The sequence below is a fragment of the Brachyhypopomus gauderio genome, chromosome 2 (assembly GCF_052324685.1).
Source record: "Brachyhypopomus gauderio isolate BG-103 chromosome 2, BGAUD_0.2, whole genome shotgun sequence".
Taxonomy (NCBI): Eukaryota; Metazoa; Chordata; class Actinopteri; order Gymnotiformes; family Hypopomidae; genus Brachyhypopomus; species Brachyhypopomus gauderio.
Genome location: NC_135212.1, coordinates 11,730,856 through 11,875,034, shown reverse-complemented (window position 1 = coordinate 11,875,034; position 144,179 = coordinate 11,730,856). Strand labels below are relative to the sequence as shown.

General features: G+C 44.2%; 3 protein-coding genes and 2 long non-coding RNA genes across 7 annotated transcripts; 3 read left to right on the top strand and 2 right to left on the bottom strand.

Moving 5' to 3' along the window:
- Positions 1 to 57,411: 57,411 nt before the first annotated feature.
- On the bottom strand, positions 57,412 to 95,180 carry LOC143487900 (uncharacterized). Of its 2 annotated transcripts, none has more exons than XR_013124413.1 (4): positions 94,342 to 95,180; positions 78,735 to 78,885; positions 78,281 to 78,398; positions 57,412 to 59,982 (listed from the first exon to the last, which is right to left on the bottom strand). It is a non-coding gene; the product is annotated as an uncharacterized LOC143487900 (long non-coding RNA). The 2 variants fall into 2 exon arrangements; XR_013124411.1 differs by lacking the exon at positions 57,412 to 59,982 and adding an exon at positions 75,688 to 77,775.
- On the top strand, positions 61,609 to 66,919 carry LOC143487896 (uncharacterized). 2 transcript variants are annotated; one of them, XR_013124410.1, is made up of 5 exons: positions 61,609 to 61,833; positions 62,634 to 62,857; positions 65,376 to 65,531; positions 65,683 to 65,770; positions 65,908 to 66,919. It is a non-coding gene; the product is annotated as an uncharacterized LOC143487896 (long non-coding RNA). The 2 variants fall into 2 exon arrangements; XR_013124409.1 differs by having other exon boundaries at positions 61,609 to 62,857.
- On the top strand, positions 67,752 to 69,476 carry LOC143487887 (dexamethasone-induced Ras-related protein 1-like). The gene is made up of 2 exons (XM_076987168.1): positions 67,752 to 68,344; positions 68,464 to 69,476. The coding sequence occupies exons 1-2, from the start codon at positions 68,074 to 68,076 to the stop codon at positions 68,985 to 68,987; spliced, it is 795 nt and encodes a 264-aa protein (XP_076843283.1). The 5' UTR covers positions 67,752 to 68,073; the 3' UTR covers positions 68,988 to 69,476.
- LOC143487874 (ubiquitin carboxyl-terminal hydrolase 22-like) lies at positions 93,658 to 122,641 on the top strand. The gene is given in 16 exon segments (XM_076987144.1): positions 93,658 to 94,073; positions 105,852 to 105,984; positions 108,926 to 109,039; positions 109,138 to 109,239; positions 110,083 to 110,249; positions 113,193 to 113,213; positions 113,216 to 113,263; positions 113,266 to 113,344; positions 114,015 to 114,031; positions 114,033 to 114,121; positions 114,964 to 115,122; positions 115,825 to 115,951; positions 119,963 to 120,054; positions 121,002 to 121,061; positions 121,498 to 121,647; positions 122,361 to 122,641. Coding segments are annotated over 16 exon segments (1,521 nt in total). The 5' UTR covers positions 93,658 to 93,953; the 3' UTR covers positions 122,404 to 122,641.
- Positions 122,642 to 124,865: 2,224 nt separating this feature from the next.
- Positions 124,866 to 130,187, bottom strand: LOC143487880 (somatostatin receptor type 2-like). Its single transcript, XM_076987157.1, has 2 exons — positions 129,893 to 130,187; positions 124,866 to 128,289 (listed from the first exon to the last, which is right to left on the bottom strand). Exon 2 carries the CDS (start codon positions 128,240 to 128,242, stop codon positions 127,130 to 127,132), a length of 1,113 nt encoding a protein of 370 aa, XP_076843272.1. The 5' UTR covers positions 128,243 to 128,289; positions 129,893 to 130,187; the 3' UTR covers positions 124,866 to 127,129.
- Between the last annotated feature and the right edge of the window lie 13,992 nt (positions 130,188 to 144,179).

Sequence of the window (144,179 nt, the reverse complement as noted above, 5' to 3'; positions counted from 1 at the left end):
CCCAAAAAAAGACAAATAAAACAGCTACAGTTGATTCAAAATGCAGCTGCTTGAGTTCTCACTAGGAGCAAAAGAAGTGATCACATCACCCCCATTCTTAAGTTCTTACACTGACTACCAGTACAATACAGGATAAATGTCAAGGTGTTACTACTGGTCAATTTATAAAGCGCAAAACGCAAGGTCGCTTTTCCATTTTAACACAGGTACAAGACTTACACAGGTACAAGAGGTACACAACCAATCACACACTGGCGAGAAGTGGCAGCCAATTGCACACAGCCCCCTGGGGGACTGAATGGGGTGCAGGAAGGGGAGAGAGGACAGACCCTAGTGACAGAGCACCATCCACCACTGGGCACACAAGCACACACACATTCAAGCACAGACACTCAGACAACTGCTTTTTTATTGAATAGAGAACCACGGACACCAAACCTGACAATTGTAACTTGAGTTGCCTGTTGTTGCCTTGAGAAGCATCCTGTATTCTTTTCCCTGGTCTTCTGCTGCTATAGCTTAAATGTTTGATGTGTTTGCATTCAGAAATGCCCTTCAGCATATCTTAGTTGCAACAAGTGGTGATTTGAGTTACTGTTACCTTTCTGTCTCAAACAACTCTGGTCACCCAGAAAGCTGCTGCCCAATGGATATTTTTGAAATATTCTCTGTAAACCCTAGAGATGGCTGTGAATGAAAATCCCAGTATATCAGCAGTTTCTTAAATACTTAGACCAGTCTGTCTAGCACCAACAACCACACCAGCTTCAAAGTCACTTAAATCCCCTTTCTTCACCATTCACATGCCTTCAGTAGGTCATCTTGACCATGTTTTCATGCCTAAATGCACTGTATTGCTGCCATTTGATTGGCTGAAGAGAAATCTGCATTAAGCAGTTGAACTGGTAAACCAAATAAAGTGGCAGGTGAGTGTACAGACATCTAAAACGTGAATGAAAATTGTGTTTACTAAGAAAATTAGTTTGAAGGGTCTCCCAGCCAAAGCATTTGTTTACATTTAGTCTTCCAGATGCTTTATTGTGAGTTTTATGACATTTCCTTCCTTCAATATACAGATCTTTACCAAATAAGAAATCTCTGGTAACACTGTTTAGCCTGCTTCAACAGTCATTCTGAATTTGAAAATGAAGCCCAGAAAAACAGCCTTGCTGAGCATTGAAAGGTCTGTTTTCCCACTGTTGTATGATGTCTGTGTATTTATCTTTCCACTCTGCACATCTGTTCCACTTCGTGAAGGCTTACTTATGGTCAGCCATGATGAATCTTGGCCTTTATGTCATGCGATTTCTCAGTTTAGAGAATTTAAATGGGCAAAGGGCTATAGTCAGTATACCAGACATGAATCACGCACATGCATCACCCTCCTCTCTGAACAGGAGACCTATGGTAATGAGCTCTTCCAAGCTCTGCTACTTTGAAACAATGGGTCTGTTCCAAAGCCTAGTGAGTTTTGTACATAGACAGCATTTTACGTCATCGTGTGCACTCTGCCAAATGTAGGCTGTCCCAACTCTTAGATACCTTAAATTTGCTGCCTACTGAGATTCCTTATACTGGTCAAATTTTAAGACGGCATCAGATGGTTCCTCAGCTGCTAAGGTAATCCCATGATTTAACAAAAGCACATGTAAATTTTGCTAGAATATTCCAAAAACATTAAAAAATCTGTTTCTAAAGATAAAACCCTATATCATTTATTTTCCCTCTTTAATTTGTGATCATTTAGCAGTTTTATACACTAAGCATTGCTAGTGTATGAAATTTCAAGCTACTATTGTGGATAGCCAGCTAATTATCTGGTGTGGTTGAAATTCTGTAACTCATAAATGGTAAGCACAATAAAAGTCAGAAGCAGTTGGGTAAAGTAATAAAGTAAAATGAATTTATTAAGCAGGTATGGATCAATCCAGAGATCTCCGTTACATACACTCAAGAGCGCCTGCAAATGAGAGCTAATTCCCCCCTCCGAACTCTCATCTCTTATACTTTAGTCCATAAGCACACAAGGTATTCAGGAGGTGAACATGAGGAGAATAAAGCATATGATTGGATAAACTTGGCATGAATCACACATGATTTGACAAATGTATATTGGCCTCTCCCCTCACGCCCCATCCACGCTTGGTGATCTCATGATGGTCTGAGAGCCGACGTGGCCACTACCATGTTGAGACTAGGAGACCAGCTGGCGTCTCGAGGTCAGTCTAGGAACATCAGATTCCCAGAATGGGCCGAGGACGTCCAGGAGAAATACAACACAATTCTAAGGTCTACTGAGCCATACCAGACACTGAATGGCTTCAGTGCCCTATTTACATGATTAACACATATATAGTTAAAAAGCTCTAGCTTATACATCTATCATGTGACTATTATGTTTAACATATACTAATAAAGCATAGCATCAAGGAAAATATCAAAATTTCCACACTGGCTAACAAAATTCTTAGTTCCTAGTAGTTTATCTAACATGACAAGTAAAAACAGGAAGAGGAGAATCCATCCATTGGGTCTGCCAGGTGTGTCCGGCATCCTCACCCACCATCTGATCCAGGTGGTGATCAGTTGACAGCTCAGCTCCTATCTGTCCAAGACACACGGCCACAAGTCTGACAACACGACTACAATTGATCGTCGAACTGTGACCTAACTATATCTAGTTGGTATCTCAGCCTTTTGCACCAGCTCGTGCTCCTTTCCAACCAGAGAGGTCACGTTTCATATCCAATATACCTGTTAACCCTGATCCGGGCAAGTGTATCTGGGTCCTGATATTTCTAAATATATTTCTAAGTTTTTATGGATAACTCTTTATCTGGCCCATCACCTAGGACCAATTTGCCTTGGGAGATCCTACCAGGGGCATTGCCACTGACAACCTAGCTCCTAAAATCATGCAGGCACGCAAATCACTCCACCAAGATAAAGTGGTGATTCATGGAAGAAAGACAAGAAATAAAACAGAAGTTATTATACACTATAATATATTGCCTTTTCCTTTGTATTACTTGAACACACTGAAATTTCTCTATGCCTGTTTTAGTGTGAGATCCTCCCTGATGCTGTAGGCCTTCCTTATAATACATGACTCATGTAAATATCATTGATGGCAGGAAACCCTGACCCTGTAATATGCTTGGCAGTTTTCCATCACTGTGGTTTCCCGTCTGAGGCGTAGTTGTTTCCCACCAGACAGTGACATTACAGGTCAGGACGCTCTCTGTGCTGCTGCGGTGGCACAGGTGTGTACATGTAGGACTTCTTTGGTCTCCTTAGGAACTGGAGGTGCTTTTGAGCTTCCTTTCCCAATGAGGAAGTGTCCGTTCTAACAAATATCTGAAGATGATATATATGCCCTCCACAGAATTACAGATTTCCTAAAATGGAAAAAAAAACTAAACTAAATGTAGCTCAAACTGCATCCATCATATTAAAAGACATTTATTTTCTGTCATACTAAACCAGAAAGATGTTCTTTGTTTACTCATTTGTCCTTCTCGCTGTGTTTAGATATTTTACATATTTCATAGCTGTAACGTTTCAACCAGGAAGACACGGATCCAGATCGTGTTTTTATTTCTTGAATGAATACGGAGTACTCGCACAGGTGAATAACTCCGTGTGGTGTGTGCAGTGTGTGAGTGCGGTTGTCGTGGTCAGGACGGTCCGAGTTCACGCCGGGTAGACAGATGGCTGGAGGTACAATAGGGCTAGGCTGGAGACGAGGTCTGGAACGAGAGCAGAGGTCAAAACACAGGAGAGCAATCAGGAGATAACGCTTGGTAGATGGCATGCCAACAATACTTCGCAACCTGGAAGATAGAGGAGGAAGCTTAAATAGCGTGAAAGGGGAGGGGCGATGAGCGGCAGGTGAAACGCATCTCACGGCGATCATGTGCTGTTCCTGACAATAGCACTGGTTCATTCACCTTGTAACCGTATTATTTATTTATTTATTAGTTTTTTTGCATTTCACTAAATAAATACCACATTCAAACATAATTTACTAAATAAATATAGCAGCCACAGATTTTATTAAATATATATCACACATCCACTTTCCTAAATAAACAAACATTACATAAACTTGTATACAAATACAAATAAATATATATAAAATACAAACATTTTACTAAAAAAAAAAATGTATTCCACACACACGTTCACATGTGCACTCATCAATCTGTACATGGTACTGTGAGTTCTTCGGTTCCTTTGTCCTTCGGGGTCATGGGTAGATTTGGAGGTTAGCATAGAATGGTCTAATACCAGGAGAGAGAGAGAGGGAGAGAGAGAGTGAGTGTGTGTGTGTGTGTGTCCGAGAAAAGAGGGAGGATCTATTTCAGTGCATTCTTTGGGTCTATCTATGGGTTACACTGAACGTACTGAGTGTTCTTGGTTCCTCAGGGTTGCTCTGTGTTCCCGGCAAATTCCATTCAGACAGGAAGTCCAAAACATACACCAGAGAAAGCCACAGACACTTTTACCTGTCTTAAACACACACAGCAGGCAAGTGAAGCAACAATTCAATTTCAACACTGCTCCCAATTCTTTACACATCCCAAGATGTTTGTTTCCATCTTCTGTCTGTCAAAAGAACCCTTTCTGAATGAGCGTTCAATTGTGTGCAAAGCCCTGCACCTTCACTACTGACCATATGACTTTAGAATTACATTATGTCCTATATTCCAGTCTCAGTTCCCCAGATAAAAACCAATAATGAAGAAACTTCACATTTCCTGTACCTCTGCAGTGTTTCATTACACCTGCATTACAAGGATGCTTGAACTGAGCATGGCTGGTCTCACTTACCGCAGCTCCTTGTCTCTAAGTGACCGAATGAAAGGTCTAGACGATGACAGGATGTAACTGAAAGAGCACCAACCAGGCCAACCTATGAACTTCTCATGCAGCAAAGCTTGAGTGAACCGCTGTCGCTTCCAACCAAGGATCTTCTCCCAGCTCTCCGATGCTGCAGCTTGAGTTCAGGTTCAAATCCAAGGCCTATGAAAGTTTCGGGATGGGTTAAACGGTGGAATGAGTAAATGTTGTCATTTCTCCTGACACCTGAGCACATTTTGATGGGGTATGTTTCCACATCTCCGCCATGACTGCTCATTCTTGTTGAAACATGTAAAACACTGTGGTTATCTGGAATTGATTTTCTACTATGAAGTGTTGCGAAATACTATGAAATATAAAGAAATCATTAAAAAGCATAACTCTTTACTTTTCTTATGCTATAATATATGTTTGCTCCCCTAACATCAATTGAATACCACTTAGCAACAGAAAGCACCACAAGTCAAATCACCATGGTGATGCCAGAGAAACAGACAGGAGAATCAAGTAGGGGATGAACACTTTCATCCTGAAGGTAGTGAGTTTTCTTCAAACTAGCCAAAACAACTTTACAAGCCATTTCCTGCAGTTCGAAGAAACACTCAGTGAGGACTGTATGAATTGAGCTCTGCTGTGTTCTATGTTATGAGCCATTATATTATGGTCTCCAGACCGCTCTAGTGGAAGAAGTGCTCGAAAGGATGTATTATTAGCCACGTTCTGAGCCTTCCTCGCTCTCCCCATCTTCATCCTCGCACTCCCTCACCCCATCCATGCAGCATCTCCTCCTGAGTGGAAGGACTGGGGAGGAGTCCATTAGAGACCTTCACTCAGCCTCCATGGGCGTATGAACACACTGGGCTGCAGTAGGAACTCGAGCACGTCAGGTTGGGCTACAAGGGAGTCTTTGGCACAAATAAGATGTTGGACTTGTGGACCTAATCACAACCTATCTCTTGCATTCATCATTGTGATCTGCTGTAGATGTTTGGCACCATACCCCATAGTGGACACTTCCACAGAAGACTTCAGAAGAAGTGAACAGTCAGGCCGCATAGGACGAGGAGATCATTCGGCCTTCATAAAGTAGTTGTCAAGTAAGGATTTTTTAAAAAGGGAATCGCTTATTAATGACAAAGGCAAGGCTGATACCATAAATAAGGGGTCTACATGTCTTTTTTCTAAATGCTTGGTACTTTTGGCATTATGTACGTAGATAGACAGGATCAGATCAGTAGGTGGTGATCACCACACCAGCTAATCTTGCACTGTGTATGGTGTAAGAGTCGTGATTATGGCAGTTAGCCAACACTCCTCCAACAGGGGTAGCTACAGTGAAAGGAGAGAGACAGACAGAAAGAGAGTTACTGGGTGGTGAGCACATACGGAAATGTTTACTGATTATCCAGGAGTCTTCTTGCACAGAACACCCGTTGATTTGAGCTTCTTACCCCTTCATATCACTATAAAAAAGGGCTAAATGTTAAATATGAGATTTTTCTGCAGTCTACAGTGAGTGCTGCAATGTTTTCCTGCAAACTCCCTAACATGACCAGAGATTCACTTTATGCAGCCATAAAGTCAATGTTGCATGTGACTACGTTGCTGTGTGCAAGCCCTCCTTTTTCTGTAAGTCATGTGATCTGATGAAGCCAGGTCCTTACTGGTTCAGATTCCACACCGGAGCCTATTATGTGTAATTAACCTCGAAGTGTGGGTGCTTTCGCTCTCTGCCTCTGTTGACCCAGGAGTCATTTGCTAGGCACAGTGCGTACGGCACCTGCCGCTAATGGCTTCACTCCAGCACTCTCTGCTTGGAGTTTAGCAGGTGGGTGGGGTTGGCACATCCCTGACCTTATGTTCTCCACACAGACACAACAAACCTGAGGACCCAGCTGTGAGCCCATCCACCAATCCCAGCTCCAGCTCATTGAGCACTGTTGGCTGGGAGCGCCGTGATCTGGCTGCAACACTGTTTCCACTGACTCATTACAGCTTTGCCATTTAGTGTGCTACAGTAATTTCTGGTGTTCCCGTTGCACTTTAATTATTTTGAGCACTGGGTTGTGTAAACAGTGCAGGTGGGAAGGCAGGTGATGTGAAGCTCTTGGTCAACTCTTGATAATTCACGTGGTCCTAACAGAGAGATGTTAGCCCGATGGCTCAGACCATGAAAAGTGGGGCATCTGATCGCTATTTTGTTATTCAAAGCACCCGTGAGGCACTTGTGGTCTAGGATGTCAACAAAGCAATTCAGCTGAGTGAAAAACTAAATAGCTAATAGTCCAATTTGAAACAGTCACATCCTGACAAAGACGAAAAACGAAAAAGTGGTATTTTTAGGGTGTCCCATTCTTGTTTTGCAGGTGTTATCTGGTAATACGGAGGCAAAGCAATTGAAGATATCTGTCAAACATCTGAAGTTATCTTTGATCATATGATTAGACACACAGAGACACACCACTCAATGCAGTTAAACTTCTCATGAAGCAGCCGTCAGAATATGGCATTCAGAACATGGCCTCTCATATGTGATTTTCTGCTCTGCAATTCCAATGTTTCCCGATTTAAAGGAAGGAATCCCACTGAATACAAACATTTAAATAATCAGCATTAGAAAAATGAATTTACAGGTATATATTAACAATGCCACTGTGATTATCTCACTACTGAAATTTAATGCCCCAACAGTGAGGTAATTATGTCTGCAGTGAGGTGGTGAACTGGCTGAGTTACAAGACTCCATTCCTGTCCATTAGGCTATGGAAACAAATGTCTTTTCCATAAGAAACTCCAACAAACACTGATAAACTGCCCACCATCCACAAAGTTAACAGTTTACTTATGAAGCTAAACAAAAAGGTCAGGCTAAATGGGCCTGAATTAGAAGAATATTCTAAAACAAACAGAAACCGACAACAGGCTTTTTACATTGACCCAGTGTGTTTGTTATGGTTTGTTCGAGAACATCTGATAAGTGTGGAAAAGACCTACAAACACAAGGCTGCCAGGATTGTTCTGTGGAGGCAGCAGGCCGGATGTGTTTCAAGAAATAATACTGTGGCGTCTCCATGGAGGGCCACAACCTGACTCCCATAATGCCATGCAGCTCTCCCAGGTTTATCTAGTGCATGAGGTGGATATAGATTAGGCATGTTCTTCCATTTAATAGGAATGTTTTGATTTGTTACTTACTGCCTTTGTAAAGTGTAGCCTACACCTGCTACTTTCTCTCCATCATTTCCCCATTTAGTTATTTGTTCCCTTCTGTTCTTGCTCAAATTTGAGGAAGAAGCAGGCCTGAACAAGAATGACGAGGCATGATATGATTTAGCAAACACTTAGCACAAACCATGAAATACAAAGGAGAATGGATGACGATGATTAAAGTGAACACATAAGACTATGCTTACCGATACACACAAAGACACAAACACACCAATGCATATACAACCAGGCATACACACAAACTCTCAGGCTTCATACACAGATTACTCAAACAGGATAGCACCATAAACACAGACTTCACGAAAGACCTCAAACATTTAATTAACAATGACGTCTGTCTTGACAATGATATATGACTTTACCATGACTTTTATCTTACCCAAGATACTTAAACAATAACTCTTGAACAAGATGACTTTTAACCATGTAAAATAAACCGGAATACTCAATCAAGATATCTTTCACCAATGACAAACCAGTCAACCAGAAACAAGATATCTTAATCATTGGCTCCATCCAAAATGCCATACTTAAGCAGTTTGCACTAGATTTTGAGCAGTACGTTCGGCTCAACTGTTAAAAATCATAAGTTCTTTCAGTAGGCAAGTGAGCAGTAGCCTATGCTACAACCTACACTACATCTGCCACTTTACCTGTCATATGATGACATATTACGGAACACTACCATAGTTAAAGACTGCTATGCATTAAAAGTGCTTTCCGAAATTTTTCTTTTTTGTAGCTATTTTCACAAAATTTACCTCGTTTGGTCATGGATTTAGAATCAGCATCAAGACGACATTGAGGAGTAGCAATAACCATTAACCAATACAATAATACAATAAACATTAACCTCAATTTAGCCTTAATAATCCCAATGCTAGATACATTTATATTTGCATGGGTTAGGGCATAGTCTGGCATTTCATTAACATACTACTAACAAGGTGAGGAATCCACAAACTTTGTTATATCAGCATGACAATTAGGAGACCAAAATTTAAAATGAAAAAAAATAAAATAAAATAAAAAATAGAAGGAACATAAAATAATCAACCTACAAACCAATTGTAAACCAAATAAAGTTGGCAAATTTTTTAAATCACAGAAAGCAAAATTGTGCTTCAGATCTGTTGATAACTGTCCTGTTGAATCTGTTGACTTTCCATGTGATAATTAGCATTACCTTGACTGGCTAACTAGCGAGCTAACAAGATTATCTCATCTTGGACTCATGCTAGCCTTAAAAGCTCATGTTACAGAAATCCACAGCTAACAACACCGATATAAATCCCAGACATTTAACCCACTGTAACATCTGATTTAGTGTTATTGGATAACAGAAAATCAATATCAAAAATTGCTATGCATTTAAGTGTGTGTGTGTGTGTAGCCATATATATATGTAGATATAAAATCAAAATTGTCATAGATTAGTCCGTCATGGTCAGTCATGGTCTGGTGGTAGGGAACTGGTCTTGTGATGAGAGGGTCCTGGGTTTGATTCCCAGGCCTGAGGCCATGACTGAGGTGCCCTTGAGCAAGGCACCTAACCCCAACCGCTCCCCGGGTGCCGGGCTAGGGCTGCCCACCGCTCTGGGCACGTGTGATCCACAGCCCCCTAGTAATCACTAGTGTGTTTTTGCACAGATAGGTAAAAAGCGGAGGACAAATCTCGATTGCGGTGAAAAATCATAATTGACAAATATGACACATTTACATTTTTTTTTATTTTATTAGCTGAATATTATATAATATTAAATTATGACTATTTTGATGATAATTATGAATTTCAGGCAATGGCAAGAGATGCTCAATTTTGGGTTCAGCAAGCTATGAAGAAACAATACATTAAATGCGGTATAAAAGTCCAACTCTGCAGTCTTTTGTTGTGTAGTGTAAGTTCATGCTGTATTCATGCCAACAGAAGCAGGCATCACGGTGCACCAAAGCCATAAATGCGCGAGCAACCGTGTCATCACCATGTTACTGTTTCTTGTTTTCATCTGCCATCCAGGGCCTGCTCCTAATGGACCTAATTTAGCCGGCTCCTTGGAAAAGAACACATAGCCTCATTTCCCATCCAAAACAAAGTAGAGCTGCCCGTGGCCAGTGAACGCCCCACCGCACGCTGACTCACTGCACGCATGCGCCGGGCGCACTGCGGTTTGGCCTCTGGCGTGTGTCACGCTGAGACTCCCGTCCCGGCTGTGACTGCACATGCATGCGACACATTCCGCTAACGAGGGCTCGGTTCTGACGGTTATTAGCAAGCCGGCGTGGGGCCAAGTGAGTTGTGCCGTACTTTAAGCGTCACGCGGCGCCGAGAAGGGGGCAAAGGCAGACAGCACAGACATAAACAAACACAGCCCAGCCCTCATAAATGTTATGAACGATATTTCCACAACCCAAAAACACCGTAGAAAAGGAAAGAGGAAGGTTTAGTGTCTTCTCTGTCCTTAGAGATATACGTGTAAACAATGGGGAGTTGTATCTAATTTAATATTGCGGATTAGCCATGGAGTGAAGGTGCTCTTTGATAGAAATGATGCTATGTCAACAGAAGACACTCTTTTTTACAGTTTTTCTCAGTCGATTTGGTTCATTTCTCAGATCAGAATTGAAATTCTCAAAACTGTTCATTCAGTCTCCACATCTCCTTGTCACTTGTGCACATCATAATTGCATTTCTCATTGTGTTTAACATTTTGCAAATGCTTTTGTACATATTGCAAATGGACATGGACAGTTGTCTGTTGTTTTTTACATTATCAGTTGCTTATGACATGTTTATCAAAATGTGTTGCACGAATTATCTGTTGAATTGTCTTACCCACCAAAACATTTAGTTTTTGGGTCATCGCCTAGGTCATTATATGCAAAAGTGCTGAACATAATTGTCATAATCTCTAAGGCATCATTTTACATTTATTTATTTAGTTAATTTTTGTGTTACATTTTGGTAAATTATCCTACAGTTTTTCTCAGTCGCTTTGATGCATTTCTCAGATCAGGATTAACATTTGCACCACAGTCTGTGCATTTCTCAAAACAATTTGTTCAAACAGCACCACACAATGGTTGGCTACCTAAAGCCTGTACCTCACTCACAATCATTTGTTCATTCCCCAAAGGTAAGTATTTATATCAGTAAACATGTCTGAGTCATCAGAATTAAAAGTTCTTCAATCATTGATTACGAACAAGACAGTCAAAATGATTAGTCCTGTAATCATGTTTACTCTGTAAGGATTTTCTCAATGTTGTTCTTTTGACTACGGATTGAACATACTTTATAAAGTATGTCAATTTTAGCAGTATAAAATTACACATTACTGTTTATGTGAGCATGATTGTAAGAAAATGGACAGAAATCCATTGATGCATTCTTTGTAAAGAAATTTATTGATGGATCATGTCATCAAAAAATAAACAAACAAGACAAGTCTGGAAAAACATTACTTTGCACAAAGAATAAAATGTTCAGAAATTTAAACCTAGGAAACAAGCAGCATTGTACAGTGTAAATCACAGTGCTGTTTTCTATACCTCCTGACGTTCTTGTCTGTTGGGCCACATATTCTCATCCACATCACAACGGATATCTTCCCTAGCAATGCAGCGTGGAAAGAATCTTTTGGAATGTCTAATCCAGCCTCTGCAAGCTTCTGTCATGTCATCACATGCTGCATCCATAGCAGCCAGCAGAGCCATCCGAGTATGAGGCTGCCGATCGTAAACCTTCCACCTCCATGCAGAGAAGAACTCCTCAACTGGGTTCAGGAATGGGGAATAGGGTGGGAGAAATAGCATCAGCACCCTGTTGTGGGTTGCAAACCATTGCCTGATGATGTTTGAATGATGGAATCTCACATTGTCCCAAATTACCACATAATTTGTTACAGGTAAATCTGGAGCCTTTTCATGGTCATTTAGAGCCATATCACCATCTGGGATGAGAGTGTAGAGTGTATCTATGAATGTGACGAGATGCTGTGTGTTGTATGGCCCTAAAGTGGGAATATGAGTTAGCACACCCAATTCTGAAATGGCTGCACACATAGTGATGTTCCCTCCTCGTTGGCCAGGTACATCAACGGTGGTTCTGTGTCCAATAATATTTCGACCACGTCTTCTGCCTTTTGTCAGGTTGAAGCCAGCCTCATCCACGTATATGAATCGATGGGTTTGCTCACTTGATTCCAGCTCCATTATACTCTACATTTCAGAAGATACAAAAACAAATAACACAAAGTTACAGTATTATCTTACAGTAACAGAATTCACTGAAGATCACAACAAATGTACATTAGTCAAATTTACTGTACTTTATCATTACACGTAGATGATTTACCTGCACATACTGATAGCGAAGCTGCTTCACTCTGTCACCATTCCTTTCAAATGGTACACGATACAACTGTTTCATTCTCATCTAGTTTCTTCTAAGCACTCTGTCAATAGTTGAGATGCTTACTGACTGTATGTTTTCAAAGATGTCATGGTTGTCTATAATGGCACTCTGGATCTCCCCAAGTCTAATAGCATTATTAGCTATGACCATTTCACAGATGGCATCCTCCTGCTGAGGTGTAAAAAGGGGACCTCTGCCACCCCTGTGAGCTAGCCCTGCAGACCTGTGTGGTACACAAGTAGTAAGGCAAAACAAGACAGAATTGAGTATACTTTTAGAAAATATGTAAAATTGTAATATGAAGTGTTAGTGTGTACTGTAAACATAAAAGTATTACAGTATAGAGTTATTTGGATTACCCACCTGTTCTCTCTACGAAAAGTTTGGATTATTGAGGACACGGTTGATCTCCCAACATTTGGCTGCACCCTTCGTCCAGCTTCAGCCATTGTTAGGCCATGATTGACAACATGGTCTATAAGTGTGGCCCTTATTTCATCTGCAACATGCCTATGTCCATGGCCTCTTCTACCTCTCCCTCTGTTATGCCTCCTTACTCCCCTTCCACACACTCCTACTGCTCTTCTTACTTCTGGCTGTTGAGCCTGCTCATTTCTTTGTGGATCTTCCATTGTTAGAAATTGTAGAACTGTGTTTTGCTTCCGGTAGTCTATATATGCTTGCCAATTGAAGGTTCATGAGATGCACATTAGAGTACTTTCAGAAAACTGCTTGATAATTAGTTGATCTAGAGTATCAAACACTCCCCTTCATTAGTAAAAGTCATGATTCAGCTGACAGCTAATCACCAGTTCAAACAATATTTACAAAAAAGTCCACTAGAAGTGTATAAAATCGGCTTATTATGTCCTGACAACTGGCTTAACTATTTTGATTATAATGATGTATACAATGAACTAATGGCTAAGTGTTTTGGTGGGGTAGGTCAGTTTAGTAGAGAAAAGTATAATATATTATGATTTGCATGACAAAAGCGATTGAGAATTTGGGAAACAGCCGACAGTTGTACAGAATCATTTGCTATAGTGCTCGACATAATTTGCTGTTTGTATAAAGGAGTGAGAAATAACGATTTGATGTGCACAAGTGACTAGATGATATGCAAATTGAACGAGTAGTTTTAAGAAATCCAATTCTGATCTGAGAAATGCTCCAAAGCGACTGAGAAAAACTGTAATTTGATTAAATTGTTTGCAAGAGAACATTCAGATACAGTAAGAAAGGGAATAGGTGAAGGCTTAGATCAACCAATGGTCTCAACCATAGGTCAGAGGTGTGTCTCGTGAACCTTTACTGTAATTGGCACACATTTATAGACTCTAAACACTGCAGTATCACAAAGTCTCATAATGGAAAGACGAGGCCATGTGCAGGGTGAACAGCCAATAAGAGGAGTAAGACTGTGTGGTGTAGAGGGGTAAGACTGTGTGGTGTAGAGGGGTAAGACTGTGGTGTAGAGGGGTAAGACTGTGTGGTGTAAGGCTGAGGGGACAAAACAGTGAAATAAGGGCAATAATTGTTGACCATGTTTTGCATGTAAGTCATGGTTTTACAATGGCTGAAGCTGGTCGTTGGGTGCAGCTGAATATTGGAAGAACAACTGTGTCTTCAGTCGTTCAAACATTTCAAAAACAAAACATGTATGCACTGTAATTCAGAAATGTGCTCTCTTCTGTAATGCTGCACATAAATTGACATACATTCTGACATGTTATTCAATTTATTTATTTTTTTTTGCATTTTTGCATTCTTATACCATTTAGGATACCAAGACTAGCTCATAGGGGGGGCAGAGGTTCCATTTTCACACAGCAAGAGAAGGCTGTATGTGCTCAGGTTGTTTTGAATGTGTAGAATAAGTTTCTAATTTTGCAGTTTTTCCAGTCATTTGTCAGTCTTTTCTGAATTTCAATCAGATTTGTTTTTGTCAACAAATTGCAGTGCAAACAATACAGTCAAACAATATTGCTGTACAAATTTGATTCCAGTCCAATTTCTTGCTATCAGTCTCCCACATACAGTCATGTGCAACTTTGTGTTCCATGTAAGTTTGTATGTGTGTAACATGTAGTTGATATACCACAGAATGTGCAGCGTTCTTGAAATCAAAAGCTTAGCTAGTTTCCATCAGAATATACAGTCTGCACTGACTGTGACTTATAGTTGCACTGACAACATGACTAAGTATTTTGACTGCCTTGTTCATAGGCAATGGCACACAGACTAGATACTCTGATGGCACTGACAAATTGATTGACCTAAATATTTGATTTTGGGGTAAAAACAAAGAATTTTGAGTGAAGTATCTGCTTTTGCAGGTATTTCATTGAGTTTTGCTGTTTGCACTAACTGTTTTAAGAAATGCATTAGTTGTGATGCCAATGTAAATCATGATGTGAGAAATGAACCAAATCGACTGAGAAAAACTGTAAATCTGTGAGACATAACTGGATAAAACAGCACCAATGTGACTGATCTGACCAGTAGTAGACTATATTTGTGACGGGCAGGGGTGAGCAACTAAAAGGAAGCGATCACGCCAAGTCTCAGGGAAAAAGGATGGTTTAATAGAAAGTGTGCAAACCAAAACCTGTGCAAAAGATCCAAATTAAGGATATAATGACCAGCGGTCAACTGGTACAAAGACAAGACATATATAGGCAAACAAACGACCCTCAGGTAAAACGGATCACAGGCTCCGCCCACTTGAGGGACGCACATCACGTCACCAAACAACAACAACAACAGCCGCTGTGGACGGAGGCGGCTGGTAGGGGGCCGCCTCACCGTGACAGACCCCCCCCACCAAGCCGCACTCCCCTCCACTGGGTGTGTGGCACACAGCGGCTGCACACAAAACATGAAGGGGCAGGAAGGCAGGGACAGGCAGGAACACACCTCCTGCAGTCCGGGAGCTGGAACATAAAACACACAACATTAAACAGCTCACCTCCCTGGGCGGGACCCTGAACCGACTGGGCCGTTAACAACACAAAACCACGCCCCGGTCAGTCGCAGGGCCCTCACGCCGTAACCGGCCTTCAGCCGGTGAGCCCCACAGGTGTGAGGACGAGGAGTTACGGCTCCTCTCTCGTCCCTCATGTATGTGTGTGCGTGCAGGCTACCTCTCCAAGGCGTGGCTACTTCACCTCCTGGACCTACCCCCCTGCCTTCTGCTAGGGGTCATCCCAGCCTCCTGGGGAGCCAACCCCTCCCGGGGCCTCTCATCTCAAGGTGGACTCCTCCACCCAACCCAGGAGCGCCAGAGACCGAGGCCCAGAGCACCCCCGACACTGCCTGGGGAGCAGCCCCAAGGGCCTCCTGGTCACCCCGGGCAGGAGGGAGGATCTCCATCCCCAGCAGGAGCTTCTCAGACCGGAGCCCCATGATCCCCAAACATCCGGGGGCCCCAGCCCTCTAGGGAGGGGCTCTTTATGACCGGGCTCCGGTCACCCCACAACACAAGGGGGCTCCTGCCAGGTGGAGACCCCCACAAGGTCCAGGAACACCGCCAAGGAGAAGCACCTGCTCAGAGAACAGAACACACACACACACACACACAAAACACAAACGCGCCCTACCCTATTCAGGGCCTCCCTCGGGAGCGACGCCCTCCGTGCCACACCCCGTGGCACGGGACCACAGCCAGTCCCCCCCCAAACACACATTTAAGGGGAGAAGCATGCGTGGAATTACACGCAAACAGTTGACAACACGCTGACAACACACACGCAAAGACTAGACAAACAAAACGGTGTACAAACAACAAATGGAACGGGACCCATACGTGTGCGCTCAGTAGACAGTGACGCGCCGCTCAGGTTCGCAGTCGCTCCCCCACATTAAACACAAGACGACGGGTGAGCGAGGCGACGGTGACGAGCGGTACCCGCGTCACACATGAAACATTTAACACAAACGAGCGACGCACACTGACCAACGTTACCGTTCATACGTACACACTAACACCATACAAGACGAAGAGCTTACCCAGGGAGACTGCCCTGGTCCTCGCCGTGCCACAAACACACAACACGAGCACGGCGGAGCTCTTCCAACAAACAAACGACAAACATGAAGAGTTTTCCCAGGGCACACAGACCTGGTCCTCGCCGTGCCACAAACACAACACAAAAGCACGGCGGAACTCTTGACAAAACACTACGCAGACAAATACCTACCACGAGAAATGACCACGAACGAAGGAGAAAGAAAAAGAGACTGGCGGCTTCCGAAGTGTGGCTGGTCATTCTGTGACGGACGGGGGTGAGCAACTAAAAGGAAGTGATCACGCCAAGTCTGAGGGAAAAAGGATGGTTTAATAGAAAGTGTGCAAACCAAAACCCGTGCAAAAGATCCAAATTAAGGATATAATGACCAGCGGTCAACTGGTACAAAGACAAGACATATATAGGCAAACAAACGACCCTCAGGTGAGACGGATTACGGGCTCCGCCCACTTGAGGGACGCACATGACGTCACCAAACAACAACAACAGCCGCTGTGGACGGAGGCGGCTGGTAGGGGGCTGCTTCACTGTGACAATATTACTGTGTAGAGCCATAAAAACCATCTTGTTTAACACAATAATGTCAGTATCTGGGGTTAGACTCAGTTCACATTACTAAAGTTTATTCATGAGAATAAGTTACATTTATTCTAATTCAAATGTTATTGTTTAAAATAACAAAAAATTGAAAGAAATGCATTAGAATTAGATTATACTCTACAAGAAGCTTTTGTAGCTTGGGTAAACCCAAGCATTTCTATTTAACTTTACTGTACCATTAATGTTAAATTTTGTTATTCATAATTACCCTAGACTGGTTAGTGTGTTCAATTTTCTAATTTGATAGGAACAGATAGACTGTATTACTCTGGATTATTTGACTATATAACACACACACACACACACACACACACACACACACACACACACACACACACACACACACACACACACACACACACACACACACACACACACACACCATATTACATAGCCAGCAATTGTTTCACTGGTTACATTGGTGTCTGAATAAACTTTATATATGTACATAATTAACTATTAATGAACTCGTTTAGTTTCATTATATTTTGGATATGATCAATGTTTATCCACAGTAATTAGTGAGCTAAATTAATGCTTTCAACACTTTTAACTGTAATGCCTTGGGCATGGAGTGATAATGAGATGGACACATTTGATGTAGAGTGATATTTATTAATAATTGAGCAAATCCATCCAAAGAGTCATTAGAAGAGTCCAGGTTCATATTGTGTGGTCAACCTGAGACTAAAGCAAACACAAAAAACCTGATAGAAACCAGAACAAACAGATACTAGGATAAATAATATTAGCCTTTAACAAAATATCTGATTCACATAGGACAGAGGAAAGACGGAAGCGTGGGCTACATATATTAACAGGAAACGACAAGTGCAACATTCAGGGTTTAAAAACATGGGTAATCATGGAACTAAATTAGACACACATTAAATCAATAACGAAGTGGCACGTAGAAGACGAAAACAAAGACATGACTGACAGGTGAGGGCGGAGCCAGGCGTGACATTAATACAATATATAACAATTTTAGGATCTGAAAAGAGTCTTATAACAGACGGCAAATAGGCCTGAAAATACACTATATTTCCAAAAGTATTCGCTCACCCATCCAAATTATCCGAACCAGGTGTTCCAATCACTTATAAAATTAAGCACCTAGGCATGCAGACTGTTTTTACAAACATTTGTGAAAGAATGGGTCACTCTCAGGAGCTCATTGCGCGTCTCCATCTGACGGATAAGTCTTAGTTTGACAGTTGCCAGGAGAACGGTACTTGTCTGACTGCATTGTGTCCAGTGTAAATTTTGGTGGAGGGGGGATTATGGTGTGGGGTTGTTTTTCAGGAGCTGGGTTTGGCCCCTTAGTTCCATTGAAAGGAACGCTGAATGCTTCAGCATATCAAGACATTTTGGACAATTCCATGCTCCCAACTTTGTGGTAACAGTTTGGAGCTGGCCCCTTCCTCTTCCAACACGACTGTTCACCAGTGCACAAAGCAAGGTCCATAAGACATGGATGGCCGAATCTGGTGTGAATGAACTTGACTGGCCTGCACAGAGTCCTGACCTCAACCCGATAGAACACCTTTGGGATGAATTAGTGTGGAGACTGAGAGCCAGGTCTTCTCGTCCAACATCAGTATGAAACCTCACAAATGCGCTTCTGGAAGAATCCCCATAAACACACTCCTAAACCTTGTGGACAGCCTTGAAGCTGTTCTACCTGCAAAGGGTGGACCAATGTTTTTTGAACTCTATGTGAGTCAAGGAAGGTTAGCGAATACTTTTGGCAATATATATATATCTAGCCCTTTTCAAGGCCAATAACCAAACTCCTCTCAGTGCTTTGAAATATCAATATAACAGAATAAAACTGAATACATAAAGAATTTTTGTGCTAACACTTAGGGCTTGTATTTTACTGTGCCATATTCAGTGCAACTTTTTGTCCTTTTGCAGCATTGTGGCTTTCAGATTCAGCAGAGCGGAATAACCTAGTCATCAGGACACTACGCTCTGCTGGACGGTCAAGACATCTAGTAAATCAACTGCTAAGTGGAGCAGTCACATGAGACTGGACTTCTGCTTCACTACGCCAAGAAGAGATACGATCCTCGTTTGGCCACTCACTGTCACGGCCTTCGTTGAGAACTCCAATACCCAGAATACTTGTGCACCTCCTGGAATGTATGGTATTTAAACCCTTGTGTTTTTATTGGATATCATGAAGTATTGCCATGGGTTATTCCTGCGTTCTGAATGCCATTCTTATTTGCTTGATCTGTTCATGACTTATTTCTGCCTACAGTACAGGAGTTTTCTCAACCCCTGTTTAGTTTGGTCACTTAAGTGGACTGATTCTTTTCTCCAGGCTCCTGGAGGGCCTGGCACGAGATTCTCTGCGTCTACGCCCCGGTAGCCGAGTTTCTAAAGCTAAGAGCCCTGAGCTCACCTTTGAGATTCGCTATATAAATAAAACTCCCGTGATTATGTACTGTTGGAAGCATCACTAGTGTAAGAAACCCAAAATAAAAGTCATGTAAGCAGATTAAACAGACTTTCACCACTGGCTCCGTAAATATACAGTATGCATGGGTCCTATTACGCCTTTGTGTACGTGTGCTATATATAGTCACAGAAACAGCCACACATGTAGAACCAGTGGCCATTGTTTAAGAATAATGGAGAGGTTTCTGCCTCATGCATGGTCCTGAAACAAGGATGTGTTCTCTCTCGGAGTCTCATGACAGATCAGACCTCGAGCACGTGGATGTGTGTGTGTGTGTGTGTGTGTGTGTGTGTGTGTGTGTGTGTGTGTGTGTGTGTGTGTGTGTGTGTGTGTGTGTGTGTGTATGTAAGGAAATCACTGTACTGTTGTTTAGACAGCTAGCTATGTGCACACTGGAGTCACACACTGTTGTGGATGGGGGTGTGAGGGAGAGTGTGATTTGTTGGGTAGACGGCCACCTCGGCACATGCGTGCGCATGCATGGACTATTAACTGTGCGTGTACGTTTGTCAGAGTGGCCATTACAAAACACAACTGACAAAGTTACCACAGTACAAACAACATTTTAATGAATTGTTGTTTTGTGTTATTTCAATGAAACTGACAGACATGAAAAAAGTGTCTTAGAAGTACTATTATTCATTGGTTTTTCTTCAATAGGAAAGATATGCTTGTGATTTTTAATGGGTAAAACAGAACATATGTTCACTTTTTTAATGATCAGAACAGATTTTTTTAAAATCTTTTTTAAATGGCCTTGTGTAACAATTAAATTGTTTTTTCCTTCTGTTTCATGGTCACTGTGGTGATAACCTACTTTTTTAGATTGTTATTATTTTTAATCACAAACACCTCATAAGTTTGCACTTATAGACTAACCCATATAATGCCACATGCAGTCTAACCCTCGATTTTTTTATCACTTTTTATTTTTATACAGCTGGCTGGTTGTTTTTAAGTTGTAGGGCATTCTCTAAACAAGTATGTAAGAATTTAATATACAGTATACAGTATATTGTATATTGAGCAGATAAGATGTAGGGGTTATTAATTAAGAATGTCTTAATTAATTACATATAAATATGACTGTGATGCGGGGTGTGCTAGATAGCAGACGTACGCAGACATATTCAAAAAGGGGTTTATTGATACAGATGAAGAAACACAGGGCAAAAAACGAGAGAGCAGGGAAAAGGGACAATATCAAAGTCTAAAACCAGCCCAGGTCGGATTAATTCAAAAATAGCAGGAGGCAAGCAAAAGCACAAAACGTGCAAGTCCAAAGAAGTATTAAGAGATACGAAGCAGGTATGTTTGTCCAGACAACCGTTGGCAAAACCTCTCACAGAGACCCTGAATGTGCCTGGCTATATACTAATAAGCAATGAGCAACAGGTGGAAGCTTAGTAATGAGGGAAGGAGGAACGAGACACCCATTGACGAGAATTCTGGGAATTGGAGTCTCCTTGGTCACGCCGTATGACAATGAAATGTCAACACAGGAGTGAGATATGCAGGACTTATTTATTTTACAAAGGGAGGCAATGCTTAGAATAGCGTAAAACAAGTTCTGAGAAGACTGATGTGAGCTTCGCAGAAGAAATGTGAAGCATTGGAGGACACCACCTGTGGGAATTAAACAGGGAGGGGGGGGGGGGGTGACAACAGCAACATCAACAACACAAACACCACGGACCGTACCAAGGGAGCCTGTACGGGGGTTGGGAGGGGGCGTGGTCACAACAGCAACACAAGCACAACGGACCGTACCAAGGGAGCCTGGACACAAGCAACTTTCTCTCCTGTCATGGTGCTGCGGTGACCAGTCAAGCCAGCAGCGACAACAAAGATCGACAATGGAGAGCAAAAATCGAAGATTAAAATACACACATTGATGAAGGGGAAACAAGAGAGAGGTGAAAGTAAGGCAGCTAACAAGGGGGCGTGGTGACAATGACAACATCAGCAGCATGGACACCACGGACCGTACCAAAGAATATCTGAATATTCATAGGAAGATTTGATCACAAGCATGTATTATTGTTTTAAAATATTAAACAATAATAAGGCCATCAGTAAAAGATATAATAATAGAAGTTGCATACAGAAAACAAAAAAGCTTATATAATCACTCTTAGTCTATTCAGAAGTTTTGGTTTCTTGGTTGATGTTCTGCTAGTCACAGCAATGGACTCTTGCATATTTTTTCCTGATTATCATATGCAGTGTGTGTCGCTTGACAGCATTCTTTCAGCAGAGGTTGAAGACTCAGCTCAGTAGCTGAACAGAAAGTCTCTTGAATCTCAATGGTATCGTGATGGGTGGGTGGAGAGTTGGGGAGTGTCCACATCACTGTCTGATCTGGTCCTCCACTTTCACCGTCCCTCCAGCTGCAGTGATAAACCCCCCCCCCCCCCCCCCATCTCAACCCCTTACTGGTCTGTTCTTTGATAACTGTATGTAGTTTTGCTCAGGAGTTTCACACTACTACATCACATTGTTTCCTGCAGGATTTAATTTTTCAGCATGAAATGTGGTGTATATTTTACAGAGTTCTGGTGAAGAATTAATTATACCTTCACACAATACAGTGTATAGGTATTGTTTTTCCAGACATCTTTTTGTCACCTCTCCTCTGCAGCTGTGGAAGGACCTCACTGCACTAAACTGGTGGAGTACACTTACCAGTAAGATAACTGGGCTGCCAACTTTTCCACATCTTAATGTTAGAGTCAGTGCTCTAAGGTCAGATGCAGTGAGCGGGGCTACAGCGTTAAACCAACAATAAAAACGCTGTCCAGAAATGTACAGAATACACTGCGTTCATTAAACAGAAGGGAGCGAGTGCGCCCTCTAGCCCAGCATGGAGGAACTGCGGGAAGGGCACACTTGAGACAGCACCCAAGGAAGCAACAGCAGGATTGTGGAGGGATTCGTTTAACTGGGACACTATGAGGGAAGCGGGTATCTTTCCCCCAATGTGTCCATCACAGTGTTTATGTAAGAGGGGGAAGCATCAGGTGCAATATGATTGCTGTTCGGGACCTGAAATGACACCCTGCAATTTGCAGTTTAAAGTATGTGACGCAGGTGTCTGTATATATTTGGCTCTTCCTCATTGCTAGGGTTTAAAAAGGAAATGCGTTATGAATCTTGAATGAACCTGACAGCATTTACATGCTATTCACCTTACCTACTTACAGCAAGGAAATTAAACCCTGATTGCACCTCAGGTTTGTCTGACTACTAGCCATTAGCTTTCAACACCAGTTTTCCTCTAGTGCTCTTAATACCTTCGATCACTGCAGTCTGATTGCGAGATAAGGCCAATTTTTATCTTGTATTGTTTTTTTGCTTTGTTTTTACCTTTGGGAAATTGCGTTTTCTTTTATTGCTTCTCATTTTCAGTCCTGTCATATCATTTGAATGCCTTAGCATGCATTTGGATGCTATGCTACAAAACAAGGACTTGACCTTCTGTCTCTACCAGAACATTTGAAAGACCGATGACAGTAAAGAGAGTTTTGTTTTTACATTTTATTTTAATGTAGACTATGTGTATAAATGAACCATAAATAAATAATTTAGCTTTGAACCAATTCGATGGGTCAGCAAATAGGTGTCCGTGTTTTTTTATGACTCAAGATACAAGGTGTTCATGTTCTAGGTCAGTGTTCTTTCGAAGGCCACCAGAGCAGGCAAATGTTCACTCAAAATGTACAAAAGTAAAGAAACACCCATATAAAATGAACACGGTGTGGACGAGGGTCTTCCTGTTTAAGACCCTATGGGGAAAAGGGGGGAAACTGTTAGTTTGTGTGATCAAGAGGTCATCTTGAAATCCACCATCTTAGATTCAACTTCAGTCTTTCAAATTGGAAGGTGTATGACTTCAAACTGGTAGAGAATTCAGTGATTTTATGTCAAATCAGAAAATTGACCACAACAACTACAGAATGTGTTTGATGTCCACCATGGACAAGTGTTGATGCTATCCTTTCACAAAATCTGGCTGAATATCAACAAAAGCATCAACAATCCTGTCTTTATGATAAACAATTTTCTGTATCTTCACAGAGTAAACAAATGCTTTGACATGACCCACAGATCAATAATGGTTAGATCAGGAAAATGAGGCCACTGAATTGGACCCCTACGACCAATCCCCTTTATATGAAATTGCACACCAAAATTCTTGCATGCGTTAATGCTGTTTTGCATATCACCAGACGCTCGTGTTCAGATCACCGTACGTCATGCAAAACATTCTGTTAGACCCGATTTTAGACATACGATGGTGTTCTCTATTCAAAGTGTTAGGACATGCACGTGCACACACACAAATTAACCAGTTACATTAATCTATTGTGTTCATAAATAATGAATTAATCAGTCGTACACATAGCTCTCTGCCAGTGATTGGACATTCAGGCTCAGGCATGAAACCTATTAAATGAACCACTCTCAAACGCCCAGGTTTAGGACGCAGCGTGATTTCAGAAGTCGTGTGCAACAGAATCAGCCTGTAACACAAAGATGGACTCCTGTGTGATGGATTCCCTGAATACTGAGGTAACTGAAAGGAAAGTAGGAACAATACACTAAATATAGAAGGGCACCAAGAAGCACAGAACTGTGATCAGCTGTTTGATCAGCTAAGGGCATACATACAAAACAGGATATTGTTTGTCATTATATTTTAATAACCTGATTGACAATGTGCTTTGAAGCTGTTTGGTTAAGATAAAAGCATAAACAACATATTGAATTTAGTTGTGTAAGATATTTGCTCATATCGACATTTATTTTATTCTGAAAGTATAAAATTTAAATACTGAAAGTATATATTGAGTATTTGTGATCAACTTGGGGGTGAAAAGGAAAGAAGTTAGGTCTCTAAAATCAACCCTGCATGTGCCTGTGGGTCGCTGAACTAAAGTGGCGGATGTGTGACATTCACTGCTGGGCTGGGAATTAACCATGAAAGTGCACAAATATTTAGCAGTTGTCCTGTTGTCAAAGGCTGACCATCAGGGAAGAGCTAGAATCTGAAGACATTTGTTGCCCTTGGCAACAGGTGAACTATAGACTCACACCTTCAAGGTGTTGGTAGTAAAGTGTCTGGTGGGTGTGTGAGAAATCAAAAATACAAAGAACTAGCAGTGAGTCTGTGTAAACGGTTTGGCAGAACTGCCAGTATACATTATATTACCAAAGGGATGTAAATAACCCTCATGGCCCCTGAAACCCCTTCTTACCCCTCAGTGTAGTTTCAGCCTCATCTCCAGTTGTACTAGACAGATCCCTCCCACCCCCACCTGCTCCAACACCTCGCTCACATTGTGGATGAAGCAGGTGCCGTTTGATTCGCCAGCATTGTAGGCCAGTGTTGTAGTCCATTGTTGTATTCCAGTGTTGAATTGCAGTGTTGTAGGCCACTGTTGTAGTCCAGTGTCATAGCCCAGTGTTGTAGCGCAGCTTTGTGGTCCAGTGTTGTAGGTCATTGTTGTAGGTCATTGTTGAAGTCCAGTGTTGTAGGTCATTGTTGTAGTCCAGTGTTGTAGGTCATTGTTATAGTCCAGTGTTGTAGGTCAGTGTTGTAGTCTAGTGTTGTAGGTCATTGTTGTAGTCTAGTGTTGTAGGTCATTGTTGTAGTCCAGTGTTGTAGGTCATTGCTGTAGTCCAGTGTTGGAGGTCATTGCTGTAGGTCATTGTTGTAGTCCAGTGTTGTAGGTCATTGTTGTAGTCCCGTGTTGTAGGTCATTGTTGTAGGTCATTGTTGTAGTCCAGTGTTGTAGGTCATTGTTGTAGTCCAGTATTGTAGGTCATTGTTGTAGTCTAGTGTTGTAGGTCATTGTTGTAGTCCAGTGTTGTAGGTCATTGCTGTAGTCCGGTGTTGTAGGTCATTGCTGTAGGTCATTGTTGTAGTCCAGTGTTGTAGGTCATTGTTGTAGTCCCGTGTTGTAGTCCAGTGTTGTAGGTCATTGTTGTAGGTCATTGTTGTAGTCTAGTGTTGTAGGCCATTGTTGTAGTCCAGTGTTGTAGGTCATTGTTGTAGGTGATTGTTGTAGGTCATTGTTGTAGTCCAGTGTTGTAGGTCATTGTTGTAGGTGATTGTTGTAGTCCAGTGTTGTAGGTCATTGTTGTAGGTCATTGTTGTAGTCTAGTGTTGTAGGTCATTGTTGTAGTCCAGTGTTGTAGGTCATTGTTGTAGTCCAGTGTTGTAGGTCATTGTTGTAGGTCATTGCTGTAGGTCATTGTTGTAGTCCAGTGTTGTAGGTCATTGTTGTAGGTCATTGTTGTAGGTCATTGTTGTAGTCCAGTGTTGTAGTCCAGTGTTGTAGTCCAGTGTTGTAGGTCATTGTTGTAGTCTAGTGTTGTAGGTCATTGTTGTAGTCCAGTGTTGTAGGTCATTGCTGTAGTCCGGTGTTGTAGGTCATTGCTGTAGGTCATTGTTGTAGTCCAGTGTTGTAGGTCATTGTTGTAGTCCCGTGTTGTAGTCCAGTGTTGGAGGTCATTGTTGTAGTCCAGTGTTGTAGGTCATTGTTGTAGGTCATTGTTGTAGTCTATTGTTGTAGGCCATTGTTGTAGTCCAGTGTTGTAGGTCATTGTTGTAGGTGATTGTTGTAGGTCATTGTTGTAGTCCAGTGTTGTAGGTGATTGTTGTAGGTGATTGTTGTAGTCCAGTGTTGTAGGTCATTGTTGTAGTCCAGTGTTGTAGGTCATTGTTGTAGTCTAGTGTTGTAGGTCATTGTTGTAGTCCAGTGTTGTAGGTGATTGTTGTAGGTGATTGTTGTAGTCCAGTGTTGTAGGTCATTGTTGTAGTCCAGTGTTGTAGGTCATTGTTGTAGTCTAGTGTTGTAGGTCATTGTTGTAGTCCAGTGTTGTAGGTCATTGTTGTAGTCCAGTGTTGTAGGTCATTGTTGTAGTCCAGTGTTGTAGGTCATTGTTGTAGTCTACTGTTGTAGGTCATTGATGTAGGTCATTGTTGTAGTCTAGTGTTGCAGGTCAATGTTATAGGTCATTGTTTTAGTCCAGTGTTGTAGGTCATTGTTGTAGTCCAGTGTTGTAGTCCAGTGTTGTAGGTCATTGTTGTAGTCCAGTGTTGTAGGTGATTGTTGTAGGTGATTGTTGTAGGTCATTGTTGTAGGTCATTGTAGTAGTCCAGTGTTGTAGTCCAGTGTTGTAGTCAAGTGTTGTAGTCAAGTGTTTTAGGTCATTGTTGTAGTCTAGTGTTGCAGGTCAATGTTATAGGTCATTGTATTAGTCCAGTGTTGTAGGTCATTGTTGTAGTCCAGTGTTGTAGTCCAGTGTTGTAGGTCATTGTTGTAGTCTAGTGTTGTAGGCCATTGTTGTAGTCCAGTGTTGTAGGTCATTGTTGTAGGTGATTGTTGTAGGTCATTGTTGTAGTCCAGTGTTGTAGGTCATTGTTGTAGTCCAGTGTTGTAGGTCATTGTTGTAGTCTAGTGTTGTAGGTCATTGTTGTAGTCCAGTGTTGTAGGTCATTGTTGTAGGTCATTGTTGTAGTCTACTGTTGTAGGTCATTGTTGTAGGTCATTGCTGTAGTCTGGTGTTGTAGTCCAGTGCTGTAGGTCATTGTTGTAGGTCATTGTTGTAGTCCAGTGTTGTAGGTCATTGTTGTAGTCCCGTGTTGTAGTCCAGTGTTGGAGGTCATTGTTGTAGTCCAGTGTTGTAGGTCATTGTTGTAGGTCATTGTTGTAGGTCAGTGTTGTAGTCCAGTGTTGTAGTCCAGTGTTGTAGGTCATTGTTGTAGTCCAGTGTTGTAGGCCATTGTTGTAGTTCATTGTTGTAGTCTAGTGTTGTAGGTCATTGTTGTAGGTCATTGTTGTAGTCCAGTGTTGTAGGTCATTGCTGTAGTCTGGTGTTGTAGTCAAGTGCTGTAGGTCATTGCTGTAGGTCATTGCTGTAGTCTGGTGTTGTAGTCAAGTGCTGTAGGTCATTGCTGTAGGTCATTGTTGTAGTCCAGTGCTGTAGTCCAGTGTTGTAGGTCATTGTTGTAGGTCATTGTTGTAGGTCATTGTTGTAGTCCAGTGTTGTAGTCCAGTGTTGTAGTCCAGTGTTGTAGGTCATTGTTGTAGTCTAGTGTTGTAGGTCATTTTTGTTGTGTTGTGTTGTATTGTAGGTCATTGTTGTAGGTCATTGTTGAAGTCCAGTGTTGTAGGTCATTGTTGTAGTCTAGTGTTGTAGGTCATTGTTGTAGTCCAGTGTTGTAGATCATTGTTGTAGGTCATTGTTGTAGTCCAGTGTTGTAGGTCATTGTTGTAGGTCATTGTTGTAGGTCATTGTTGTAGTCCAGTGTTGTAGGTCATGGTTGTAGTCAAGTGTTGTAGGTCATTGTTGTAGTCCAGTGTTGTAGGTCATTGTTGTAGGTCATTGTTGTAGTCCAGTGTTGTAGTCTAGTGTTGTAGTCTAGTGTTGTAGGTCATTGTTGTAGTCCAGTGTTGTAGGTCATTGTTGTAGATCATTGTTGTAGTCCAGTGTTGTAGGTCATTGTTGTAGGTCATTGTTGTAGGTCATTGTTGTAGTCCAGTGTTGTAGGTCATTGTTGTAGGTCATTGTTGTAGTCCAGTGTTGTAGTCCAGTGTTGTAGGTCATAGTTGTAGTCCAGTGTTGTAGATCATTGTTGTAGCTCATTGTTGTAGGTCATTGTTGTAGTCCAGTGTTGTAGGTCATTGTTGTAGGTCATTGTTGTAGTCCAGTGTTGTAGGTCATAGTTGTAGTCCAGTGTTGTAGATAATTGTTGTAGGTCATTGTTGTAGTCCAGTGTTGTAGATCATTGTTGTAGGTCATTGTTGTAGGTCATTGTTGTAGTCCAGTGTTGTAGGTCATTGTTGTAGGTCATTGTTGTAGTCCAGTGTTGTAGGTCATGGTTGTAGTAAAGTGTTGTAGGTCATTGTTGTAGTCCAGTGTTGTAGGTCATTGTTGTAGGTCATTGTTGTAGTCCAGTGTTGTAGTCTAGTGTTGTAGTCTAGTGTTGTAGGTCATTGTTGTAGGTCATTGTTGTAGTCCAGTGTTGTAGGTCATTGTTGTAGATCATTGTTGTAGTCCAGTGTTGTAGGTCATTGTTGTAGGTCATTGTTGTAGGTCATTGTTGTAGTCCAGTGTTGTAGGTCATTGTTGTAGGTCATTGTTGTAGTCCAGTGTTGTAGTCCAGTGTTGTAGGTCATAGTTGTAGTCCAGTGTTGTAGATCATTGTTGTAGGTCATTGTTGTAGGTCATTGTTGTAGTCCAGTGTTGTAGGTCATTGTTGTAGGTCATTGTTGTAGTCCAGTGTTGTAGGTCATAGTTGTAGTCCAGTGTTGTAGATAATTGTTGTAGGTCATTGTTGTAGTCCAGTGTTGTAGATCATTGTTGTAGGTCATTGTTGTAGGTCATTGTTGTAGTCCAGTGTTGTAGGTCATTGTTGTAGGTCATTGTTGTAGTCCAGTGTTGTAGGTCATGGTTGTAGTAAAGTGTTGTAGGTCATTGTTGTAGTCCAGTGTTGTAGGTCATTGTTGTAGGTCATTGTTGTAGTCCAGTGTTGTAGTCTAGTGTTGTAGGTCATTGTTGTAGGTCATTGTTGTAGGTCATTGTTGTAGTCCAGTGTTGTAGGTCATTGTTGTAGATCATTGTTGTAGTCCAGTGTTGTAGTCCAGTGTTGTAGGTCATTGTTGTAGGTCATTGTTGTAGTCCAGTGTTGTAGGTCATTGTTGTAGGTCATTGTTGTAGTCCAGTGTTGTAGGTCATGGTTGTAGTAAAGTGTTGTAGGTCATTGTTGTAGTCCAGTGTTGTAGGTCATTGTTGTAGGTCATTGTTGTAGTCCAGTGTTGTAGTCTAGTGTTGTAGTCTAGTGTTGTAGGTCATTGTTGTAGGTCATTGTTGTAGTCCAGTGTTGTAGGTCATTGTTGTAGATCATTGTTGTAGTCCAGTGTTGTAGTCCAGTGTTGTAGGTCATTGTTGTAGATCATTGTTGTAGTCCAGTGTTGTAGGTCATTGTTGTAGGTCATTGTTGTAGTCCAGTGTTGTAGTCCAGTGTTGTAGGTCATTGTTGTAGGTCATTGTTGTAGGTCATTGTTGTAGTCCAGTGTTGTAGGTCATTGTTGTAGGTCATTGTTGTAGGTCATTGTTGTAGTCCAGTGTTGTAGGTCATTGTTGTAGGTCATTGTTGTAGTCCAGTGTTGTAGTCCAGTGTTGTAGGTCATAGTTGTAGTCCCATGGTGTGGTCCAGCGTTGTGGTTTACTGTTGTGGTCCAGCAGGAGTACTGCTGACCTCCACCGTCATCCAGCACTGGCAGATACAGCGTCACCATTCCAACCTCCTCACACTGGGCACAGGGTCCGTCACGTGCTTCCTCGGCAGGCCCTTAGTGCCAGGGATTATGCAACTGCACTGCATGAACAGTGGGAAAGGATTATCAGCTCCACAGAGAAATAGATAATGAGAGAAAAGTGATATGAGAAACCAGTAATGTTCTCCTGAATAAAGTGGACCTTACAAGGTATTGGAGAGATTTTTGCCAGATTCTTGGAAATAACTCCTATTCTGGGGACTGGAAGCAAATTCAACACCAGCTTCTGAGAACCTGATTGCAGTGTTGATTTTGGGCAGCCAAGATTTGATTTGGGTGGTAAAAAAAAAGCAGATCTCTTATTTACAACCCCAAACTCACAAGTGTCTTCCAACCTGTAGTTAATCATACTAATGAGTTACGCCATGATGACAAAATAATTTGACAATGCTATATACCCTCAGAGCAGAATCACATCTCCTCTCCTCCATGGACAGATTTAGTCTCGGATACAACTAAAGGAGATATGCGTGTTACAGATGCAGATGCAAGCCAAGACTTGTTAACTCTTGTCCATCTGACAAAGTTGTTACATCTGACAGAGAACTATAGTGGGCACATTTCAATCTTTGTTCCCAAAGCCATCAGCCTTGACAGTCACGGGAGGCTAATTAGCACAAGGAAGGCCATCTTAGAACACAAGGTCGCAGTATGCCGTCCAAGAGGATGTCTGACTCATCCCCCATGCTTCGTTTGTCAGGCTATTAGTTGCTATGCATTTAAGTGTGTGTGTGTGTGTGTGTGTGTGTTGTGTGTGTGTGTGTGTGTGTGTGTGTGTGTGTGTGTGTGTGTGTGTGTTAATTATCCACTGCTGCTGAGAAGCTGCATCAGTGGAGTACGGTCATCTGCTTCTACGTGGACTCTCCAAGGCTGACCTTTCATCCAGGTGTGGTTATGGAATGAACATGAAACCACCACCTGATGATATATGATTCATGTGCTGGAGAAAGTAGAAATAAAGTTTGTATCATTCATTGATTAAAAGCTGTGGACTATGTATTTATTAGATGTAGATTAGATGTATATTAGCTCTACTACTGGAGGCTGTGGCTCATAGGTTCACATGCACTACCAGTCAAAGGTCAGGACACACCTTACTGAATGTATGTTTTTGATAATATTAAAGATTAATAAAGATTAAATATTAAAGATTAAATATTAATACACCCCCTGTATAGGCACCCTGTCACAGTTGGCCCCTCCCCCAGCTGTCAATCATGTAGGTTTTGTTTTGTTAGCCATGTGCATGTTGTAGTTCCTCCTCGTGTTTTGTAACCTGGCCCCCTCGTTATTGTAATCAGGTGTTTCATGTTTAGTCTGGTCTATTTATATCCTATGTTTGGCCTTGTCTGTCACTGGTCATTGTCGAATGTGGAATGTGAAATGTTTCCTGGTGTCGCCTATGGTGTTTGCCTGTCATAAGTTTATATATGGTTTGTTCTTTGCTTGCATTATGATCTTGAGTACTGGTTTTGTTTCTTGTTCCGACAAGCTCTGTTCTGATTTGACCCAAGTTTGTTTTTTTGACCCGGATTTTGGAATGCCCTTCAATAAATCTCACTGTTCTCAGCATTTGGGTCCGTCCTGTCACTCCCTGACGGCCTCAGCCTCATGCGCCCTTGGTATGGTCTGCTTTGTGTATCTGTTTGTTGTTGTGTTGTTGTAGGTGGTTGTTGTCAGTGTTGTCACACCCCCTTGTTAGCCTGCTGTCTGTTTCACCTGTGCTGTGTATTTTCAAATCTCTCTCTCTCTCTCTCTCTCTCTCTCTCTCTCTCTCTCTCTCTCTCTCTCTCTCTCTCTCTCTCTCTCTCTCTCTCACACACTTTTAGATGCAACCTTAGCAAATACTTTTCTTTCAGAACTTTTGTTCCTCAACACATAAATGCTCTACTTATGTGAGAATGTCTTCATGACAGAGAAGCATCATAGGAGGCTGTCTGATTGAGCTGGTAAAGAGGACATCAAGAGTGTGCAAAGCTGTCTTCAAAAGTAATAGGGTAGTCACTTCATATAATCTAAGACAGTCAATATTTGCATAATTCTATATGTTTTTCCACTGGTTTGACCCCTTCCCTGTAAATAAAAACAAAGAGTAGGGGTGTCCAAACTGCTGTCTTGTGCTTCGCCATCCTGGTAACATTCAAAAATGAGGAAACACCATATAAAATAAATCTACTTGGTGAAGATACCAAATGCTTTTCATCTTCAATACAGAAATGTTGCTTGTGCATTCAGCCAGGTGTGTTGGTGGAGGTCAATCAGGAGTGGGAGTATAGAACAGCCTGAACATTTGTTTCCTTGTATATATGTATTTCCTTACTTGTCAGATCCTGTATTTTAAAATGGCAGACCAGACCCCAACAGTGACGATGGCACATGCAGTGTTACAGCTAAAAGTCCTCTGTACGATTCACTCACACTAGTGCAAAACATATAACCAGACCATACACCAGGGTTAAAGCAAAGAATACATATCCTGACAATCACTGTTACTCAGTTATGGTAAAACTTATTCTCACATCCTATAATCATTTACTCCATGAAATGTTTCCATGTAACATTGCTACCCATATTAATGGATACAACATTTAAACATGTTTTCTTGATATTATTCTTCATTCTGTTAAACTATTTCATGGGGGGATAATTGTGAAGATCACACGTTCACAATATAATGTCACAAGAAAATGACACAATAAGTCTTCAATAGACTGAAACGTTTGTAACGTTTGTTGGTTGGGTTCCTCTATGGTGTGGAGAGGATTAAAACCATCTGTGTAGTCCTGCTCTTCAAATGTGCTAAACTTAAGCTATTTTTTAATCACTTGTCTCGTGATTAGCTGTAGCATCAGCAAATCCAAAAAAATTCCTTTTAAAAGATGCCAACGTTTATCTGAATAATGCTAAAAGAATAACATTTACTCTCTCAGGCTTCCTGTGCTTGGGACATGTAACCAAATTCCTTTGTGTAGCGTCACTGTGTAGCGTCACTGTGCAACCTCACTGTGCAGCATCACTGTGCAACCTCACTGTGCAGCATCACTGTGTAACCTCACTGTGCAGCGTCACTGTGCAACCTCACTGTGCAGCATCACTGTGCAACCTCACTGTGCAGCATCACTGTGTAACCTCACTGTGCAGCGTCACTGTACAGCCTCACTGTGCAGAGTCACTGTGTAGAATCACTGTGTAGTAGGGTTGCCACCTGTCCCGGTTTTCCCGGGACTGTCCCGATTTTCACGTCGCTGTCCCGGTTTTCCCGGGTTGTCCTGGTTTGTCCCGGTTTAAATATTCGGTCCCGGCAAAAAAAAATAAAAAATCATTTAATGTCCTGGCTTTCACTAGGTTAGTTCAAACGACTATTTAGACTGTTTCTACACACTTAAAATCCGTCTTTTTTTGTCACTGTGTCCATTTTACACCCGCCCCCGGTAACATTTTACGTTGCCCCCCCCCCCCCCCCCCCCCCCCCCCCCCCAACCCTACTGTGTAGCCTCACTGTGTAGAGTCACTGTGCAGCATCACTGTGTAGCTGCTCAGGGGAAACTTGCAGACTGCTGCATCTGAAGAATCAAACAAATAAAACTTTGTTCCCAGGTGTGTAAAGACACAGAGATTCCTCAAACATTTTATGTTCTTCAAATGAAACCTAATAATTCAAAGAAACACATTATTGCTCCGCACTACATCTAGTCGTCATCAGGTAGTCACCTGGTAACAACTTCCCCTCCGTGTGAGATTGGGGTTCAGTCCCAGGGGATTCTGTCTGGACAAGAGCACCAGGCTACACCAATGAGAAGCGGCCTTGGGCAAGACTCCTAAGACTGTGCACCTTGGTAGCATTGTTGTTGTAACTCTGGATAAGATGTCTGCAAAATGTAATGATGTGGCCAGGCTGTCTAACAGTGTATCTGCAAGAGGGATGTTTATAATAATTGGGTGCTAATAAAGAGTGCTGCTGGTTGCTGGTTTTTACATGTATTAATGTCACAGATGGGTTAACCTGGTTCAACCAATAGCAGTCAAGATAGCATGGAGACAGGAAATGACTGCTGACGTGGAAATGCTGACGTGGCTGGTTAACACAAACTGTGCTTGGCAACCGAGGTTTATGTTCTTGAATTTTTTTTGTTTGTTTGGTTGTTTTACTAAAATGTATTTTCTAATTATTGCAAATTATTATTAATATACTGAAACTGCATTCAAAACCTGTTATTTTCAGTATAACTGTTGCTTTGAAATTTAAGTGCATGTGTGTTTGTTTTGCGTATGTGGGATCGAGGGTGGTTTTGTAACAGAAAGATGAATGCCTAGCATCTCTAAGCCCAATAATGTGATGACGTGATCTCTCTTTCTCTCTCCATATCTCTTTTTTCTAACACTGAGTATAGTGTGGAACTGAAGACGTCAGAGGATTAATAGAATAAGTGTCAGTTTCATACAGTAGCCTGCTGAGTTCATGTTTTTGAGACAGCATAATAAAACACGCATCAGCGCTTATCTGGATACACATGTGTACCTATGTGCTGCCTTCCTGATGTCTGATACCTGTGTGTTGCTTCACTTTTCTGCATATCTATGAAATGAGAAATGATACACTGGATCCACCTTGAAAGGCAACATTTTAGGCAACTCTATTGATGTATGTCAATATATCACAAATGCCATGTAACTGGACAGGAAATATATTGGGGTTTTTTTTGCCTTAGTGTTGAAACTCTCTCACTGGGCGACTCTAACTAGCCCATCACTGATGTGACAGACAGAGGCCAGATATGACATCATGTTTCCTGCAGTTTGGGTGCTCCTCCCTGTTGCCATGGGAGACAAATGTTCCTTGTTCTGGGGAGGAGGCTGATCTCTTTAAAATAGACATCTCAAGCCCTCTGGAGGGGGAGACATGTCAGGAGATTTAAGGGCCTTCTTTTGAAGGGCTCCAGCCTTTGCCTAAAGAAACGTTTATAGTTCTGCCTACCTGGTTACCAAGAACTATGCGATTGACCCATACTGCTCTCTGAGGTTGACCCATACTGCTCTCTGAGGTTGACCCATACTGCTCTCTGAGATTGACCCATACTGCTTTCTGAGATTGACCCATACTGCTTTCTGAGATTGCTTTCTGAGATTGCTCCATTTGACAGTTTTTCCTGCTGTGTAGATCATATACATATCAAGTAACTAAGACCAATATTGCAGTAACCACATCATCCAACTTATCCCCATCATCATAATACTGTGATGTGACAAAAATGTTTAAGATGTTTAAATACATGCTCCTCTTAACTTCTTTACCTAAGCACATCTGGACATATGTATTCTTGTATCCTGGATATTGACCGTGATCTGTTCAAGCATTCTTGGGCTAACCACTCCTGACATTTTTCAAGGATGATCTTTATTTATGTCTCTTGTTGATTTACTGAATCTGAAGCAAACCACAACTTGCTTCAACACTTCAATTTGCCTCTTCTGAAGTACAGTACTGAAGTACTGAAGCACCGTACTGAAATTTCCAGACAAGTAATGAAAACATATCTGTATATCTGCCTCCTTTACACAAGACAACAAGTGTCTTGATGCAACATAAATGAGTGCAGCTAATTCCAACAAAAAAAACTTTCTGCATATTTGTCAGAAGATCTATTTCTGCCCATTAGAAACTATTTCCATGTGGGTGGCAACAGTGTTGTTTACTGTATCTCAACCTATCAGCAAATGACTTGGTGCTCTGCCATGCCAACACATCTACTCCCTCTGTCTCTCTCTATAAACACCATGGCAACAGCTGTCAACACACCTAGGAGCTGTACAAGCCAAACAGCCAAAGTATGACACTTGGGACACGATGTCCAAAGAATAAACTCGCCATCAAACTCATTAATCCCATCATCAGACTCACTAATCCCATCATCAGATTTACTAATCCCATCATCAAACGCACTAATCCCATCATCAGACTCACTAATCCCATCTTCAGATTCACTAATCCCATCATCAAGCTCACTAATCCCATCATCAGACTCACTAATCCCATCATCAGACTTACTAATCCCATCATCAAGCTCACTAATCCCATCATCAGACTCACTAATGCCATCATCAGATTCACTAATCCCATCATCAATCTCACTAATCCCATCACCAAACTCACTAATGCAATCATCAAACTCACTAATCCCATCATCAAACTCACTAATGCCATCAACAATCTCATTAATCCCATCATCAGATTTACTAATCCCATCATCAAACTCACTAATACCATCATCAAACTCACTAATCCTATCATCAAACTCACCTCTCTATATACTATGTGTCTAAAATACCAACAAGAAATCAAAAGCTCACACAGCAGGGGGCCTGTTTACAATAGTAGACTAATAGTTTTATCTACACTGTCGATTCAGTTTTTTTATGGCCTTGCAGAAAACTGAATGAGATTACAAGATTATTTATTTATTTATTAGTATTTATTGCTTATTTATTTATTGAGCTGCCGAGAATCTGTAATGGAAACATTCATGGGCTGTGTTGTACTGTTGCCATGCCAACATTCCCTGGAAAAAATCTGAGAGCCCTTCTCTCAAATGGGCCTTCCTTTGGTGTTCTTTAAGATATTGTTTATTTTTAATTTCATACTTTGGCCAAGAGCCGTCTGCAATCAGCATCTTGGCCCTTTTCAAAGGAAAAACACCAGTACAAGCTGCCATGGATAAACATGCTTCTTAAAATGTGATATTTACCACCATTAACAGCCACAACATTTTAATCATATGAATGGGTCAAAAATAGGCATGAAAGCATTTTGATATTTGCAACACTATGAAACTAAAATCGTTTCTGGTGTGTCTGCGAAGCTGTTAGCTCTTTGTTTTTGTTTTGATTTCAGCTCTGAACAGTTTTCTGTATTGTTGTATTAGCCTCTGAGTATTTATTTTGATTCCGGTTCTGAACAGTATGGTTTTATTTTGGTGGTGGCTTGAATTGACTGAATATTTTGCATCCAATTTTCTCTTTTTTTTTTACATCAATTTCTTTTATGCATACACAAAAAACATTGATGAGAAGTGTTTGTATATTACATAACAAGGAAGGACATGATTGCCATGTTGCCATTGACATCTCCCATAAGTCCCTGTTCCACAAAAGGCGGCATCTCCACCACCTACTGATTCATCTGTCTGACTGAGGGATTAGCCATGACCCTCAGTGATGCAACATTTGCTGAACCATGTGTTATGTAAAATATAAAGAATGATTTTTTTAACTGTTGTCTTTTTTCATTAGAGGGATTTATGGGTTGGCAACCAGTTGGTTGAATGTAGTTGACAACAGAAATTGTATTTATGTAAAATAAAGTTTAGATGCATGGAAGACTGCCAGAGTTTGGAATTTTGGAAGTAAATTTTTGCTAACTGCCATATGTTTTTCTGTACATCAGTGTAATGGTCCCCCTCATTAGCATCCCCCTCATTAGCATCCTCCTCATTAGCATCCTCCTTCACATTGTTTATGGACCTGAGCTTTATGACATGTCTGATTTCCCCCCTATAAAAGCCATCCTGTTGTAAACCCCACTGTTGTTGATTGGTTGGATGTCACGTAACAGTTATCGTTATGCATTGCAACATGTGTCTCTGTCCTGAACTTCCATCTTGCACCACGGCGTACTTGATCTACAGCTGTATGTGCTGTGTGTTCTTTTTTTACCTGGGCAAACAGTGCAAACCCCTTCATCCTTGGATCTGTTCTTGTTCAGACCTTTTACCAACACAACAATTCATCTCTCACTCTGTGTCTGTCTCAGATGCACACTACAAGCACATACATGCATGAAGGACATGACAGGAACAGACTGTGTGAGCTGCTAGAAAAGTGGGTCAGGGTTAGGGTTAGGGTTAGGGTCAGCATTCACACATGTTCTCCTCTCATCTATACAAGTCCAGGATTTATACTGTCAGCCCCCATGAACTTATATATAGACATTCATTTAAAAAGGAAGATCTGGCCACATTTCTCATTAATTCTCTCCTACAGAATGTTGAGTTTGGCATATATAAACCCTCCAGATAGTTCTCACTGGGTGTTCTGTGCGCACTGGCACATATAGCAATGAGTGACTCTTACGTGCAGAAATGAATTTAAGATTTCAAAAATATCGACTGAAAAACGTATGAAAGTAATTCGGGTTGGGTTCATTTGATTAACATCACAGGCTATATGTTATGTACACATTGGTTTAACAGTGAAATATGATGATGTAGGAGCATAGATTGCTTTGTTCCGTGATTATTCAGTTCTTTACAGTTCTTTACAGTTATTTACAGTTCTCTGGGTAGTATGGCTACATTTTGAATAGTGAAATTGTAAAAAATAGCTTGATGCACTGTGGTAGATTCCATTTGGAATAATAGCATGCACTGTAGGTCAGTGGAAGTAATACACACGCGTTTGAGACACTGGAATAGATGGTGGTGTGGTGGTAGTGTGTAATGTGATGTTGTGGTAGTGTATCATGTGGTGTTGTGAAAGTGTGTAATGTGTTGTTTGTTGTTGTGGTAGTGTGTAATGTGTTGTTGTGGTACTGTGTAATGTCGTGTTGTGGTACTGTTTAATGTGTTAGGGGTGGTAGTGTGTAATGTAGTGTGGTGGTAGTGTGCAACATGACATTGTGGTAATATATCAAGTGGTATTGTGTGTAATATGTTGTTTATTGTTGCGGTAGTGTGTAATGTGTTCTTGTGGTACTGTTTAACGTGGTGTCATAGCGTGCATGTCGTGTTGTGGTAGTGTGTAATGAGCAGTGATGTCAGTAACGCGTTACCACTTTTTTCGGTAACGAGTAATATAACGCGTTACTATTTCCAGTCCAGTAATCAGATTAAAGTTATTTATCCAAGTAACTGTGCGTTACTATTTTTATTTTCCTTAGTAAAAATATATATTTTTGCTTTCTTTTTGGCTCAGTTATACTTTTGCGTCTGACCGTAGCGCTCGACTCCGCCCGCTGCTCGCTAACCTGTGAGAGCGCATTCACATCATTCTGTGCAGTGTTCTCCATAACGATATGTGGTAGTGTAAAGAAATACCCCTCAAAAACAAGGGAAGGAACATTTACCTGACCAATTCTAATGTTGCTTTGTGTTTCAGGTTTGAAAAGTGCTGGAGTTTTGGATAATGGGAGGTCATAGGGAGTTTTTCCTCGCCACTGTCGCCTTTGGCTTGCTAATTAGGGTTCTGGACCCATAGTATTGTTAACCTTGTAAACCCTGTAAAGCTGCTTTGCGACAACTTGAGTTGTTAAAAGCGCTATACAAATAAACTTTGATTGATTGATTGATTGATTGATAATGTAGCCTACTTAAAATGCTTGAAATTGTAATGGTATTTCGTTTCACAAGAAATAGCTGTCTGACTGAATTGTTCGCTTGTATTACTACATTTACAAACATATTTACAAATAATACCACGCAGCAACACAAACGTAATGTCAGGAGATATATTATTGAAATGTCAGGAGATACATTGTTACTGCACTTCCAATAAAGTGAGTATTGGAAAAATTCATTTTGCTGCTGAATGTAACTACTAAAGTAACTTGTAATCTAACGTAGTTACTTTTAAAATCAAGTAATATGTAACGTAACTAAGTTACTTTTAAAAGGAGTAATCAGTAATCGGATTACTTTTTCAAGGTAACTAAGCCATCACTGGTAATGAGTTGGGGTGGTAGTGTGTAATATTGTGTGGTGTGTAATGTCGGTAATGTCGTGTGGTGGTAGGCCTAGTGAAGCTCATTGACTCTGTTGCACATTCATTCTCACATTAGCTGAAGTGAAATCATTCTGAATGTTTGATATCCAGAGAGTTTGTGTTTGCCAAACATCAACCAAACGTCCAGCACACTAATGAACCATTTGATTTGCATGTTGGTAGAATATACTGACCCTAGACCCAAGTCAGAGCATAAGGCCAGTTACATCACATTACATTACATTACTAGTATATCAGTAGGTGTGCTTAGATTACATGTAATACTGCAGTGATGTGAACACCCTTATAGTTCGCTTGGTCTAGCTTGTGCCTAATCCTCAAGATTAGTAGCAAACCTGCAAATCAGAGTCTCTGCATGGTTGACCTTTTTCCTACACAGGAGTGTTGTGAGCTATCTGTGGCAACAGGTGTGTGTGTACATGTGTACGTGCGGCTGTGATGGTGAGCATGTGTGCGCGTGTGTGTGTTGGTGTAGCTCCGCTAAGCTCCGGGGTGTAGATTACACCACAGCCCTGTGTCCAAGGCCTCTGTTCCAGCTCTGTGGGCTTCACGTCTTGGGTTGAGGCACGGAACACCCTGTGTTCTGTCTCCGTTCCAGGTACGGACCCACCTACCTGCGTCTGTCCTGCCGAGCCGTGTTCCACTTGACGTTCAGCTTCGGACCGTACTGCCAGTGTTCTCATGCATATTGCTAAGTGAATACAGAGTGCAGAATGAGAATAGGCAATAGAGAGGACAAAATAGACCCCGTGGTTTCTAAGAGTGGCAGAGGGGTGGAGCCTGAATGCAAACCGTCCAAAAACAGCAGCCAGACACACGCACGTGTCTATTGGCTGATGTCTGAGGCAGCATTACATCACGGCACAGACACACGCACGTGTCTATTGGCTGTTGTCTGAGACATCATTACATCACAGCACAGACACACGCACGGACTTTTGGCTGCTGCCTGTGACAGTGTTACATCACTGCAGACGTTCTCACGCTTCTCTTTCAACACGCTAAGCGATTGGCTGGAACTGAGTTCACATTGACAAGACCTCCTCTCCATGTAAGCATCTCTCATTAACTATGTTTGAATCATCAAAACATCATCGGTCTCTGGTAAGTCACACACTGTACCCAGAACAGACTGGGTGGGTGCACATGCATTAAACACACCTGGTTTGTATCTATGTTTCAATACAAGTGAACTTATGTATTTAGGGCATTTAGCAGACGCTCTTATTCAGAGCGAAAGTGCTTTGCATCTGTTCACAGAATTCATCCTAGATAATAGCACAGATAGGCCAGAATTCAAGATACCCTTGAGCCAGACAACTAGTAAACTTCAAGAATCAATGTCATTACCTAGTATTTTTATTAAACAGGCTCACTTAAACAGGTTAAACTTTTACCAAGAAGTGAAAATAACTATAGACAGATAGCCATATTATTTAAGAACAAGTACAAGTGCTATCTGCTGAGTTAGTGCTCATTTATGTACTCAACAAACAGGAGAGTCTTCAGTCTACGAAGAGGCCAAGAGACCAAGAGACCAAGCAGCTAATGGAAGATCGTTCCACCATCTTGGAGCCAGGACAATTTGAGGAAAATACTGTTACTTTTACCGAGTTGATCATCATCATTCCCACGAACACAGATTCCTGTAAAATCCCTCAACGTTCCCATTTTCACTGTAGGAATATGAATGAATGAATGTTTCAATTTATATAGCGCCTTATCTAGATATCCAAGGCGCTTTACAATTGTTAACACAGCTACGTTACAGACAACCAATCACACACCGACGAGAAGCGGCAGCCAATTGCGCACAGCGTACTCTCTACCGCAGTAGCGAACCGTGACCATTAAACCTGGGCCCGCTAACCCCTCCCTCCACCCCCCTCCCCCCCCCGAATTTTTTTTTTATCCTCTCCTAATAAACTGCAATGAAGAATAAAGACAAAACCGAGACGACAGTATAGTTTTAGAAACGCAATAAACAATAACATTTGTACTAGATAACTTGTTAAGCAAAATAACTTTCCAAACAAAATAGGGTTTCACAACTCCGTGGTTCGCGGAAGCGGAATATGTAAATGAGGACGTCAAAGGACTGAATCGAAACTAGCTAGCGGCGGTGCTAACGTCAGCTAGCGTCGCCACAGCGGGCGGAAATTATCATACAGTTAAGCCCGCCCACTAAGAGGGAAGATATGATTGGTCAATTTTACTGTCATTTTAAACTGGTATTGCGCTGAATTATAACTGCCAGGCCCTCTGTAAACGAACAGCGGGCATCACAGTCCTGATAGGGGTAGACACAGGCTCACAGGCTTCCACTTAACACCTCACCTTCCAACACAGATTGAATAGACACGGTTGAATAATTTATTTGCTTATATTTTTGTAATTGTTTAGATGTCAATTGTAAAACTGTAAGTAGATAAAATAAAATTGGATAATTAGGCTATATAAATAATGTTTTAAGAATATTTTATTTTAGGCCCTCTGAGAGGGCGTAGAGGGCCCTGATGGTTCCCCACTGCTCTACTGGGATCCATAGCCCCCTGGGGGACTGAATGGGAGAGAGGACAGACCGTAGTAGCAGAGCACCATCCACCACTGGGCACACACACTCAGACAACAACTTGTTTTTTTATTGAACAGAGAGAGAGACACACACTCAGGGAGAATTTGCCAGGGACTGCCAATTGTTTTTGGACTGTGGGAGGAAACCGGAGATCCCGGAGGAAGCCCACGCAGACACGGGGAGAACATGGAAACTCCACTCAGATAGGGACTTGAACCCAAGACCCCAGGGCTGAGAGGCAAACGTGCTAACCACCAAGCCACCATGCAGATCCTGGATTACTGCAGTAAGTCACATCTGGTCTGAAATAGCAAGTGTCGTTATTCCATAGGGTGGGTGATCAAAGCTGAGTCACAGTTTCAGATAGAGGATGTGTAGGTGGGAGCGGTTAGGATTTCTCACATGGTAGAGGACATTGAGTTGAAGTCATGGGATTGATTGCCAACTACACATATACTGCAGTATACTGTAATGTATATATAAGTTATGAATAGTAAACTGAAAGTAAATAATAATGACAATTGCACTGAAATAATACCTCATATGCTTAAGTGGACTATCATTGAATAGTTGTTGCGTGTCAGACGTTTGCAGCAGATGTAACAGATGTAATCTTCTATAATCACCTGAAGCTCATTATCCATGTTGCCACCTTAAGCAGGAAAAGCAAACCATTGTAATTAAGACTACGCATATTAACTGGAGAAATGGAAAGACTTGTACTGAGCCCATCTGTTCATTGAACCGTACATCCTGTTGTCCCAACCTTGGTGTGTACACCGTAGGCAATGTACTCTAGGGCCACGTGTCCATTACTGGCCTTGCTGTGAGTTACATACATCATTACATAAGATTTCACTGAAACGTTCATTCATTAAGGGTGACGATTGATGCGTGGAGTCAGTGTGCGTTATCATCTTAGATTCATTAGTAGGATTATGATTGATTGTCATTTACCTGTGTTGGTAATTTTCCATTGTGTGTGAGCCTTCCCAGGAGACAACTGGACAGCCTGTCAGATCCTTTCCAAGCCCAACAGGTGTTAATGAGGTACATCATACTAAACCCCAATGCAGCACAGCCACATCACGACACTTGGTATTTCAGACCAGACATGGCTTACTGCAGTAATCCAGGGGGACATCGAAAATAATCCTACAGTGACAGTGGGAACGTCGATGAATTTTAGAGGAATCTGTGTCCGTGGGAATGATGATAATCAACTCGGTAACAGTAACTGCATTTTCATCACATAGTTTAATCTAAAGCATAATTTGTTGTGCGTAATTTTGTCCGTTAAAGGTTAAATATAGGTTAAATATAGACAAATAGTACAAAAAAAGTGAACTATTCTATAGACCTTTGTTGAGGCTTTTATTAATGCTGCTGTGTAAAAATAAACCCCAGCACAACTATTATCTGTTTTGATGAGGGTTCTAGATTGCATGAAAGACCAAAATTAAAAAAATTTATTTCTGTAATGTTACTATGTAGAAACTGCTGGTTTGTGGCTGTAAAATGGCTGTAGCGGAGTGTGGCGCACATGGCGAGAAAGGTTATATATAGGATCATATTGGTCACGGTGTGCCGATGGGTGGAATGTTACGAAAATAGGCTTCACATACAGGAGACACTAAACTTGTGTTTTGTCCACTGTAGTTGTATTTTAATGACCACTGAGCTGTATTTTGGAATCCAAAACAATAATTTAAGATTGTGTGTAATGGAGGGGGGATCACACCACTGGTGAAAGGTAAAAGACTGCCTTTGTAGATACCATTAAATAGGTTATGTATTTAATCACATCATGTTCTGTTCTGTTTTGTCTGTGCTAATTTAGGCTTGCACACTAACTGTGCATCTGGACAAATGCATTTCCTCGATTAGTGGGGTCATTCGAGGGCTATGGGGGCCTCAGGGGACAAGAGGCACCGTAAAGCACTGGACAACAGGCTGAGAGACACTGGGAAAACAGAAGTGGACATCACACATCTGACGATGTCCATATTGCCAAAACAAAAACCACATTAACAACATCGATGTTCAGATATGGAGATTTGGCTGTTTTACAATGGGAGGATTCGGATCTAATGTCTAGAGAAGGAGGAACATGAGAAACCCAGCCAAGCAGAATATAGACTCAGATTATGCTAGTAGTTTGTATGGCTTATGGTAGCTGTGTGATTGCTACAAACGTACCTAACTCGTGGATTTTCAAAGAGCAGGAGAGCATAGTCTTCACATACATTTATTTTATTACTCATTACAATTTACTGGAATTCCTCTACAGCTTCTTATTCTAGCCCAGCTTTACCAATTGTAAGAAAGTCGTACATTTGCTGATCTTTTTATACTTACTAGCATACTTACTATATTTACTAGCTGTGCTAACTGTTCTACTAACAGGATTACTGGAATATAGCTGAAAATAGCTGAGCAAAAATTGACAGTGTGAAACACAAAAGAGCTGCTGACTGGCGTTTCTGCCCCCACCCTCTCTCTCACACAGGGAGGAACTCTGTGTTCAGTGGTGCTGTAACCTGACTATTATTTTAAATCAGTTAAATCAAGCACTTATTATTCAACCAGGCGATGCTGGCCCCAGGATGAGCCCCCACGTTCTTCATAACGTACTGCAGTGCGACAGGAAAGAGAAGCGCATGCTCAACTTTGGTCTTGATGACCAACTGCCGCGTGAAGATACAAATAAAAGCTGAAGGGACAGTGTGGAACCAGAGAGAATGTACCAGTGATTCCCTTATTGAGTTTGACAAAGTTTAGGGGGAGTGATTGAAGGTTATTCCACACATTGTTCAGCGATGTTCTGGTTGATGGTTGATCACTTCAGAACCTGGGCTGATCTTCCTGCCATCACAGGTTAATAGCCGTGTGGTGCCTCTGTTAGAGGGTCATGCAGAAGCCCTTACAATGCATTCGTTTGAATTGGACCCATGTAAGCTGCTCGCAAAATATAATAATCAACACGAGCTACAACAAAGCACTACCACTAATTAATTATGTTCCTCAACACTGTCACTCACCAATAATACAGGCTGTATTCTTGGTTTAGTACATCTCTGGATTCAAACACTTGTGGCTTGACATGCCATGACAAAATGCCCCATGATGCAGGTTCTGATTGGCTGCAGTCCAGCAAAACTCACTTCTCATTTGCATGAAGTTGAGAAACGGTCACCTGTTCAACACTCTCTTTGCTCCCATAATCCTCCACGCACTGCCACCTCTCTCCATGGAAATGAACGCGAGAAAGAGACAACACCGTTTACCACATGTAAATCAAGCCAGTAATAACAATAACAACACATCATTCTAGATACTGGGATCTGGCATAAGCAAAACCCAGAGTGCCTGGTTTGAGAACCACAGCAATAAAACGTTAACATTGCTAATATTAAATAACGCTAAATATTAACACTGACACTCCGTCCATCATCTCCAGTGATCTGAAGCGAAATCCCTTACAGTCACTCCACCACTCCACTGAGAGTGGGTTACTTTTGGGTTCCTTTAGTTGACTTTTTTAGTTGGAACTTTTGTTTACATCCAACATGTTCTTTTCTGTTAGTCCTGGGTCCACCATCTCTGTTGTAATTCAACAATTAGAGAGCTGATTTGTCAAATTATGGTGAAGATTTAAAAAATTTTAAAGCACACATTTTACATAAGACCAAGCACTCACGTCCCTCCCCCTGCAGCTGTGGAGGGAACCTCCTCTTCTACTGAAGAGGCTGCAGACTGCTGCTCTATCAAGGATACACAGGGTAGAAAAGTTGTCCTGGATAAAAGAATGTGCCACATGTAAATGTGAGTTGCATGGTTTTCCTAAATGAACTGAATTCACTGGCCTCAAAGGTAGTGATTCAAATGAATTTGATATAGCAGAGAAGAACCTATTCAGTCTAATGATATATCCGTGGAAACGCTCCTATGTAGCTCCGCCATTATACTGAGAAGTGCAGTTGTTCATTATGTGTGATCGTAGTTAATCTGTGTAAGCCGGATGCCGTCTGTGAATGTGCGAATAAAGGACCTCAGTCAAGGCAACGTTCATTTGTGATCGCTCTCAGGTGCAGAGGAGGCATAACCAAACCTCTTATTTCAGGATTATCATATTACAGGCTAATTTTATCTACTGTAGAATTTCTATAGCCTCCCATCTCAAGAGTGCACCTGGCTTTTGCTGACATGTCCTACCTCACCTCACATACTTTTGCTATGTGGTAGCAAGACTATAGACTACTGTAAAATTCATGGAGAACTTTATTTCTTCTTGTTGATTATGGTTGTCCAGGGAAGGACTCCTACTCTCTGTTATTTATTTGCTTTATTATTGTCTAAGTGACATGAAGTCTTCAGTGTATTTAGCCCGTTAGCCGTTTTAAATATTCCATTTCTAAACACACACAGTAATTGTGTTTTAGGTTGGTTTTAGCTAATCAAAACAATTTAGGATGTCCTAATTTTGGATTTTATCCCTTCTTGCTCACCTGGTAGGACAGCAACTGACAGGATAGCAAATTGCTAACTGCTAACTGAAGGAAGGGCATAATGCTTTTAAATAAGATAAATACAGTGTAAAATTGCATCTGACTATTGCTATAAATGATATGAAATGTAAATAAAAATGCTGTATGGAGAAATGAGATGATATGAGTCAGAAAAAGATGAAAAAGATGAAAAAGAGGAAAAAGAGGACATCTCTACTGTAGGCTAGGCTAACTGCTTGTGATTCTGCTTGTCTGGCTGGTCAATGCAGGGCCAAGAAAGACGTGTTATCTCAGAGCTTTTCTCTCCTAATCAGAGTTCCTGAGATTTCTCAGAAGCAAAACTTACAGATGAATATGCAGCACTGTAAAGCTATTCATATTTATTTTAAAGAAACCTGGAACGCTTAACATGAGTTCGTGCAAATCTTTAACCTATGAAATTAAACAACGTTACAGAATGCAGTGTTTGTCATTGTGAAAGAGCGTAATGTTTGTTATTCTAATCTCACTCCCTCATGCATTGCAGACGGGGAGATGAAGGACAAATGGAACAGTTGTATTTCCGAACACATCCGTATTTCACTGCTAACTTCTCCAACTTTTTTTGGTTATATGTAGATCTTGTTCTGTTCATTCCCACTATCCGTCTTTGCTGTAATTAATCTCGTTTGTACTTAATGTCTTGCACAAGGGTCATGAAACGTGCCATAAAATTGTGCATAGTTTGTACTTTTTCCCAGGAAAACTAAAATTTTCTAAATAGGTGCTTACATGTGAGTCTGTATAGTGAGGACCAAACCATTTTTAACTGGCCTGTCTTTGGTTTGATCCTACATGGTCACAAGACATCAGTAAGCACAATCGGTATGGGTGTAGGACCGGGTGTAGGACCGGGCGTAGGACCGGGCGTAGGACCGGGTGTAGGACTGGGTGTGGGACCGGCCTATGTAAAACTTGTGTAATACAATGTTCTTGTCAGTCTGTGGCATCAGTGGCTATGTTCATAATATTACCCGGCTGAAGTGACTCAAGTTTGATTTTTTCAGGCCTGTGTGGACACAGAAATATAAATTTTTCCAAACAGTTTTGGGTCACTTTCATACGTGATCCTACAGTGGATATATATCTGATTAATGGGCATGCAATATGAATGAGAAGGGTGAGATCAGAATTCCTGAGACTTTTGCCTATATGCACATGGGCCAGTACTCAGATGAGCAATAAAAGATACCAGATAATGAATATTCTCCTGTGAATTTCCTTCAGCACTGATTTGACACTTTACAAGCTGAGCTTAACAACAGCTGCTTCTGAATGCAAAATAGTGGCCATGTTAATGTTCACCAGAGCCACAAGTATTAACACTAATCTGATCATATAAAGCCTGAACTGCCCAGAGAACAAGAGTCACACTGTAAATCTTGCTTGATGAGAAACAGGTTTTCCTTTGCATTGTGGAAATATGTTTCTTTCTTGATAATAATAATGTTTTAAATTTCCATGAATATGCATATTCAAACCTTCACACCCAAACTTTTTGTTTTTCCATCCTGCCAAACAAGAAATGTTAACTTGCTGCAAAGCAAAATTAATGTTTCTTTACAAGTCTTTGCAACTGGCTTTCCTGTACTGAAATGTGAACTATTCCGCGTCATGCAGCTTTGGTCAAAAGCAGTGAGTTCAGAAGCAGTGTGTTCAGAAACTGTGTTCAGAAGCAGTGTGTTCAAAAGCAGTGTGTTCAGAAGCAGTGTGTTCAGAAGCAGTCTGGTTCTTCTGATCTGTTCTTATCTAAGGTTAAGTTAATGGGAATGCTTGTTACTATGACAACCTAGCTGCTAATCAGGCTGAGATATTGATTTCGTAGATTGCGTTTATAGTTTTAAGACCCCAGTTCATCTTTAATGCGCATACTGCAGTGTAAGTAGACTTACACATTCACAAGACATCTTTAGCATTCTTATTCGGCATTGATATACTGCATCATACTATAAGTCACTTCAACTGCTGTCTGAATCTATATTACAGTGCAAAGATGTTTTTGTAAAGGGACCAGCTTACCCAGCTCAGCTTTATTTATGGCCATTTGAAACACTAGATTTTAGTGTCATGTAGAGTTTCATGTCAAGTTAGTAGTGTAGAGTTTTATGATATTTATATCAGTTAACCGTGCCCGGGCCCGCTTGAAGAGGTCGGCCAGGGCACGATTCGCTTGGACTCGGGCATGGTTCGCTTCTAGTGTGAGCGCTATCCGTGCCCGGGCCCGCTTGGTGCCTCGTGTGATTGGTTCATTTTGCCGGAACTCAAACATGACGTCAGTGATGCGATGCTCACGTTAAATAGTCATGGTGGCAAATGACAAATGATCGATAAATCTGTGCTTGCACCGTGTTTCTGCACCCCCAAAAGGACTCCAAAAATACAATAAAAAGAGAATTGGGAACTCCATAGTTTTGTGCTAGCGTGCTTTTTTTCCAAATAAAGCGGCATTGTGATGACGTAAGCGTGCTCGGGCCGGGTTGATGAAGGCAGTGTGAGTGCAGGCCAGAGGGGGAGTGGGGGGATAACCGGGCCCCAGCACGGAACCAGCAAACCGTGCCTAGTGTGAGTACGCCCTAAGTGTGTGTGTTGTCGGTGTTCATGTGGTTGTGTTTAAGTGTGCATGCTGTCTGTGTTCACGTGGTTGTGTTTAAGTGTGCATGTTGTCCGTGTTGATGTGGTTGTGTTTAAGTGTGCATGTTGTCGGTGTTCACGTTGCCCGTGTGTCAACATCAGAGCCGGAGTGGCTAATCGGGAGATTTGGGAGGATTCCCGATGGGCTGGCTCATGTCAATCTCTAGTTTGGGCCGATTGGGAGGGGAAAATAATTTTGGGCCGGATTTGGGCATGAAACTCCCAGGCTGAAAAAGGGGCCCACTCTGGTCAACATCCTGCCCCACCCTCGTGCCACAAACCCAGTTGAAACATATACAGACCCACGCAGGTGTCGCCAGGCACAAGACCCTCCACCAACATCCTCACCCTTTATAACACCCAGCACATCACACGCACAGCACAGTTATAAAAACCAGGTTATCCAATGGGAGTCGGGTTGACGGCACAGACAACAAACACATGTAATGCGACATGTGCATTGTGACCAAGGGAAGACGTAAAATGTTTATTAACTACGATATACAGGGAAACAATGACAAAGGCTGAAAACAGAGGGCAAAACTTATATTAACGAGGGAAGAACAAGAGTGAAACAGGCTAGCAAAGTGTAGGCTAGCTGCTAGCATGTGGGTGTGGCAACACAACAACAGCAACATCAAGAATAACCACAGAAACACACACACATAGGAGACCGTACCAAGATCCTACAACATGGGGTGTGTATGTGCTGTGAATCGTTACAAGTACATTTGCATATAGAGAATCCCCCCCCCTTCTGAAGACGAAACCTTTCCCATTACACAACATGCTGCAACATGATATAACTAACTGCACCAATATAACCAAAGTACAAATGGTCCGTTCTATCCCATTTCTGTGGGAATGTCCCATTTCACCTCAGTGCCTATGCAGGAACCATAGATCATGCATCCCCACAGGAACCTCACATTCTGTTACCCTTACACTAGTTCCTCTTTAGTGTACACTACATGGAGTGCTTGGTTCTCATTTCATGTGTATGTGAATGCATGCAATTTATAGGCTGCATGTGTGTCCATGTGGATGCTAGGGGAAGGACATCTGGGATCTGGCCTAATTGTTCATGTAATCCATTTGTTTTTCTAAAACCAGGTGACTCACATGACTCACTCAAAAAAACCATGTGATTGAGGACAGGCCCCTCTAATTAAATGTATGTGGATGTGTGTTCATGTACTAACAGCTAGTTAGGGTGTTTTCTCTGGTTTTCTTGGTAGATCGGTTGCTAACAATGTTTATGGTTTTCTTTATGTTGCTTACTGAGTACTTTGAACCCCATCTCAAAGGAGCATGTAAGTCAGCGTTTTTTTTTTTCAGCTAAAGAATTCTGACAGGCTCCGCCCCTTTCTCTTGTGACATCACCCTTCCTCTTTGTGCCTTTGTGACATCTACAGCTGACGGTTGCAGTCCTGGGCTATGTGAACCCACTGCCTGGGCAGCAGTATGTGCAAAACTCGGCCGCAAGGGTCTTAACCCACGTTATATCCCGGGAGTACATCAGTTCAATGTTGAAACATCGCCACTGGCTCCCAGTACAGAACTACATACAATTTGAACAGCATGTGGCAGTTTTCAGATCTTTGCATGGCATCCACCCCCGTTACCTTGGTGACCTGCTACTCTCACTCTTTGTTCCCCTGACTCACTCCTGCTCAAGGTGCCTCCCTCTAGGCCTTGGAGTCTTGGTGTTGGGGAATTCAGTGCTGCCGGCCCCAAGATAAGGACCTCTCTCCCTTTTAAGTTGTGTGCTTGTTTATAGGTGGCTACGTTCAAAGCGCGTCTCAAAGCGCATCTTGTCCAGTTGGCCAACTGGTGATTTTTTATTGTGTGTATTGTTTTTGTGTGTTTGTATGTGTTATTTTTATTACTATCCTCGTTGTATTGTGTCCTTGGGTAACTTTAAAGGCCCTTGTCAAATAATATTGTATCATCATTGCATTCTGAATCCAAATCCATTGTTTTTTGTTCCAGTGTACTCATGTCATTATGTGAGAAGGAGAGTGGTATCACGTCTCTCGACTCGCTGGACTCAACAGCACCACCTAGTGTCATGCCTCATCGTCCACGGTCCCAAACACCAGGACACTAATGCTAACACCTGTTCATTAGCCTCACCCATCAGCCCTTCATATACTCCTGCCTGCCTCTACCTCATTGCAAAGTATTGTTGACAATGTCCTTTACTGAGCGTTATTTCCTGAGTGGTGTTCTGTGTATCAACCTTTGCTTCCCTCTTAGACCTTGCAACCCGCCTGCCCCTATAGGGTTTGGACCTGACTCTGCCTGCCTAGTTTGACCCCCGCCGGCTTTGATAATATTAATCATTAGTCCTCATATTAGTCCATCTATTTTAACAACAACAAAACAGTTAAGTTTGTTGCCTAATGTGAAGTAAAGGCTGCTGTCTCAGTACACGTCATGATGTACCAAACATGTCATCCAACACCTTTGTTTTATGTTGATGTCTCATCCATTTGACAAGTCAAACTCTGATAATCTTAAAGTTCAGCTTTACATAATTGATGACACCTCAGAAAATGAATAAGTGGATGGGGGCCATATTAGACAAGGAAAATGAGTTGAACAGGAGACGAGGAAAGGTTGAGTGTGGGTGACTTCTTTTGCTCAGTCCTCAGTGATGTGAAAGGGGGAGAGGAACTGGTGTTGGGTGAGACTGAGAATCCCCTGTTCAATTCTTGTTCATTGGAAGATGAAGTTGAAACAGTATCTTCTGAAATTCAGCACTGCTCACATAATTTCAGGGAATAGTCTAGAAAAACCTTCAATGCCACCTGGAAGGGAACACCATTTTTTAAAACCCTTTCCTGTGGTGAAAAAGAAAACGCTGAACTTTGACTATGAAGCTGGGAACATAGAATATTTCTGCTTTCATAATAACAAAAATAATAAAATAAAATAATAATGGCTTGAACAATAGACTTCATAGAGAAAAGCCACTCTGTGATATGCATTCACTGGCACAAGTTGGTACAGAATACACAGCCTTCTACGTTTTCCGATGGAGTTTGTTGTAAGGAACAGACTGCTCAGGAACTTTGCTTAAGGCATTAATGAACACCTTACCACCTACAAATAACCTCTGAGAAAAGGTCACTACACTCACGAGTGCCTGTACCTACACCATGGATCCTGAGAACACCACAGTGGCTTTGCGATTGACCTGATGCTGCACTGTGCAGAATTCCTCAATCTGACAAAGTTGTTCTAATGACAGACTTTGATGTGCAAGTATTTTGACATAGCAAGATCTGGAATGGAGCACCTGTAAGATCTCAAATGTTCTCTGACATTATAACTTTCTCTCCACTTCTATTTATCAACTGGTCATAACAAAGTTTTCCAAATAATAATAAAACATCATGGATGCATCTCCAGATATGAAAGGTGTGTCAGTAACTTGAGCCACGTGTATTGCTGAATCCTGGCTCAACAAGCAGCTCATTAGAACCCATTAGAACCCATTTTAAACACCATTCAACAAACTGCAGCACCAGAACGTCATTACTGCATGTCCTGGAAAACCCACTACACCATATGAACATTTGTAAGATGCTGAAAGTACTAGTAGAAGAAATGATTGTGTCTGTAACGTCAATACAGAATAGTCTGAACTGAAATCAACTATATGCTGCTGCTTCAGACACTAATGGCACCACACAAAAGCCTGACGACTGGGTTGATAACGAGTCTACTGACTTCACACTCGTCAGGCCAGCTGATGTTCTATCTATTAATAATAAAGTCTTCAAGTGCTGGGCAGAACACTTTAGCAATTTAGCTCACTGAATCAGTTAATCAAACTATTCCAGGTCCTCAATTCTTCATACACTCGCTGCCTTTGCTCCACTGATCATGTTGGATTAAACTTCAACATCCACAGAAGTCCTCATAGCAGTTCAACCTATGAAGAACAACGTGTGTAAAATATGTCCTGATGGTCTTAACATTTGGCATGTGGAAACCACACCTCCAGACTGGAGAGAAGCAGTGTAAGAGAAGTATAAGGGAGACGATGCACTTTGTGGAAGTAGCCACCCATGCAGGCATGTCTCTGCTGTATGTCTGCTGTTGGCTCTTAATTGACATGACCGAATGGTCTTCCAGGAACCTGCTGGGGCTTCAGATATGACATTTATGGATTGGCAGAATCAAAAGAAATGCAGAACAGTGCAGTGATCTGCACATTATATTTTGACCTCAGCTTCTTATTTTATCAACCAAGATAATTATCTGACTCCCAGTATTTAGTATTTAGTCAGTCAATTGTGCAAGTTCTCTCACTTAAAAAGATGAGAGAGGCCTGTAATTGACATTATAGGTAGACCTCAACTATGAGAGACAAAATGAGAAAAAAATTCAGAAAATCACATTGTCTGATTTTTAAAGAATTTATTTGCAAGTTATGGTGGAAAATAAAGATTTCTGGCTGCCACAGACCTGTAACTTCTTCTTTAAGAGGCTCCTCTGTCCTCCACTCATTACCTGTATTAATGGCACCTGTTTGAACTTATCAGACACCTGCCCACACACTACAAACTCCACTATGGTGAAGACCAACGAACTGTCGAAGGACACCGGAAACAAGGTTGTAGACCTGAACCAGGCTTGAAAGACTGAATCTGCAATAGGCAAGCAGCTTGGTGTGAAGAAATCAACTGTGGGAGCAATAATTAGAAAATTAAAGACCTACAAAACCACTAATAATCTCCCTTTATCAGGGGCTCCACGCAAGATCTCAGCCTGTGGGGTTGAAATGGTCACAAGAACGGTGAGCAAAAGTTCCAGAACCGCACAGGGGGACCTAGTGAATGACCTGCAGAAAGCTAGGACAAGGGCTACAGTCAGTAACACAGTCAGTAACACACTTACGCCACCAGGGATTCAGATCTGCAGTGCCAGACATGTCCCCTGCTTAAGCCAGTACACATCTGGGCACGTCTGAAGTTTGCTAGAGAGCATCTGGATGTTCCAGAAGAGTATTGGGAGAATGTCATATGGTCAGATGAAACCAAAGTAGAACTATTTGGAACAAACAATTCGTTGTGTTTGGAGGAGAGTGAATGCTGAGTTGAATCCAAAGAACACAAAACCTACTGTGAAGTATGGGGGTGTCAACATCATGGGGGTGTCAACATCATGGGGGTGTTAACTTCATGGGGGTGTCAACATCATGGGGGTGTCAACATCATACTTTATGGCTGTTTTTCTGCAAAGGGACCAGGACGACTGATCCGTGTTCATGAAAGAATGAATGGGGTCATGTATTGTGAGATTTTGAGTACAAACCTCCTTCCATCAGCAAGGGCATTGAAGATAAAACATGGCTGGGTCTTTCAGCATGACAATGATCCCAAGCACACTGCCTGGGCAACAAAGTAGTGGTTTGAAGTAGTGGTAAGAAGCATTTCAAGGTCCTGGAGTGGCCTAGCCAGTCTCCAGATCTCAACCCCATAAAAAACCTTGTGAAGACTTACATAAAATGTTTGACCTCTGTCATTACCAACAAAAAAACATAACAAAGTATTGAGATGAACTTTTGTTACTGACCAAATACTTATTTTCCACATCAGACAATGTGATTTTCTGAATAATTTTTTCTCATTTTGTCTCTCATATTTGAGGTCTACCTATGATGTCAATGACAGGCCTCTCTCATCTCTAAGTGGGAGAACTTGCTCAACTGGTGACGGACTAAATGCTTTCTTTTTTCCCCAATATGTTTGTATGTGTATGTGTGTGTGTGTATATATGTAAATATTACTCTATATTGCACTTTTGGTTAGATGCTAACTGCATTTCATTGGCTCTGTACATGCACAAAGTTCAATTTAATCTAATCTAATCTAATCCCAGATAGTAAACAAACACACAAACCAGGTCAAACCATGAAATGCAGTGCAGAATAAACGCTCAGTATGCTGCTAAGAATAAGTTCTGGGGCAACTTGTGCCACACAGGCATCTTACATTCAGAGCAGCAGAGACTCCAGACAGCAGCTCTGGAGGAGACAACAACATGCTGTAGCCATGGTAACAGCCTACTAATCTCATCTTCACAGGTTCCATAGCTGTGGCACCGTGAGGTTGGACTTCACAGCTGCCTACAGTGACATCCACTTCAGCAAAACTTCTTCACTTGTGATGAACTGCTTGACAGTTTCTTAACAAAGAATCTTCATGCTGTAAATACATTGCTACCATTTAGGAAGAGATTGAGGTTTGGGTGAGGTTGACTATAGTTTGCTCAGACACCCTAATAGTAAAACACATTTATCTGCAACAAGTCCTTTTAGATTTGTTTAGATGTGTCTTAAATGTTTATCAAATAAAACTTCTAAAATACATGAAGACCCTGAAAACTTGATTTGTTATGGGTCCATCCTTACAATATGGGTTAACCTCAAATATTTATTCTTAAATAAAGTAGGACAGTGTTTTGAACAGACATCATTCTTTGGGAAGAGTAACTATTGTCATTGCAGGTGTTTCAAGTGGTCAGCACCACTGAATGTTTTAAAACTGAAATGAAAATTCGCAGTGGTATTTTGAGGTTTCTTTTTTACAACTTTGTATTGAAGTATCAAACTATATAACATCTACAATAGAGTCCCATGGGGGAAAATGAACAATTTATTTTAAAAAAATATAAACATATATATGAATAACAACACAATTGTGTCAAATTAAAGGAGTGCTGAGTGTCAAATGAAACTTGTTGCAGGTGCTCAGAAAAGGTGTGAAAGCCTCATTCACAGTTGGACGCTCAAATCAAGCAAAAACAAACTGACGTCGCCCTCTTGTCTCAAAGGGAGGAATGCAGGTCTGAAATGTCATTCCTTGATTAGGTCTTGATAAAGATAGCTACAGCTGTGCCATCTTTCTTCACGTGCGTGTGCTTTGTGCTTGTGTGGCTTGGTTATGAAATATCACAAATCGCTCCTCTGTCTTTAAACCGTATTTGTGTTTTGATATTCCTACTGTGGCAAAATGGAAAAAGTTCCCCGTTGTGCCTCACCCCACTGCCCCATAGTGCCCCACCCCACTGCCCCGTTGTGCCCCACCCCACTGCCCCATAGTGCCCCACCCCACTGCCCCGTTGAGTCCCACCCCACTGCCCCCTTGTGCCACACCCAACTGCCCCCTTGTGCCACACCCCACTGCCCCGTTGTGCCCCACCCCACTGCCCCATCGTGCCCCACCCCACTGCCCCGTTGTGCCCCACCCCACTGCCCCGTTGTGCCCCACCCCACTGCCCTGTTGTGCCCCACCCCACTGCCCCGTTGTGCCCCACCCCACTGCCCTATTATTAGATATTCCTACTGTGCCAAAATGGAAAAAGTTCCCCGTTCTGCCTCACCCCACTGCCCCATAGTGCCCCACCCCACTGCCCCGTTGTGCCCCACCCCACTGCCCCGTTGTGCCCCACCCCACTGCCCCGTTGTGCCCCACCCCACTGCCCCGTTGTGCCCCACCCCACTGCCCCGTTGTGCCCCACCCCACTGCCCCGTTGTGCCACACCCCACTGCCCCGTTGTGCCACACCCCACTGCCCCGTTTTGTATGCCAGATGAATCAAGAGGCAAAATAGGTCAAAAGGGATAAATGAGGAAGGCTAGAGCAGTTGCATTAGAACTTAATACACACAGAAGCTCTTCTGTGTGTGTGTGTGTGTGTGTGTGTGTGTGTGTGTGTGTGTGTGTGTGTGTGTGTGTGTGTGTGTGTGTGTGTGTGTGTGTGTGTGTGTGTGACAGGGGGAGGGGGGATTGTTTGCCCTAGATTTTAACACCTGAGCAGACAAATTTGCTTTTCCAGCTTCCTGAACTCCTTCTTGAAGGTGCATCTCCAGAGTAGACACAAAGTAGACACATTTAGCATTCTTTATTTCAACGGCTTTATAATAACCAATCAAGGAGAACTTAATTACTGTAAAAAGGTTAAATTATTCCTTAAAACATTGGTTTAGAATGAAATTCGAATACCGCACTGTATATAAACAACTACGGTACTACGGTAATGCCCTGCTAAAGACTACAGGATTTTAAAGTCCCAGAAAGTGGGTAATGGAGCAGAGGAAATTGCATGTCTTGAACTTGACCCTGTTCTAGGTGTTGAAACTCCTGCCAGAACTGTGCTGACTGTGTGGACAGTATCTGCACACTCCAGGATCAAACCTTGCATACCTCCTATGAATGATGATGAGACACCTCAGTACCGTAGTACCAGGATATACATCTGTTAACCCGGCTGTTTCTGCCCATTGGACCCACCACATATTGAAGTATCACTCAGTCACTGCCTCCTTGTTTCGTTGGTCATTATGTAATGGTGAGAGAGAGGCGGCAGGACACATCAGCTGAGACTTTTAGTAAGGGCAAATCCATAATCATAATCACTAGGACTGTCCAAGGTCAAATAACCAGCGTAATCAGACACCAAACCCGAACACATGATTAACAGAAACACAAGGCAAGTAGTCTAGAAACACTAAGGCAGGCAAACCAGTACTCAAAACAATGACTGGATGACAAGAAACAAGACTACAAAAAAACAGGATTCAAATACACAAAGTAACTGTAGGACCATCTGTGAGGAACATCTGTAGACAATACAGGGTGTAACCAGGAACAAAACCAGAAGCAAACCAAAACGCCAAAGCTGTCACCATGGAAATGGTTACACTAGAGAGGGAAATTATGACAGTTACTGACATGGAAAGCTCTACATGTACCCGGTCCTCAGTGTCAAAGTGAACTTTGTGAACCACTGCATCTGTTTGGATCACACGGTGTTGGTTATCCATTAGCAGAGGTGGGACCAAGTCAGTGTTTTGCAAGTCTCAAGTAAGTCCAAGTCTTTATCCTCAAGTCCCGAGTCAAGTCTCAAGCAAAGACAGTCAACTCAAGTCAAGTCTCGAGTCAAGACAGGCAACGGTCAAGTCAAGTCCCAAGTCTGAAACTTGGAATTTCAAGTCCTTTCGAGTCTTTTTTTTTTACAGGCACCAGCGCTTTACGAATGCTACGCTGATGCATTTCTTTACTCGTTTTGTTGGTGTCCGCCAGCCAAAAGATGACAGATCATTTACATTTTATCTTCTCTTAATTACATAAATGTACTTAAACAAGAATGTTTCGCTACATCATTTTACACTAAAATAGCAAGCTTCATCGTAAGTAAGATGCTGTCATTACGAATGGTTATTCTAAACATTTGGATAAAATGTTTACATATAGACTAATAAAAGGTTAGGGTTATTTTTTCATTGTTTTCTGTTATTGTGGGGTCACGGTGTACTATTGTTACCTGGAGATTCAGTGGGGTCACATATTCTGATGGCTGCCGTCAGAATTGGTGACCCCAGTTAAAAAGGCTCACCTGTACATCCCATTCATGATTTCTTTGTTGGCTGCAATGGTGAGGGGATGGTAAATCTTGTTTAAGTACATTTATGTAATTAAGAGACGATAAAATGTAAATATAAACATCTGTCATATTTTGGCTCGTGGACACCAACAAAACGAGTAAAGAAAGTGCATCAGCGTAGTTTACGTAGCATTCGTAAAGCGTTTGCCTCTGAACAGAAACTGTGAAATAGCACCCCCTGTGGTCACAAAACTCGACGGTCACAGAATCTGGTGTAACACCGGTCTGCGTCAGAAGGACGGAAATGAAATTAATGGGGCGCACTTTATAAATATTAATATGCGTTTTAAAATTTAGATTTGGGGTAAAAAAAATCAAGCCTTTGCAAGTAAACAGGTTCAAGTCCAATTCAAGTCCCAAGTTATTGGTGTAAAAGTCCAAGTCAAGTCTAAGTCTCTGAATATTTTTTCAAGTCAAGTCAAAAGTCTTAATATTAATGACTCGAGTCTGACTCGAGTCCAAGTCATGTGACTTGAGTCCCCACCTCTGTCCATTAGCACCTGGAATTCTGAAAGTTAGAGCACAGGAAGGAACATCTTCATTTAAAGCATCCCAGCTTTGAAATACTTCCTTCCAGACAGTATTTGTAACTTTAACAATGTCTGTTTTTAAGTTTAGGTTAAGAAAGAAGTTTATAGAGAAGGTGCAGATCTCAGGGTTCAGGGACACTAAGAGTTAATGAGAATTAAGGCGAATCAATGAGAGTTAAGGAGAATTAAGGAGCATTAAGGAGAGTTAAGAAGAGTTAAGAAGGGTTAAGGATTAATCAGTTATCAAACTGCTCTCAAATGTTCACCCAGGTTTGTGGACGACATGATGGAGGGGCTACCATGGTAACCAGCTGCCTTTTCTTTTCCAGCTAAGCTCATCTATCCAGATCTACCGCCATCTCTGCAGCATTCCAAACTGCTGTATTTGTTTATTTCCTGAGTTGTGCATCTGGTGCTGATGCATGATGGACCCTGGAGAAGAGTTCGGCTCTTCTGTCCTCCATGTCACCAGCATGTGCCACTGATCCTCCAACCGATCACCAGCTGAAGCTGGTGAGACGGAGAAAGAGAGAGAGAGAGAGTTAGGACATTTAATTAGGTACCTTTGGCTGTGATTCCATTATAAGAAAGCATCGTGTACCAGTATGCTATACTTTCTCTGTACAAAAGGATTAACAGACACATTAATTTAACAGCACGTCCAAACATTCGGTACAATTATACCTTGAAGGTGCTGCAGTAATGAGCACATAATGAATGTCAGGCTGCCTGCTACCATCAATCACTTTTGGACCGCAAGCACGGTTAAATAAAACAATTAAAGATGTACTGTTAAATATTTCTCTTTTCTTAAATAGATTTGAAGGATGCGTTTTGTGCTTTTTAGTTTCCAAATGAAATTAGTTGCATTTTTAACAGTTTAAAGTTTTAGGTGTCACATCTTCTAGTGCAACACTGTAATGCCAAAACAACAGTACTCATTCAAATAATTAGTAGAAAACAAAAAATATGCAGCATGTTTGCTTGAAATATGTGCACATTTCATAAATTACTTTTGATCTATTAACTTTGAATCATAATATATGTAGATCAAGTCTTTTCTCTGATCTACACACTGTCTGGCTGTATCTTAAAGGTCTTATGCAACCTGTGCTTTCTTCCCAGGGCTACTGGCCTAGTCGCTATGGTAATTATGTCTCTGACATTAGCAGTTGCCCATTCATGGTTGCTAAGCATACGCTAAGTTCTGTCACCTCCCTTTAGCTTCCCTCTGTTACCTAAACCTCTTTGAAGTCTCCTAAACGACTATCTCCCCACCTTTACACCCTGCGTATGGCCTCAGCCGACTTAAACACCTGAAATAAACTGCAGAGATAAAGTGGCTGTTTGCTGTAGCGTGATTGGATGTGTAAACAGTGCTCGGTCGGCTGTCGCCCTCGTGCACACGACATCCGTCAACAGCGAGTAGTACAGTCGACACTGCGACCGAACGGCGAGTAATGAACCAGTTAGTTAGTGATTCTCATTAGTTAGGGGCTTGGAGAATTAATGGAACAGTCCCTGAAAACTAGGTCACTGCATGCCCCACCTGCAGCACGACATGAAACATTAATTGCAGTTCTGCAATTAATTTAGCCAACTAATATAACTCATTACCTCTGGAAGCACAGTCAGGTGCATCTTATGTGGAATGTAATACAGTGAAATCTGCAGTGTTTCACCCAGTGCTGTGAAGCTGGCATTCTCTGTTCTAATATGTAAGGTTTTACTACTGTTTTTTCCTGTCTGTCGTCTGCAGCTGTAAACAGTCAAGCCACTAGTTACATTTCAAAGAGCTTTCAGGTTTCAGATAAATATACTCCTCTATACTTTTAAACCAATTTATACAGTGGACATGTCTAAAGCACCTACGCTTACATAGGCTGAGATTACACAAGAGGCCAGTGGGCTGTCATAGTAACAAAGCCTTTTGAAAATGTGCTAGATGTCCAGGTAAGACCATTTTCCTCTCTTCATAATCACTCCTTAATGTGTGCTGTAAAATAATGTTCCTGCGGTTTGTGTATGTCCGAGTTGCTATGGAAATGTTGCATTTGACAGGGCAATCATTAATCCAGAAAGTTAAATGTGTCTGGGACAAGTAGGTTGCTTTGTCACAATGAGCAATCTAACGTGAATATGAGGGTGTAATGCCAGCCATTACACACCAGACGTTCTGATAAGTGAATGTCTCAGATGGACCTGTCTGCTGTGGTGGAGGTTGAAGAACTGTCATGTGATTCTCGTTCCAGATTGAAGAATTGCACCTGCTAAACAGGCATGTTGTCTTTGTCAAGGAGCTACAAAACAACGCACCTGTCATGGTCACAAGGAGAAAAATCTTCAGCATGGAACAAGCAGGTAGAGAAATTGAGGAACAAAGAGAGATTGTTGCCTTTCTCTTGTTTTAAAAACCTTTGACATTCTGATAGAAATGTTAAAATGGCAAAGTTAGTGAAGACCTGCTAAGAAGGTCTCCCTCCCTGACTAATGCTTCCACCTAACAGCTCAGAAACGAGGGATGTCAATTTTAACCTCATAACCTTGTCATAAGCTTGTTATTGACCCCGTCACTCATATTGACATAAACATTTGTCATGTGTTGATTTTGCTTCTGGTGTCTTGTCCACTTTAAGACTCTGTCCAAAGGTCACCTGTCTTCTCGGTCCCCGAGAGCAGCACAGGTTCCACTGTGTGTCTGCCGAGCCTTCCACTGACTCTTTAAGATTGAGTGGTTGCCATTGACAGAGAGGGAGGGAAAGAGAGTGAGAGAGGGGGAGAAGAAGAGAGAGAAAGGGAGAGAGAGAAAGACGTATGGAGTACAAAAACGTTACAGCTGTATCAGCTTTGTGTGACTGAATGGTAGAACATAGAACCCATGTGTAGGAATTTACATCCACTTATGGGTCCAAGGTTTAAGTTATGGGTGCAGTAGCCTAACTTAAGAGGCCCAGGCCCAGTTCCCAGCTAACCAGGTCCCAGAGGCCCAGAGGCCCAGGCCCAGCTCTTAGGTCCCAGGTCCTAGGTCTCAGGTCCCAGAGGCCCAGGCCCAGGTTTTCCTCTCCCCAGCAACCTCTTCCAGGATTTCTGGGGGGATTCCCAGGTGTTCCCAGCACAGCTGAGAGATATAATCTCCCCAGTGTTTCGTGGGTCTTCCCCAGGGTCTCCTCCCAGTTGGACATGCCTCACCAGGGAGGTGCCCAGGGGGCATCTGGACCAGATGCCCAAACCACCTCAAGTGGCTCCTCTCTACATGGAGGAAAAGTGGCTCTACTCTGAGCCTCTCCTAGATGATTGAAGTCCTCACCTCACCAGACACCCTATGGAGGAAACTTATATTTGCAATCTCATTCTTTCAGTCACTACCCAAAGCTTGTGACCACAGGTAGGAATGCTCTCACCTGAAATTTGTCTGGTCAGAAATGTCATAAAAAACAAAATAATAAATAAATATTATTTATTAATAAATAAATAATAATAAATAAATAAATAAAAATCCAAAAATCCAAATGGATATTGAAATTGAAGTATGAAAACCAAGGCTAAAGTTTGAAAGTTTTATGGTCAAGTATTAAAGTGTTCATATTTGAAAAAAAAGACAATAAACTATTGTGCTGTGAGCTAACACTTTAAAAAGGGTTTATATCCAGACCCCTAATATTAAAATTAGCCACCTCAGCCACCTGAAAACCTCTCCTCCACAAGCAGGCGATCTCCTGATTGGTTACTGTCTCTGTGTTGTTTTGTGAGGGCCGTATAACACAATAGGGTTGTCACGTCTAGCTACGCCCCCACATGTCAAGTCTGTTTTGTCCATGTGTTATCTGTCATCTTGTTTTGGTTTCCCATGTGTTCTCCCGTCACACCCATGTCATTTGTAACCCCACCCCCTGATTATAATTCCCACCTGTGTCTTGTTTGGGTTCCTCGTTCAGTCCTGTGTATTTAAACCCCAAGTCTGTGCCGGTCATTGTTTAATTGTTTGTATAGCAGCTCTGTTGTCCTTGTCTGTAAGTTTAAGGCTGTTTATTTGGTTTAGTCTTTGTGATATTGTGAAGCTCTCTAACATATTTGACCTTAGCCTACTTGTATGGCTGAGTTTGGATTTGCCCTTTATTAAATTTCATTCATCTCAGCATTTACGTCCGTCTCTTCGCTCCATGACGCCCCGGGCGTCACAAGGATAAGCAGTTCACTGGCTACTTGGGCAGAAGATACAAAGACACACTCATTTTCTTATATAAACCTTTCATGACAACTCACTAACATTTCTATGGTTATTCCAACAAGTGTAAGCCCTTTAATCAACAAGTGGCCAATTTTTGTGGGTGAAATTACATGTTATGACCACTGACATTACAGCTCAGTACTTTTGTTTTAATTGGTATGTCCAGCTGACGTTATGCTATGATATGACACACTTAAGTAAGGCTGCTAACGTTTATCAAAAGCCAGAACTTCATGTTCACTAGGCGTAAGCAGAACACTGAGGCGAGGTGTAAAAACTGTCTGTTTATTTGAAAGTGAAAGTAACATTCATGACTCGGCACAATGACACACTTCGTGAAGGACTGAAACGCAGCTACACACAAGAGCTTAAATACACACAGTAATGAAACAAGACACAGGTGACATGAGGGTGTGGCACACAGATCTATGCACAGTCGAGACATACAGAAGAGGATGAGGACACTCGAGGAGGAGGAGGGTGTCCTTATATAATTCAAAATGCTAGCTAGATTATCTTAGCATCATCCATCCATCCATCCATCCATTATCTACCGCTTATCCGGAGCCGGGTCGCGCGGAGGTAGCAGTCTGAGCAGGGAAGCCCAAACCTCCCTCTCCCCAGACACCTCAGCCAGCTCCTCGGGTGCAACACCGAGACGTTCCCAGGCCAGTCGAGAGACATAGTCTCGCCAACGTGTCCTGGGTCTCCCTCGGGGCCTCCTCCCCGGGGGACGTGCCTGGAACACCTCCCTAGGAAGGCGTCCAGGGGGCATCCGAAACAGGTGCCCACGCCACCTCAACTGACTCCTCTCGATGTGGAGGAGCAGCGGTTCTACTCCGAGCTCCTCCCGAGTGACCGCGCTTCTCACCCTATCTCTAAGGGTGCGCCCAGCCACTCTGTGGAGGAAACTCATTTCGGCCGCTTGTATCCGCGATCTCGTTCTTTCGGTCATTACCCAAAGCTCATGACCATAAGTGAGAGTAGGAACGTAAATCGACCGGTAAATCGAGAGCTTCGCCTTTTGGCTCAGCTCCTTCTTCACCACAACGGACCGGTACAGCGACCGCATTACTGCGGAAGCTGCGCCAGTCCGTCTGTCGATCTCACGCTGCATTCTTCCCTCACTCGTGAACAAGATCCCGAGATACTTAAACTCCTCCATTTGAGGCAGGACTTCTCCACCCACCTGAAGGGAGCAAGCTACCCTTTTCCGGTCGAGAACCATGGCCACGGACTTAGAGGTGCTGATTCTCATCCCAGCTCATTCACACTCGGCTGCAAACCGCCCCAATGCACGCTGAAGGTCCTGGCCTGAAGCTGCCAACAGAACATCATCTGCAAATAGCAGAGATGAGATCCCGTGGCCTCCAAACAGGACTCCCTCCGCCCTTGGCTGCGCCTTGAGATCCTGTCCATAAAAATTATGAACAGGGCCGGTGACATAGGACTTAGCATCATAGATGGTTAATATCTTAATGCTTCTTAACTGAAACCTAGTCCTAATAATTAACACTAACAAAATTAGTTGCATCTATGAAAACAGCTGAATATTTTTTGTAGACAGTGTCAAGTCCAGACTTCTGTTTTACCATGATTAGATGATTTATCATGTTTTACCACAACTTTATCATTCATTAAAAGAAGTTGTACTCTGAATGTTTCGTATCCCTAGTGCTTTAAAGCGAGTCACAGTTAACCCACTGGCTGCACAGGTCTTCTTGCCACAGAAACACCACCAGAAATACTTCCCTGTAGGATCTTCTGATAACTTTGCTCCAGTTTGGCATGTTCCAGTACACGGACAGCTTCAAACGGTCTGTAAATGCAGGTCAGCAGATCCATGTTAGTACGTCATTGGTGATAAAACCCCGTCTCAATCTGTCTGATTCACATAGCCATTACATTAGCCTACTTTCTCTCATAGGCTCTCTGAATACCTGACTGATTCTGCTGCATTTCATTATATCTGTGACCCCCAGGTATTATCACGGCCTACTCATCTATATGTAGTGGGTACACTAGACCTTCTAGAGCAACGAGACCTTCACAGCAAACTCCAGTACCAAGGTACTGCCAGATGTGCATGTAATCACACACAGCTTAGGGAACAGTCCAGGAAAACTGGCGTGCAAATTGGCTTGGGAATATTTTTGTCACGTCACTTTTGTGCACAAAAGTGTTTGTTTGTTTGTTTGATATTGTAGTCCTCTCAGCCAACTTCGTGGCAGACCGTTTGTTCTCACATCATGAAGAACGTGCACAACATGCTGTGTTTTTTTCCCGTACCACACGTTAACGAGCACAGCAAGAAGCCACCTGAGACCTCGGCAGTGGTGTGAGCTCCTTCAAGGCAGGGGAAGTTCTGTCCTAGCTCCTCTCAGTCTCCTTCTCTTTTTATCTGTCACCCCATTTTATGGCTCTGAAATATGACACCACACGTGTCCCCTAATAAGTGTAAGTGGGAACATAGTGGACTAATTAGGAACCAGTGAGCATGGCCGTGAAGCTACTCCATCACTCATTAAGCAAAACCCTTCAGCAGTGACAGGCAGGAGGTCGCGGGCACAGGAAAAATATGCTCTTATGTGTAAAGAAGATTGGTAATTAACAGTGCAGTTTGTAAGTTGTTGGACAGTGACATAATTTCATAACAGTGATTGTGCATGCATGCATCACACACTGAATCAGGTGCAGGAAGGGGAGAGAGGACAGACCCTAGTGACAGAGCGCCATCCACCACTGGACATACAAACACACACACATTCATGCACAGACACACACTCGAGGATAATTTTTCAGTGACTGCCAATTGACCAAACCTCCATGGGAGGAAATCAGAGACCCTGGAGGAAACTCACGCAGACACGGGGAGAACACAGAAACTCCACTCAGATAGGGACTTGAACCCAAGATCCCAGTGCTGAGAGGAATACATGCTAACCACAGCCAGTGACAGTGTTTTGTTGGTTATTGAGGGAAACCTATAGCTATGGGGTAAACACTGGGGCATCTTGAAGAGAGCATGACTACTGTTTCTGCTTTTAACAACTCACGCAAACATCTCAGCTAAGTGTATTTTCTCAGACAAACTACTCAGTTGGACCATTGAATGTATTGTATGAAAATGTAATAATTGACAATTACGTTAAAGGGCACAATGTCAATTGTAATTTGAGGTTTCTTCAATCTATACTGAATGCTCATTGAAGCCTTCCTTATTTTTTACTGATTATTATTATTATTATTATTATTATTATTATTATTATTATTCATTCCCAACTGTACAGTACTCTCCCACAGATATTAAACTAGAATTTGATATTGAAATATCTAGTGACCTAGATTTCGAGCGTACACGAATAGCCTCATATATCAACATGTAATCAAATAAAAGATATTGCGTTTTAAAACGTGATCCGATGAGCTCATTCTTGACTCACGCAGCCCCTCGTGGCCACAACAACTTTCCTACACGGACGCTTGTTTGTTTTAAAGGGTGTAGTTTACACGAGGGGTTTAAACGCGAATTCATATAAAACATATTTAAGATTTGTACAGTGGTTAACGTCGGCCTTCTCGCGTTTACATTTACGCAATAGCCTCCAAACCTTTCAACGTCTCTGTCGGTTAATGCCAAAAAAGGGTGCGCGCCCCCTAGTGGCTGTGAATGTGTAGACAACTTTCCAGAGTAGACCAACATAGGGTGCTAGCCGGGCCATCGAATCAGCACTAGATAAAGCATAAAAATCACAAAACGAAAATTATCTACAGGGGAATTGGTAAAAAACTGAAACTGAAGGAGATATATTTTTGCAGAAGCTTTTGTGTCAGTTTCAATTTGCATTTTCATATATGAAAATATAGTCTTGAGTCAAAGTCCATGAAATAATTTTGTATGACACTGATTTATGCACGTCAGTATTAGTAATATTAGAAAAGTATTAGACGTATTAGAAAAAACAACAACAATAATAATAGTTATTATTGTTATTATTATTAATTATTGTTATATTATTATATAGCACTGTATAGATTCGATGCACCGATACAGTATACCCAATAACATATAACTGATGTTGACTGAAGACACTTCTACTTAGCTGTCAGATTTGCACGCACGCCAGTTCCATGGAGCGGCTGACGCACACACCAAACCTTGTAACCGGGCTGGATGATCTCTGGAGCACTGCGTACTGGGTGACGCGTCATGGAGGAGTGGTTGGACTTCAGTATAAATTCCCCCCATCCTCGGCTCCGATCAAAACAGCGAGTGCAGTCTTGTAGACAGACAAACCCCTCCGAACCACCCGTGGATTTACTTTTGCGCACGTGTCTATCCCGAGACACCCGAGTGTGCAGATTCACCAGACATGATTAAAAAAATGTCCCCCACTGAAAACGAATTTGACATCCGGGCAAAGCACTGCCACAGGATGGTGATCCTGGGATCCACTAAAGTGGGCAAGACTGCGATCATCTCTCGATTTCTGAATGAACGGTTCGATGACCAGTACACACCGACTATTGAGGACTTTCACAGGAAATTCTACAGGATCCGCGGAGAGCTGTATCAGCTGGACATCCTGGACACCTCCGGAAACCACCCGTTCCCCGCAATGAGGAGACTTTCTATTCTGACCGGTGAGTTTGAAATAATCACAAATGCCTTTTAAGGTACAATATTTAGTTTAAGTCATGCAGTTGGCACATTAAGTAACATAATGTACATGGCATTAAATGTCTTTTTTCCCCACTTTCAGGCGACGTCTTTATTCTAGTGTTCAGTTTGGAGAGCAAAGATTCGTTCCAGGAGGTGCAGCGACTGAAGAGGCAGATCTTTGAAACCAAGTCCTGCCTGAAAAACAAGACCAAAGAAAACGTCGACGTGCCGCTTGTGATCTGCGGGAACAAGTGTGACCGTGAATTTTACCGCGAGGTCAAGGAGGAGGAGATCGAGCAGCTCGTCTCGGGGGATGATCCGTGCGCCTACTTCGAGATTTCCGCCAAGCGCAACACGAACGTGGACGTAATGTTCCAAACCCTCTTCACCATGGCCAAACTGCCGAACGAAATGAGCCCGGACCGGCACCGCAAAGTGTCGTTGCAGTATTGCGACGTGCTTCACAGAAAATCTTTCCGAAACAAGAAGTTGAAAGACGGCGACGCGTACGGAGTCGTGGCCCCCTTCGCCAGGAGGCCAAGCGTGCACAGTGACTTGATGTACATAAGGGAAAAAGCTGTTGGTGGCGGCCAGGGCAACAAGGACAGATGCGTGATTTGTTAAGAACTTCTGGAGCAACTACTGAAGGCTGCACATGAACACTTCAGAGGTGCTGGACAGCTGTTCTGCTGTCGGTAGGATAATGTCCTCAGACGAAGACTTGCGTATTTCGTTGTCCCAACTGGTCTGGGCGACTTGGCATGATCTTTAAGAGACATTTACCCTGTCAGGGCGCCAAGTGGTCATGCGTAAACCCAAAACGCAAGAGACATTTACCCTGACTGCCAGGGCGCCAAGTGGTCATGCGTAAACCCAAAACGTTGAGGTCTAACTTGGTGTGAAATTGGCAAATAGTCTCTCAAGGAGATTGTTTCATCCGACGAACTGGGACACTTTACCACTTGTTTACATTTTGTTATATTTTATAAAAGAGGAACACGAGAACTTGAATGTCTGTGGCATTGTGAACAAAATATATGAATGTATATTTATTCTTCTATGTCGAAGTTTACTTTTATTACAAAAAATGGAAAATAAAATTTTGAAAACGAATCCATATGTTCTTTTGGTTATTTACCTCAGAACGTCATAGCTATCTATCTGACCATATTAAGGATATAAGGATAGAAATGCCCTGAAGACTTAAGAATCTGCTTTCCACTTACAGGTTTTTGTTCCGCAGACATTGAGACACTCGGCTAAAATGAAAACATTTATTTTGTAAAATGCAATTCCCCATAAGAACAAATACCCAACAGTTAAAACAATGCGCAAAGTGCGCTAATATAATCAGCTACTGCAATTACGGACAGACTGAAGGTTACAGGGTGATTTAAACCCTGGTACAAATGCACGAACCAAACGCACTGATTCTGAATATAAATAAGTCTTATAAAGACAAATACGTTATATATGCGAACTGTTCGGGTAGTTATTGGCGTCCCTGTAATTAAAAGGTACGTCATGAGACTTTTGGGATTTCAAACACACACAGATTTTATTTCAGGAGCTGGTTCTTGGTTCTTGCGCAGGGCGCACGTAAGTGTCGGGCATGGACTGATCTGATCTAGCGCTTCTTCAATTTATCTTGAGTTTCACCAGCTCTTTGCTGTAAGTCCAGGCTGCAAAGATTTAAGACGTTCAAATCGCCAGGCGAAATTCGCCAAGGTTTCGACACAACGTCTGCAAGCGACTTCTGACATCTGCAAAAACAATGTACACTTGGAATAGTCCGCGACTAACGAGATATAACATCGACTTGAATAGCTGTTACATAGCAACCCCTTTACAAAAGTTTTAATTTCTGCTTTCATAGGTTAAAATATACAATTTAATGATGTCGTGAACTATTGGCAGGGTAGAGTATTATTCAAGATCAGGCTTAGAATCTCCGCCATCATTAGTTTCAGAGTCGCTTCAGTTCAACGTCATTAGTAGACGGAGAAGCTTTTGGGAAAACATCCACACCCACCCACCTACTTTATATATATATATATATATATATATATATATATATATATAGAGAGAGAGAGAGAGAGAGAGAGAGAGAGAGAGAGAGAGAGAGAGAGAGAGAGATATTCACAACTGTGGTGAGTTTCCACAGAGACAGTCTGTTTCAGACAGAGGTCTTTCATCAGTCATGTAAGTGAAGAGATTCCAAAAATCACATATATTACTGACAAAATCGAAATTCAGCCCAATAAGCTCTCAGTATTTTAGTCAGAAGAAGCGCTGATGACAGCATCACACTGATTATGTGTAGCACATGACAAGTGCCATTTTGCTATGTATATATGTGTTATGTTTAAATTCACATGACAAAGGCAAGAAACAGCGTCCATTCGTAAAAACACAAAACTGACATGTTTGCAGTTCTGTTGTGATGTTGTGACGTATGCAAAAATGGTGTAAACAGCCCTAAACCACAAATGCAGGTGGCTCATCAAATATTAAATAGAGATGACCATCGCAGTACTGACCCTAGAAAAGGGCCTCTGCGTTTTCTAGAGTGATGTGAGACGGAACGGTTTGCTCAGCGGAGCTCTTCTGTACGGATAATGGGAACTGATTGAAGGAGTGGGGGATTGGGGGAGTGGGGGATTGAGGGAATGGGGGATTGGGGGAGTGGGGGATTGAGGGAATGGGGGATTGAGGGAATGGGGGATTGAGGGAATGGGGGATTGAGGGAATGGGGGATTGAGGGAGTGGGGGATTGGGGGAGTGGGGGATTGAGGGAGTGGGGGATTGAGGGAGTGGGGGATTGGGGGAGTGGGGGATTGGAGGAGTGGGGGATTGAGGGAGTGGGGGATTGGAGGAGTGGGGGATTGAGGGAGTGGGGGATTGGGGGAGTGGGGGATTGAGGGAGTGGGGGATTGGGGGATGAATGAACGCTGATTGCCATCGCGTGCGACTGTCCGGGAAGGTTAACTCCACAACATGCAGTTTTGCTTTTAGACGTTTGCAGACTATTTCTGCTAGTTGGGATAGTGTTTATGAGATTAATATGTGGTCTCAGTCTCGTCGTTGTAACTGAGAGTATCGAATGTCCTTCACTTCTGACACGGCACTTTTTGGCTCGCTAAGACAGATCTGCTGACAGGTCTGTACAGTCTGCCGAGCTAGAGCCCACTAGATCATCAACGGTTAATGATTATGTCTACACATGTTTGGGTACAACGTTATATTATGTGCCTTTGCAAAGATACAGGCCATCGTGGTATTTTGAACTCAAGCTAGCCACAAGGTGTTTCAGGGGACAGTTTTTTTTCTTTTCTTTTCTGCCATTATATATCTGACAAGTATTTTTTTTTCCAAAAAAGTCTAAGAGAAATTAAATGTTTTTATAGATGGGTGACCCCCAAAGACGGATATCCAACGCCCCCCCTCAAAGATTTTCACATATGCTTTCTCAGAGTCTAATCACACTGCTCTATGTTCTTGTTGATATGTGAAATTGTGTACTATTGTAAAGGAATTGGACAGTCTTGACCAAGTTCATTAGGCTTCTTAAAAGCAGACAGAGGTGAAAGGTTATGGTTTTAGCAGTCAGCAGAGGGAGGATGCAAACTTTGTTGGAGCTGTACTGAAATGCAATGTGTGTGTTGTGTATTGGTTTCATATACATTAATAAAGCTATGAAGTGTGTCTTTGTTGTTAAGTGTTTTCACACTTAACATATAGTAGTTGTGGCTGTGAGAACAGCTGCACCATTTGATACTCCACCAATCACATTAGTGTGCTCATTAATCCTTGATAGCCAAACAACCTGCCTCAAAAATGATCAGGTCACTCATCCTCCATTATTGTTAAGGGGTCGTGCACATTCTCAAGGAAAGCTCAGGCTGCTTGACCTTTGCCCTGCAGAAATGTCCGCTGGGAAACGTGCCAGCTCCCAGGTCAGTGTGTCTGCACGTCATCTGATTTCCAAAGAGAACACGATTTCCGCTGGTTTAGAAAAACTGTACCTGAGATTAATAGTTACCTTGTGTTCCGGATCTTGCTAGCCAATGGTTAGCTCGCGCAGGAAGCTAGCGTGTGTCCTGCTCCATGCTGACGAAGCCCACAGTAATGGTTAAGCTGCACCCAGCCATGCACAAGCTCGACTGGGCCAGTTCACACCACCAGTTGTCTTACTTTAAATGGGCCCTATCCACTAACCCTAACTCACGAATTGTGAAGGTTTGACCCACTGTTCAGAGAGATGTATTAAATTTCAAGTTCCAGGTTACAAGTACCCTGCAGAATCTCAAATCAACTTGGTAATTAACTGAGGACTTGAATCATATATGTTACATCACAAGAAGCCATGCAGGGACTTGTCTTTTCAGGCAGTTTTATTTATAGTGTGGGATTCTAAATAAAAGAAACAGAATAAACAGTTCATGGTTTTACGGAAAAGCTCAGTGCACACAGCCTCAAAGGATTTCACAGTGAAGACTGAACTCCCAGAGCTGTCTACACTGACTGAAGTCAGCCTAATCGGCCTGTGACGATGGAAAAGGCAGGCAAGGAAAGAGTATTTTGCTGTCAACATTCATCTTCATCTGAGTGCACACACAGCACCCCAGGCTCGGGGTGCCGTGCCACGTTCCTTACGCCGTGACTCTGCATGTACGCGTCATGGATAAGATTATTCCACCAGCAGATGGTGCCCAACGGGGCAGGCAGAGTGCAAAGGGCGTCTAAAATAAGACAGAAGAAAGCTTTATTTAAACCTTGGGATTCACGTTTCTTGCGATGACGTTGACACCGCTCTCTTCCATACGCGTCCTCACGTGTGGACACACACGCGTGCACTGTTCCATATGCCAAGTAGCTACAGGTTTTGTTGACATTTTGCGAAACGTGTGTAAAAGTGGTTCAACTTTTCCTGACCTGCTTTTCTTATCAGCATTGGTCTGTTTTGCTTGTTTTCTTGACACACATCTGTAAGGAAGTCTCATACGAGACATTGTTGTTGTTCTTTCACCATTTTAAATTAAAAAAGGAGAGGGGGAGGATTTGGGGACTAATTATGATTATGTGTATATATATCACCTTACACTTAAAGTTGTGCACAGCACCTGGGGACTGTGGTGTGTGTGTGCTTTTCTAAGTAGTCTGGACTCTGGAAAGACTCATAAAACTGGACATTTAATAAAAAATGTCAGGAAAGAAAAAAAACTAGTCTGGACAGAGTGTTAATGTATGTGAAAAACGGTTTCCCTAGAAAGAATTTAACCTGCTTCATGACCTCCATATTATCTTTAAATTTTTTGTTCTACACACACTTAGTTCTCTGAAACTATTGGAGTCTGCTTGAGATAGTTAATATGAGGGACACGCCTGCATCACTGTCACACATTTAGAGCGGATCATCTCGCTGGTCTGATCTACTTTTCTTACGATTCTAAGAACAGACGTACATTCTGAAAAGGAGAAGATGTCTGCGGAAATAAACGAGTTTCAGTCCAACATTACTGGGCCTTTAGAGTCGGGGCACTACAATTTCTGTCTTACACACTCTCATCTTCATCTTCATCTTCAAAACCTTCCTGTTTAGATCTGCTTTTAGTTAAGAAACTCTTAACTCTGTTCCATCTTATTTACTTTATTACATTATGTTGTCTATTATGTTATAATTTGTCACTTTATTACATTATTTTATTGTTTGTTTCCTTTGTATCTTTAATTTCTTTTAATATTTTCTTTTTGTCTTCTTCTCTTTGCTTCCTTTTAATGTTTCTTTTTTATTTATTCTGTAAAACACTTTTAGTTGCATGTATGTATCAAAGGTGCTATACAAATAAAGATTATTATTATTATTATTATTATTATTATTATTATTATCATCTTATGATAGCTGTGAATGGAATGTACACTATACTGTACACACATACACAGTTTTACTATTAATGCTGAATCTCCTACTGAGACGGGTCAAGCTGATACAGACCCGCCTCTATAATAAAAAAACATACATTTCATTGATCAGATTTTGTCATTTTGCTAATACACTCATGTTACAGAATGCAACCATGTACACAGCAGTGAGTCCTTATAGCCACACTAATGAGCAGATGGATAGGATGAACAGCTTTTATTTTAGTTATTTTATGAAAAGTGTTTATATTATTTTTCCATCCACATTTTTGTTACCCATTCTCTGAATGGACCAAGTAGCCTGTCTCACACCTCTGGGAGATACCAGAGAGATGCCAGTGAGATTATATCTCTAGGAACTTGGTGCTATTGAAGATAAGATGAATAAGGCTTAGTGGAAACTGATTATATGGAACTACAATTTCTTTGTATTTCCCACTGGCCATTAGCCATCATTATGGTTTCCTTTCCAGAAAACCCGCAATAACAGATTTCCAAAGCATCAATGAGTGTGATGAGCAGGAAGTGCTTATCTTTAAAATGTTCAATAAGTGTTCATAACAAGAGTACGCAGACCGTAATGTCATTCAGCAACACGGAGAGTGTTCAGATCTCGTGACGACATGGCATGGCGAGTTTGATGTTCCCGTCATGTGACTGCGTCCGCGGCCTCGGTGACCTCTGTACCAACTGAACTTTATGGAGACAGGCGGTTTTGTCCAGTTCATACATGGTACTATATTAAACAGCCTATTACCGTGTGCTGTGGTGTTATATAGGATATGAACTCAGCGTTTGAACAGTGTGTGCGTTCGGCACGCTTCCTGGAAAACTCTCGGCTCTCATCAGTCCGGCCTCAACGCGGCAGGTTTGGAAGCACGGCGTTGCTGTTTTCCCATAATCCTCGCATTTTCATGCACAGTAAAACACAAAAAAAAAAATCCACCAATCAGAGACACTGAATTTGGTCTGCAGACACATCTGGGCTTATGCAAGCAGCTGGATGTCAAACTGTGTTTTAACTGGTCTCGCCCCCCTTCAACTGGTGACCTTACGTATAAACCAGCGGCGACATTTGCTCGCTCTTCTGGGACTCCGGTCGCTCCGAGCTTGGAGTTCACATGCAAGGAGCACTGACCGCGTCCAGGACTTCAAGCATGTTTATTCTGTGCAGAGTGGGTCAACTGAGCTACATTCTAGTCCATTCTCATTGCAACGTATACATGCAGGAGGAAATTGTCAGGGTGACCACACTTTATATATCACACATACAGACAACGACTACACGACATAGGCAATAATCTAGATTGAGATAATCATAATCTAAGATGAGATCAAATATAGATATTTAAAAATAAGCATAAATTAGATTAAAGGTATTTAGAAAATATGAATGCACTTTATTAAGATCCTTTATATATATATATATATATAGGAAGCAACATGGATTGTGAATCAATATCACCTGCTATTGTGCAAATGGAACAGACAACAGGTAGAAATAAAAGGCAATTAGCAAGACACCCCCTATAAAGGAGGTTCTGCAGGTGGTGACCACAGACCTTTTCTTTGTTCTCATCCTTTCTGGCTGATGTTTTGGTTACTTTTGCATTTTGTCAGTTCTCTCACCATAGAAGTAGCATGACGCGGTGTCTACAACCCACAGAAGATGCTTAGGTAGTGCATCTCATCCAGGATGGCACAACAATGTGAGCTGTGGCAAGAAGGTTTGTTGTGTCTCTCAGCACAGTGTCCAGAGCGTGGAGCAGATATCAGAAGACAGGCCAGTACACCAGGAGACACGGAGGGTGTCATAGGAGGACAACAACCCAGCATTGTGAGACCATATGCTGGTGCACTGGGCCCTGGGTTCCTTGTGATGACAATGCCAGGCCTCATGTGGCAGAAGTGTGTCCAATCGAGTACATCTGGGACATCATGTCGCGTTCCATCCACCAATGCCAAGTCGCACCACAGAGTGTCCATGAGTTGACATTCCTCAGGAGAACATCTGTAGCCTCATCAGGAGCATGCCCAGGCATTACAGGAGGCCACATGGAGGCACATGGAGGCCACACACAATACTGAGCCTCGTTTTAACTTGTCTTGAGGAATTTCCACTGAAGTTGGATCAGCTGTCATTTGATTTTCCACTTTGATTTTGAGTATGATTCCAAATCCAGAACTGCATTGGATCATTTTGATTTACATTGATCATTTTTGTTATTTTGTTATCAGCGCATTCCACTATGTAATAAATAAAGACTTTCAACTTGAATATTCTATTCATCGAGATCTCCTCCTCTCTAGGCCTTTATGGGGGGATGAATTATAATGTCGCTAACAGGTCTCCCTAAAAACCTTTGCAGTTAAAGCTATATTGGGATATTGGGGATAAGCAAAATATTGTTAGGCCAATGAATTCTTTAGGATTAGAATTAATACAATTAAATTAGAATACATATAGTTCATTTATTACACATACATTTAAAACAACTTGACTCTTCAGAAACTTTTAAACATATTTTTAACTTTTGTGTGGAATCTGAGCAAAGCGTCACGGAATGTTTTTGTAAAACAGAACCGCACTTCTGGGTTGGAGTGAGCCGTACTGAATGAGTGAAATGTCTGTCAGCCTGAAGCCATTGTGAAACAAGCCCAAGTTAATCCCCAGTTCCCAAAGCAGACACCACTGAAGCGTGGTCTGATCAGACACCAGCGTTTCCTGTCACTGTAACAGCAAGTGACGACAAACGTCTTCAGTTTTAAACAATTACTGTCAACCCGTTGTAATCCCACAGGAGAAAACACCAGCTATTGTTATGAAGGATGAATCAGAAATTAGGACAAGCTGTCTTTTTTTGTAGCATGGCATGTTTTACATGCATGTTTTACATGCTTTTTTAATTATGCATTTAATTTATACTTCACCAACTGACTTTACAAAAAGACTTTTTATAAAATGCTTCCTACTACTTGACACTACGTAGGCCTACTACTTTTTAAACTCGCTAATATTAAATAAATTTATTTGTTAGAACTGTTCCGTTTTTATGTCATACTGACTGTATTTGGTGAATGTTGCATTTTGTCCTCAGTTACACAGAACAGCAGTTTCGTTACAGCAGGATTCTTGAGTAAAATTCTTCATCCAGATGTAAACGAGCTTGGGGGGGCTGTGGGAATTGTGGCATGTGAGGTTAAGAGTGACCTTGGTCCGTATCGCTCCCAGGTCCTCGGATCAGTCCCCGAGTGGGCACTCCTCCTGAAAACGGCCCCCGTGACGCACACAAAGATCCGGCGCTGCATTTCATGACATCATGTCTTCCCCGGGTTCTCAGCACGGCCGTTCGTTCTGCAGAAATGCGCTCTAACGTAGAATGGGTTTTCATTCGCTGTCGTCTCAGGTGACCCAGACAGGGTTTCTCAGGGTGATGTTTTGGTTATGTCGTCCTTGATATTAACTCTCTGTGTTCTTGGCGTGCACACCCTAGCGACACGAACAAGGACCATCTATTCCTCTCTGAGTCAAGGCTGACAGTAACCTTTCTGTTTGTCCTGCTTCCTTGGACATTTTATGCCTAACTTAAGTCTCCTCAAATACTAATAAATATAAAACACTTACAAATACATAAATAGTCACATTGAAGCATTTATCAGTTTCCAAACACACACACTTACTGACCCTATTTTTGAGTACAGGCATTATCAGAACATGCATAGACACACATGCATACACACACACACACACACACACACACACACACACACACATGCACATGCACATGCGCGCACACGCACGCGCACACGCACATGCGCGCACACGCACGCGCACACGCACGTACACGCACACACACACACACACACACACACACACGCACTCACACATGCACACACACTTGCTGGCTGGCATCAGACCAGCGAGAGCTGTGACTCATTCATGTTTACAGATGGCCTGTTCTGTAATGACAAGGAGTGCTCACAGGGCCTCTTACCTCGTGGTATACTGGTGTCGTACACGGTGAACAGAGGTGTGCACGGCCCACATGACTCAAGTTTCCCTTGAGCTCACCACTTCTTCTGGAACAGGAAAGCTGATTGGCCAGATAGATTCTACCAGTAATAACAGAGTAAACCCATCAGTACGGGGGTGTAATAAATGATTTCTAATTCTAGTTTCTATTATGCACTATATACAATATATGCATGTATCCATATGGTCTGCATATTGTTGGCTGCCTGAAATAATTGTTATTCTTATTTACCACATTTATCACACCACCCCACAGAAGGGACTGCACATAGCAGAACAACACCTCCTGTGCCGAACCTACAAGATGTTACTAATTCAAGCATCAGTGCTAGACACAGATGAACAAACACCATGAGTGTCGGTTTTTGCTATGAACACAACAGCTGGGAGATGTCGGGTGTCAAGCACTCTCGTACCTGTGCAGAGCTCGTGAGCTGCATACGACTCGCGTCTGTTCAGCCATCGATTGTGCGCTCGGCGACCTACAGGATGGAGAAAGGGGCACTGGCCGCTGGATTCAGCTGCTCACAGTCGTAGTCGGGTGGTGCGTTCACGTCACGGCTGGTGCTGGGAGCAAACAGTATAAACACTGGCAGTTCAAATATATCACGGCTGGCATGTTGACAGAGAAGAACAGTCGTTTGTTCTCCCAGACTCCCCGAGTGTGTGCGTGTGTGTAAATGTATGAGACCAAACTTTGTGTGTTTTAGGAGTCAAAATCTATACAGGAGCCCAGCAGGAATAACATTTTGGTTTTGATATTCCAGGTTAAGGGTAAAAGGGGTCAAAATTAGTCTTGAAACAGAAGTAAATAGAAGCATGAGAAATAGTTTGCTTCATTAACAGTGGAGTGGTCACCACAGTAATCGAAATATCATGTGTCAAATGTCACACCAAAGAAACATGTTTACTGGGATGGTGCGGTGGTGGGGGAAGAAATGTGGCACACCAGCAGTTATGAGTCTTACTCTGTGATTCTCACATTAGGAGCCACAGAGAAGATCATCAGTCAAGCTCATCAGCTCCTTTGGTCCTGCACTTCAGATTAGAAAGGAGAACCAGAACACCCAGGAAAGTTCTAGAAGAAGTCAGAGTCCAAACCACAAGACGTTCTCTTATCACCGCCTACAGCACAGTGACATCAGTGCCTGCAACTTGCACCACAAACCGTGAAGCAACTCGGAAGTTTGGATATGTTTGAAGGACCTGAATGGGCCAGAGAACAAACCAACTCATCGAACAAGCACAGGTGGACAATTATAGAATTAAATTTAGAATCACACTGAGATAATGTGTGTTGAGATTTGATATATGATTATAATTTCAAACGTTTCAAACAAAATGACATTGTGCCACACAATAAGTCACAATGAATGGATGGTTGACTTGTATCTATTTTAGAAATAATAAAAATAAAATTTCAGTTTTTCTACTTTGTAACATTACATAACAAAGGTGTCCTGATAAGGGCATCAGTTCAATCAAACAATGAACAGACTTATTCACATTCTTAAATTTTCCATCATTAATGTTAATAGAATTTGATATTCCATCATGCTTTATTATAGGAAACCTTTGAAGCGATCAGGTATTCTTTTCTGTCCAGTTAAAGTAAAGCTAATTGTGTTTCCTAATTTCCGTGTAAACACACCACTGCATACTGTGTCAAGAAGGGCCAAAGTACTACCTGGTCAACCATAAACCACTGTGAGTATATGTGTGTGTGTGTGTGTGTGTGTGTGTGAGAGAGAGAGAGAGAGAGAGAGAGAGAGAGAGAGAGAGAGAGAGAGACTTTATATATACTCTGTGATATATTTTAACCACATTACACTTTTGTTTAACATTTATCATATTTCTGTTATTTTCAACATAAATAAATATATTTTGCCTGAATCAAGATACTTTTCCATAACAACATACTGTACCCTTTCTGTCCCTCCCTAAATGTTCATATCTAGATCATTTTAACATTATGATGTTTAACATTGATCTTCCAATGGCATAAGACAATGTTCTGATCATTGACAACAGATTTTTTGTTTGATGTTGTTTACTGTTCTCATCATGGACTCCACAAATGGGAATACAGTTATAATATCTTAAGCCGTTTTCTAAAGACACCATAGAGTTAGATTTTCTTAATTGAGTTAATGGACTTTTGAAAAATGTGCAGACATGCGGAGACTCATTACTGCACTAAAGACTGTACAATACCAGGCATCTGTAAGAGCTTTGGAGATATAATTAACATGTATTTGGCGCCCTCTAGTGTAAAAAAAGGATCACCTATGGCAGGGATGTCAAAGTCAAACACCGAGGGCCAAAAAAACAACTTTTTTTTTTCAACATGCAAACAGATAAAAACAAACTTCCTTCAAAGAAAAATCACATGTCCTGTACATTAAATGAATAAAGCAATATTTTGTTATGGCGCTGTCAGTAACTTCTTGTCTTTGTCTGTGTGTTTCTGAGACGTTTGATAGTGCCTTCTTAGATTATATTCTCTCATTACAGCCAAACTTTCTCCACACAGAAGACACACAGGTTTACCTTTTACCTCCGTGAACATGTACTCTGCCTCCCACCTGGCTTGAAACCCCCTGTTCTCAGTGTCCACCTTGCGTTTAGTTATTTTTGAGGATGGGGATAGCTGTTGATATCTGCTCTGACCGCTGATGAAACTAGGTTTATACTTTCGCGAGTGACCGTAGCGCTCGAATCTGCACACCTCGCGCGAACCTCAGCGAACGGCGGAAGCGTTCATACTTTCTTTGCAGTGTTGTCCGAACATAAAAAGCGAATTATTTGGAATCATTTCTAGTATATGTATAAATATTGAATTTGATTAAGTTTAACGTGCGGGGAAATATTGAAATGGACCTTTAAAGTGACGTACAAGTGCTTTAATTCCACCTTATTAAGGTGTATGAACTCTGCAAACATGACTTTGTTCATTGCGCTGAAGCGCGGCGCGCGAAGTTACAAAATTCGACAGGTGTACGACCTCGCGCAGCGACAGCGCGCGAGATCCTCGCGCACGGGGGGAGCCACTGTGATTTTTCGCCGCGCGGACCCTCGCGCCGCTCGCGACGCGTCAAGTATAAAACAGGCTTAAACCAGGCTATTAATGAACCAGTCTATTAATTATAATGAAGCCGCTTGTGCGCGCTGCAGTGACTTTTGTTGCATTGTGGGGAATGTAGTGTTTGTGTGTGCAAAACACCAGCGGGCAGCTGTGACTTGCGGGCCGGTTCTATTAGTAATCAGTGTTGGGAACGTTACTTTAAAAAAGTAATTAGTTATAGTTACTCACTACTTGTTCAAAAAAGTAACTGAGTTAGTAACTGAATTACTCTATAATAAAAGTAACTCGTTACCAGGGAAAGTAACTATTTGCGTTACAGTTAAAAAAAGGTTATATGCCAATTAATTAAGTTTTTTTTTTAAGCAGTTTTCAGTCAGTTGAAATGAGTAGATCAGAAAATTGTTTAACTTTTGATATTTATTGCACATCCACAGACCAGTGCAGGATAAAATTGTTAAAAAATCCCAAATCTTTGAAAAAAAAAAGCAAAAGTAAACAGTTACACTATATAAAGTGCATTTACATCTATCAAATTAAATTAAATTCTCTCAACCTGACACAACTGGTTGTAACGTATTGAACAGGCAGAGAGGAATCCAAATGCGGAAGAACACCGCTTTTATTGAAATGAGACGCTGGTACAGAAATAGGCAGGTGTATCACGAGCACTATGACTAGTAACAACTGCGTTTTCTTGGCGTGGTCAGGACGGTCCAGGGTCATACCGGGGGAGCAGAAGTCAGGAGGTACAGAGGGACTAGGCAGGAGACAAGGTCGGGGACATAAGCGAGGGTCGGAACACAGGAAAGCAGACAGGTAATAGAAAGGCTTGGTACGCGGCATGAGTCGGCAATACTTCGCGACTAGGAAGTGGAATGTGGGCGTTTAAGTAGAGATACAGGGGGTGTGGTAAAGAGCGTCAGGTGAGGCTGGTTAGGTGGAGATCAGGTGGCATTCCTTACAGTACCCCCCCTCAAAGGAGCGGCTCCTGACACTCTACGACGAGCCGGGGGTCTACCGCGGCACATGGGAGCGGGAAAGTTGGGGTGCGTTGCGTGGAAATCCGCTATCATGGTAGGGCAGAGGACATCCCTCGCCGGAATCCAGCCCCGCTCCTCGCGACCGTATCCTTCCCAGTCCACCAGGTACTGGAGTCCGTTCCTTCGGCGCCGAGACTCCAGAAGCTCTCGGACGATGTATGCCGGTCGACCGTCGATTTCCAGAGGATCCGGAGGGCTAGTGGGCACAGGGGGAGTGGTGAACGGACTATAGTGAACTGGCTTAAGGAGAAAGACATGGAAGACAGGATTGACACGATAATGAGCAGGCATAAGGAGCTTATACGAGACAGCGTTGACTGCTGAGTATCTTGAATGGCCCGATGTACCGTGGGCTAAGCTTTTTACTACGCTGTTTCAAATGTAGGTTTTTTGTCGATAGCCATACCCTCTGTCCCGGATGATAGATCAGGGCAGGAAGACGACGGCGATCCGCGTTGAGCCGGCGTGTGTGCAGGGCGCGGCGTAAATGGACATGTGCCATCTCCCAGGTGCGGGCACTGTGCTTGAGCCACTCGTCCAGGGCCGGGACATCAGCAGGTGTCTTGTCCCAAGGGAAGAATGCAGGTTGATAACCATAGACACACTGGAAGGGTGTGAGTTTGGTGCGGAGTGTATGATGGAGTTGCGGGCATATTCTGCCCACGGGAGGTATTTGTGCCAGTCGTGTTGGGAGGCACAATACTGACGGAGAAACCTCCCTAATTCTTGATTGTATCGTTCTACCTCTCCGTTAGATTGGGGGTGGTAACCCGAAGTCAGACTAACTGTTATGCCTAGAAGCTTGCAGAACTGCCTCCAGACCCGAGATGTGAACTGTGCTCCTCGGTCTGAGATGATATCTTCAGGTAAGCCGTATATGTGAAAGACATAATTAAACAAATCCAGCGCGGATTCCATAGCAGTAGGTAGTTTGGGGCGAGGAATCAAGCGGCACATTTTAGAGAATCCGTCTACGATAACCATAACAACTGTGTTACCTCCAGAAGTGGGCAGATCTGTGACGAAATCCACAGCGAGGTGAGTCCAGGGCCGGAGAGGAACAGGTAGAGGAAGGAGTTTTCCTGCTGGGAGAGTACGGGGAGTGCGGGATTGGGCGCAGACCGAGCACGCTAACACATAATCCCTGATGTCATCTTCCCAGGACGGCCACCAATAACGTTGTGAGTTGAGGTGTCGTGTACGTGTAATACCTGGGTGACCTGTGCCTGCCATGTCGTGAGCGAGTTGGAGGACACGCCCCCTAAGGGGTATGGGGACATACTGTTTACCCTCGGGGCATTCCACGGGACCTGGATCGGTACGCAGGGCTTCATCCAACTCCTCCTGAATCTCCCACCTGATGACTGCAAGGAAACAGGAATCCTGCAGAATATATTCAGGTTCCTTAACAACAGTGTCCTTTTCATACAGTCGAGAAAGGGCATCCGCTTTGACGTTCTTTGATCCGGGTCGGTAAGTTACAGTGAAGCGAAATCGAGAGAAGAATAACGCCCATCTGGCTTGCCGCAGGTTCAGTCGCTTGGCAGATTTCAGATATTCTAAATTCTTGTGGTCTGTATAAACTAAGAAGGGGTGTGTCGCCCCCTCCAACCAATGACGCCACTGTTCGAGGGCAAGTTTAATGGCTAGGAGCTCTCGGTCACCGACGTCGTAATTCATCTCGGCGGCTGACAGTTTCTTTGAGTAATAGGCACAGGGGTATAACTTCGGCGGGTTTCCCTGATGCTGCGAGAGAACAGCGCCTACTCCCACCTCCGAGGCGTCGACCTCCACGATGAACTGGAGCAGGGGGTCAGGGAGATGTAGTACAGGAGCCGACGTGAAAGCCCGTTTAAGGAGTAAAAACGCTCGGTCTTCCTCGGCAGTCCAGATAAATTCCCGTGACTTTCCCCCTTTAAGGAGATTGGTAAGAGGAGCTGCCAACTCACCGAAGCCGCGGATGAAACGGCGACAGAAGTTGGCGAAACCCAGGAATCACAGCAGTTCTTTAGTAGAACGGGGGGTTGGCCAGTCCGTGACTGCCTTGACTTTATCGGTATCCATGGAGACCTGACCAGGAGAGAGCGTACATCCGAGGAAGGTCACTGTGGAACGATGAAATTCACATTTCTCAGCCTTTACATACAGGTGGTGTTCCCGCAGGCGCTGCAACACCGCTGAGACGTGCCGGACATGTTCAGAGACAGACGGGGAATAAATTAGGATATCATCAATATAGACAAACACGAACTCATCAATCATATCACGGAAGATGTCATCCATAAATGCCTGGAACACGGAGGGACTATTCGTCAGTCCATATGGCATTACGAGGTACTCATAGTGCCCCCTGGCGGTGATAAAGGCGGTTTTCCACTCATCGCCCTCTCGGATTCGATTCAAGTTGTACGCACGCTGTAGATCCAACTTCGTAAAGAGGTTCGCCCCCATCAGGTGTTCTTGTGAGGCGGTGATAAAGGGAAGAGGGTAAGCGTACTTCGATGTGATTGCGTTAAGGGCACGGTAATCAATACAAGGACGTAATCCCCCTCCTTTCTTTTCGATGAAGAAGAAGCCAGCTGCGACAGGAGAAGTGGATGGTCGGATAAATCCCTTCTGTAGGGCTTCGGTGACGTAGGACTCCATCGCCTGATCCTCGAGACGCGAGAGAGGGTAAGGTTTCGTCCTGCGAGGTAAGGGGGCTCCTGGGAGGAGGTCGATTGCGCAATCACATGGCCGATGGGGAAGCAGACGACAGGCACTGTCAGCGAATCCACGTCAGCGAATCCACGATACTGTATGGGGATGACATCAGACAGGGGTGTATCAGGACTTTCTACTGAGGAGGACCGGAGTGGTAAGTGAATACAATTTTCGAGGCAACGGGTTTTCCACCGCACCAGCTCTCATCTCTTCCAAGAGATCTCCGGGTCGTGAGCCGATAGCCAGGGAAAGCCTAGTATGAGAGGATCCCGGGGCGTGGATATCAAGAAAAACTCCCGCATCTCGCTGTGGAACAGGCCTACTCGTAGCTCTACGGGGCAGGTACGAAGTGAAATTACACCCTCGCCCAAAGGCTGTCCGTTTAGCGAGTTAATTTTCAATGGAGGATCCATAGGTACGGTGGGAAGGTGGAGGTGATAGGCTAGGTCCCGGTCTATGAAATCGCCTGCCGCTCCTGAATCCACTAAAGCCGACAGGTTTGTGTCTATGCCCCCCCAAGATACTAGTACTGGTAGGTTAACTTGGTTTTTCCTCTGGATAACCAGTAAGGGTTGGTAAGTGAGTGGGGACCTGCCTAGCCACAAGGACTCATCAGATTCATGGGGGTTCTGTTCACATACGCGGGGAGATGGTGCATAGGACATGGGAATGGGAGTGTCATCTATTTCAGAACGGTAGGGCCTCAACAACTTATCTACTCTTATTGCTGCCTGAACGAATTCAGATAAAGAGAGTGCTTCTCCCCGGCAGGCGAGTTCGACCTGCACGTCGGTCCTCAGACCCCGACGAAACACGGTTCTCAAGGCTGAGTCGCTCCAACCGCTCCCTGCCGCCAGTGTGCGGAACTCCCTAGCATAATCCGCTGTGCTCCATTGTCCTTGCTGGATGTCGTAGAGTCGGTCTCCGATGTCGCGACCGTCTGCAGGGTGATCGAAGACTGCTCGGAGCAGCGCTGTGAATTGGTTCTCAGACTGGAGGGCTGGGTCTTTGGTGTCCCACAAAGCGGTGCCCCAAGTACCTGCTGTACCAGTGAGAAACGAGAGAATGAAGTGGACCCTTGGCAACTCGGCTTGGAATCGAGCGTGGTGATAAGTGAAGTATATTGAACACTGCATGAGGAAGTTACGGCATCATTCGGGAGACCCGTCGTAACGTTCGGGTACGGCTACGGGGACGCTCACGGGTGTGGAGGCTGTCGTTGTGACGAGACGAACGGCTTCCTGAAGTGCTGCCACTTGGAGTCCTTGATCTCGAACTATTCCCACGAGTTGTTGGACCGTCTCGGTGAGTGTCTTTAGTGTATCTTCTGCTGGATCCATGGTTAGGCGAAGTATTTCTGTAACGTATTGAACAGGCAGAGAGGGATCCAAATGCGGAAGAACACCGCATTTATTGAAATGAGACGCTGGTACAGAAACAGGCAGGTGTATCACGAGCACTATGACTAGTAACAACTGCGTTTTCTTGGCGTGGTCAGGACGGTCCAGGGTCATACCGGGGGAGCAGAAGTCAGGAGGTACAGAGGGACTAGGCAGGAGACAAGGTCGGGGACGTAAGCGAGGGTCAGAACACAGGAAAGCAGACAGGTAATAGAAAGGCTTGGTACGCGGCATGAGTCGGCAATACTTCGCGACTAGGAAGTGGAATGTGGGCGTTTAAGTAGAGATACAGGGGGTGTGGTGATGAGCGTCAGGTGAGGCTGGTTAGGTGGAGATCAGGTGGCATTCCTTACACTGGTTTGTTCACAACAGAAGTAAACTGTTGTAAAACCTCTATTCTTAATTAAATAAATCAAATACCCAGTCTGGTACACATTCAGGAACTTCAAGTATTTTCTTAAATAATGTTTATTTCGCCTTGAAAGTTCTAGTTTTCTTCGGCTTGCACCTGACGCCATTTCGGCCTCTTCTCCATTTGTGTCGTGTCACTCGCGTGCTTCGGCGCGCGTGTAAAAACACTGGCTCTGATTGGCTATCATAACACTGTCTTAGCCAATCGCTTACTGACTTGTTAAGTTAAACAGGTGTTACACCGAGAACTGTGACCTATCGGGATCTGTTACTCCTCACTAGCCTGGGCAGCGGTCCGCTCGCATTACTGTTAGTATATCAATATATTTGTTTTATCAATAAAGTAACGCACCGCTTTTAATGACCAGTAATGTAAACGGCGTTGTAACGACAGGAAAAGTAACTAATTATATTATCCCGTTACTGACAAAATGGCGACGTTACCTAACGCCGTTATTTTTTACGGCGTTATTCGCAACACTGTTAGTAATTAAATATAATCCAGGGGCCATAGATAATCAATTCGCAGGCCTTGACTTTGACATATGTGACCTATGGAGTGGCAATGTCCCCCCAGCTGCATTCACGTAAACGTGTTAAAGAGCCAGTCCATGATCCACTTGAACGTCTCGATCTATGATTTATTTCTAGCTGAGATGTGTCTGATCAATTACAAACACACTTAATAGCTCTTGATAGCTTATTTTCATCCTTCTTAAATCATCTTCCTTTCCACATAGCATGCTATTGTTTACATGATTTTGTGTGTGTAGCTATAAAAAGAGAGAGAAGCATGCTCAAAGAAAAAACAAAAGAAAAAAAAAACAAAATAGTCTCTGTCTTTATAGCTATTCTTGAACAAATACTCTGAGGAACATAAAAGACATCTGTGTCTGTCCTGGGCTGAGGAGTCATCAACAGTCTCCGTCCGTAGAGTTTTCTGGTAATCTGAGGTGTTGGTACAGTTGCCCAGCCACCTCATGTGTTCACTTGGGTTTGTGGTGATGATGTGGGTGAACTGTGATGTCTCACAGAGTCTGAGGACTGTGATGTCTCATAGAGTCTCAGGACTGTGGTGTCTCACAGAGCCTCAGGACTGTGATGTCTCCCAGAGTCTGAGGACTGTGATGTCTCACAGAACCTCAGGACTGTGATGTCTCACAGAGTCTGAGGACTGTGATGTCTCACAGAGCCTCAGGACTGTGATGTCTCACAGAGCCTCAGGACTGTGATGTCTCACAGGACCTCAGGACTGTGATGTCTCACAGGACCTCAGGACTGTGATGTCTCACAGAAGCTCAGGACTGTGATGTCTCACAGGGCCTCAGGACTGTGTTGTCTCACAGAGCCTCAGGACTGTGATGTCTCCCAGAGTCTGAGGACTGTGATGTCTCACGGAGTCTCAGGACTGTGATCACCCTCTGGTCCTCCCTTTCAGTTATGCTGCTACATTGAGACCTGGAGAGACCCAGTGAAGCTGCACGCTGATCACTGGCATGCAGCTGTATGTGGACGCCACACAGACTGTTCATGGACTGTTCATGGACTGCATTGTTCATCTTTACAGATTAAATTATTTCTGTTTGATCTGCAAGTTACTGCTGAGATGATTTCTGTTCGATCTGCAAGTTACTGCTGAGATGATGCCAACAGCAACACTGCTTCTTAGTGATGAACAAGCGTAGAAGATGCCAGAAAACTAAAGCTGCGATGTCTTTGCTCCCACTCCATCTACTTCATTGGATGCAGAAACTGTTCACCCACCTCAGATTCTCTGGAGAAGCTGAGAATCTGGACTATATATAATATAATATAATTAGTGGTGGGCCGTTAACGGCGTTAACGGCGTTAACGGCGGTCGTTAATTTGATACTCTTATTGGGCGATATAAAAATTATCGCCGTTAATCTATTATTAATGTTGGGTTGGGAACTGGGTCAAAATGGGTAAGCAAAGACGTTCATAGTTGACTAGGGGTCCTCCAATCGAATAGTCGAATCAGCGACTATTGCAGGTCACCCCTAGAAGAAAACACTACATAAAATTTTTACTTGGCTTATTTTGCAGTACAACTAGGTCTGAAAGAACAGCATTGTCAGAATATTGTGTACATATGAATTGCTTTGTATATTGAGCACAGCAGGTCATGGAAGATCTAAATCCTGGCAGATATTCTAGCATCGTTGAATAAAAAAATAAAATGTCATACATGGTCAAATCTGGATGAAGATCTATGTGAAAATTATTTATTTGTCTTCCTGTTTAGCCATATTGCTATTGATTTTCTACTCACTGCACTTTGGAATGTTCTAACCACTAATGCAAAGTAAGTGTGCATCTCACTCCCTCTAGTGGCCAAATAACAGTAATTACTCTCTGAGAGAAAGCAACCTAAATACCTCACTAAATTGTTTTTTTTTCCTACCATTTCCACATTTTAAAATAGCAAGATGTAAAAATGTGTTTATGAAATCAAATAAAAGATTTTTCAAATAATCTGATCACATTGTTGAAAGCATTGCACACTCTTGGCTTTTATTTTAACCAGCTTCCTGATGTAAGCACCTGGGAGCATTCCAACAGTCTATCCCACTTTATGTTGAGTACTGTGGGCTGTTCCTCCTTCATCCCCTGGTGTGACTCATGTCTGACCATATGTATTAGGTTTAGGCTAAGCCACTAGCGTGATGCGTCATGCCAAGTCATAACTCAGGAATGCTCAGCATTACACATCTAAAAGCTTCTGCCCAGTCTTGATGTGTCCAGTTGAAATCCAATGACACCCCACCTAAGTGGGACCATAGCATGGGGTTGGATACCACATGGTGTATAACTGTGGAGCTCTGAATCAAATCATATTAGCTGAGTGGGCCTTCATTTCTAAATAAATCAAAAACAGTGCTACCAACATGGCGGTTTTACACCGTCTACTCAGTTCTGCATGGAGGGAACCACACATTCACACATTAGTTATTCTTATTTCCCAAAATTGGGAATAATCAAACCACAGTGCTTCTATTAGAGTCACTGTCAGTGTTTTTTCCTCCTCTTCTTCAGAAGGGATGTCTGCAGTAATTTGTTCTGTTCAGGATACTGGGTCATGAAACGAAGAGCACTTCATTCATTCGACCACAAATGAATTCTTCATTAATATTACTGCTCGTTATCACCATTAATCATTAGTGGCTTAAATAAAGTTATATTCCATCTCATCCAGTGAGATCAAAATGACTTTATCAAAAGTAATGAAGTTGATGAAATCATTTTCATGCATTATCTGGCTGTGAAATTAACTGGAAAAAACTAGTTAGACCAGTCAAATGTATTTATATAGCACATTTTATAAAAGCAGTTGTCACAAAGCAGCTTTATGGAAATACAAGTCCAAGCTGTCAATGAACAAGCCAAAGGTGACTGGCAAGAAGAAAAAACATCCTAAGAGCACAAAAGGTTCTGAGACTCTTCTCATCTTCTTCAGGATGACAGCAGAACCACAACAACACCTCAACAGGAAGAAGAACCAGAATACACCTCAACACCCACGGGGCCCAGCTTGGAACCGCTACACCTCAACACCCATGGGGCCCAGCTTGGAACCGCTACACCTCAACACCCATGGGGCCCAGCTTGGAACCGCTACACCTCAACACCCATGTGGCCCAGCTTGGAACCGCTACACCTCAACACCCATGGGGCCCAGCTTGGAACCGCTACACCTCAACACCCATGTGGCCCAGCTTGGAACCGCTACACCTCAACACCCATGGGGCCCAGCTTGGAACCGCTACACCTCAACACCCATGGGGCCCAGCTTGGAACCGCTACACCTCAACACCCATGTGGCCCAGCTTGGAACCGCTACACCTCAACACCCATGGGGCCCAGCTTGGAACCGCTACACCTCAACACCCATGTGGCCCAGCTTGGAACCGCTACACCTCAACACCCATGGGGCCCAGCTTGGAACCGCTACACCTCAACACCCATGGGGCCCAGCTTGGAACCGCTACACCTCAACACCCATGGGGCCCAGCTTGGAACCGCTACACCTCAACACCCATGTGGCCCAGCTTGGAACCGCTACACCTCAACACCCACGGAGCCCAGCTTGGAACCGCTACACCTCAACACCCATGTGGCCCAGCTTGGAACCGCTACACCTCAACACCCACGGGGCCCAGCTTGGAACCGCTACACCTCAACACCCACGGGGCCCAGCTTGGAACCGCTACACCTCAACACCCACGGGGCCCAGCTTGGAACCGCTACACCTCAACACCCACGGGGCCCAGCTTGGAACCGCTACACCTCAACACCCATGGGGCCCAGCTTGGAACCGCTACACCTCAACACCCATGTGGCCCAGCTTGGAACCGCTACACCTCAACACCCACGGGGCCCAGTTGGAACCGCTATACCTCAACACCCACGGGGCCCAGCTTGGAACCGCTACACCTCAACACCCACGGGGCCCAGCTTGGAACCGCTACACCTCAACACCCATGGGGCCCAGCTTGGAACTGCTACACCTCAACACCCACGGGGCCCAGCTTGGAACCGCTACACCTCAACACCCACGGAGCCCAGCTTGGAACCGCTACACCTCAACACCCACGGAGCCCAGCTTGGAACCGCTACACCTCAACACCCACAGAGCCCAGCTGCTGCCACATTGGTTGTCTCCCAGCTTCTCAGATTCCTTTAGATGTTCCCGTCATTTGGGACTAGGGACCACTCCCCTCATATCTATTACCATTCACGTCTATGACCACTCAATCTAACGTCTTTTGTGTTTTAAGCATCTTTGTGCAGTTCTTAAGCCTTGGCCTGTGCTTCTGTATATAACCCAACTAACCCAATTTCCTCACCAGTGTCTTGCAGTCTGCTAATAGGTGCTGGGTTCTCTCAGAGGCTCCATTGAAAAGTCTGTATGTTTGGTCTTCTCTGGTGTGAAACACCCCTGATTGGATCCACCTAATGCGTAGTGCTAATGCTTAATGTCTACTTGTCTTCAGTCCAGCCATTGGTAGAATTGTGTTATGTCACCATCTCTGTCATCTGTTAATCACTCCTTGGAAGAGTTTACCCTGACACGACTCCCTCGTTGTGTCCATGGTGACCACAACCCCCACCTGTCTGAGCCCCCCCCCCCATCAGCTCAGTCTGGGAGGCCATTTCTTGCATGTATTCATGGATGTTTCTTGTATCACCCTAGATGGTGGATCTTACACTTTGTAGGGACTTTCCCTCCTCCATGCCCTGTGAGGAGTTTCCTGGTTTTTACGTCAGTAGCCTCCAGTTCTTCTCTTGACCAGCGAATTGTGTCTGCTGGGTGTCTGATGACTAGCTGGGCATTTGTGTTTGTCTTTGATGTTATTGTTCCTATTCAATCTGTTTCTGAGGGTCTGCCTCAAGGTTCTTGGGTATTGATGTTGTTCTCATGCCAAGATATGTTATACTCTCTGCATAGTTCAGGGTGGGGTGGAATTTGGGGAAAGAAGACAACACACATTTGTAGCCATTCAAATGTGCGTGATGGTGTAGAACTTCACCAAATCAAATCAAATCAAATCAAATATATTTGTATATGTTCACCAGTGAACCTCAGTAATGCTGTGGTGGATATATGTCCAGTATATCTTTCAACAAATGTTTCTGAATAAACCCACTAAATGCCAATAAATATTTCACTTAAGATAATTATTTTAAGATTATTTATAGTGTTACTTTAGATTAATAATATTTAAGGTATTATTTCAGTACAAATACTAACACCTAGTGTTTTTGAATAGTACTTGTTGTCAAAGCTGAAACAGTTTAGCGTTAACATAAGTTCTGCCAACCATATGAGAATATGTGAGAGTTCTCAGGTCCTGCATTAAGAAAATGCTTTAGAATTATCAAACCATCTTCATCATGGATGTCCATATATAAACTGACGAAATTATCATTGGGTTTGTGATGACCTGTCTGACCAAGGCCAACCTTGTCTCCACAACCTTACTTACATTGTTAAATTTAATATTGGTTGTTCACATTTATTGTTGGAGTTGTATTTGTATGTATGTATTGGCTTAAGTCATGTCATTTTAGCTTAATTAGCACACTAAATATTTGTTTACCAATTGCCAGATGTATTGTGTGTCTAGTTATGCTTCTCCTAATTTCCTCAGTAGATTCATCTGTTCAAACTGTGGCTCTTGTTAAGTAAATGTTTATTCAAATGGAGATAATGTTTTCTGGATATATTATTAACATTAATTAAATAATAATAAAATAATTAATAATAATAATAATAATAATAATAATAATAATAATAATAATAATAATAATAAAATAATAATAATAAATATAATCCAAGGATTTTTAGTGTAGTAAAAGAAGAATACGTTCAAATACGTAAATAAGTTATTTAATACCTCTTTCTATTTATTTACATACCTCATGACACTGGAGAGACGTTTGTGGGACGTGGGGTAAAAGGCAATTAAATGATGCTCTTTGATTGGCTACATTTGACCGGTAAGAACGCCCACTCGCTCCGAAAAGGCAGGTCTCCCCACCAGTAACAATAGCGCTGAATCTAGAGTGGGCGTGGCCTTGACGGGAAACAGTACACTCGACCACCAATCAATCGTTAGACTCGTCCGCGTCGGCCAATCGGAAGCCGACATGGGCGGGTCGCAGCGAAGCTCATGGTGTAGAGCGTAAGTAAATGTGTTGAGTGATTGAAGTGCTGCGAGTCGCAAATGTTCCGGCGGCGGACGGACTGTGGGGATCCGGAGAAAAGTGGAGGAGACCGGCGGCACTTTTACTCACCGGACATTCGGGTTTGGTGGATATTTTAGAGGCTGTTCCGTTTGAATTGGGAAGCCCAGGTCTGGACAGGCAGCTTGGCTCGGTTTGTTGTTTTTTATTCATTCTCGCCGGACTCGTTTTTCCTCGTTTTTCTTCGTTTTTCCTCGTTTTTGTCACACGGGCGAATGTGTGTGTGTCATGTGTCCGGCCGGCTGCCCCCATGTGAGCGGGTTTAAAGTGGACAACTGGAGACAGAACCTGCGGGTCATATATCAGTGCTTTGTGTGGAGCGGCACTGCCGAGGCCAGGAGACGGAAGGTAAAAAAAAACACATTTAAAAAAAGAAGAAAGAAAGCAAAAGAATCTACACACACATAAAATAAAACGATGCTACCGGAGGAGTGGGACAGCGCGTCCGTGCGCGAGAGCTCGCGGTGGGTCGGGCGCGCGCTGTACGGGGGGCGCGCGCGCTGCTCCTTGCAGCCCAGATCGCGTGTTGCATCTCGCTGGTGGTGGTGGTGGTGGTGGTGGTGGTGTGTGTGTGCGCAGTGCAGGGCTTTGGTGTGGAGAAGGGATGACGGCTCACCCTGCTAGCGTGTTCGTGGAGGATGGTTCCGTCCAGCCGGTGGTTTGGGTGATGTGGGCTTGATCGGTCCAGCCTGTGTGCACTGCTTTGATTTTTGGTTCCGCACAACTGTCGCTGGTCTGTCGGGGTTATTAATAAGACAAGTTGGGCTGGTGGACTGGGTGGGGACGCTGAGTGGACCGACACCCTCCGTGATGGAGCTGGGTGGAGGGGAGACCAGCATCCTGTAAAATAAAGATCTCGCAGTCCCTGTTGCTTATGAATGGAGGGCTACAACCACCTAACTGACGTGTGATCACACATTTGGAGATTCTCCTCTTGATAAGTGAAGGTTTAGACTGACCGTGACGATAAGGGTCACCAACACGGGGCTTATAATAGTGTTGCATCATGTCTACTGGCTGCTGTGTGGAAATCGTGGAGATGCAGCTTGCTCGCCGACCTCGCCAACGCATTTTCGTCTCTTGCTTTCTCACGTTGGCTTGACGTTCATTTCCAAAGGTCATTCTCGCCCTGCCGCACAGTCGTGTGTCTCGACGTCAACACGGTGTCTCGTATTTGCTTTGCGTTCACGTTTAACGGGGGAAGTCGTGCAGGAAACGCTGCACTGCACCCTCAAGGCAACACGTCCGTATTGTTTAGGGAAGCACGCGCACACTCCACCCTTTCTCCACCCCCACCGAGCATGAATGAGCCTCGCAGCTCCACGAGCTCCACCGTGTTCCGCCATCTGCGCGCGCGGGCCACCCCCGCGCAGTGACGCAATCCTCGGTGAGCTCGCGCTTGCCTCTCGCAGCTCCACACCGTTTTTCAAAAGTCCTAAACGCTGACGTGACATCCGTCTGGCAGATTTATGCGCTTCTTCTGTAATGCGTTGACTCTTTTTTTTTTTTTTTTTTTTTTTTGTTTTGCTTGTTTGTATTGACACGGGCCACTTTTGGTTGTAGAATGTTGCTTCATAAAGGATGAGCTGAAAGTTTCTGAGCTAATAGTGAGGCTGGTCTCTTTTAGAGATGAGTAGGTTCTCCTGGGCCCCTTCGTCTCGGGTTTGGAGATCCAGCAAAACTTTCACATTGCGGAAAACAAATCTATTGATTCCCCACAGAATATGCAGAAGATGTAAAAGACAGGAGACGCTCTGGTTTCCTAAAAGCCCGGCTCGTCTGCTGCCCACACAGGATCTCATCATCCTCCCTCATCAGCTCCCCGTCACCTTGGAGCAGGTTAGCGACAGCAACGAGGTGTCCGCCTGGGCCGTGAGCTCAGCGGGTGTGGGCGTGCTCCGTCCGGCCTGGGCTTCAAGGCTCGGCTCAAGGCGCCCCTTACATTTGACTTTCTCAGCACCCCTGAGCTTCTCGGGTTTGGTTGGCCGGCCCGTTGCTGTTAAGGTGGAGGAGCAGTTCTTGGTTACGTCAAAAAATAGACGGGGCTCGTTTTCTGAAGAGGTATGAGAGCCCATGTTTTAGTCCCAGCTAGTAGTGTTTAGTCAAAAGTTACGTGGTTAGTAAGGTTACTAGCTGATCACTTATGACCCCCCGGTGAATTGGGGTTTTCTGGGGTAATTTTCTTCTGTGTGTGTGTGTGTGTGTGTGTGTGTGTGTGTGTGTGTGTGTGTGTGTGTGTGTGTGTGTGTGTGTGTGTGTGTGTAAAAACAACAAGGGCATGGTGTCCTTGTATTTAAAGAACACTTGGTTCTGTACATATACGTTCTTCAAAGACGAATATTGTAAACTAGTGTCCATGCTCGTTTCAGTACAGTAGTATGGCCCATTTCAGGAAACCCTGCACACAATGTGTAAGTGCAGACCCTCGGTGTCTCGAGACACCACGACAATGCCAGGATGTACCTGTGAGACAAAGAAATGTGAGATCATTCGAAGACCACGCACCCATTCTGCAGGCTGTGTGGTGCCACGGAGGAGCTACACCTCCACCTGTACCTTTCACTTACTGGATCTCATTATTACTTGGTTCCATCAGAAGCAGTAATGTCATAAGGGTTCATGGTTTCAGTTTGGATAAGCCCGTCCCAGATCCAAGCAGGCTTTTCTGAGACGTTTGAGATTTTGTATTAAAAGTGACAGCTTGTGGACGAAATGTATAGTTTCTTCATTATATTTTTTATCTGGTTCCACAGTCTTAGGATTGTGGTGTGACATGAACACAGTCGGTCTGTAGTCTGCGTTCACCTGCTATGGCTTTTCTTTTCCTCTTCTCTGCCTCCAGTGCAAAATGATTTGTCATGATCATTATCGGGTCTCTGCTAGTGTGATACGGTGGCTGCCAAAAACTGCAGTTACTGCTGTGATATGCCAACCCATTTCTCACAATACCTAAGGCATAAAGTAAACACGCGCCTGACTCTTGGTCTTGCTGCTTAATCCTCATTCCGCCTCATTTGATGTGACCACTGGTGATGGCGGACGCTGCTTCAGACGCCATCGCCACTTCTGTGTGGAAGGATCGTGAGCTCGGACACAGTTCGTCGATAATCCACCGGGACACCTGACGGTGGGCGGGGCCCGTGCGGCCGGGCACGTTTGTGGAGTAGGATGAGCATCTTTGGCCCCTCCCCTCTGCCCCTTGGCTCCTCCCCTCTCCCACAAGCAGGTGCACACTTTGGCTGGCAAGTCTTTCAAGAGCAGAGGTCTCATCTCCATCTCACAGTCAGTGTCCAAGAATACCAGCCAATAGCGTCAATCCTCAGACGGGTGGTCCTGGTGCGACGTTGGCGTCAGATCTTCTAGAGAAGCGGTGCACGTATTTCAGGCCGGACATTTTCTTTTGGCCAATCGAATCCCCAGGGAGGGTTGATGGGGTGGGATTTATGGCTGTTGGCACGGCATTTTTCTCCTGCTATTGACATGCTCCCCGTTAGTTTCATTTCACTCTTCAACCCTGGACGGGACAGGATGTCTTATTCTTATCTGAGAACATTGTGTCTTCGTGTCAAGCATCTTGTGACAATAGTGTGTGTAGTTATCAGTAATAGTGTGCGAAGTTATCAGTAATGGTGTGTTTTATCAGTAATAGTTGTTACTCGTGCTGCTGTGTTGAATTATTAATGAAAAAGAAACTTGCATAAGCAGAAAATGACTATAGCTAAATGGCAATACGATATATGCTGTGTGTAGCATGTGGGGGACAGCAGGCCTTTTAAGTTTGCTTGATATACTTCTGTTTGACCAGAGGGTCCTTAAACGCCAAGCTGAACCATTCTTAAATTACACCATGCAAAAGACACGGTAACCGTTTTGAGCTGCGGAGGAGGGACTGTGGTTAGTCTTCTGAGGTCTTTGTTGTCCCCGGCAGCTGGTGTCTCTGCTGTGGCAGACCTTCCCCATGTCCCTGTGCACGGAGGTGACGTCTCCTGACGTCCTGCGGGGGAGTCCGTCCCCTGGCCGTTTAACACCGCGCTTGTGTCGAGGCGCCCAGAATGAACGCATCCATCCTGCTCTCTGCGTGACCTTGGAACAGTGCTGGGAGCAGAAAGCGGAGACAGCGGTGGCGTCTCTCTGGCTACGTCCGGATGTTCTCGGGTGAACGCTCGCAGAACGTTGAGTGTTCTGATGGTGTTGAGATGGAATCCAACCACTCCACTGATTTCTCTCTTATACTTCTTATGATGTGATATAAAGACTGTCCATTCAGTCTGTAGTGTTTATATATAATGTATGCATGCATGCATTGTATTATTGCATACATACATGTATGTATGTATGTATGTATGTATGTATATACATACAATAATAATGCATGTATTTGTCCATTTGTAGCACTGTTTGTGTGCCATGCCCTAGGTGCGTTTGACCCCAGAGGTCAGTTTTTATGCTAAGTGCCTTAGCTTCCTGTTCCATTTAGCCCACAATGGGGAAGAGAGGTTTGCCTGCAATTCATATGTCCAGCAGTGACAAAGTATCGTTGCCACAGCGTTTTCGCGAGCGGTTTCATTTCTTTCTGCGGATGAACTGAAGTCTGTAGGGGCCACAGACTTCCACAGCCATCAGCGGTTTGTCTGTGAGGATGAGCCTGAACAAATAGGATTAGATGGAGAACTTTGACTCGGTGCTAATGAGCTAATGAGTGTTACATGGCACGGTAATTAGTCTGCCCAGGCTAATTGCCCAGGTCGGCTGGGTTGATTATCTCTGTACTGCCTCTCCTGCTTGGAGGCAGGATGTTCTGTGTTCTTCTTCCCTTCATTAGCATGCATGCGGGTGATTGGCCCCTATAGTGGAAATAAGACGTGTATTGGTCCAGTTGGATTGGTCTAATGATGCTCAACGGGGGGGTGATGACTATCCTTTTCTTAGTTCCATTTCCTTTACCTTTGATTCCCTTTACAACCTATAGGAAACAGAACTCACATGGAAACCAGTATTGTGGTTTCCCCACTGTATTGTGCCAACACTGGTCTTTTGTGTATGGATTTCAACATCTTATAAATGGGGAACTAGGCCTCCCAGTTTCAGGGAACTGTACAGGCTGTTGGCAGCAGGAAATCCCCCCCCCCCCCCCCCCCCCCCCCCGTTCACCTGAATGGTTGATTCCTGAACAAGGCAGAGAAGTGACTGGGAAGCTTCATGATGGTCATGACATGTAACAAACACCCTGGTTTTTTGTGTTGTGGCTTAATTTTACTCCGTGCCCGAGAGTCGCTGGTTTAGTGAAATTCACTGTTGTTGTGTGTGTGTGTGTGTGTGTGTGTGTGTGTGTGTGTGTGTGTGTGTGTACTGATCCCTGGGAATCTGTTCAAAGGGGCGGGAGGTGGCAGTGAGCTGCCTGAGTCCTGTAGGTGACTTTATAGAGCTGGAGAGCTAAGGTCCTAGCAATGACGAGGTCATGGGTTTGATCCCCAGGGAGTCATACTGATAAATATATGTATGTATGTCTGAGCGAAAGCGTCAGCGATACACACGTCTGCCCTCTGAAGGCTCTTAGATGTTCCAGGTTGAAGGAAGCCTCATCAGAATCTTGAAATAAGTGAAATAATTCCTCACGTAGTTTTTATATACATGTTTGCATGTCTAAAATGATAAAACTTTGGAATGCAAAGGTTGCCAAAATGTTTCTCTGATTTGAGCGTGGACCGTGGAAAAATCTACCTCACACCTTCTCTGAATGGCCTCTTTATTCACAGCAGCCATCTTGTAGGTGCGTTTGGAGTAGTGCAGCTCGATCTGGCACCGCGATGCTGCTGGTGAACTCACACACGTCAGCGTCACTGCTGGGTTCAGATCCTGCAGGTCCTCTGCTCAGAAACTGGCCCTAGAAACCAGACGGCTAATACATGTTGATGGCAGCAGGTGGGCTCTGGGTTCTAACTGTACATCTAATATGTACTACTACCATCTCCTGATAGCATATTTACTGGTGAGTCCAATATGGTGGATCAGGATGGAAAGTTAGGCTAGAGATTTGTACTTTGAGACAGTCTAATCTTTATTGAAACACAGTAGCTTTTGTGTTTTTAGTAGCTGTCTGCTAACTCAAGCTAGCAGCTGGTCCAGGTCAGCTAGACCACCTCTACTTCTCCTGGTTGGGCTCCGAGCCAGCGCGTTAGCCATTGCAGGCGTGGCCCTCCCCGGGGTCCAGCACGTCTGCGGCTGCCCCGGACCAGACAAAGGCTCCCGTCCTGGCCCGGTGCCTGCTCACAGCCCGCGGCGACCCGAGCTGGTCTTTTGTCTGACGGCCAGACTCGCACCACACGCTCAGTGGTCCTGGCCGGCGAGTGAGCCCAGCTGTCGAGGCCGTGTGGGCAAGCACGCACCTGCTGGCACCTGTTGGCACCTCTGGGCGTTTTCCTTGGAGACTTGGAACAAGAAAACTGCACATCCCATGAGCTCTAGTTGTTGTTTGGTGGTGGTCAAATATTAAATGTTTTTCCTGTGTACAAATGAGTTTCTGGATCTGAGGCTGGAGTCCACTGGTGCTGCTCCAGGCTTTGCCAGCTTTGCTCTGAGCGCATGTCGTGCGCTTTGGTCCGACATTGAAGTATCCATCCAATTGGGCTGAACCAATCCTATTGGTGTTGAAGACATCTAATAACTGCAATCGGTTTTACTGATTTATAAGTGTTCTTTTGTGCAGTATTGTGATCAAACTTCGTGCTTTATTGCACAAAAACCTTTTTTCTGCACCACCGGTTCTTTCACATGTTACTGATACATTTTTATGGCTCACGGCGCACAGATCCTGGACTACTAATCCAAACACACAGTAGGCTATAAGACCTCCACAGAACCTTCGTTTGGTTGGGAAGTCTGAAATTGCATGTGTAATTCTGAGTTAATCGTGCTTAAAGACAATACATACACTACGTGTTAAGTTTAGATGCGAGTATGCACACACACACACACACCTTTAGTACATCGGGGCCGGAGACGTTGAGTAAATAGTTAAAATCCTGGAACTGCAGCAGATGGCTGATAATCAGTCCGCTTCTCTCTCCCCCATTCAGCCCACAGTTGCTCTGAATCAGTGAGGGTTCCACTCTGTGATTGATGGGGGTTGATGGTCTTTCAGAAGCACTGCGGAGACAGAAGGTCTGCCTTCTCAGTGAGTCATGGCCTGACGTGCTCCTTACATACACTGCGGGCGGACCGCAGCAATTTACGTTAAGTGGCTTTTATTCTTTCGACATTTTGAGCGCTGTGCAGATGTTGGTAAAGGTTTTTTTTTTTTTGGCATTAGTGCATTATGAATTCACATTTAACTCATACTCAAACGTAGAGTTGTTTTAAAATAATTAGCAGTCACATTTCTCATATGGTGCCCTGAAATATCACCGTGCACAGGAAGTTTTCAGACTGCAGATCCATTTTCAGAAACACTGCTGCGGTTGTTGGGTGAATAATAAGATGATCTGAACGGAGATGTCGACAGCATTCATCGCATGTTTTCTAAGGGTTAACAATAATTCAGCTCATCTACTGCTTGATTATAGCTCAGAGAACAATGCAGTGACCTTCCACACTGGATCTGAGGACTGAGGTTTGCCACTGGTTGGTTGGTTCTACCATACTGAGAAGTGAGAAGTGGCCTGGTTCCTCCCCTGGGGAATCAGGAAGTTGTGGTCAGCAGGGATTGGGTGTCTGTTGAGATGTTCAGGTGGGAGCAGCTGAGTTCACGTGACTGCTGAGATGTTCCAGCATGGTCAGCAGGGGTCACGTGACTGCTGAGATGTTCAGCACTGTGGCAGGTGTCAACCTTTCTGTTGCGTCAAGAGCGAAGCATGACTCAACACCTTTTTTTTTTTTGTCCCACCCCCTGCTGGAACTGGAATGAGCATCGTTCACGGTGAGTCTGGCCAGTGCTCCTCGCCCGCTTGGGCTTGGCGTGTTTTGTGACTCGTCAGGCTTGGCCTGGTTTTTGTTATAACGACGTCAGCCTCGAGTTTCCTGTCTGCGGTTTTGCTTTTTCCCTTCTGTGCTTTTATTGGATAAATCCAAAGGTGCTTTTTGCCAGTTGTGGGTTTGCTCTCATTGGTTTGCTCCTGTTGGTGGCAACACGGAGACCTCTGGAGATCACCACAGCTGCCTGTCTGTCTGCATGTGATGTGAGACTGCTCAGGTCATCTGTCTCGCTCCAACTTTCTGTGTCTCCTGTATCTTTCCTGTCTCACTGTGGACTTTCCCATTAGTGTGGCACTTTCCTTCCAACACAATTACAACAGGATTCTTCAGCTGTAGTCATGGAACCTGTCATGACCTATCAACGTGCTGAATCTTCACACACACAGTTTAGTGCAGCTGTACTTGTCAAAGCGGTTCACTTTGATGACCAGTATGATGGCACTGGTGATTTATCTCACATGTCAACAGCAGTAATCTACCATAACACCCCCATGCTTGTTGAGCTCTTCAAATCATCTCTCACATGAGTGGGGCCAACAGACAGCAATGGGTGGTAGTTTGTTGCTGACATACATGTTTTTATGTTTGCTGTATGCACATGCGCGCACACACCCACACACACACTTTGGCAAACCCAGATGCGCGCACACACCCACACACACACTTTGGCAAACCCAGATGCACTGTGTTAGCTGTATGCTCACTGCTGGTCAGGTTTATCCCATTGGTTGGTGGTAGCTGTAACTGCTGCTTTAACCGAGTGTGTGTGTGTGTGTGCGTGTGTGACTCACCACCCTCACACTCCTCTGCCCTCTTTCCCACACTGCCAGCACGCCACGCTCGTAGTCAAAGTGCGTCGCCGTGGAAACGTTCCCTGGCGCCCTCTCTACCGGTCCGCGGGTCCAAGCGTTGCTTCATGCCGCAGACCAGCTGCTATGTGCTGGCGTATCGGCCAACAGCCCTGCGGCTGTGCGGAGCGCTGGTTCTGAGGAGCAGAAGGCCCAGGGTGTCCGTGCGCAGTGGGTGGACGCCTGCCCTACAGGGCTTTCCCCGCCCGACCCTCTCAGCCCCCCAGTAGGTAAACGTCAGCCCTGCCTCCAAGGTCACTGAACAGGGTGCACGGATGAGCTCTGAAGGTCCAGGACTCTGAAGTCCTGACGCTGGAGCCGGTCCAGCGCCCACAGGTGAAGGAGGCTGGGCTCTGGGGTCACGTGGTCTGGGGTTTGGATGGTGCCAGTGGTGGAGCAGAGAGATGCTCCATCTGGAGACCTGGCTGTAGCAGGGGCTAGCGGTGCGGCAGCCCCACAGGCGTGCTGGCTGCATCCTCCATCTCGCAGGCTCGTAGCTCGTCTCCCGAGGTCTCTGGCTTTTCTCAGGCTCTGGCTCGCTCTGCTTTTCTCCACACCTCGCTTTGAGTGTGTGTGTGTGTGTGTGTGTGTGTGTGTGTGTGTGTGTGTGTGAACCAGCTTCGCAGCAGAGCCACTGCACTCACTCCCACACGCCCCCTTGTGGCTGATACCATGTCTGCATTATTGCAGAGATTCTTTGCAGTACCGCTAACGCAGAGAGCTGCAATATGTAAACGACTCCTACAACAGTGGTGAGGTTGTATTGTGTATCCTGCACCCCGTGGACAATATCAGACATTCCACACTAGCCCAGCGTGGCTCTTTTGATGAGTCATGCCATTCGCTTATCCAAGAAACGGGCGAATAAATTGGTCAAAATAATGCAGCCCAGTCTAATTTTTCCAGCAGCTTCCATCACACCTGCTTTACACACGTGTGTGTCATAACGTGGGTTCACCACAGGACTGAGGTACGTATTCGAGTCTAGTTCAGTGAGGAACTCCTATCAGGGTCTAGTTCGGTGAGAGTCTAGTTCGGTGAGATACGGAGTCTTGTTTCTCGACTTCCTCGGTTTCTTGTCGACTCCCGCTCACTATTTTGTCTCCACCTGCATTTCCTCTTCCTGTGTTCCACTTCCTGCTTCCTCTCAGTGCTCTTCGCGAGACACTGACGTGTGGGAAAGTCTTCTTGCCCTTTCTTCAGCTCTTCGTGCCTGTCGCTGTCTGCCTCGCCGTTCCGTGCTCCCAGTCCCCCTCAAATTAGCTGGTGCTTCATGACTAACAGCACAGATCATTACAAGCAGGACGTGGAAGGTGATTTTCAAATATAAATTCCACTACAGATTACCGATAACCTTTTGCATTTGTGACCTAATCTGAAGGACGACTATATTAAAGTACCATAATCTGATTACTTTTTACACCATTAACTGCAAGTTTAGGACTGAACAAGTCAGCAGACCTGGTAAATTGTGCAAATAAATGTGTGTTTAGCAGGCGAGCACTGCTGAACAGGTCCAGTGCCCCAGATTACACGGTCTCTCCACTCCTGTCAAACTGGTAGGCTCCACCAGAGTAAACACCCCAGACACGCACAGGTTGTTTTAACATGGATAAAACATCCTACAGACCAAACCTGTGGTGCTTTTGCTGGAATACACAGATTAACACCAAAAAAAATGGACTCTCTTTTAATATTTTGAAGCTCTTCCGTTAGAAATGACTCGGCACACGGTGGAAAATGGTTATTCTTATTACATTCTAACTACAGCCAAATGAGTTTGTCATGTAATAACGATTACAGGACATGAGAGAAATTAGGTGACTGACTAGATGTTTGAGCCTTTTAAATAATCTGTGATTTGTCAACTAAATACAGGAACATTTAGATCAAGTTAACCGTATGTATACAGTCTTATAAAAGACACGGCCTACTCTGGCCACAAAACCCAAAATCTCCTTTTTAGACTGAAAAACACATGAATCAAATACTGAGCTCATGAAATTTGTACCAAGTTCTGAGTTTACCAAAATTCCATGACTCGTGAACATTTGTTTATCCTTAATGTAGTGTTGGCCACAATTAGGTGTGTGTGTGTGTTTATGTGCCTTGGCCAATATTAGATTTGAGGTTATGGGTGTGGTGTTTGATGAATCAATAAACCTAAATTATTTGTTCTAACTAATGAAAACCAATCTTTGATCATGTTACTTGGAGAGGTTACCATTGGGTATATATTTCAATGTATACAGCAACTGCGATATGTAATAACTGTTGCAATTTAGTATTTTAGTACTTTATAGTAACTCACTGCCATGGGCCGGACAGTCCTGATAAAGGGTCTAGTTCAGTCCAGCTAACACCCACAATTTGTCCCAGTTTGTACGGTACAGTGTGTTTGCAAAGCTTTTGAAGAATCGGATCAGATGCGGTTGTTGACCTAAGCCACTCACTGTCTGCATGTTCTCTGACGGACACACGGGCGTTTGCCTCTCTCTCCCCCAGGTACGCTGGTGTAGCTAACCCAGCTGCCCAGAGATGTGGCCTTTCATACTGCTCTTCCCGTACTCTGAAGCTGCCTCCGTTCTGTCTGACGGACCACCCAGCAGACTGGTGTAGCACAAACATTTTCCGCTCGACTGACTAGCCTTGTCCCAGTTCTCGCCGTAAGCACGAAGATCCTCCTTGAAACGTACACTTACGATGTTTTATCGAGGGGTGGCGGGTAAAAGGAGTGTAAGCGTTCAAGGAGTCAGAGGATTGAAAACAGAATTGCGACACGCCTCTCCTCACGTCCCGCGACACGCCTCGCCTCACGTCCCGCGACACGCCTCGCCTCACGTCCCGCGACACGCCTCGCCTCACGTCCCTTCACCTGTTTACGGCACTGCTGCTGAAAGGCAATTCACCATGTTGTCCCCACGCTGGATTTAGTTAGTTGTATTCGCTGTGCTTTTTAAAATGTTCTTTTTTTGCTCTGTCGCTATGACGGTGCGGATCTAAATGGCATTCTGATGTGTAAAATGTACATCTGCCTGCACACCTGGCCAGGAATTCTGCTGAACATTACTTACAAAACTGGTTCATTCTCCACAATTATTAAAGCCAAAACAACAAGTAGTGAGTTTGCTGTATACAAACTCTGCATGGATGTATTTACCCAAGATCCCCAGAAGTCTGTACGTTTATCCACCAGATGGGAGATCATCACGAAGCAACAGTCACTTTTGTGGCCACAGGTGTTTCTAAGGTGTGTGCGCGCGTGCGTGCGTATTATAATCTGGATTATACTCTGTGCTCTCTCCAGGCGAGGTCGTGCATGTGCCACATGTGTGGTGCCCACCTGAACCGCCTGCACTCCTGCCTCTACTGCGTCTTCTTTGGATGCTTCTCCAAGAAACACATCCACGAGCACGCCAAAAACAAACGGCACAACCTAGGTGAGACACACACACACACACACACACACACACACACACACTAATCCAGCTTTAATGAAGTGAAAGGGGATGCATGTTCATTTTTCATTTAGCTTTCTATAAATGTTTTAAGTTTTGGAAACAAGCTTCAGTTCTTACCACACAAAGAAAGGCCTTCTTTACGCAAGAGAGGTGACTGGAGTGTTCAAATTCTGAAAATAATATTTATTATTTATTCTAAAATAATGAATTAGGAACATTCTGTTCTTTGAGTGTGGACTGCTGTGTTTGTTCGATTGTTCGGAGCTCCATCTTGTGGGTGGGAAGGGTGCTTGGCTGGCACACCCCTCATGAGAACTGACCCCAGGGCAAACCCCCCACTCTCAGTCCCACAGGCCTGGCATTCCAGGGTCTACAGCGTCTAGTAGTATACACTGCCATCTTCTGGTGAAATATAAAATGTTGTGGTCAACAGAGTCTGCAGGACAGAACGTTGATCCAGGACACGTGTGGGTGTATCTACAGGACGAAGGGACAGTGTTTGAATTACGTGTGTTTGTGTTGGCCATCTCCACTAGCTAAATAATTCTGCTCCACAAGCTTCCTCCAGTACACAAGCTTCCTGTGTGTGTGTGTGTGTGTGTGTGTGTGTGTGTGTGTGTGTGTGTGTGTGTGTGTGTGTGTGTGTGTGTGTGTGTGTGTGTGTGTGTGTGTGTGTGTGTGTGTGTGATTATGATGACATTTTGCAAGACTAGCAAGAGTATTTGCTTATCACCACTTACCACCCTTCTCCAACTGCCCCCTGCTAACCACTCACCACCCTCCTCTAACTGCCCCCTGCTAACCAATCACCACCCTCCACTAACTGCCCCCTGCTAACCAATCACCACCCTCCACTAACTGCCCCCTGCTAACCAATCACCAATCACCACCCTCCACTAACTGCCCCCTGCTAACCAATCACCACCCTCCACTAACTGCCCCCTGCTAACCAATCACCAATCACCACCCTCCACTAACTGCCCCCTGCTAACCAATCACCAATCACCACCCTCCACTAACTGCCCCCTGCTAACCAATCACCAATCACCACCCTCCACTAACTGCCCCCTGCTAACCAATCACCACTCACCACCCTCCACTAACTGCCCCCTGCTAACCAATCACCACTCACCACCCTCCACTAACTGCCCCCTGCTAACCAATCACCACCCTCCACTAACTGCCCCCTGCTAACCAATCACCACCCTCCACTAACTGCCCCCTGCTAACCAATCACCACCCTCCACTAATTGCCCCCTGCTAACCAATCACCACCCTCCACTAATTGCCCCCTGCTAACCAATCACCACTCACCATCCTCCACTAACTGCCCCCTGCTAACCAATCACCACTCACCATCCTCCACTAACTGCCCCCTGCTAACCAATCACCACCCTCCACTAACTGCCCCCTGCTAACCAATCACCACCATCCACTAACTGCCCCCTGCTAACCAATCACCACCCTCCACTAACTGCCCCCTGCTAACCAATCACCACCCTCCACTAACTGCCCCCTGCTAACCAATCACCACTCACCACCCTCCACTAACTGCCCCCTGCTAACCAATCACCACTCACCACCCTCCACTAACTGCCCTCATCTTGGCACCTCCATTAACCACCAACTCCTCCTTCCTCCCTCTGCTGTCTACAGTCTTGCGCTCTCCCCCTTCAGGTTTGTCTTAGCGCTGCAGGGCAGGTGCACGTCTTCCTCACTCGTGCTACCTCGTCCGGTCCTCCTCGCGTCTTCCTCACTCGCGCTACCCTCGTCCTGTCCTCCTCGCGTCTTCCTCACTCGTGCTACCTCGTCCGGTCCTCCTCGCGTCTTCCTCACTCGCGCTACCTCGTCCTGTCCTCGCGTCTTCCTCACTCGCGCTACCTCGTCCTGTCCTCCTCGCGTCTTCTTCACTCGCGCTACCTCGTCCTGTCCTCGCGTCTTCCTCACTCGCGCTACCTCGTCCTGTCCTCCTCGCGTCTTCCTCACTCGCGCTACCTCGTCCTGTCCTCCTCGCGTCTTCCTCACTCGCGCTACCTCGTCCTGTCCTCCTCGCGTCTTCCTCACTCGCGCTACCTCGTCCTGTCCTCCTCGCGTCTTCCTCACTCGCGCTACCTCGTCCGGTCCTCCTCGCGTCTTCCTCACTCGCGCTACCTCGTCCGGTCCTCCTCGCGTCTTCCTCACTCGCGCTACCTCGTCCGGTCCTCCTCGCGTCTTCCTCACTCGCGCTACCTCGTCCGTCCTCACCTGCACATTCCCCTCCCCTTACCTCGGGGGGCTATGAATAGGTTGTCACGGCAACCGTCTATAGGTAGCAGAGCCGAGTGCAGCTGGCGAGTGCGACCGGGTGGCCATGGCGACGGGCTGATGGTTTAGTCGGAGCTTCCCTTTAAACCCTTTTACGTTTACAGGAGAAGGAAAACCTACATCTGATCCTGGAGGAAGCAGGTGGAAAACTGCAGTCAGTGGCACCTGAACGCCAGGAGCACCAGCTCAGTCAGACGTGAGAAAGGGCGATCGCGTTGCCGAGATGGGCTTATCGTACACAACACCCCGCAACACTCCACTGTGCTGCCACTGCTCCTCCGCGCAAAATAAAAAAAAAACGTCTGTCGTAACTCCGATCCGTCGTTAAGCGGGGACTCACTGTACTGTGATTTAGTATCAAATGGTGAAGAATCAGGTGATCTCGAATCAGTTTTTGCTTGTCCGATACTTATAATTGCAGCTGCTGTGGGTGAACTAGACATGGATCAGGGCTTAGAGATGCATCCTGAATCATCAGAGTGAGAGAGTTTCTCTAGGGTTTCTCTAAGAAGGTTTGCTTCTGCCCTTCAAGGCCCTGACTAGGACCTGTTACTGTTCTGTCAAATAACCCAAAAACTAAACGGTAGATTTCTAATCTCTGCCTTCTGATCCTCAGCTATTGACTTGTTATACGGGGGCATCTACTGTTTCGCGTGTCAAGACTACATATACGACAAAGACATGGAGCAAATTGCCAAAGAAGAGCAGAGGAAGTCCTGGAAGCTGCAAGGTAGGTGTGTCCCGCGTGGTCTGGGTGGCCCCGCCCCCACCTGGCCCCCGCCGCTCCCTCTTGCCCAGTCGACGTGTGGTTGTTTAATCTTCTCCCAGGCGCCGGTGAGAAGTTCTCCACGTGGGAGCCCACCAAGCGAGAGCTGGAGCTGCTCCGGCACAATCCGAAGCGTCGGAGGATCACGACCAACTGCACCATAGGTAATGCTGCTCTGGGATTATGGGTAATGCCGGGCCCCGCTGCTCTGGGATTATGGGTAATGCCGGGCCCCGCTGCTCTGGGATTATGGGTAATGCCGGGCCCCGCTGCTCTGGGATTATGGGTAATGCCGGGCCCCGCTGCGCTGGGATTATGGGTAATGTCGGGCCCCGCTGCGCTGGGATTATGGGTAATGCCGGGCCCCGCTGCACTGGGATTATGGGTAATGCCGGGCCATGCTGCTCTGGGATTATGGGTAATGCCGGGCCATGCTGCTCTGGGATTATGGGTAATGCCGGGCCCCGCTGCTCTGGGATTATGGGTAATGCCGGGCTCCCTACATTTTTTTTTTTTGCCCCTTGTGGTCAGAATTCCTCACACCAGCTCGAGCTGTCAGGAAATGCTCCAACACGCCTGTGTGTCGACCTTTAGCCCCGACAGAAAACAACGCACACCTATCAATTCAGATCATTTAGAATTCATGCAGATTCAGTGATCACAGTTGTTCAAGGACAGTTTTCTGTCTCTGTCTCTCTCTCTGACTCTCTCTGTATGTCTCTCTCCCCCTCCCCCTCTCTCCCCTCCCCCCTTGCTACTCTGATAATCACACACACGTCCCGTCTGAGTTCTGCTCAGGCAGGTCCGGTTTGACGGTGAATGGAGGTCACCGTAGACCCACCACTTCCTGTCGCTGGGAGCTTCTCTCTCCACTTCCTCTTCCTGTGTCATCTGGGTTGTGAGGTTGTGTAACGTGTGGTGGTACGGCGCTGGAATGAGTTGTGATTTTTCTGGGGGTCTTCACACGTGTGTGTGTGTGTGTGTGTGTGTGTGTGTGTGTGCTGCAGGTTTACGCGGCCTCATCAACCTGGGCAACACGTGCTTCATGAACTGCATCGTGCAGGCGCTCACACACACACCCCTGCTGCGGGACTTCTTCCTGTCAGACCGACACAAGTGCGAGATGCAGTCCAACTCCTGTCTGGTGTGTGAGATGGCTCAGCTGTTTCAGGAGGTGAGGGGGGTGTGTGTGTGTGTGTGTGTGTGTGTGCACGCATTGGTAGGATGGTTGTAATGGTAATTGCTAGTGTCTACATTTGAAACTGAAGCTGACTCAGCTCTGTACCTGTTGTTTGAGAGAGAGGAAGGGGGGTGTGTGTGTGTGTGTGTGTGGGAGAGAGAGGAAGGGGTGTGTGTGTGTGTGGGAGAGAGAGGAAGGGGTGTGTGTGTGTGTGGGAGAGAGAGGAAGGGGTGTGTGTGTGTGTGGGAGAGAGAGGAAGGGGTGTGTGTGTGTGTGTGGGAGAGAGAGGAAGGGGTGTGTGTGTGTGTGTGTGTGTGTGTGTGTGGGAGAGAGAGGAAGGGGTGTGTGTGTGTGTGTGTGTGTGTGTGTGTGTGTGTGTGGGAGAGAGAGAGGTAGATAGCTGTGGAGCACACACATGAATTTAGGTCAGTTCAGTTGAACAGTAACTGTGCTTGAGAGTTAAAAAGTGATTAGCAGTGAAAATATTCCATTTACCAGTGAACTGTGACTGCGTGTGTGCGCGCGTGTGTGTGTGTGTGTGCGCGCGCGCGCGCGCGCGCGTGTGTGCGTGTGTGTGTTAGAGGTCTTGGGGCGTTAACGTGGCCCCTCCAGCTCTTGGAGACCTGATCCTCTTCCTCTTGCAGTTCCCACAGAGTCGTATCACCACCTGTCCGACAGCAAGTGGAGGACAAATTTCGATTGCGGTGAAAAAATCACAATTGACAAAATATGGCACATTTACTCTCCTCTCTCTCGCGCTCTCTCTCAATTCAATTCAATTTCAATTCAAGGTGCTTTATTGGCATGACAAATATTGCTTCATTTGTATTGCCAAAGCCTGAACACTTATAATATTAGTAACACTAGATAAAAGTTGGGCTCACAACTCTAAACATTACAAAATTGTTAAGGAGTAAACAACAGGTAAAATTAATATATACATACACATAAATACATTTCCCTAATTAAATAACAAAATCAGAAGTTGAAATCAAATAATACATGCATAAGGGGGTAAGAAGGGGAACCACATGTATATTTACATACATCAAAGACGTGTGTGTGTGTGTGTGTGTGTATGCGTATATGTGTGTATGTGTGTGCGTGTATGTGTGATCACTCACTGTCCCTCTCCCGGTGGCAGGCCATGACGTATTGTGCTGCGAGTGTGCAGCAGTCTCTGTGCTCTCCTAGTAGGTAGGGGAGTTTCTCTAGATCAGATAGGCTGTTGAATGTGGGGTGTTTATTGATGAATTTTATGTAAAATTTGTTTCGAATATCAGTGAATTTTTGGCATTCTGTCAGGAAATGCAGCTCTGTTTCAATTTTACCTATCTTGCACTGTTGGCAAGTTCTGTTTTCCTGGGGCACCCATGATCTTCTGTGCCTGCCAGTCTCTATAGCCAGGTTGTGCTGGCTGAGTCTGTACCTCGTCAGGGTGGTTCTCAGTTTCAGATCAGTCACTGTGCTCAGGTACTCTGCCACAGTGTACTGTCTCTTTAGGGCCAGATAACATTGCATTCTACTTTGTGATTTTGTCTGGTTTTCCCAGTGTTCTGTGTATGTTTCTCTCAGATTAGCTGTAATGTTGTTGGTTCTGATCAGATTGGTCTTGATTTCCTGGTCCTGAATCTGGTGAGTGTTAGTGTGTGAGTGTGTGTTAGCGAGTGTTAGTGTGTAGTTCAGGACCAGCTGAGTGAGGGGATCTTTGTTCTCTTTGCTCAACTCCTGGTACTGCAGGGCTTTATAATGGTATGAGTGGGGGTCACTGTGCTTCAGGTGCGTCCAGAATTTGATTGCCCTTTTGTGTATTTTTATCAGTGATGGGTATTGGCCTAATTCTGCTCTGCATGCGTTGTTGGTGGTGTTCCTGTGGACCTTTAGGATATTTTTATAGAATTCTGCATGCAGAGTCTCTGTTGGATGTTTGTCCCATTTGTCAAATTGTTGATTTGTAAGCAGACCCCACACCTCGCAGCCATAAAGGGCAATTGGTTCAATTACAGATTCAAAAATTTTTAACCAAATTTTGATTGGAATTTCTGCAAAGATTTGTCGTTTTATGGCGTAAAAAGCCCTGCGAGCTTTACCTCTCAGTTCATTCACTGCCTGATTAAAACTTCCTGAAGAACTTATTTTGATGCCTAAATAATTATAGGTTGAGGAGTGTCTAATTTCCTCTGAGCCTAATCTAAATCTAGATGTGTGTTTTGATCCCTGAGATCTGGGTCCTTTCTGGAATATTACTATACTTGTCTTTTTGAGGTTTACTGCCAGGGCCCAGTTCTGGCAGTACTGCTCCAGCAGGTCCAGGTTCTGCTGTAGACCTTGCTCAGTGGGGGACAGCAGAACCAGGTCGTCTGCATAGAGCAGGAATTTGATCTCCGAGTCGTGCAGAGTGAGACCAGAGCTGTGGATTGTTCTAATATTTTTGCCAATTCATTAATATAGATATTAAATAGTGTTGGGCTTAAACAGCAGCCCTGTCTCACTCCGCGCTCCTGAGAGAAGGAGTTTGTTTGTTTATTGCCAATTTTTATTCCGCACTTATTTCCTGTGTACATTGATTTAATTAGATCATATGTTTTACCCCCTATACCACTTTCAAGAAGTTTGTAAAATAATCCCTGGTGCCAAATAGAATCAAAAGCCTTTTTAAAGTCTATAAAGCATGCAAAAAATTTGTTTTTATTTTGGGCAACGTATTTATCAATTAGAGTGTGTAGGGTGTAAATATGATCAGTGGTGCGGTAATTTGGTAAGAATCCAATTTGACTTCTCTCTCTCTCTCTCTCTCTCTCTCTCTCTCTCTCTCTCTCTCTCTCTCTCTCTCTCTCTCTCTCTCTCTCTCTCTCTCTCTCTCTCTCTCTCTCTCTCTCTCTCTCTCTCTCTCTCTCTCTCTTCTCTCTCTCTCTCTCTCTCTCTCTCTCTCTCTAGTTCTATTCGGGCCACCGCTCCCCCCCCACATCCCATTCCGACTGCTACACCTGGTCTGGACACACGCGCAGACACCTGGCCGGGTTACGAGCAGCAGGACGCACACGAGTTCCTCATCGCCGCCCTGGACGTACTGCACCGCCACTGCAAAGGTAGAGCACACACACACACCTGCTTGGTGTAACACGCACTCAGATCCAAACACACCACTCAGATCCACACACACCTGCTTGTGTAACACACCACTCAGATCCACACACACACACCTGTATGGTGTAACACGCACTCAGACCTGCACACACGCACACTCACACTTGCCCACATAGGTTAATACACACACACAAACCTACATTTGTATGGTGTAACACACTCAGACCTACACACACACTGTCATGGGTACACTTTACACACACAGCCATGCACACCACACATTCTCCGCTCCAGGGAACACAATAACTCTGTGGTGAGGGGGGCACTCTAAAATATTCTTATCTGCAAAAGCTGCAGGAAAATTGCTGTCACACCCAAACACCCACACACACACACACACACACACTTGTGCATTCCTTCCAGTCAACATGGGGCACACTGTAAAAAGACGGACAGTTCTGACACTTCCAGAAGTTCTGGGGATGAAGGAGGTAATTATTGAGAACATGAGGTGGTGGTGGTAGAGAGATCATCGGAGTTTGATATGTTTTAAATAAAAGGGTCTACCGAATTAGTTAATAAGAACGTGTGAAATACTTTACCAGAGAAAATACGCACACTCATTCACTCCTCTCTGTCTCCCCCCCCCCCCCCCCCCCCCCCCCCCCCCAGGAGACGATAATGGGAAGAAAGGCAAACAACCCAAATCACTGTAACTGCATCATTGACCAGATCTTCACTGGCGGTCTGCAGTCGGACGTTACGTGTCAAGTTTGCCAGTAAGACCTGTACACACACGTGTACACACGCACGTACACACACACACACGCACGTACACACACACGTACACACACACACACACACGTACACGTACACACACAGTTACTGTAAACGTTACTACAAACACATGTGCACATATACACACGCACATATACACACATGTACACATGCACAAATGTAAGTAGACACACACTCGCGTACAGAAGTGGGCAGGACTGTGATAGTGTAGATGTACTGTAGGACTGTAGCGTTGTGGCCTGCCTGCACAGCCCTCCTTTAACACACACACACACACGCACAGTACACCCAACATCACGCCCAGTCTGTCATACATTTTTGTTATACACCTCTCACCTTTCCTCCGTCTTTGCTGTGTGATGCGTGTGTGATGCGTGTGTTCCTGCGGGGCTTTCATTAGAACAGCACCGTGACTCATCACAACGGCCAAGGTGCTCCGTGCTTTAATCCACGATCCAGAGGAGCGCTCTGACATTTCAGTGTTTGTGATTGATGGAGCACATTTGTTTGTGTTTTCCCGGCCGTATCGAGCCAAGAAAGTACGATTTAGCCGCAGTTCGTGTCTGTCGTGCTCGTGTGGAGTTTTGGGTAATATGTTTGCAGATCAGTCTGTGGACATCTGTGTGTGCGGCACTAGACACATTCTGGCACTTTAGTGAACATTTGTGTGCATAACAACACACACATTGCGACACATCACCTTTTATGTTAATAGGGTTCCCACCATGCTGTCTTTTTTACACACACACACACACACACACACACACACACACACACACACACACACACTCACTCTGTAACCTTCTTATGTGTTCCTCTGCAGCGGTGTTTCCACAACGATAGACCCATTCTGGGACATCAGTCTGGACCTGCCAGGTTCGTCCATGTCCTTCTGGCCGCTGAGCCCAGGGGGCGACGGTGCGGTGCTGAACGGCGAGGGTCACGTGACCAGCTCCACCACGCTCACAGACTGTCTACGCAGGTGCGGAAGGACCGACCCCTGGCATGTCTTGGCGGCGTGACCTCATTCACGGGCCCGTGGTGCCAGGCAGGGTGTGACGACCCAGCCGTGGGTTCTGTACTGGTACCAGCGTACTGGTACAGCACTGATTCTGCCTCTGTGCATTCACAGCCTACATCCTGTGCTGTGTTCAGAGACTGAAAGCTTAGGAAGACTGACGCAGACTGCATGGAAACATGGACCGTAGTCTGTAGCTGTAATCTGTAGTGTCCAGTCTGTGGTCTCTCACTAATCTGTAGTCTAGTCTCTAAATCTAATATGCCCAGTAAAGGGGGGGGGGGGGGGGGGGGGGGGGTCGAAGGTTCAGAAATGTGTATTCGAAACAGTGGAGACCCTGATGAGAGAAGAGGGGGGGGGGTGTTGTATGGGGAGGTGCATGGCCATGTTTGCGTTTTCAGTTCATCGGGCAATGCGGCCCGTAAGACTAGTCACCCAAGCCGGCGTGCCAAACTACATACCACACACTCCTCACTCTCAGATGGCCTTCGTTTACAAAATAAAGTCTACATAGATTGAGTCCATTGTGAAGATGCCCATGTTTATATGTCTGTTATCTTTCTGTCTGTCTCTGTTGTCTTTCTGCCTGCCTGTATGTGTCTGTCTGTCTCTGCTATCTGCCTGCCTGCCTGTCTCTCTCTCGTTCTCCGTCATTCTGTTGTGCAGGTTCACTCGGCCCGAGCATCTAGGAAGCAGTGCCAAGATCAAATGTGGTGGTTGTCATAGCTACCAAGAGTCCACCAAACAGCTGACAATGAAGAAGCTTCCCATAGTAGCATGTTTTCACCTAAAAGTAAGTTCCATTGGCCAAACTACTACAAAGGGGCGTGAGGGGGAGGACCCCGTCATAAACTACCAGCTAAACTACTGTAAAAGGGTGTGAGGGGGAGGACCCTGTCATAAACTACCTGCTAAACTACTCTAAAGGGGCGTGAGGGGGAGGACCCTGTCATAAACTACCTGCTAAACTACTGTAAAAGGGTGTGAGGGGGAGGACCCTGTCATAAACTACCTGCTAAACTACTGTAAAGGAGCGTGAGGGGCAGGACCATGTCATAAACTACCTGCTAAACTACTGTAAAGGAGCGTGAGGGGGAGGACCATGTCATAAACTACAGTTGTGATCAAATTTATTCAACCCCCACTGAAATAAAGTGTTTTGGCCAGTTTGACATTGATTTTGATCATTTCAGTCATCTTATTTACAATTATATCAAAGAGGCACTTATAAATTAGACAAACATAACATAATATTTATGATGGAATAACCACAAATGTCTTTACTGTGCTCACATCATTATCAGTTTTATTCAACCCCCTAGTGACATTATTTTTTAGTACTTAGTACAACATCCTTTTCCAGTTATGACAGCTTTCAAGCGTGAAGCATAGCTTGACACAAGTGTCTTGCAGCGACCTATGGGTATCTTAGCCCATTCTTCATGGGCAAAAGCCTCCAGTTCAGTCACATTCTTAGGCTTGCGCACTGCAACTGCCTTCTTTAGGTCCCACCAGAGGTTCTCAATTGGATTTAAGTCTGGTGATTGCGATGGCCACTCTAGAATGTTCCAGCCTTTCATGTTCAACCATGCTCTAGTGGACTTGGATGTGTGCTTCGGATCATTGTCCTGTTGGAAGGTCCAACGTCTCCCAAGCCGCAGGTTTGTGACTGACTCCATCACATTTTCCTCCAAGATCTCCTGGTACTGAAGGGAATTCATGGTACCCTGCACACGTTGAAGCTTTCCTGTACCATTAGAAGCAAAACAGCCCCAAAGCATAATTGACCCCCCGCCATGCTTCACAGTAGGCAAGGTGTTCTTTTGTTCATAAGCCTGGTTCTTCCTTCTCCAAACATAGCGCTGGTCCATTGTCCCAAACAGTTCTAATTTAGTTTCATCTGACCACAGTACACTGTTCCAAAACCTTTGTGGCTTGTCCACATGACTTTTGGCATACTGCAGTCGACTTTTCTTGTTCTTTGGAGTCAGCAAGGGGGTGCGTCTGGGCGTTCTGGCATGGAGGTCTTCGTTATGCAGTGCGCGCCTTATTGTCTGAGCTGAAACTTCAGTGCCCACATCTGACAGGTCTTTTTTCTGTTCCTTAGCAGTCACGCGGGGATTTTTCTCCACATTACGCTTCAGGTAGCGCACAGCAGTCGCGGTCAGGATCTTCTTTCTGCCACGACCAGGTAACGTTTCCACTGTGCCCTTTAACTTGAACTTGCGAATGATACTTCCGATAGTGTCTCTTGGAATATTTAACAACTTCGCAATCTTTTTATATCCATTGCCATTCTTGTGAAGAGCAATAACCTCTTCTCTTGTCTTCTGGGACCATTCTCTTGCCTTCACCATGCTTGGAAACACACCAGTAGATGTCTAGAAGGAGCTGAGTATCACAGTCCTTTTAAATCTGCCTAATTGGTGCTTATCATGCTTGATTGCTGCTCGTTGACATCCACAGATGTTTTCAATACCTGATGGAAAACACTGGAATGAACCTCTGTTCTTAGGAGTGGTAGTCGTAAAGGGGTTGAATAATTGTCAATGAAGAAATCACAAAAAGGCCATTTAATACTTTATGACAAAAAAAATTGATGCTATCTTAGTTGCATTTAGTTCTTTAACAAGTCCTTGTAAGATTTCATTATGAACACAATTACAAATGTGCACTGAATTCCATAAAACCCTTCGCAGCATTGGGGGTTGAATAAATTTGATCACAACTGTACATGCTAAACTACTGTAAAAGGGTGTGAGGGGGAGGACCCTGTCATAAACTACCTGTTAAACTACTGTAAAGGGGCATGAGGGAGAGGACCCTGTCATAAACTACCTGCTAAACTACTGTAAAAGGGCGTGAGGGGGAGGACCCTGTCATAAACTACCTGCTAAACTACTGTGAAGGGGCGTGAGGGGGAGGACCCTGTCATAAACTACCTGCTAAACTACTGTAAAGGAGCGTGAGGGGGAGGACCATGTCATAAACTACATGCTAAACTACTGTAAAAGGGTGTGAGGGGGAGGACTCCGTCATAAACTACCTGCTAAACTACCGTAAAAGGCCGTGAGGGGGAGGACCCCGTCATGAACTATCTGCTAAACTACTCTAAAGGGGCGTGAGGGGGAGGACCCTGTCATAAACTACATGCTAAACTACTGTAAAAGGGCGTGAGGGGGAGGACCCTGTCATAAACTACATGCTAAACTACTGTAAAAGGGCGTGAGGGGGAGGACCCTGTCATAAACTACCTGCTAAACTACTGTAAAGGGGCGTGAGGGGGAGGACCCTGTCATAAACTACCTGCTATACTACTGTAAAGGGCCGTGAGGGAGAGGACCCTGTCATAAACTACCTGCTAAACTACTGTAAATGGGCGTGAGGGGGAGGACCCCGTCATAAACTACCTGCTAAACTACTGTAAAGGGGCGTGAGGGGGAGGACCCCTGTTCAGTTCCAGCTGTGTCCAGTCAGAAACAGCCTAGCAATTAAACTAAGTCAACCAATGCATGTGGGTTAATCTTATATAAGTGTTGGTCCTTTGTACAAGCGTTTGCTGTGTTATGATACATTTCCCACCAAGCGTAAGTTGTCCTTTCATCTCAGACCTTTCAGAATAATTGTCTAGCTGTAGTCACAGGCTGCTGCAAATGAACTTCTTAAATACCACATTCGGTTGCGGAGGTGTATGTGGAATGTCCTATATTAAACAAGGCACTGTCCCTGTGACGTTGAAAATGACTGTTTTCAACCCATTAACAGTCATTAATGCTTGAGAAATGGTCTGATTCACTGGTCATAGCAACATGGAGGCGTACTAGGTGAGCGATTATGCACATTATGGACGTCCTCACTCGTGGTCCAGATGTTTGTTACCCCAGTGGTTTTGTAGGCCAGAGTTCCTTGATTAGTCTGCAGAACAGACTTTCAGATGTAGGTGTTTCTCGTTATTTAGAGATAACAAGGTCCCTCTTATTGTAAAATAACCTGTCGTGGTTGGTGAACACTCATTTTGAAATCAAGCCTCTTAATTAACATCTCCTTAAAACTCTTAATGATTATTTTGCATCTGACCCAAGTGGCAGGTTCTGTAGAGATGGGCCCAGTTGAGTCAGAGGCAGGTTCTGTAGTGATGGACCCAGTTGAGTAAGGGGCAGGTTCTGTAGTGATGGGCCTGGTTTTGTTTATGAGAACAGGACCTGGTTTAGTTTGTGGGTTGGTTTTGTTTTGCTTGAACACGCTTGTTTTTTTCACTCCAGCAGTCTTTCGTCTCTTCAGCCGTGACATTTAGGGGATTAGAATTTTGCCCGAATATGTAGCTGCTTTGAGTGTAAACGTGTGAACTGCAGGCCATGTATCTTGCTTTCGAGAAGCAACCCAATGCAACTGGTTGGATCGCAATGAGGTTTCGACAAATGTTCAAAGCACTAGTGCCAGTGAATGCTTCAGAGCTTCAGAAGGTCCCTCAGTTCTGGGAATGCAGGAGGCGTTTGGATGATCTTGACCATGAGGAGGCAGTGGTGGTGGAGTTATCATATTTTTATGGTCATTCCAGATATATACAGTGAAACGGAATACTGTTCTACCAGGACAGTGGTGCTACACAAAAGAAGAAAACAAGTGTAAACAGTAAATATGACTGACATACTATACCAACAATAACATATATGGCGACATGTCATCGATGGTTCTGTATTCATATTCATATTTTTTGTTTACACTCATGTTCTTTCGTTATGTCAGTGGAGGTTGTTTTTTAATACAAAGTGTCTCTCCTCGTGGGCCGTGTCTGCCGACGCAGCGCTTTGAGCACTCTGCCAAATTACGGAGGAAGATCACCACCTACGTGTCTTTCCCTCTGGAGCTAGATATGACGCCCTTCATGGCCTCCAGGTGAGCCAAGACAACACACATACACACACACAGTACGGTACAGTCCATACTGAATACGGCCCTCCACAAATATGTTTCTTCTCATGTCAACGGCGTGCACAACAGTTCAGCAGCAGCAGACGTGCTGCGCCGCCATCTTGTTTGCGCTACCTCCGTCTCCCAGCAACGGCGGAGAGCTCACATGACTTCAGTGTTGCCTCAGCAACAAGTTGAGCAGTGAACATACATTCCTCGTGAAAATACTGCACTGAAGGTTTGAACGAGTAAGGAAAGTCGTAGAATGTAAAAGTGCATCTAAGACTTTGAAAGGTGAAAATAAAATACTTTTCCTAAAATAACCGCACGCAAGTTTCTGGACCGGACGAAAGGACCAGCTCTGAAGTTATTCTTACAACCTCGTGAGGATGTTTTCATTCTCACGTGTGTGCGAACCCTCAAATACACAGATATATACACACACACACAACCATGTGCGCATGCAGAAAGCTCGGGAAGCCATTTTGTGTCCATGCTCAGCTTCTGAATCTTGACAGTCTGTCCGTCTCCGGCACTTTGAGTCGTCGGCCACCTCTTTAACGCTCTTTTATACTCTCTTCATCTGGCGGTACTGGGCCCGTGTTATTGCTAATCTGGACCAGGCCTGAAAATTTAACGGGTTCACTCTTTATCGAGTGCAGTTAGTGCTGCCCGGTGGTTTGTTGCTGTATTTTCATTGGAAAGTAAAATTAACCAGACGTGTGCCAGAGACCAGAGATCTGTATTCTTGTTTGGCATTTAAATGCTCATGGAAACAGAAAATTGTGCTTAATTAATAAGTAATAATTAGTGTAAAAGTAATGGTATGAAAGCTTGTGCGTAAGTGTGTGTGTGTGTGTGTGTGTGTGTGTGTAATACATATGTATTAGATACATACACACACTCACACTTCCCTTTTCTTCCTTCCACAGTAAAGAGAGCAGAGTGAATGGCCAGTACCAGCAGTCAGTAGACATATTAAATGACAATAAGTGAGTAAAAGCTTCATTCATTTTGTAGCTACACGCGTTTAACAGGAAGTACAGCCGTCAATTAACTGCGTGCCCACAGGCTGTGGGTTTAGCCCACTCGTTTGGGTGTAGCCCACGCGTTTGGGTGTAGCCCACGCGTTTGGGTGTAGCCCACAGGTTTGTGGGTGTAGCCCACAGTCTGTAGCATCTCAACCTCTTGCTATTAATAGTTTTATTTTGGATACATACACATCTCTGGATTAAAGTTTATTTTATGTCCCTGCTGGTTGTCCCATAATTAAAGAACAGAAAACTTCAGGCTTTGATTTATTGTGTGTTTAATAGTTTCTGTCCACTACTGGTTATAATGGCCTCTAGTAATGTTGAAATGTTCCACACCTGAACTGGAAAGTCTCTCCGTGCTGGTTGTGTGTGACATGCGTGTGCCGTTCCTCAGGTATTCCCTGTTTGCCGTGGTGAACCACCAGGGGACGCTGGAGAGTGGCCACTACACCAGCTTCATCCGCCAGCACAAGGACCAGTGGTTTAAGTGTGACGATGCCATCATCACCAAGGCCAGCATTAAAGATGTCCTGGACAGCGAGGGGTGAGGGACACCATCCCGGCTTATGAAGAACCTGCTCAAGACGCCTCCAAACAGTGAAACAGTGATAACGAGCAGTTTGACATGCACGGACGGGTCTGGGGTGCATGTGCTACATTATGCCCTGTATTCTACTTGTGCAGAACCTTTTTATGCTAGTCTATATAACCCAGACGTGCACGTGTTCTGTGCTCTCATTGGTCTATTAGTTGGAAACAGAATCGTGAGTGGACGTGCTAATTGGTTGGTTTAAGCATGACGCGTATTTAAATCGGGCCCAATCTCAGTAATGGGTTTTAGTCTGGCAGAGATGGCCCTCCTCCTCGGTATGCTGCTGTTTCACTGACTCTTGGTGCATAAAATTGTTTAAAAGAGCATCAAGATTTATTTCCAGAAAAACACCTCTCAGGATGCAAATGCTCTTTGATTTGTAACCCCGTAAAGTTTGTTTACAGCTGTCTTCGGATTAGTATACGCCACATTGTCATGCACTGATTCTGGTTCATATACAAGTCCCCAGATTGGGGCGTGCTGGTGCCAACTACTGGTAGGCCAGAGAATAACAGCTGAACCATGTAGAAATTCTAGCCATCTCTACAAAGTGCTTGACAGGCATGGCTGCCTGGCTTTGGTCATAATTGTCATTTCTTTCAAATGTAAGATAAAGAATCAAAAAATAATTTGAAGTTCACATATTCTTTTTGTCTCTCCTGCAGGTATTTATTATTCTACCATAAGCAGTTCCTTGAATACGAGTAGCCTTACACGTCTGCTGATGGTGGAGCGCTTTGGTTATGCAGAGGGAGCAGTCAAGAGGGACGTCCACTCCCACCAGTAGAGGACGACACTGACACAAGCCTACCTGAGACTGACTACCCCAGCCTCCCTCTTGCAAGGGGCCAATGAAATATCAGACACAAAATTAAAATAAACGATTATTTAAAAAAACAAACAAAAAAAAACAGAAGAAGCATCGTGCAACACGTACAAATCAGCACTGAGCTAACTGATACTTGACGTGAGAAAGGTGGAGGAGGAAGAGGAGGAAGAGGAGGCACAGAGGTGGGAGGAAAACGGCACCTGGGACTGGGTCTGGGTCTTCATCTCTCCTTCCACTTTCTCTGCAGACAGAAAAAGGAGAGGAGGCCAAAATGAACAGATCTGTGAATGAGAGGGCACAGCTTTGACTACAGTATTGTTTTTGTAGGGTTTATTTTTATTTTTCAGTTTCCTTATTTCCTGTTTTGATGTCTTGTTTATCTTCTTGGTGCTGTCACTCTGATCAGGCATTAGAGGGGTGGTGTGCTGAGGTCTCGTCTGTACTGTATATGGAAGTGAATGCAAAAAGAATAAGTATTAAGATTTTTTTTTTTAAGAAATGATCGAGTATTCTTTGTGATATTTGTTATGAAATACTGTATGATTCAAGTATGATACTGTACGATATCTATTTTTTAAAAGATGACTCGTTGGGAGAGCCAGGGCGCGCGGGCTTGAGCTGGCCTGTTGCCGTGACCCGAGTCAGCGTTGCCAAGGAAACCTAAAACGTCTGGGCGCGTCCGTGACGTGTGTCGTGTTCGCGCGCCTCTAGCCCACGCGCGCTGGTGTCAGTGCGCAGGCGCCGAGTTCGTCTCTGTCTGAAAGTGAAAATGGCGGGCAGGTTATAAACCCGACTACCTTGGCTGTCACACGAAGGCAGTAAAACTATTTAATTTATTTTTGTTGAACCTTTTGTGTTCATCCGCGTTAATGGTCGAGGGGACCGGAGACACACGGACGAGATGGACCGGGACGGCACCTCGTAGTTCCACGCGCTTCACGCAGTATCCATGGCAACGTGTCGCTCGCACGCACGCACGCACGCTCGCTCGCTCGCTGCTGCCTCCGCACGCGAGTCCCATGCTGCTCTATTGAATCAGTATGCTGTTCCACGTGGAGCTAAAGAGAAACAAAAATAACATACCAGGGTAGTGTGTGTGTGTGTGTGTGTGTGTGTGTGTGTGTGTGTGTGTGTGTGTGTGTGTGTGTGTGTGTGTGTGTGTGTGTGTGTGTGTGTGTGTGTGTGTGTGAGTGAGTGATTTTTATGACTCAATATTGCTGACTGTATGTTTTGCAGGAAGATTTACATTGTGTCTCTGGTGTTAACACTGCACGCGCACAGCCAGCACGCGCCCGCTGTGTCTATAAAACACAAGACATTCAAGAAACATTGGGGGTGATTCTTGAAGACTAGTCTCTGGTCTGCTACACGTCATTCTTCTCGTATACCAGAAATGGACACGAGCGTAGACGTGCATGGTGCACAGTGACACGAGCGTAGACGTGCGTGGAGCACAGTGACACGAGCGTAGACGTGCATGGTGCACAGCGAGTGGCATGATGGCTTTCCCATAGAGAGCCACTCGTCGATATTCAGGGACGCAGCTGAAACTAGAGAGCACGACGTCTGTTTCAGTTAATAAAACTCAACTGCACCGTGGGCTTTTCGTGTTTCATGTTTCTCAGTCCTCGTTCGCGCACGTTCGCTGCGCTTAGTGTTTAGTGTAAACGGGTCCACCCATCGCAGGTATAGGCATGTATTACGTTTTTTATTTCAATGGGAAGAACATGAATGAACTAGAGTTCATGTTCCAAATGAACGTCTGGCTGCAGCATCTGGACGACTGTTTCCCCCATACTGAAGATCAGTGGACAGGCTAAGTAGATATTCAGACTAGCACTAGTCTCTAGAAACTTCAAACGTCGCTTAGATGTTGTGCAGATGATGCCTCTCGAAATCTCAATTTTTAAATAGAAGTTTTAAAGGCTAAATTTCACGTTTTAGTTATCTGGTTCGTCTCACTTTAAATTATGTGTAAATGTACAAAAAAACAATGCTTAAAAGTCAGATATGCAATCTAAAAAATAACTGCATACTTTTGCTAATTCACTTATCGACTACAGATCTGTCTGCAATTCTAATAGTTCAAACCAGGAAATGGCACTAAACCTGAAAAATGTGGATCGCTAAGATTCAAGTCTGGATTCTCTGTAATTCAGATGTTTGACCACTGGAGGGCGCTGTGTCATCGCTGAGACACGCTGCACCTGCGAGTGAAGCAAGACATGGATGGTTTGTCCTTACTCTACATCCCTCCTCGAGCTGGGAGTTATCTGTGTTTTAGTTGTGTTTTCTCATGCGTAGGGCAGAGACAGTCAACGATGGGCACGAGGAATTATGCAATTGTAGTGAAGTTTAATGAGCAACCAAATTTTACTTCCAAAAGCATCGAACAATCACTGACAAAAACGTTTAACAGTCTGATTTAGATTAATAACTAAATACATGAATCGATCAAAAATAGTGACAGTTTAAACATATTTCATTTTAATGTAGCATTTCAAAATCTGCATTGATTTAGCACGGGAGTGGGGTGATGGCTACTTCTGAGACAGTGACGGACAAACCCTTTTGGTATTTAACACGAGACAGATCACATATAGTATAAGTTTAGCAGAGAATCTCGGGTTTACATGGTAGGCTATGGCAGCCCGGTTGGCAGGACATCAATATGTGAAATGGTATGTGAGCGCTTCAATATGACACAAGATCTGTGTAGCAGGGAAGCGGCCGATAGTGTTTGCGCAATTCTTTACACCATCAGACTACAAGATCGTTTTGCAGTAGATAAAATATGCGGTTTGTTTCAATAAAAAAGACGGACTCTATCGTGATGTAACTCTACCAAGTGTTTTACTTAAAAAAAAAAAAACAGTCTCGTATTAGCTGAGGAATAAACAGAGAAACACCACAGGCGATGAGGGGGACACAGTTTACACTTTGCGCAGTGCAAAAACACAGCACCTTGCAAACTACGTGTCGACAATGTCCCAGCGTGGGAAAAGGCACACCGAGCGACCACAGTTATATAAAGCAGATGAATGTGACCACACACACATACCAGTAACCTGCTGTGTGATCACAACTAGGACCAGTCTGGAGGCTCCCCAACAGTCTGGAGGCTCCCCAACAGTCTGTGATGTCGAGGACAAACAGGAGTTGTTGAAGCTGAAACCAGCAGCGTGAAAGTCCGCCGGGGTGCACGTCCTAGCCCTTCGCAATTCATTGTGTGTGTGTGTGAGAGAGAGAGAGAAAGACCATATCCCACCATGTATCACACACTTGAGTTTCAAGTCAGATAAAGCAAACGTGGGGTTTAAAGAGGAGACCATACCATGTAGGCATGTTAGGGGAACTGTGGCAAGGAGTCAACCAATAAAGGTCCCATGTCTCTTCTTTATATACACACAGTGTGTGAAATCAGCACTAAATGGAACGGTATCTACAGCAATAACAGTGACCCGTGCTGTATAATATGGTGAAGCTCATAAATTACTTTTGCTCTGATCATTCAATAGTACAATAACCTGGTCAGAAGTGTCATTGTACTAATATATTTTCAAGAACTGAGTTTTTGTGAATAGCCAGGGGTCCTAAGGCCAGCTCAGATAAACTAGTAAAATTTCAAACATAGTCACAACAAGGACAAGACATCTCCTGAAATCTGTATACGTCTATACATTCTAGCAGCAGTTTGGTTAGTGGTAAACCAGACCATATGCCCCCCATTCTAAACTGTAGGCAGGCTACATAAGAATAAGAGAAACTCAGTTCACATAAACAACAATTGCAGTTGTCTTAACAAATAGTGTCTACCACTGTACATCATAGTTTGGAAAGCATATTTTGAACAGGAAAAGTTTAAGTATAAATCTGTACATTCTGGCAGAAAGTTATGTAGACATTCAGTGCCATTTTAAAGATACCAAACATTCACAGGTTACGTCACACTTTAGACACACATTCATTTTCCAATAGTTCAATTGTTTGACTTCTTCGAAGAATAAGTCAAGATCTGTCAGTGAAAAACATCTGCAGTTGCTCCAGTGTTTCAAATCAAGAGAAATACAGTTTCAGTAATCAGATTGGATTAAAAAATGAGTGGTGTGCAGTTATGTTTTAGAGTTGGATTTGTGGATGTGTTCTTGCTGTGATCAGACTGTTCTCCTAGGGTAACATCACAGCCCATACATGGTAGGGTGTGGTGTTGGCATGGCCTCCTGTCTGCACAACTGATCTTCGCGATATCCCATTTGAACCAATTCCATCAAAACACTTCAAGGTTCAGGCTTGTCTGATCCAATAGTCTGAAATATCATCAGAATTAGGATGATTAGGATTAGGATTATAAATGAGTCTGAAAGCCTGAATATGAGGGCAAGAGGATAAACATGACTTTGGTGGGTTTCAAGAACACCTATGAATGGACAAAAAAGAAAGTCAGACCTTTCCAGCTGGAAATGAAACTAAATACCTCTCACTAAGTATGCCTCTTAAATAGCACTTGATTCTGAGGATTCTGTAGACTTCTCAGGTTTGTCCTTCTTTTCCTTGTACGAGTGAGTGTGGTTTAACCGTGTGTCCACAGGGTTTGGCTTCCCTCTCTCAAATACTGGTCTGCAGGTCCCCATTCAGCAGTGTGCTCTGAGTCTCGGTGGGATCGTTCATCATGCGGGACTTGTCCTGTCTGCTGTCACTGCGTTCAATCTCATCCAGGCCACCTACCTTTTTCAGGCACAGAACATTCTGGAAGCTCTTCTTAAAGTTCTCCGACAAGAAAGCATACAGTATGGGGTTCGCGCAGCTGTTGGCGTAGCCCAGCACGACCACGAAGGCGAAGGTGCTTCTCAGGATAGGTGTGCTCCTGATGGTGCCCGTCACGGAGGTCACGTTGAAGACGTAAAACGGCAGCCAGCAGAACACGAAGACGGCCACCACGATGGACACCATGCGCGTCACCTTCTTCTCCGAGCGCTTCCTCTTGGAAGAGCCCACCCGAATCCCTGAAGACTTCACCTTGACGATGATGAGCAGATAGCACAGGCAAATGACCATCAGCGGCAGGAAGAAACCCAGGAAGAAGGTATAGAACATGAAGGCGGTGTAGTAGGCCTCCTGTGGTTCGGGCCAGACGATGGTGCAGAAGCAGCCGTCTGACATGGTGATCAATCCGCTGTAGATGACAATGGGCATGTTGACCAGAAAGGAGATCCCCCACACTGCCAGGTTGATGGTCTTGGCGACCCGTGGCTTCCTCCACTTGGTGGACTTGATGGGATGCACCACAGCCAAATACCGGTCAATGCTCATCACCATTAGGCAGAAGATGCTGGTGAACTGGTTGAGGGAGTCGACGGTCATGACCACACGACACAGCGGAGCGCCAAAGGGCCAGTGGACCAGTGCCAGCTGCATGGCAATGAAAGGGAGGCTCATCATGAAGAGAACGTCTGCTACGGCCAGATTGAGGATGTAGATGTTCGTGACGGTCTTCATCTTGGCATAGCGCAAGATAACGTAGATAACCAGAGTGTTTCCGCTGAGCCCCACAGCGCACACCACAAAGTAGATGAAGGTGATGACCACTGTGCCGGTCTTGGTGAAGTGATTCGTGTCGTTCTTCGATATCTCATCCGAGTCATTGTTCAGCATAAAACTTTCATACATAAGGGGCTCGGACAGGTTTGGGGGAGACGATGCAAAAAGCCACGGCTCCATGGTTCTCGTCCCACAGATTCACAATGTCCTTGTATGTGACACATCACCTGAACAGATAAGAAAGATGAAGGCGAGTGAGACATTAGAACTACACAGGCACTTCCTGCCTATTTAGTCTGTCCTTGGGTATTACCAAATATCATTCCAGTGTTGGCAATATGAACCATATTGATTCTGGTTCTTTATAAATGTGCTTGACACTCTGGCTATGTCTTGATATAGGCTAACGTTTATCTCTCGGTGCCTGGCAACCCAGCATGGCGACTGGTGATAAGTGATAAAGCTGAGGAGGAGTTTTGCACTTCTGCTGATGCACGTTGGATCTTTGTCTTCGGAGGCTGAATTAGGGATATCAGATAACCTTATAGCAGATGGTCATACACTGGATATCTTCCTTCTGCTTTTACGCAACTATTCTTGGTTGATTGTTGTTGATAAATTATGGTGAAAAATTCGGTGCTGTAGGTTAAGTAAAATTAACTAACCAACATCAGAGAAAAGCACATCGCTTACAATCACTCAACTGATTTCAGGCCAGTAAGAATCTAAATGCACAACAAAATAGGCAGTGCAATGATGGGGTTTTGTTAAGTACGTTCAACCTTTAACACTGGCCACTGAAATGGCTTCTTGTATGATCCTTGTCTCAGCCACTGACCCGGGGAAAATTGTCACATTTGCTATAGGCGACCCTGTGGGGTCACTTCGTATGACTTCATTTCTTACAAGGGCCATGCTTGCACCAAATGAGTCCCGTGTAAGTAATTGAAATGGGTACAGAACAAAATTGGGATCCTGTGGACTGCACGGCTGCGAAATGGAAATGCATGTGATAGAGACTGAATAACAGGAGCCCGGAGATCGGTGATGATGTCAAAATCTGGCGTTTTATTGCAATCATTTGTCATGGTGTCGGCAGGATGAAAGCGTCTGGATTTGCATACTGAATTGTTGTGTTTAGAGGTAAAGATGATAGAATGTGACAGGCATTTGCTTGGTGACTGTTCTGTGCTTTATAAAAAATACTACACTGTGTTACACAAATAAACTTTTAGAAAGGGAACATTTCTTATATCCAGTACCTCCTATTGTATATCCTTTTATTTCATGTTTAATAATGAATACCAGAGATCAATACAAGAAAATAAAATATCTAAACATCTCTCTATGTAAAACCATCCTTGTCTTAATGTTAGAGGTTATTGTTTCTGGTTTTGTGAGCATCTTTTTAAAAACATCTTTAATTAAACAGTGTAGATAGGTTGTCTACATATGATGGTTTTGTAAAAGCAAACCAAAAATAAAATGTAAGATTATAAATGCACTATGATTCCAACCATATTATATACCAATCAGAGTTTTATACACATAAATTATAGACAACATCGAAAATTATTTCGCTTTTGAATATAAAACTGATTAGACTTGCACGGTTGCTACGTTTAAAACACTTGAAATGAAAGAAAATCAATCACCCTTGGATCGTTTTATCTTCTCTTGAAAAGTTTAGTCCATATGAATCCTCTAACAGTAAATTAACCTTTACTCTGTTCATCATGAAATTCGTATTTAATAAGAATTTTACTAAATATAATGGTACATGAGCCTGTTAGGATTTAACAGTCTGACGGAAACATGAGCGTTTCTTACCTGTACAGAGAGCACTGCACAAGGGTATTCCAGCTGTGGTCATTGTGGGGACATGGAGCATCATACGCTACACTGAAACGCTGCACGCTGCTGTTGTGAAGTGAGTTCAGCCGTGGTGACTAAATAGTTACGCGGCACGGGGGGGTCCGATGAGGCACGAGACCCCCGGTAGCCCAGCATTCAAATGAAGTGGAGATACCGGGGTGGAGGAAAAGAGCACCGCAGTGATGAGACCACGCACCGGTATGATCCTGCAGAGAGAGAGAGAGAGAGAGAGAGAGAGAGAGAGACGCACGATGGAACGGTTTAGATTCCAAGCAGCTGTTCATGCCTGTAGCGCGCGCCGCGCACACGCAGCCACGGTCTCGTGACTCCACCCATCCTCGTGCGTGTCTCGCGCCTCCGTATCCAGTTTGACGGTATTAAGTTTAACGTCGTTGGGAGTAACGGGGCGACGACTTTATGGATTTAGTTTAAACTAATGTCCTACCTGAAAACCACTGAATAAACATATCACGAGACATTATTGTGGATAAAAAATTGGAATAGTAGATTATTATTCTACAGAAAATGTATATTTAATTAGCAATTCAACCTCATTTATGAAACGTTACCCAGTTGGCAGGCTTTAAAAAGTATTTAACAAAGTATAGGTATACCAGGGGTGCTCATTACGTCGATCGCGATCGACCGGTCGATCGCGAAGGAAGTGTCGGTCGATCGCGAAGGAATGTGCGTAGATCGCGTCACATAAAATAGTAGTAGATGAATCGCACATCTGCTCTGACGGTTGTATTTTGATTGACATTCACGGTAGCCAATCTGCAATCCACTCAACAAATTACGTTCGCCACCCCCCCCCCCCACCCCCCCGCTCAAAAAATTACGTTCGCCGCCACCCCCGGTAGATCTGTCTGACTTGGTCATCTTATAAGTAGCTCGCAAGCTGAAAACTGTGAGCACCCCTGGGTATACCTTTCTTAAAGCAAAATGTTAGCTTCAGTTACGTGACGTTTAATCATCCATTTGGGGACAAATCTTCATATAAACACCTAAAATGACACATGAAATTGTATTTGAACGAAAGAGACAGAATACAAGCTAACCACAGAAATACCAAGCTGACTTTCTGGTAACGCTGCTATGGTAATATGGAGATTGCACGATGCAGCTAACTTTAATAACTGATGAAGATTCTTGCATATGCAGAAAATGTTGACTTTAGCAAGTAAATATTAGCAAATTTAGCATTCTTTTGTTGGTGGCTGAAATAGAAAGTTTACAGGTAAAAGCCTGATAACAATAGCAAAATATAGGTTGTATTTTTTATGATAATATATCACAACATTTAACATTGTAACACATAAAATACCTTATAGCTAAAACAAAGTAAAGCAAGGAAATGTAGTCAATAATACATATTGTTGATAATACATATTATTAATATCATTTATTTACCACATATGAGTGCAATTGTTTTATGACCTTTGACCTTTAGTCATTTAACAACCATCACAATGTGCAATCAGTTAGTGGAAACTGTAGAACTGTAAAAGTTTCAAAAGACCTTTACCAAACAAAAACCAAAATGTCCTTTTGACACACACACACACACACACACACACACACACACACACACACACACACACACACACACACACAAATTCTTGCCATGCCCTTCACAGACAAGAAGGCAAACAAGGTAGAGCAACTTCATGCTCAGTAAAACCTTCAAATAATGTCATTTATCAAACTGAAACGCCTTTATGACCTCTTACCAAGCTTATCAAAATTACCACAAATTACACTGAATGCGCGCTTCAGGACTGGGGCCAGAGTTATCTGTTTAGCACTAATGATAACGACCAAGGCACAAATATGTTGAACAATAACTGCTTATATTGGAAATAATCTGAACAGGTTGTCCTGATGAAGAGGGAATACAGGCTTGCTATTAAGAGTCCTCGTACCACCTATAACTAGCTACAGGTAGCGAAGAGGTGCAGTCGTTTAGGAATAATTTAATTTCCATAATAATAATCTCCATATCTTTTCCAGCTGTTCTATAACAGGTTTAGGTGGATGCTTTTATAAACTTTCTTTGATAAATGTAGCTAATCGTTGTGTCATTAGTGCCATCCCTCATCATTTTAATGTGGCGCATTCAGACTGTGACCATATTGGACGCTCTTAACATGGCTCTGTTTTTGGTTTCGCTTCATCGCTCGATCATCTCATTATCTGTTCCGTTGTGCAGTAAAATCTCATGTGAGGTTCACAGACTCCCCTCACTCTCGCTCCCGACAGGTCTGAGATCTGTGCACGTCTGGTTCACCGTGGTTCCCCCTTGTTTGGAACACTCTAAAAAATATTAGTATATTACGTACCGTCTTCTTCCTGCACCGTTTTGCATTACCCCTTTGCAAAGTTGGAAAATAGGTTGTTGGGCTCTGCTCAACCAGATACACACAGAGGAAATTATATGGTTATAGAGATGCATATCACTTCCTACCTCTAAATGAAAAATGGAAATAGCTATTGAGGGTCAGGTTAGGCAGGGGACGTGGTGCACTCTTTCTAAATGGTAATCCCCAGTAATCCCTGCAGGCAAGGAAAAAGCCAGCCGGGGCTGCCTGGTGCTTAGATCAGCCTTTTACGGACCCCTTATCTCTGTGGAAGAAGCTCCATAAACAACATGTGATTTGTGCAGCTAATGCAGTGCCAGGCGTAGTTCTCCAGTCCTCGCTCAGAAATCGCACAGGCTGTGCTCAAATCTCACTCAAAGCTGCACCTTAACGAAGTTTCAACGTGACGAGGCTTAAGGCTAGTTCAGCGGGACTGCTGTGATTCTCATATTGTCTTCGTGTGCGTTCAGCGTCGATTCAGAATGGGGTTTCCCCAGTTGTGGGGCTGAAGGCTCTCGATGGTGTGTTGATCAACTTGCTATTGAGATGATGAGCGTGGAAGAAGAGTGGAAGCAGGACAGGTGTGGAAGCAGGACAGGTGTTGAAGCAGGACAGGTGTTGAAGCAGGACAGGTGTGGAAACAGGACAGGTGTGGAGACAGGACAGGTGTGGAGACAGGACAGGTGTGGAAGAAGAGTGGAAACAGGACAGGTGTGGAAACAGGACAGGTGTGGAGACAGGACAGGTGTGGAAGAAGAGTGGAAACAGGACAGGTGTGGAAACAGGACAGGTGTGGAGACAGGACAGGTGTTGAAGCAGGACAGGTGTGGAAGCAGGACAGGTGTTGAAGCAGGACAGGTGTTGAAGCAGGACAGGTGTGGAGACAGGACAGGTGTGGAAGAAAGACAGGTGTAGAAGCAGGACAAGTGTTGAAGCAGGACAGGTGTTGAAGCAGGACAGGTGTGGAAACAGGACAGGTGTGGAAGAAAGACAGGTGTAGAAGCAGGACAGGTGTTGAAGAAGGACAGGTGTGGAAGAAAGACAGGTGTAGAAGCAGGACAGGTGTTGAAGCAGGACAGGTGTGGAAGCAGGACAGGTGTGGAAGCAGGACGGGTGTTGAAGCAGGACAGGTGTGGAAGCAGGACAGGTGTGGAAGCAGGACAGGTGTTGAAGAAGGACAGGTGTGGAAGCAGGACAGGTGTGGAAGCAGGACAGGTGTTGAAGCAGGACAGGTGTGGAAGCAAGACAGGTGTGGAAGCAGGACATGAGCACTGATGTGTGTTAACATGTGAGCATGTTGTGTGCTATTCTTCCTGTATGATGTGTGTTAGCCCACGAGTGTGAGGTGTGTTAACATGAATACATGACGTGTGTTAACCTGCATACATGACGTGTGTTAGCCTGCATACATGACGTGTGTTAACCACTTGCAGCCTTGTTTAATACTTATAGGGAAGTAATAAAGCTTGAAAATGGGCTTAGAGACTTTAAACAGCAGGTTAGCCATCTTAATTGTTCTGTGGCCTCCATTTAGTTGTCTCTAAGAGATACAAGGAACATTTCAGCATCCCTGAGGGTGTAATGTAAACAGCTCTGCTACTTTCATGGATCACTAGGCACATAAAATGATATCAGCCTTAACACTGGTGGCACTGCTGGTATCTAAAGTTCCCCATGTGATTCCCAGTATTCCCATCTAGGGCTCAGCTTGGCACCAGTGAGCACCCCATCCCCATCCCAGCTGTGCCACTTCACTGTGAGTGCCAGATGGTACGTGCCTCTGGCATCCTCAATTAGCCTTGGGAGTCCGAGGTCGCACTCTGGTTCCGCTCCGCGTCCCTGCTAATTAGTTGCATCGCTTTTGGAGGTGGGCCCAGGGTGCACGATCGGGTGCATGACGGATAGACACTAGACAGGAGTAAATCAGGACTGTGGGCACAGCCAGACAGGGGCTCAATTTGATGTGCCACTCTTCAGACAAATATCAAATTGAAAATGGTTATTTACTTGTGCTATCAGATGTCTTGGAAATGACAGTCTGTTTTCATAATGAAGGGACAGACAGATAGTGAGAATGTGGACTTTAAAAGCACAAATGGCGATCTAGAATAGTACTTCTCTTCTTCTCTCCTTTTCTTTCTCTGTCTGTCTTTGCTAAAGAAATCATTCTTGGTGAAATAACGCAAACATTTGTGTTTGATTGATGATGTTATTATGGGTCTGTGGCTCAAATATATTCTGTGTTGTTTAATTTGGTTTCTTTCAACACTCCCATTGTTCTGCAGTGCTTTTGATAAAGGACTGACAGTCTATAGGCTAAAATTATATACTTCATACACTAGCTAATGACAGTTTACACACACACACACACACACACACACACACACACACACACACACACACACACACACACACACACACAAACACACACACACACAAACACAAGTTTAAGATTGCTTCTTGAAGCACGATTTCTTCCATTAAGTGCCATGGCAACAGAGGGACTGTTTCTAGTTGACTTATTTGCCCATGAGACTCCATGCCCAAGGCCACCATGATTTCTTCATCTGACTCTCTGACCGAGAAGTTGAATTATATAGTGTAATGTCAAAATGTAACCTGGAGATCTTCAAATAATGCTAAAACACTTTATTTTGCAGCCTACATAAAAAAGCAAAGGGAGATGCTTAAACAGTTAAACAGCTTTTTTTCTATGTCTTTCTCTCCAATCAGTATAATTACTGTGTTGACTGCATTATAAGTGCTAAATGTGTTTTGTTTGTTTTTGTTTTTTTGGCCAACTCAATATTAATTAAACTTCTAACTCCTAACAGTAATCAGCAAATAGATAAAAAAAAATTAAATATGTTACTGGGTAATTATGCAGATTAAATTGTTATTGGACACACAAAAGAATAAGTTTGATCAGACACTGTCAAGGGACGTACATAAAACTTGTATATACAGAAGTCAGCATCCTTCACTGTGAAGAGTATTCTTATGGTTAGTGGCCTTCTGTGAGTAACACCAGAACAAGTGGGTTTATGTTCCCTATTTCCAAAGGTCACTACTTTAGATGTTACGCATATGAGAATATTCATAATGATTAGAGTGCTCTGATATTTTGACACTTTTTTCAGTTTGCATCATAAAAGAAATATTTCTCTGCACACATCGTATATGTCTTGGATTCCTCACTTTCGCTTAATGTCAATATTTCTTCTGAGCAATAACTAGGCTGCTGTGTGGAGAAGAAGTGGACTTACCACTTCTCCATACCAGATTCTCCACACTATCAACTTCGAACGTGATGTTGATTCCTGTGTATGATTGTTTGTAAAGGGCAGACAAACTTTTTATATAGTGGCCCAGAGAAAGTGCATTCTGAGCTGCATTCTGAATAAAACATGTGTGAACTAGAACTGAGTTCTGCTGTGGAACAGACTAGCTGTGGAATACTGAAGCACAAACCAACCTGTAAACTGGAACACTTGACCACATGTAAATGTTATTGGGCTACTGTAAACCCAACACCCACCACAAACAAAGCAACCAAGTGGTTAGGCACTCCTAACGTCAAAACCTACACTACATTTCGCAGCAGCCCCCCTGCTCCTCCTCCACTCCCTGGAATTAGCATATTGAAGGAAAATCTCTAGCATTTCTTCGCTGTTTGCTCTGGAGAGCGACCGCAACAACACATCCCACCTGCCCCTCACTTGTAGGAAATCCCTATAATTTAGCAGACAAGGTAAATCAAATACGTGCGTTATTAAGGGCGAGAACTGCGCTGGCGTTGTGCAGGAAAGTCAGTGAGTGGGCGGAGCAATGAGGTTGCAGGGGGCGGGACCAGCTGTGACTGACATATAACTGATATAACTGAGGAGTGTTCATAGTGGAACTGACCATGATGTGAAGGACACTTCCACTACTACTCTCCATGTTCTTAGCTGCAGCATCAGTGCTGAGGTGTGATGGATGCTTGGCCTTAGTTATCAGGCAGAGACGGAGAGTCTTGCCACCTTCGTGACTCTAAGAGAGGGCATGTTGACCCCTGGCCTGCCACCTCTGACCCTGACTGCTGAAACACTCCAGCATTAACAAGCTGTAGACTGACTTCTCTGAGGGCCAAAACCAGCATCCAAAGTAGTAGGGCCTCGGTTTGGACCTGAACCTCAGACAGTGGTCTGAGATGTTGATGCTGTCATGCAGTCATGTCATGCATCCACTCTAGTTTGTGATGATAATTTGGGTGGAACGCAATGGCTCAGTGAGCCCTGATGACTGTGGTCACCTGCAGGCCCCTCCCCTTTACAGCTGACAGATGACTGTGGAATATTTAGGAGCGAGGAAATTTCACAATTTGTTGCACAGGTGGCGTCCTATCAGTTCAACGCTGGAATTCACTGAGCTCCTGAGAGTGATCCATTCTTTCACAAATGTTTGTAAAAACATGCCTAGGTGCACCTGTGGCCATGGAAGTGACTGTAACACCTGATTGTGATCATTTGGATGGGTGAACAAATACTTTTGGCAATATAGTGTATGTTGTAAAAATCGCTACATAAAAACAATGGACTTTTTTCCTGTGCACTAGGTTTTCCATCTGTGCCCAGTACTTTATTATCATTGATCCTCAGAACACTCTAACCCTTGGATATTGTTTTACATCCTTGCCACAGTTGGACCACGTTTCTTGTTTTTTGTCCTGGATATGTAAATTGTGGGTCCTTATACAGGCAATGCTGTACCTTAACAATCAATCTCCAATCAATTAAAATTGCAATGGTGGGACTGCACCTGGGTCATAGACGTATCTCAGGGATAATTAAATTATTGTTTTTCTTATTTTTTAATACCTGCAATTCACCTGGCCACAATATTCCACAGCAAATGGTCTGAATACGTTTGCGAATGAGATTTCAGTTTTGTGATGTGCTCAGGTAAGGGCCAGATACCGAAACGAGAGCAGTATGCAAGAACACGTTTAATTATCGGTTAGCAATAAAAACAGAAGACATGAAACATTAAGACGTGACAACCAACAAAGAAGAGACACACACATACGACAACAAGGAACACGTGTAGAACATAATCAAAAGACAATGGACATGTGATACAGATAACACACACACACACACACACACACACACACACACACACACACACACACACACAAGGCACACGCAGAAGTAAACACATACATGGAGGTAGACGACCTAATCCAGATACCCAGACACGTCCGAGAAGGGAGAGGTCAGGGGCGGTACCGTTTTTGATTTATAATGAGCAAATCTGAATACTTCCTTTTTTTTGGGGGGGGGGGGTGGTTTATGCGTTCACCTCAGTGAGAGATACAGCATCAAAAAACTGAATGAGGACACAAACGTGAATATGAAGCATAAATAATTATGCATATTATGCATATTAAGACCTGAAAGTTACATGGTTCCAAACCCTGTTAAATACCTTTTCCCGAGAACCTCAAGCTGATACCATCAGTTACAACAGAAATAATTATTCCAAAGTGACTGCCTGCAGGTGTCTAAGAAAAAAAACAAACGATGACCTCTGCTCTTAAGTCAGGACTAGAGCTCCTGGCTAGTTGCTTACCCGGGGAAACCGATAACCTGAGAGCAAAATAAAGAGGAGACTGTTTAGACACAATTTGGTTTTATCAAGTGCTGTTCTCCATACCTTCATAAATTGATTGTATTGATTATGTTCATTCCATGATAAATTGGCAGTCAAGTCATCAAAGGTCTTGAGGCAAACGACATTCCTCTGTCAGCGTTCGGAGATGTAGCGCCCGCATCATCTGCTAACGTTTTGGGTGTTTAATAACCATTTAAATAACCATTTAAAACGTGCTAATCACAATTTTGTTTTTATAGTGCTGAGTGAGATGAACATTTTTCAAACTGACATAGGCCAAGAGCATCATTTGTTTTCTGTTTTTCATTTATTCATTGGCTTGCTGGTTTCTGCTCTTCAATTTGATTCTTGGACCCAGAGTTACGCAATTACTCTTCCGCTAAGCTTTTCTTGAGGAAATGGCAAAAAGGAGCAATGGATCAAAGCCTGTTTCAGATAGGTAGGCTGGAGGTTTGTGGTGGGCCATCCATTTTCTGACGCATCGAGTATCAACACAGAGAACCTTCCTGTTCCCCTCACGTCTGGAAGAGGACTGAAACAGGCCTGTTAGGTGGAGGTGTTCCTCTGGTTCCCATGCCAACTGTTGTGTTCTGGTCCCCATGCCGACTGTTGTGCTTTAAGAGTTGTCAGACAGTGGCCATTACTGCTATCTCAGGCTCATCTGGTTTAGGAGATTAGCTACAATCTTCAAAGCTCATCTTCTGAATGCCCTTGGCGTGCGCCTGGCCTTTTCACCGGCTGTGTTATCATGTTTATGAAATCCATTTCCTTTATCACTTTTATTCACGCACTCTGTTTTCTGCTCCACAGAAATGATAATTACAGAAGTCAAATTTCACAGTTAGTTTTTTACAACCTGCGTTATATTTGTAAATGCATGTTGATACTCTCTGAATTTAAAGGATGCTTTAGTGCAGGCCTGACTGTTAGAACTTGAGAAGGATGTGCTCACATGTCAGACTCAAGAGTAGGGTTGCCACCTAGGTCTGACAAAAAACAAGGACACCGTCATACTGACACAGGGTGGCGAGTGTAATCTGTTGACGGGGGGGGGTGGCGAACGTAAGTTGTTGAGCGGGGGGTGGTGAACGTAAAATGTTACCGGAGAGGTTTAAAATGGACACAGCGTGGTTTGAACTAACCTAGGTTTTTTGCCGGGACCGAATATTAAATAAGAAGAAAAACCGGGACAGGCACGTGAAATCCGGGACAGTTGGCAACACTACTCAAGAGAGGAGTTAGAGTCGACCATCCTAGCGTAACACAGACAGGCCAGGACCAAAACTCAAAACGTCAATATACAGTTCAGTGGGAGAGTCCATAGAATTAGGGCTCAAAATCTCCCCCTAAAGAGTCAGTAGGGGAAGTGAGTGAGGAGAGACCAAGGGCTCCTGATCTGTGGGGTTAGCAAGGCTGCTAACTTGCTCTCTTTAGCGTTTGAAGAGGTCCCTGGGAAAGACATCGTTATGTTGTATATTGCTGTTCACAGCACCATATACACTAGGACAACTTCCCTGCCACACACTGGTTGTTTCACTTCAGATCCTTTGAGGACTTGCATGCTTCTTGTGTCTGGATTGGACCCTGGCAATATTTTAACCATACGCAATTTGAAACATGTAGTTTCATCTCTGATTAGCCACAAAAAAGCACAAATTTGCTTACACCTCCTTAGAAGCAGCTTCCTGTTTTGTTCATCTTATCATTTTGTGCTAAACATCAATCATTATCATCATTTTTTATGGTTTTCCAAAAGATGCAAGAAATATTCCAATTTACTGTGCTTACAGCTCATCATTTTAGGTGTTTGTATCTGGATTGTGAGTGTCACGGTAGGCGGGTCCCAGACCTCATGGGAGACGGCCTGTCAGGAACAGCACATGATACCCGTGTGATGCGGTTCACCTGTCGCTCATCGCCCCTCCCCTTTTGCTACTATTTAAGCTTCCTCCTCTCTCTTCCGGGTTGTGAAGTATTGTTGCCATGCCACATACCGAGCGTTTTCTCAGTCTTACTGCTCTCCCGTGTACCGACCTCTGCTCTCCTTCTAGACCTCGTCCCCTGCCTAGTCCCTTTGTACCTCTTGGCTTCTGTCTCATCGGCGTGACCCTGGACTTTCCTGACTACGATCACATCACTCCTGCACTACACCCCCTGAACAGAGTTACTCGCCTGTTTGATCACTCCGTAATTTCTGTTTGAATGAATGAATGATTTATATAGCGCCTTTTCCAGATTCCCAAGGCGCTTTACAATTTAACACAGGTACAAGTCACAGACAATCAATCACACACACACCGGCGAGAAGCGGCAGCCAATTGCGCACAGCGTACTCTCTACCGGAAGCCACATCCCCCTGGGGGACTGAATGGGGTGCAGGAAGGGGAGAGAGGACAGACCCTAGTGGCAAAGCACCATCCACCACTGGGCATACAAGCACACGCACGCACGCACGCACGCACGCACGCACGCACGCACACAGACACTACTTTTTTTATTGAACATAGAGACACAGACACATACTCAGGGAGAATTATTATTTTTTTGACTGCCAATTTACCTAACCTCCATGTTTTTGGACTGTGGGAGGAAACCGGAGATCCCGGAGGAAACCCACGCAAACACAGGGAGAACATGGAAACTCCACTCAGATAGGGACTTGAACCCAAGACCCCAGTGCTGAGAGGCAAACGTGCTAACCACCAAGCCACTGCGTTGCCCGTTTCAATAAAAGCGGCTATTATCCGCACTTGGATCCTTGTCTGCCTGATCAGTACGTTACATAATACTTCGCCATTTACAATGGATCCAGCAGACGTACCTGCACTCCTGGCTCAGCAAGGACATACCATCGCCGTACTCCAGGGAGAGGTTCGACAGCTTATCGTGGCTATGAACGTCCAGGCCATCCAGTCAGTTCAATATCAGGCTGCTGTAGCCGCCGCTCCGCCCGTCTTTCCTCCCTGTATTCCTGTAGCAGTACCGGAGCGGTATGACGGCTCTCCGGAACGTTGTCAGAACTTTTTAATGCAATGCTCCTTGTACTTCGAGCATCACTCTGCCCAGTTCCCAACCGAGAAGCAGAGGATAGACTTCGTGTTGACGCATCTCACTGGAGAGGCCGGTGCCTGGAGAACCGCCCTGTGGAACAGCAAAGACCAGTCTCTCGACTCTGAGGAGCAGTTCTCTGCGTTGTTCAAGTCGGTGTTCGACCACCCGGCAGCAGGTAGAGACGTGGGCACCCTGTTGTGCGAAATACGCCAAGAGCAACGTAGCGCAGCGGATTATGCTCGAGAGTTCCGTACCCTGGCTGCCGGTAGCGGGTGGAGCGAACCAGCCCTCAAGACCGTGTTCCGTAAAGGATTAAGACAGGATTTGCAAGTAGAGCTCGCCTGTCGCAGTGAAGAGCAGTCGCTGTCGGACTTCATTCAAACAGCGGTGAACGTCGACAAGCTGTTACTCGCCCGCCGTCAGACATCTTGTGGGAATCCACCCTCCTTCGCGTCGTATCGACAAGCCCTGCCATTGCCTAACACACCAGGAGAGGGTTCGGAGCCTATGCAATTAGGCAGGACCCCGCTGTCCTCGCACGAAAGGTCTCGGCGTCTTCAGGAGAACCTCTGCCTGTACTGCGGTGAGAGCGGCCACTTCCGTGTTCATTGCCCAGTTCGCCCAGCCCGCGCTGGAGAGGAGAGCCCCACCAGCAGACACATAAGCAACCCCGTTTTCTGCTTAGATCGTCACAATCAACTGAATGTGCCTGTGCAAGTCATCTGGGGTGGCATGTCCACTCACCTGTCAGCACTCGTAGACTCTGGGGCTGCAGGTAATATCCTAGATGTTGACATGGCCCGCCGATTACGTATTCCCACTACGTCAGTCAGTCCTCCCTTACGAGTTAACGTGCTGAATGGCCAACCTATAGGTGAGGGATTGATTACCCAGTGTACGATGCCAATCACACTCCAGATAGGTCTGTTTCATACCGAGACTGTTCAGTTCCTGCTCCTGCCGTCGCCCCGTGATCCTGTTGTTCTCGGCTTTCCCTGGCTGTCTCTACATAACCCGGATATCTCCTGGAAAACTAGAGAAATCGCGAAATGGGGTTCTCACTGCTTCAAGCATTGCATGCACTTACCTCTCCGGTCTTCGTCCATAGATAGCCCCGATTCCCCTCTCGAAACTGCCGTTCCTGCTCAGTACCGGAGTTACGCAGACGTCTTCTGTAAAGAAAGCGCAAGTCACCTGCCACCACACAGACCGGGGGACTGTGTTATTGATCTGCTGCCCGGCTCCCCGCTCCCACGCAAAACGAAACCATACGCTTTGTCCCGTCCTGAAGATTCGGCAATGGAAAAGTATATAGACGAGGCCCTTCAGAAGGGGTTTATCCGTCCCTCTACATCACCCGTAGCTGCAGGGTTCTTCTTTGTAGAGAAGAAGGATGGAGGGCTGCGTCCCTGTATAGACTATCGCTCTTTAAACGCTGTCACCTCCAAGTTCGTGTACCCCCTTCCGTTCATCTCTGCATCGCAAGAACGCCTCAGGGAGGCGCGTGTGTTCACCAAGTTGGACTTGCGGAGTGCATATAACCTGATTCGCATTCGTGAGGGGGACGAATGGAAAACTGCGTTTGTGACTGCCCGAGGCCACTACGAGTATCTCGTCATGCCGTATGGGCTTGCCAATAGCCCGTCTGTCTTCCAGGCTTTCATGGATGACATATTCCGTGACTTGATAGGGAAGTTTGTCATAGTTTACATAGACGACATCCTGATATATTCCACCTCCGTCGCAGACCATGTCCGACATGTCACTGCAGTGCTGGCCCGCCTACGGCAGCATCGCCTCTACGCCAAAGCAGAGAAATGCGAGTTTCATCGGACTTCCGTGACCTTCCTCGGTTGCACTTTATCCCCTGGGCAGATCTCCATGAACCTGGACAAGGTGTCGGCTGTCACGCAATGGCCTGTGCCTCGAACGAGAAAGGAACTGCAGCGTTTCATCGGGTTTGCCAACTTCTATCGCCGCTTCATCAGGGGTTTTGGTTCGCTGGCCACTCCGCTCACCAACCTCCTTCGGGGTGGGCGGCATCTGCGGCTGGACTGGACACCCGAGGCTGATCGGGCGTTTTCGTTGCTTAAGGGGGCATTCACCTCAGCGCCTATTCTGCATCTCCCTGATCCCCAAGTCCATTTTGTGGTGGAGGTCGATGCCTCGGCGGTGGGTGTGGGAGCTATTCTCTCCCAACGCCAAGGAAACTCCCCTAAGTTGGTCCCTTGTGCCTTCTACTCCAAGAAACTACAACCGGCCGAACAAAACTACGACGTTGGTAACCGGGAACTTCTAGCGATAAAACTCGCTTTAGAGCAGTGGAGACACTGGTTAGAGGGGGCTGAACATCTGTTTGTCATCTACACAGACCATAAAAATCTGGAATACCTGAAGGTAGCCAAACGACTGAATCCCCGACAAGCCAGATGGGCGTTGTTCTTCTCCCGGTTTCGATTCTCTGTTTCCTACCGGCCTGGTTCAAAGAACACTAAAGCAGATGCCCTGTCACGTATACATGAAAAGGATCCCACGGACAAAATACCAGAGTATGTACTGCCTCGCACCTGTTTCCTGGCTGCTGTTCGTTGGAACCTGCAAGGCGAATTGGAAGACGCTCTATGCAGTGATCCCAGCCCTGACGACTGCCCAGAAGGAAAGCAGTATGTTCCTGTGTCGCTGAGAGGGCGCTTCCTACAGCTTGCACACGATACCGCAGGTACTGGTCACCCCGGAATCACACGCACTACACATCTCCTGTCACGGCGGTATTGGTGGGCGTCCCTGAAAGACGACGTGCGGGACTATATATTGGCGTGTAGCGTATGCGCTAAGAGTCGCACTCCTCGAACACTCCCTGTAGGGAAACTATTACCGCTCTCGATTCCACGCCGTCCCTGGTCACACATAGCGATGGACTTTATCACTGACCTGCCCAAGTCTGAGGGGCATACAGTCGTTTTAGTCGTAGTTGACAGATTCTCGAAAATGTGTCGCTTGATTCCCTTTCCAGGGCTGCCCACTGCCATGGAAACAGCCCAAGCCGTTTTTACGTTCGTTTTCTGCGTCTTCGGGTTACTCAGATCGCGGAGTCCAATTCACCTCACAGTTGTGAAGACAGTTCTGCAAATTGCTTGGGGTCGTAGTTAGCCTTACCTCCGGGTATCACCCTCAGT

Excerpts from the sequence above, each read along its gene's own strand:
- LOC143487887 (XM_076987168.1), top strand. The coding sequence starts at position 68,074 with ATGATTAAAAAAATGTCCCCCACTGAAAACGAATTTGACATCCGGGCA. Across the intron at positions 68,345-68,463 it reads GAGACTTTCTATTCTGACCG|GCGACGTCTTTATTCTAGTG; the intron begins GTGAGTTTGAAA and ends CCCCACTTTCAG.
- LOC143487880 (XM_076987157.1), bottom strand. The coding sequence starts at position 128,242 with ATGGAGCCGTGGCTTTTTGCATCGTCTCCCCCAAACCTGTCCGAGCCC.